Source organism: Salvelinus fontinalis, chromosome 26 (genome assembly GCF_029448725.1).
Source record: "Salvelinus fontinalis isolate EN_2023a chromosome 26, ASM2944872v1, whole genome shotgun sequence".
In the NCBI taxonomy this organism is placed as follows: Eukaryota; Metazoa; Chordata; class Actinopteri; order Salmoniformes; family Salmonidae; genus Salvelinus; species Salvelinus fontinalis.
In genome coordinates this window covers 22,737,891-22,882,069 of record NC_074690.1, presented here as the reverse complement: position 1 = coordinate 22,882,069, position 144,179 = coordinate 22,737,891, and the positions used below count along the sequence as shown (strand labels likewise).

The window sequence follows — 144,179 nt, the reverse complement described above, 5'->3', positions numbered from 1 at the left end:
GGGTTGTTGTCCTGTTGGAAGGTGAACCTTCGCCCCAGTTTGAGATCCTGAGCGCTCTGGAGCAGGTTTTCATCAAGGATCTCTCTGTACTTTGCTCCGTTCATCTTTCCCTCTCCTGACTAGTCTCCCAGTCCCTGCCGCTGAAAACATCTCCACAGCATGAAGTTGCCACCACAATGCTTCACCAGGATGGTGCCAGGGTTCCTCCAGATGTGACACTTGGCAATCAGGCCAAAGAGTTCAATTTTGGTTTCATCAGACCAGAGAATCTTGTTTTTCATGGTCAGAGTCCTTTAGGTGCCTTTTGGCAAACTCCAAGTGGGCTGTCATGTGCCTTTTACTGAGGAGTGGCTTCTGTCTGGCCACTACCATAAAGGCCTGATTGGTGGAGTGCTGCAGAGATGGTTGTCCTTCTGGAAGGTTCTCCCATCTCCACAGTGGAACTCTGGAGTTCTGTCAGTGACCATCGGGTTCTTGGTCACCTCCCTGACCAAGGCCCTTCTCCCCCGATTGCTCAGTTTGGCCGAGCGCCCAGCTCTCGGAAGTCTTGGTGGTTTCAAACTTCTTCCATTTAAGAAGGATGGAGGCCACTGTGCTCTTGGGGACCTTCAATGCTGCAGAAGTGTTTTAGTATTCTTCCCTAGATCTGTGCCTCGACAAAATCCTGTCTCGGAGCTCTACGGACAATTCCTTCAACCTCATGGCTTGGTTTTTCCACTGACATTCACTGTCAACTGTGGGACCTTATATAGACAGGTGTGTGTGCCTTTCCAAATCATGTCCAATCAATTCAATTTACCACAGGTGGACTCCCAAGTTTTAGGAACATCTCAAGGATGATCAATGGAAACCGGATGCACCTGAGCTAAATTGAGTATCATAGCAAAGGGTCTGAATACTTCTGTAAATAAGGTATTTCTGTTTTATTTTTAATACATTTGCAAACATGTCTAAAAAACAGTTTTTGCTTTGTCATTATGGGGTATTGTGTGTAGATTGAGGAAAATCATTTATTCATACAATTTTACAACAATTTTGCTAGGACTGTCTGGGAGTGGTCTGAGTGGGGAGGGGTAAACTCAGTGTTAGTTTGATCAGCTGTTGTACAATATGATAAACACAGGAATAACAATTTTGACTGCACTGCGCCTTTGAACATATTTGGCCCATGCAGGAATCTAAGATTTGTGCTCCAAACACCATGCTCCAAGCAACTGGGCCATTGGAGGCCCCATATGCTGGCTGGTGGCTGTCGGTCTGGTAACTCAGGCAGTTGTCATAAATGCCAGCTCTCCCAATGGACCTACTGATATGACACACACTGATAGGAGGGGCAGACGAGGCAGCCCGTGTGGTGGGGAGTTGGGGACCCTGTGTGTGTTTACTCTAGTGGATGGAGAGGGGACTGGTTTTCCTCTGACAAATGTCTCTCATAATTATGAAGTGGGTCGTGAAATACATAGTTCTCCTGTGCTTTCCCAGCATTCATTGTGTCTGGGAAGCTTTCCGTGTTAGACAGGGACACTTGAAAAGGAAAAATAAACACATTTTAAAATAATAAATCTAATCAAATTGTATTTGTCACATGCTTCGAAGCCAACAAGTGTGCACTAACAGTGATATGCTTACTTAAGGGTACTTTTCCAACAATGCAGAATTATAGATGAAAAAAAGGAAATAGCGACACGAATAAATACACAGTGAATAATAAATAACGAGTAAAAATAACATGCCTATGTACCAGAGGTGTGGACTAGAGTCACAAATATGATGACTTGCAACTCGACTTTGACTTTAACACCAATGACTCGTGACTTAACTTGGACTGACTTGATCAATCAATCAATCAATCAAATGTATTTATAAAGCCCTTCTTACATCAGCTGATGTCACAAAGTGCTGTACAGAAAACCAGCCTAAAACCCCAAACAGTAACCAATGCAGGTGTAGAAGCACGATGGCTAGGAAAAACTCCCTAGAAAGGCCAGAACCTAGGAAGAAACCTAGAGAGGAACCAGGCTATGAGGGGTTGCCAGTCCTCTTCTGGCTGTGCCGGGTGGAGATGTTCATAGATGACCAGCAGGGTCAAATAATAATAATCACAGTGGTTGTCGAGGGAGCAACAGATCAGCACCTCAGGAGTAAATGTCAGTTGGCTTTTCATAGCCAATGATACCCCAAGCCCAAATATAAAAGATTATGCTATTAAAAAAAGTGTTCAGCACATCAACTCTTCATTTAATGGATTACAGTTTGGATCGGACAGCAGCCAATCAAATTGTGCGAGCTGAGAAATGTTGCGCATGGGAGTGCAGAGGAACGTCGGCAGGTGAATTCAGATGGAGCCCTTGGAAAGATGATAGCCAAAATTATTATTTTCATATATAAAGACTACACTGTATCAACAAAAAACGGATTGCAACTTGCAAAACATGCAGGAAGAAAATGACAACTTTCAACTTTGTTCGACATTTGAAGCTGCACAAAGAACGGTAAATCGTGGCTAATATAGCCAACAGCTATATAATTTATAACTTTGCTAGTGTAGGCTAACGTAATGTTAAATCCTCCCGGGTGGCGCAGTGGTAGTCCTCGCGGGTGGCGCAGTGGTCTAGGGCACTGCATCGCAGTGCTAGCTGCGCCACCAGAGTCTCTGGGTCCACACTATCCACACTGAGCTAAAGGGTAGAGCTGCTGCTTCCAAGGAGCGGGACTCTAACCCGGACGCTTATAAGAAATCCCGCAATGCCCTCTGACGAACCATCAAACAGGTAAAGCGTCAATACAGGACTAAGATTGAATCGTACTACACCGGCTCCGACACTCGTTGGATGTGGCAGGGCTTACAAACTATTACAGACTACAAATGGAAGCACAGCCATGAGCTCCCCAGTGACACGAGCCTACCAGACGAGCTAAATTACTTCTATACTCGCTTCGAGGCAAGCAACACTGAAACATGCATGAGAGCTTCAGCTGTTCCGGACGACTGTGTGATCACGCTCTCCGTAGCCGATGTAAGACCTTTAAGCAGGTCAACATTCACAAGGCCACTGGGGCAGACGGGTTACCAGGACGTGAACTCCGAGCATGCGCTGACCAACTGGCAAGTGTCTTCACTGACATTTTCAACCTGTCCCGGCCTGAGTCTGTAATACAAACATGTTTCAAGCAGACCCCCATAGTCCCTGTGCCCAAGAACACTAAGGTAACCTGCCTAAATGACTACCGATCCGTAACACTCACATCTGTAGCCATGAAGTGCTTTGAAAGGCTGGTCATGGCTCACATCAACACCCTTATCCCAGAAACCCTAGAGCCACTCCAATTTGCATACCGCCCCAACAGATCCACAGATGATGCAATCTCTTTTGCACTCCACACTGCCCTTTCCATCCTGGACAAAAGGAATTTCTCTGTGAGAATGCTATTCATTGACTACAGTTCAGCATTCAACACCACAGTACCCTCAAAGCTCATCACTAAGCTAAGGATCCTGGGACTAAATACCTCCCTCTGCAACTGGATCCTGGACTTCCAGACGGGCCGCCCCCAGGTGGCAAGGGGAGGTAACAACACATCCGCCACGCTGATCCTCAACATGGGGGCCCCTCGGGGGTGCGTGCTCAGTCTCCTCCTGTACTCCCTGTTCACTCATGAATGCATGGCCAGGCACGACTCCAACACCATTAAGTTTGCCGATGACATAACAGTGGTAGACCTGATCACCAACAACGATGAGACAGCCTGTAGAGAGGAGGTCAGAGACCTGGCAGTGTGGTGCTAGCATAACAACCTTTCCCTCAACGTGATCAAGACAAAGGAGATGATTGTGGGCTACAGGAAAAGGAGGACCGAGCACGACCCCATTCTCATTGACAGGGCTGTAGTGGAGCAGGTTGAGAGCTTCAACTTCCTTGGTGTCCACATCACCAACAAACTATCATGGTCCAAACACACAAAGACAGTCGTGAAGAGGGCACGACAAACCTATTAAAATCAAATCAAATTTTATTTGTCACATACACATGGTTAGCAGATGTTAATGCGAATGTAGCGAAATGCTTGTGCTTCTAGTTCCGACCATGCAGTAATATCTAACAAGTAAGTAATCTAACCTAACAATTTCACAACAACTACCTTATACACACAAGTGTAAAGGAATGAATAAGAATATGTACATACAAATATATGAATGAGCGATGGCCGAACGGCATAGGCAAGATGCAGTAGATGGTATAGAGTACAGTATATACATATGTGATGAGTAATGTAGGGTATGTAAACATTATATAAAGTGGCATTGTTTAAAGTGGTTAGTGATACATTTATTACATACATTTGTCATTATTGAAGTGGCTAGAGATGAGTCAGTATGTTGGCAGCAGCTACTCAATGTTAGTGATGGCTGTTTAACAGTCTGATGGCCTTGAGATAGAAGCCGTTTTTCAGTCTCTCGGTCCCCACTTGATGCACCTGTACTGACCTCGCCTTCTGCATGATAGCGGGGTGAACAGGCAGTGGCTCGGGTGGTTGTTGTCCTTGATGATCTTTTTGGCCTTCCTGTGACATCGGGTGGTGTAGGTGTCCTGGAGGGCAGGTAGTTTGCCCCCGGTGATGCGTTGTGCAGACCTCACTACCCTCTGGAGAGCCTTACGGTTGTGGGCGGAGCAGTTGCCGTACCAGGCGGTGATGCATCCCGACAGGATGCTCTCGATTGTGCATCTGTAAAAGTTTGTGAGTGTTTTTGGTGACAAGCCAAATTTCTTCAGCCTCCTGAGGTTGAAGAGGCGCTGCTGCGCCTTCTTCACAACGCTGTCTGTGTGTGTGGACCATTTCAGTTTGTCCCTGATGTGTACGCAGAGGAACTTAATACTTTCCACCTTCTCCACTGCTGTCCCTTCGATGTGGATAGGGGGCTGCTCCCTCTGCTGTTTCCTGAAGTCCACGATCATCTCCTTTGTTTTGTTGACATTGAGTGTGAGGTTATTTTCCTGACACCACACTCCGAGGGCCGTCTCGTCGTTGTTGGTAATCAAGCCTACCACTGTAGTGTCGTCTGCAAACTTGATGATTGAGTTGGAGGCGTGCATGGCCACGCAGTCATGGGTAAACAGGGAGTACAGGAGAGGGCTGAGAACACACCCTTGTGGTGCCCCAGTGTTGAGGATCAGTGGGGTGGAGATGTTGTTACCTACCCTCACCACCTGGGGGCGGCCCGTCAGGAAGTCCAGGACCCAGTTGCACAAGGCGGGGTCGTGACCCAGGGTCTCGAGCTTAATGACGAGTTTGGAGGGTACTATGGTGTTAAATGCTGAGCTGTAGTCGATGAACAGCATTCTTACATAGGTATTCCTCTTGTACAGATGGGTTAGGGCAGTGTGCAGTGTGATTGCGATTGCGTCGTCTGTGGACCTATTGGGACGGTAAGCAAATTGGAGTGGGTCTAGGGTGTCAGGTAGGGCGGAGGTGTTATGGTCCTTGACTAGTCTCTCAAAGCACTTCATGATGACGGAAGGGAGTGCTACGGGGCGATAGTCATTTAGCTCAGTTACCTTTGCTTTCTTGAGAACAGAAACAATGGTGGCCCTCTTGAAGCATGTGGGAACAGCAGACTGGGATAAGGATTGATTGAATATGTCCGTAAACACACCAGCTAGCCGGTCTTCGCATGCTCTGAGGACACGGCTGGGGATGCCGTCTGGGCCGGCAGCCTTGCGAGGGTTAACACGTTTAAATGTTTTACTCACGTTGGCTGCAGTGAAGGAGACCCCGCAGGTTTTGGTAGCGGGCCGTGTCAGTGGCACTGTGTTGTCCTCAAAGCGAGAAATTAAGTTGTTTAGTTTGTCTGGGAGCAAGACATCATGGTCCGCGACGGGGCTGGTTTTCCTTTTGTAGTCCGTGATTGGCTGTAGACCCTGCCACATACCTCTCGTGTCTGAGCAGTTGAATTGCGACTCTACCTTGTCTCTATTCCCCTTCTCTCTGCTACTGCACGGCAAACGGTACCAGTGCATCGAATCTGGAACCAACAGGACCCTGAATAGCTTCTACCCCAAGCCATAAGACTGCTTAACAAGACTGATAACTAGCTAATCAAATGGCTACCTGGACTAAATCAAATCAAATCAAATTGTATTTGTCACACCTGTTGTATTTGGCGCATGTGATAAATAAAATTTGATTTGATTTGTTGGAGCAGTGTGCGAATTGGAGTGCATCCAGGGTTTCTGGGAGGATGGTGTTGATGTGAGCCATGATCAGCCTTTCAAAGCATTTCATGGCTATAGATGTGAGTGCTATTGGGCGATAGTCATTTAGGCAGGTTACCTTAGCGTTCTTGGACACAGGACAATGGTTGCCTGCTTAAAACAATTTGGTATTATAAATCGGGTCAGGGATAGGTTGAAAATGTCAGTGTAGACACTTGCCAGCTGGTCAGTGCATGCTCTGAGTACCCATCCTGGTATTCCGCCTGGCCCAGCGGCCTTGCGAATATTAACCTGTTTAAAACTCCCTAAGTTTGATGTCCGCGCCCCTGCGGAAATCTAATCAGTCAGTTTAAGCTAGAGATATCTGTCTTCTCACAAAATCGTCTGTAGCATCCGAACGGTTTGGCCTAAAAACTATTTTGACTCCTCTATAGAAAGAGGAGACGCAGGAACACGATGGTGCTCTATGACCCCCACAAGTGACTCATCTGAAGTCGGTACAGCCGATCTGATAACTACTGTCTGCAGCGTCTGTACAGTTTGGGCTACACACTCTAATATGACCCCTCTGTGGAAAGGTGAGACTCTCACGAACATGTGCATGTCGGTTGTTTTGCTCTAGGACGCCCACAGGTCTTACAAGACTTGCCTAACCCCTTCTTTTTGGCACTTAAGTCTCCATATATACAGTGCATTCGGAAAGTATTCAGAACCTTAAACCTTTTCCACATTTTGTTACGTTACAGTCTTATTCTAAAATGGATTACATCGTTTCCCCCCCCTCATCAATCAACAAACAATACGAAGGAAAAACAGGTTTGTAGAAAATGTTTCACATTTACTACTGTTGGGAGGTGAACCTTGGGAGGTGAACCTTGGCCCCAGTCTGAGGTCCTGAGAGCTCAGGAGCAGTTTTTCTCTCTGTATCCGCTCAGTGCGAATGTTGCCTGTAATCCATAGCTTCTGGTTGTGGTATGTACGAACAGTCACTGTGGGGACGAGGTTGTTGATGCACTTGTTAACGAAGCCGGTGACCGATGTGGTAAACTCCTCAATTTTATCGGATGACTAATGGAACATACTCTGAAATATAAAAATCTTGAGCAACACACCAATGAATAATGACAGGTTAATTACTGCATGTTGTATTGTAAAATAATTTATCTGATACAGTTGAAGACAGAAGTTTACATACACCTAGGTTGGAGTCATTAAAACTAGTTTTTCAACCACTCCACAAATTTCTTGTTAACAAACTATAGTTTTGGCAAAGCGGTTAGGACATCAACTTTGTGCATGACACAAGTAATTTTTCCAACAATTGTTTACAGACAGATTATTTCACTTATAATTCACTGTATCACAATTCCAGTGGGTCAGAAGTTTACATACACTAAGTTGACTGTGCATTAAAACAGCTTGGAAAATTCCAGAAAATGATGTCATGGCTTTAGAAGCTTCTGATAGGCTGATTGACATAATTTGAGTCAATTGGAGGTGTACCTGTGGATGTATTTCAAGACCTACCTTCAAACTCAGTGCCTCTTTGCTTGACATCATGGGAAAATCAAAAGAAATCAGCCAAGACCTCAGAAAAAAATTGTAGACCTCCACAAGTCTGGTTCATCCTTGGGAGCAATTTCTAAACGCTTGAAGGTACCACGTTCATCTGTACAAACAATAGCACGCAAGTATAAACACCACGCAGCCGTCATACCGCTTAGGAAGGAGATGCGTTCTGTCTCTTAGAGATGAACATACTTTGGTGCGAAAAGTGCAAATCAATCCCAGAACAACAGTAAAGGACCTTGTGAAGATACTGGAGGAAACAGGTACAAAAGTGTCTACATCCACAATAAAACAAGTCCTATATCGACATCACCTGAAAGGCCGCTCAGCAAGGAAGAAGCCACTGCTCCAAAACCGCCATAAAAAAGCCAGACTACGGTTTGCAACTGCACATGGGGACAAAGATCGTACTTTTTGGAGAAATGTCCTCTGGTCTGATGAAACAAAAATAGAACTGTTTGGCCATAATGACCATCATTATGTTTGGAGGAAAAAGTGGGTCGCTTGCAAACCGAAGAACACCATCCCAACCGTGAAGCATGGGGGTGGCAGAATCATGTTGTGGGGGTGTTTTGCTGCAGGAGGGACTGGTGCACTTCACAAAATAGGTGGCATCATGAAGATGGAAAATTATGTGGATATATTGAAGCAACATCTCAAGACATCAGTCAGGAAGTTAAAGCTTGGTCGCAAATGGGTCTCCCAAATGGACAATGACCTCAAGCATACTACAAAAGTGGTGGCAAAATGGCTTAATGACAACAAAGTCAAGGTATTGGAGTGGCCATCACAAAGCCCTGACCTCAATCCCATAGAAAATATATGGGCAGAACTGAAAAAGCGTGTGCGAGCAAGGATGCCTACAAATCTGACCCAGTTACACCAGCTCTGTCAGGAGGAATGGGCCAAAATTCACCCAATTTATTGTGGGAAACTTGTGGAAGGCTACCCGAAACGTTTGACCCAAGTTAAACAATTTAATAGCAATGCTACCAAATACTAATTGACTGTATGTAAACGTCTGACCCACTTGGGAATGTGATGAAAGAAATAAAAGCTGAAAGATATCATTCTCTCTCCTATTATTCTGACATTTCACATTCTTAAAACAAAGTGGTGATCCTAACTGATCTAAGACAGAGAATTTTTACTAGGATTAAATGTCAGGAATTGTGAAAAACTGAGTTTAAATGTATTTGGCTAAGGTGTATGTAAACTTCCGACTTCATCTGTATTTAAAGTTATTGCATTTAATATGACACAATGATAACAGCTTTAAATCAGTCTCCTTATAACCGTATTCAATACACCCTCAATTCATGCATGTACTTATTAACAGGACAAACGTATTGCATTTATTCAAGGTTAAGTGTAGTGGAGGCTGAGCGTACTCTGTACTGTATGCTAGATTCAAAGAGAAGAAGAATTACTGTAGGCTAGATTAGATTTCATTGAAGTGCAGGGCTCCCTCACATCCCTAATGTCACAAAGCACTTCAATACAACAAGGTCAAACCTTCTAAAAGCATGTCAAGATTGACAGAAGCAAGCTAACCTCCCTGATTCTGTTATTCAATGGGTTTGTATATAAACGGCCTCCTCTCCTAAATAACTTCATTTTCATCTGCACTGATCCTGAAAACAAAGGATAGATGAAAGCAATGCAATGTCCTACTATAGAGAATCTCTCTTGTACTGTTCAGTTCTTTCACATAAGTGCAGATAAGGTGAAAGGAGACTAGGAGAGGAAACCATGATCACTATTGAGATGCAGCCTGTGACTGCTCAGTGCTCAGGATAGAAGGCTGGCCTGCTGGAGTGAGACTAATCCTAATGAGTTAATACACATCTGTGGATGCCATTTGGGCATACTTCTGCATGCACACACCTTTCCATTGGTCTGCATACAAACCTGGCTATAATCAAATCAAATCAATTTATATAGCCCTTCTTACATCAGCTAATATCTCAAAGTGCTGTACAGAAACCCAGCCTAAAACCCCAAACAGCAAGCAATGCAGGTGTAGAAGCACGGTGGCTAGGAAAAACTCCCTAGAAAGGCCAAAACCTAGGAAGAAACCTAGAGAGGAACCAGGCTATGAGGGGTGGCCAGTCCTCTTCTGGCTGTGCCGGGTGGAGATTATAACAGAACATGGCCAAGATGTTCAAATGTTCATAAATGACCAGCATGGTCAAATAATAATAATCACAGTAGTTGTCGAGGGTGCAGCAAGTCAGCACCTCAGGAGTAAATGTCAGTTGGCTTTTCATAGCCGATCATTAAGAGTATCTCTACCGCTCCTGCTGTCTCTAGAGTTGAAAACAGCAGGTCTGGAGCAGCAGCACGGCCAGGTGGACTGGGGACAGCAAGGAAGCATCATGCCAGGTAGTCCTGAGGCATGGTCCTAGGGCTCAGGTCCTCCGAGAGAGAGAAAGAAAGAGAGAAAGAGAGAATTAGAGAGAGCATACTTAAATTCACACAGGACACCGGATAAGACAGAAATACTCCAGATATAACAGACTGACCCTAGCCCCCCGACACATATACTACTGCAGCATAAATACTGGAGGCTGAGACAGGAGGGGTCAGGAGACACTGTGGCCCCATCCGATGATACCCCCGGAGAGGGCCAAACAGGAAGGATATAACCCTACCCACTTTGCCAAAGCACAGCCCCCACACCACTAGAGGGATATCTTCAACCACCAACTTACCATCCTGTGACAAGGCCGAGTATAGCCCACAAAGATCTCCGCCACGGCACAACCCAAGGGAGGGCTATCTCCAGCCAGCCCACCCATTCACCAGACAAAATACAATAGATATTGCGGACCTAGAACTGCCCAGTCTAGTTTTTCAACAGGAAGAATAGATATTCCAAACTAGATCTGGTCAGTCCAGTATTTTGACAGGCAAAATAGCTATTCCAGGCCTAAAGCTGCCCAGAGGTCCACCTCTCACCAGATACTGCTGCAGGCTGCAGCCCTAGTCAGTCCAGAAGGCTGTTTGTTGAAAGTGCAGACCATCCGGATAAATCCTAATTCAGCCCCTCCATGGCGGCGGGGGCTCTGCTCCTCGCAGATAAAGAGCCATCTGCAATCGCCGTGATGACCCAGGGCCTCGCAGTCACGGCAACGTGATTGATCGCAGTAACCTGTGCTGGAGACACCGGTTGGTAGGGGTGGGAAAGGGGGAAGGAGAGAAAAGAGGAGGGGAAAGGAGGGGGCAGATGTCCTTCTCTCCATCTGAGGGGATTTAAAAGTGTCACACGCTCTCACACCACCCGGTTCCCCGGGAGACGGATGAGTGGCACGTGACATTGAGGGCGGGCTGCATGAGGAGTATCTTGCTCCTGTCACTGCACACACATGCACGCACGCACACACACACACACACACTTATACACTCACACCTCACACCAGGGGCGCAACTTTGGTTTTAGAAGTGGGGGGGGACATAATTATTGTATTTTTTTATTGAGTCGGATTAACACTCCAAACAGCCTGTCCGACGCTCGGATGCGTCCGCATGGTCCTAAAGCACACCTTAGCCTCGTTTTGTATCACATTCCAATGATACAACTGGGGGGACCAAAATGCCATTTCAGAATGTGGGGGGACATGTCCCCCCTGTCCTCAGTGAAAGCTGCTCCCCTGCCTCACACATTCAAAGACCCACTGATGCGCACACACAAACACTCACACATTCACTTGGGGCAGTAAAACACACTCATGCTTACACGCGTGTACATAAGTTCCTCCCTCCTACACCTACACACTGACATTCATGCATGCACACTTTCTCACTTACAGAGAAGCAACCATCAGGCCCTGGATGCTAGGTTAGGTTTCTGCTGAAAGAGCAACAGCACAAAACCTGTACAGTATTCACACTGCAATAGAAAACCCCTGTTAGTACTATTCACCTCCACACCTTGCTAATGCTCTTTGACTTTTCCTGTTAGCTGTCATTCATGCAGTTAGCCAGCATTATGGGAAGGTTTGGGTCAAGTATCATACATAAGGGGTACAAACAAACTCTAGAATTTGATACAATCCCTGACAACAGCACAAACTCTAGGATTTGTACAATGTACTTCTGTCCTATAATTCTACATTATTAGCCAATTGAATCTATGGTTTAAGATATGCTGCAGCACAACACTGCCATTTGAATCAGGCCTGAGGTGGTGACTCATCATGGTTTCATTGATGGGTGTTGGCTCTTCTGTCCTTTTGGACTCTATGGAGTCACACACACACACAGTCCTCCAGTACTGTCACTTAAGGCCTTCACAGTGACACCAGATTTCACTCTGAATTTTAGCAGCCACTAACTGTGAAAACCCAGAGAGAGAAACCAACCAGGGGCCTTTCACTCAATGGTCCTCCAGGGAATTTATAGTAGTAAAATTCTGCTTCCCTGTAGTTTTAGGGCCCGAGTGAGAAAACAGTATATCTCAGGGATATTAAATCCTCTTTAGCCTTAGGAAGCCTTGGAAAGTGTCCCTCCTGTAGCTGTGAAATCTGAAAATAAACCATATTTCACAGCAAAGCTTCCCTGTAGCTCTGAGGCCCAAGAGAGACTGTGCAGTATTAGTCAGTGAAAGCATCTCTGTAGCTTGAAGGCCAGACTGACAAACAATATTATTCATAGAAATGAACACAGGATTTCCCAAACTCGGTCCATGGGCCCCCTGGGTGCACATTGTGGTTTTTACCCTAGCATTAAACAGCTGATTCAAATAATCAACTCATCATCAAGCTTTGATAATATGAATCAGATGTGTAGTTTTAGGGCAACAAAAACTAAAGGTGCACCCCTTGGGGTCCCCAGGACTGAGTTGGGAAACACTGAATTGGCATTGGGGGCACATATACAACTGTGAAATCAGAAAGAATCTGCATGTAACCATTGGGATTCCCTATAGCTTGAAGGCCTAACAAAGACTCAGGGCCCAAATCAATCCAAAATGGAAACTGGAATCCTGGAGAAAGTCAATAAATGACATTCTCGCCACGAGGTGGGAAAGTGTGTTTAATGAATGTACTGCTGAGTTGGGGCTAGATACAATCCCTAGAGCTGAAGAGCTGTGCTACAGCGGGATTGAAATGTCACTTCTGATTGAGCTGGAATATGCAGTGTTTACTGTGAATGCGGTCTCTGCGAATGTGCAAACTTTGCTTTTTAATTTCAATCATGCTGTAGCCCAGATCTTCAGCACTACGGATTGAATGGTTGCACATAATCCTTCACCACAAGCACTTTCAGATGTTTTTGACTTATCCCACAAATCTAGGGGCTGTGTTTGATTGGATGACATAAACCTTTGTATTTCACAGAGACATTCTGATGTAAATACTCCTACAAAATCAATAATCACTCATATCTCTGAAATTCAAATCAACTTTCAACAAACATATCTTTGAGAGACCATTTGGATTAAGGGTGCAGTAATTCACAACAAAGACCTTATCTGGGTGCCGTATTTCACAGTAAAAGCAAGCCATGTCGATACTCTCATTACGCATACTTTACCTGGGCGATATCTGTCGCCCAGATTTTGGGACCTGGGTGTTAAATTAAAGGAGCGGCCCGGTGAAATATGAGCACAGGTTTTAGAGGCATCCGTCTTCAGGCAGCTGCTACAGTGTTTTATCATGTCTCTCTCTGTCTCATAAAGATTCTGCCCCATAAATTACCTCATCATGACACTGAATATTGATTGGGCCAAGATGGATCGCCACTGTGAGCTGAGCGATGTCCATACTCCCCAGTCTGTTTTGGGGCTTAATTGAGTTCTCTCTCTCGCTCTCTCTCGGAGGCAGATGACATGTGACCTTCACAGCGAGCTCTGCCTGTCCTCCTGCCATTCCAGCTTTTTTCATGCTAATACGCATGCACATTTATTATTTAAGTGCAATGAAAATTAATTCTTTTATTTTGTACTTTTTCTCCACAATTGGCGCCGCCTCATGGGTCTCCCGGTCACGGCCGACTGCGACACAGCCCAGTATCAAACCCGGATCTGTAGTGACGCCGCTAACACTGTGATGCAGTGCCTTAGACCGCTGCACCACTCGGAGGCCATGAATGGCCTGCCTTTCGGCATCTGTTAGCTGGTAGTATAAGATAGAAGTCATGTCAATGGAGTTTGAAGGGCGGGAGAAAGGCTACCTTTCCCCTGGCCTCCTTGCGCATTTTGTACCACATCGCCACACATTTTGGAAGTAAGTACTATTTCAGAAATGTTATCATGCAGAAAAGACATGATGAAACATGAAGATGACAAAATGATTATTGATCAAATGTATATTTTTCATTACAGTTCTTTTTTCATTCTGTCTGCCCTGACATCACTGCAACACACACTGGGACATTGATGTGTGTTTATCACTCCAACCCCCACCCCTCCAATCCCCATCTTATATTGTTGCTAAGGGGATGAGGAGATGGTGCGACTGATTGTTTAGCAGCCATACTTACAGACCCAGCCACCTGCTTAGCACTGCCACTACATTACACTATAAAGAGCCAGCGCCTGAAGGAGAGAACAGCTAGGGCTCTCACACTGTCATTAGGAGAAGAGGACGGCTAGGGCCCTCACACTGAGACTCCTCTCACACTGTCATTAGGAGGAAGAGAGGGCGCTAGGGCCCTCACACTGAGCATCCTCTCACACTGAGACTCCTCTCACACTGTCATTAGGAGGAGGAGAGGGCAGCTAGGGCCCTCACACTGAGACTCCTCTCACTCTGAGACTCCTCTCACACTGTCATTAGGAGGAGGAGAGGGCAGCTAGGGCCCTCACACTGAGACTCCTCTCACACTGTTATTAGGAGGAGGAGAGGGCAGCTAGGGCCCTCACACCGAGACTCCTCTCACACTGTCATTAGGAGGAGGAGAGGGAAGCTAGGGCCATCACACTGAGACTCCTCTCACACTGAGACTCCTCTCACACTGTCATTAGGAGGAGGAGAGGGCAGCTAGGGCCCTCACACTGAGACTCCTCTCACTCTGAGACTCCTCTCACACTGTCATTAGGAGGAGGAGAGGGCAGCTAGGGCCCTCACACTGAGACCCCTCTCACACTGTCATTAGGAGGAGGAGAGGGCAGCTAGGGCCCTCACACTGAGACTCCTCTCACACTGAGACTCCTCTCACACTGTCATTGGGAGGAGGAGAGGGCAGCTAGGGCCCTCACACTGAGACTCCTCACACACTGTCATTAGGAGGAGGAGAGGGCAGCTAAGGCCCTCACACTGAAACTCCTCTCACACTGAGACTCCTCTCACACTGAGACTCCTCTCACACTGTCATTAGGAGGAGGAGAGGGCAGCTAAGGCCCTCACACTGAGACTCCTCTCACACTGAGACTCCTCTCACACTGAGACTCCTCTCACACTGTCATTAGGAGGAGGAGAGGGCGCTAGGGCCCTCACACTGAGACTCCTCTCACACTGTCATTAGGAGGAGGAGAGGGCAGCTAGGGCCCTCACACTGAGACTCCTCTCACACTGAGACTCCTCTCACACTGTCATTGGGAGGAGGAGAGGGCAGCTAGGGCCCTCACACTGAGACTCCTCTCACACTGTCATTAGGAGGAGGAGAGGGCAGCTAAGGCCCTCACACTGAGACTCCTCTCACACCGAGACTCCTCTCACACTGAGACTCCTCTCACACTGTCATTAGGAGGAGGAGAGGGCAGCTAAGGCCCTCACACTGAGACTCCTCTCACACTGAGACTCCTCTCACACTGAGACTCCTCTCACACTGTCATTAGGAGGAGGAGAGGGCGCTAGGGCCCTCACACTGAGACTCCTCTCACACTGTCATTAGGAGGAGGAGAGGGCAGCTAGGGCCCTCACACTGAGACTCCTCTCACACTGTCATTAGGAGGAGGAGAGAGCAGCTAGGGCCCTCACACTGAGACTCCTCTCACACTGTCATTAGGAGGAGGAAAGGGCAGCTAGGGCCCTCACACTGAGACTCCTCTCACACTGTCATTAGGAGGAGAAGAGGGCGGCTAGGGCCCTCACACTGTGACTCCTCTCACACTGTCATTAGGAGGAGAAGAGGGCTGCTAGGGCCCTCACACTGAGACTCCTCTCACACTGAGACTCCTCTCACACTGTCATTGGGAGGAGGAGAGGGCAGCTAGGGCCCTCACACTGAGACTCCTCTCACACTGTCATTAGGAGGAGGAGAGGGCAGCTAAGGCCCTCACACTGAGACTCCTCTCACACCGAGACTCCTCTCACACTGAGACTCCTCTCACACTGTCATTAGGAGGAGGAGAGGGCAGCTAAGGCCCTCACACTGAGACTCCTCTCACACTGAGACTCCTCTCACACTGAGACTCCTCTCACACTGTCATTAGGAGGAGGAGAGGGCGCTAGGGCCCTCACACTGAGACTCCTCTCACACTGTCATTAGGAGGAGGAGAGGGCAGCTAGGGCCCTCACACTGAGACTCCTCTCACACTGTCATTAGGAGGAGGAGAGAGCAGCTAGGGCCCTCACACTGAGACTCCTCTCACACTGTCATTAGGAGGAGGAAAGGGCAGCTAGGGCCCTCACACTGAGACTCCTCTCACACTGTCATTAGGAGGAGAAGAGGGCGGCTAGGGCCCTCACACTGTGACTCCTCTCACACTGTCATTAGGAGGAGAAGAGGGCTGCTAGGGCCCTCACACTGAGACTCCTCTCACACTATCATTAGGAGGAGGAGAGGGCGCTAGGGCCCTCACACTGAGACTCCTCTCACACTGTCATTAGGAGGAGGAGAGGGCGCTAGGGCCCTCACACTGAGACTCCTCTCACACTGAGACTCCTCTCACACTGTCATTAGGAGGAGGAGAGGGCAGCTAGGGCCCTCACACTGAGATTCCTCTCACACTGTCATTAGGAGGAGGAGAGGGCGCTAGGGCCCTCACACTGAGACTCCTCTCACACTGTCATTAGGAGGAGGAGAGGGCAGCTAGGGCCCTCACACTGAGACTCCTCTCACATTGTCATTAGGAGGAGGAGAGGGCAGCTAGGGCCCTCACACTGAGACTCCTCTCACACTGTCATTAGGAGGAGGAGAGGGCAGCTAGGGCCCTCACACTGAGACTCCTCTCACATTGTCATTAGGAGGAGGAGAGGGCAGCTAGGGCCCTCACACTGAGACTCCTCTCACACTGTCATTAGGAGGAGAAGAGGGCGGCTAGGGCCCTCACACTGTGACTCCTCTCACACTGTCATTAGGAGGAGAAGAGGGCAGCTAGGGCCCTCACACTGAGACTCCTCTCACACTATCATTAGGAGGAGGAGAGGGCGCTAGGGCCCTCACACTGAGACTCCTCTCACACTGTCATTAGGAGGAGGAGAGGGCGCTAGGGCCCTCACACTGAGACTCCTCTCACACTGTCATTAGGAGGAGGAGAGGGCAGCTAGGGCCCTCACACTGAGACTCCTCTCACACTATCATTAGGAGGAGGAGAGGGCGCTAGGGCCCTCACACTGAGACTCCTCTCACACTGTCATTAGGAGGAGGAGAGGGCAGCTAGGGCCCTCACACTGAGACTCCTCTCACACTGTCATTAGGAGGAGGAGAGGGCACTAGGGCCCTCACACTGAGACTCCTCTCACACTGTCATTAGGAGGAGGAGAGGGCAGCTAGGGCCCTCACACTGAGACTCCTCTCACATTGTCATTAGGAGGAGGAGAGGGCAGCTAGGGCCCTCACACTGAGACTCCTCTCACACTGTCATTAGGAGGAGGAGAGGGCGCTAGGGCCCTCACACTGAGACTCCTCTCACACTGTCATTAGGAGAAGAGGGCGGCTAGGGCCCTCACACTGTGACTCCTCTCACACTGTCATTAGGAGGAGGAGAGGGCGCTAGGGCCCTCACACTGAGACTCCTCTCACACTGTCATTAGGAGGAGGAGAGGGCGCTAGGGCCCTCACACTGAGACTCCTCTCACACTATCATTAGGAGGAGGAGAGGGCGCTAGGGCCCTCACACTGAGACTCCTCTCACACTGTCATTAGGAGGAGGAGAGGGCAGCTAAGGCCCTCACACTGAGACTCCTCTCACACTGAGACTCCTATCACACTGTCATTAGGAGGAGGAGAGGGCAGCTAAGGCCCTCACACTGAGACTCCTCTCACACTGAGACTCCTCTCACACTGTCATTAGGAGGAGGAGAGGGCAGCTAAGGCCCTCACACTGAGACTCCTCTCACACTGAGACTCCTCTCACACTGTCATTAGGAGGAGGAGAGGGCAGCTAGGGCCCTCACACTGAGACTCCTCTCACACTATCATTGGGAGGAGGAGAGGGCAGCTAAGGCCCTCACACTGAGACTCCTCTCACACTGAGACTCCTCTCACACTGAGACCCCTCTCACACTGAGACCCCTCTCACACTGTCATTAGGAGGAGAGGGGACAATAGTGTCAAACGCAGAGGGGGTGGTGTCTGTGGGAGAGGGTGAGTGTGCGTGTATATGTGTGTTTGTGTGTTAAAGAAAGAATTTGAAAACAAATATAATTTCGATAAACTCCCATATCTACTGGGTGAAATACCACAATGTGCATCACAGCAGCAAGATGTGTGACCTGTTGCCACTAGAAAATAATATTTATTTTACCTTTTGTATTTGCACATTGTTAAACTTTAAATAGCCAGGACTGTCTTTATTCTTTTCAAACTTGTGAGAGTAATGTTTACTGTTCATTTCTGATTGTTTATTTAACTTTAGTTTATTACAGCTGCACCATCGAGAGCATTCTGACGGGTTGCATCACTGCCTGGTATGACAATTGCTCGGCCTCCGACCACAAGGCACTACAGAGGGTAGTGCGTACAGCCCAGTACATCACTGGGGCCAAGCTTCCTGCCATCCAGGACCTCTATACCAGGCGGTGTCAGAGGAAGGCCCTAAAAATTGTCAAAGACTCCAGGCACCCTAGTCATAGACTGTTCTCTCTGCTACCGCACGGCAAGCGGTACCGGAGCGCCAAGTCTAGGTCCAAAAGGCTTCTACCCCCTAGCTATAAGACAGAGAGAGAAAGAGAGGGAGGGAGGACAGAGAGAGGGAGAGAGGGAGAGGGAGGACAGAGAGAGAGGGAGAAGGAGAGAGAGAGGGAGGACAGAGAGAGAGGGAGAAGGAGCGGGAAGGAGGACAGAGAGAGAGAGAGAGAGAGAGAGAGAGAGAGAGGGAGGACAGAGAGAGAGAGAGAGAGAGAGAGGGAGGACAGAGAGAGGGAGAAGGAGCGGGAAGGAGGACAGAGAGAGAGAGAGAGAGAGAGAGAGAGGACAGAGAGAGAGAGAGAGAGAGAGAGAGAGAGGGAGGACAGAGAGAGGGAGAAGGATAGGGAGCGGGAAGGAGGACAGAGAGAGGGAGAGAGGGAGGACAGAGAGAGGGAGAGAGAGAGAGAGAGGGAGAGAGAGACAGAGCAGAGAGGTCATGAGCAGATGAGCTCCTGCATTTTTCAGCATGTTCTTAAAAAAAGATTAGTAAGTTAGATATACTTGGATTTTTTTGTTAGGGACATATACAGGATGCTACCCTCTACAACATAACCTTCACTCCAAATCAAAACTCAAAACCTACAACCTGATCTTGGACGGAATCACCTGGAAGGGAATCACCTGGAACTACCAAGGATGATTATTCCAAAGCTATACAGCAAACGCTCTGGAAAACAACAGAAACCTGAAAACACCATCCAACCTGGAACTGAGTGAGTAATGTTTAGTCTGAAGCTATATTTTATTCCAAAGCCAAGAAGAAAATACATTACATTACTTTATAAGGACTGAATGCTAAGTTAAGGCTACCAAGCTTGATACAACTTCAATTAGCACTGAGGTGTCAAGTGAGAGGTGACAAAGCCCTTTAGCCCAACAATGGCAGGAGAGTCGTACTGTCTACTCCAACCAAATGGAGAGGCCTTAGAAGCTGCCTCTCGCTGTTCAGAGGTAATTAAAATATGTAAAGAATGATAAGACACGAAAAGAGCACAAAATGAAGCTCCTTAGGGAAAATCAAGAGACATTTTTTGCTGACTTTTATAAAAATGGAACATCAGCAACCTCATCTTCCACACAGACCATCTCCTGGCATGGCACAATGCTAGATTAACCAGACCATCTCCTGGCATGGCACAATGCTAGATTAACCAGACCATCTCCTGGCATGGCACAATGCTAGATTAACCAGACCATCTCCTGGCATGGCACAATGCTAGATTAACCAGACCATCTCCTGGCATGGCACAATGCTAGATTAACCAGACCATCTCCTGGCATGGCACAATGCTAGATTAACCAGACCATCTCCTGGCATGGCACAATGCTAGATTAACCAGACCATCTCCTGGCATGGCACAGTGCTAGATTAACCAGACCATCTCCTGGCATGGCACAATGCTAGATTAACCAGACCATCTCCTGGCATGGCACAGTGCTATATTAACCAGACCATCTCCTGGCATGGCACAATGCTAGATTAACCAGACCATCTCCTGGCATGGCACAATGCTAGATTAACCAGACCATCTCCTGGCATGGCACAATGCTAGATTAACCAGACCATCTCCTGGCATGGCACAGTGCTAGATTAACCAGACCATCTCCTGGCATGGCACAATGCTAGATTAACCAGACCATCTCCTGGCATGGCACAATGCTAGATTAACCAGACCATCTCCTGGCATGGCACAGTGCTAGATTAACCAGACCATCTCCTGGCATGGCACAATGCTAGATTAACCAGACCATCTCCTGGCATGGCACAGTGCTATATTAACCAGACCATCTCCTGGCATGGCACAATGCTAGATTAACCAGACCATCTCCTGGCATGGCACAATGCTAGATTAACCAGACCATCTCCTGGCATGGCACAATGCTAGATTAACCAGACCATCTCCTGGCATGGCACAATGCTATATTAACCAGACCATCTCCTGGCATGGCACAATGCTATATTAACCAGACCATCTCCTGGCATGGCACAATGCTATATTAACCAGACCATCTCCTGGCATGGCACAATGCTATATTAACCAGACCATCTCCTGGCATGGCACAATGCTATATTAACCAGACCATCTCCTGGCATGGCACAATGCTATACTAACCAGACCATCTCCTGGCATGGCACAATGCTATATTAACCAGACCATCTCCTGGCATGGCACAATGCTATATTAACCAGACCATCTCCTGGCATGGCACAGTGCTAGATTAACCAGACCATCTCCTGGCATGGCACAATGCTATATTAACCAGACCATCTCCTGGCATGGCACAGTGCTAGATTAACCAGACCATCTCCTGGCATGGCACAGTGCTATATTAACCAGACCATCTCCTGGCATGGCACAGTGCTAGATTAACCAGACCATCTCCTGGCATGGCACAGTGCTATATTAACCAGACCATCTCCTGGCATGGCACAATGCTAGATTAACCAGACCATCTCCTGGCATGGCACAATGCTAGATTAACCAGACCATCTCCTGGCATGGCACAGTGCTAGATTAACCAGACCATCTCCTGGCATGGCACAGTGCTATATTAACCAGACCATCTCCTGGCATGGCACAGTGCTAGATTAACCAGACCATCTCCTGGCATGGCACAGTGCTATATTAACCAGACCATCTCCTGGCATGGCACAATGCTAGATTAACCAGACCATCTCCTGGCATGGCACAGTGCTAGATTAACCAGACCATCTCCTGGCATGGCACAATGCTAGATTAACCAGACCATCTCCTGGCATGGCACAATGCTAGATTAACCAGACCATCTCCTGGCATGGCACAGTGCTAGATTAACCAGACCATCTCCTGGCATGGCACAATGCTAGATTAACCAGACCATCTCCTGGCATGGCACAGTGCTATATTAACCAGACCATCTCCTGGCATGGCACAATGCTAGATTAACCAGACCATCTCCTGGCATGGCACAATGCTAGATTAACCAGACCATCTCCTGGCATGGCACAATGCTAGATTAACCAGACCATCTCCTGGCATGGCACAATGCTAGATTAACCAGACCATCTCCTGGCATGGCACAATGCTATATTAACCAGACCATCTCCTGGCATGGCACAATGCTATATTAACCAGACCATCTCCTGGCATGGCACAATGCTATATTAACCAGACCATCTCCTGGCATGGCACAATGCTATATTAACCAGACCATCTCCTGGCATGGCACAATGCTATATTAACCAGACCATCTCCTGGCATGGCACAATGCTATATTAACCAGACCATCTCCTGGCATGGCACAATGCTATATTAACCAGACCATCTCCTGGCATGGCACAGTGCTAGATTAACCAGACCATCTCCTGGCATGGCACAATGCTATATTAACCAGACCATCTCCTGGCATGGCACAGTGCTAGATTAACCAGACCATCTCCTGGCATGGCACAATGCTAGATTAACCAGACCATCTCCTGGCATGGCACAATGCTAGATTAACCAGACCATCTCCTGGCATGGCACAATGCTAGATTAACCAGACCATCTCCTGGCATGGCACAGTGCTAGATTAACCAGACCATCTCCTGGCATGGCACAATGCTAGATTAACCAGACCATCTCCTGGCATGGCACAATGCTAGATTAACCAGACCATCTCCTGGCATGGCACAGTGCTAGATTAACCAGACCATCTCCTGGCATGGCACAATGCTAGATTAACCAGACCATCTCCTGGCATGGCACAGTGCTATATTAACCAGACCATCTCCTGGCATGGCACAATGCTAGATTAACCAGACCATCTCCTGGCATGGCACAATGCTAGATTAACCAGACCATCTCCTGGCATGGCACAATGCTAGATTAACCAGACCATCTCCTGGCATGGCACAATGCTATATTAACCAGACCATCTCCTGGCATGGCACAATGCTATATTAACCAGACCATCTCCTGGCATGGCACAATGCTATATTAACCAGACCATCTCCTGGCATGGCACAATGCTATATTAACCAGACCATCTCCTGGCATGGCACAATGCTATATTAACCAGACCATCTCCTGGCATGGCACAATGCTATACTAACCAGACCATCTCCTGGCATGGCACAATGCTATATTAACCAGACCATCTCCTGGCATGGCACAATGCTATATTAACCAGACCATCTCCTGGCATGGCACAGTGCTAGATTAACCAGACCATCTCCTGGCATGGCACAATGCTATATTAACCAGACCATCTCCTGGCATGGCACAGTGCTAGATTAACCAGACCATCTCCTGGCATGGCACAGTGCTATATTAACCAGACCATCTCCTGGCATGGCACAGTGCTAGATTAACCAGACCATCTCCTGGCATGGCACAGTGCTATATTAACCAGACCATCTCCTGGCATGGCACAATGCTAGATTAACCAGACCATCTCCTGGCATGGCACAATGCTAGATTAACCAGACCATCTCCTGGCATGGCACAGTGCTAGATTAACCAGACCATCTCCTGGCATGGCACAGTGCTATATTAACCAGACCATCTCCTGGCATGGCACAGTGCTAGATTAACCAGACCATCTCCTGGCATGGCACAGTGCTATATTAACCAGACCATCTCCTGGCATGGCACAATGCTAGATTAACCAGACCATCTCCTGGCATGGCACAGTGCTATATTAACCAGACCATCTCCTGGCATGGCACAATGCTAGATTAACCAGACCATCTCCTGGCATGGCACAATGCTAGATTAACCAGACCATCTCCTGGCATGGCACAGTGCTAGATTAACCAGACCATCTCCTGGCATGGCACAATGCTAGATTAACCAGACCATCTCCTGGCATGGCACAGTGCTATATTAACCAGACCATCTCCTGGCATGGCACAATGCTAGATTAACCAGACCATCTCCTGGCATGGCACAATGCTAGATTAACCAGACCATCTCCTGGCATGGCACAATGCTAGATTAACCAGACCATCTCCTGGCATGGCACAATGCTAGATTAACCAGACCATCTCCTGGCATGGCACAATGCTATATTAACCAGACCATCTCCTGGCATGGCACAATGCTATATTAACCAGACCATCTCCTGGCATGGCACAATGCTATATTAACCAGACCATCTCCTGGCATGGCACAATGCTATATTAACCAGACCATCTCCTGGCATGGCACAATGCTATATTAACCAGACCATCTCCTGGCATGGCACAATGCTATATTAACCAGACCATCTCCTGGCATGGCACAATGCTATATTAACCAGACCATCTCCTGGCATGGCACAATGCTATATTAACCAGACCATCTCCTGGCATGGCACAGTGCTAGATTAACCAGACCATCTCCTGGCATGGCACAATGCTATATTAACCAGACCATCTCCTGGCATGGCACAGTGCTAGATTAACCAGACCATCTCCTGGCATGGCACAATGCTAGATTAACCAGACCATCTCCTGGCATGGCACAGTGCTAGATTAACCAGACCATCTCCTGGCATGGCACAATGCTAGATTAACCAGACCATCTCCTGGCATGGCACAGTGCTAGATTAACCAGACCATCTCCTGGCATGGCACAATGCTAGATTAACCAGACCATCTCCTGGCATGGCACAATGCTAGATTAACCAGACCATCTCCTGGCATGGCACAGTGCTAGATTAACCAGACCATCTCCTGGCATGGCACAATGCTAGATTAACCAGACCATCTCCTGGCATGGCACAGTGCTAGATTAACCAGACCATCTCCTGGCATGGCACAATGCTAGATTAACCAGACCATCTCCTGGCATGGCACAATGCTATATTAACCAGACCATCTCCTGGCATGGCACAATGCTATATTAACCAGACCATCTCCTGGCATGGCACAATGCTAGATTAACACTACCCCTCTGTTAAGAGGGTGGGGTGTTACAGACAGGTGGAAACTCAGGATATTAGACAATGAGGACTCTGAGTCAGCTAATATAAATCTCTATAAGTCTGGAACAATATTGGTACAGGGCAACCCCAAACCGTTTCAGCTGGACTTTCACCTAATCAAAGAATTAGCTCAGCAGCAGAAGCTCTCCCCTGAGAAAGATCAGGTCAGACCAGACCTCTTCATTATATAACCCCACAGACAAGCACTCCATCATTGAAATGAAGGATAAATTCACCTAACTGGAGGTAAGGCAGGTGGAGCTGGAACAGCAGGTGATTACACTCCAGTCAGCACAGACCCAGACAACAGTCCAGCACAACAACACCCCCTTAACCAGACCAGGAGAGCTGGAGGTGGAGAGAGACATATCTGCACTCTGGACTGTGGTGAGACAACTTCCACAGGAGAAAGAGCAGGAGCAGGAGAAGAACAGCACTAGAGGGGAGGATCAGACTGCTGGAGGAGAGGGTGAGGGGGATGGCGTGTGACAGAACAACCCACTAGAGAGGTGGCCACTCCCGCAGAGAAGCCAGCAGAACAGCCCACAGCTCGCGACAAAAGTCTCGCCATCACAGCAGAACAGACAAATGAAGAACCCCAAGCCCAGGGGATCTCACCCCCTCTGAGCACCCCCCTCCTGTCAGCCACCCTGATAGCCCTCCTGACAACCCCCCACACCCACTGAGGACATACAGAAGACACAGATTGTACTCCTTATGGACTCTAACAGGAAATATATACAAGAAAAAAACAAACACAGTGTGTCTAAACTCTGGTGTCCAAACACCCAGCGCGCCCTAGGCCTTCTGTCTGAGGACCAACTAGGTTCACCCAGCCACATAATAATACACCCAGCGCACCCTAGACCTTCTGTCTGAGGACCAACTAGGTTCACCCAGCCACATAATAATACACCCAGCGCACCCTAGACCTTCTGTCTGAGGACCAACTAGGTTCACCCAGCCACATAATAATACACCCAGCGCACCCTAGACCTTCTGTCTGAGGACCAACTAGGTTCACCCAGCCACATAATAACACACCCAGCGCACCCTAGACCTTCTGTCTGAGGACCAACTAGGTTCACCCAGCCACATAATAATACACCCAGCGCACCCTAGACCTTCTGTCTGAGGACCAACTAGGTTCACCCAGCCACATATTAACACACACAGGTATAAACAATCTGAGAGCACAGCAGGAAAGGGTGGCTACAGCACTGAAGGGAGTGATTGAAAAAGCTTCTTCTACTTTCCCCAACGCACAAGTGGTTATCTCCACCCTGCTACCACGAAAATACTTCCACCCTGCTACAATACAGCAGTTAAACGCAAGTATTTTCCGTGACTGTGCCTCAAAAACCAAATGTTTACCTGGCCCACCACTCCGGTTAATGGTTAATTAATTAATGGTCTGGTTAATCTAGCACTGTGCCATGCCAGGGGATGGTCTGGTTAACAGAGAAAAATGTCTTCCTGTGTGCTACCTATATCCCCCCACTAGAATCCACATACCTTAATGAAGACAGCTTCTCCATCCTGGAGGGGAAATCAATCATTTCCAGGCCCAGGGACATGTACTAGTCTGTGGCGACATAAATGCCAGAACCCGGACAAGAACCTGACACCCTCAGCACACAGGTGGACAAACACCTGCCTGGAGGTGACAGCATTCCCTCCCCCATATGCCCCCCTAGGCACAACTATGACAACATAACCAGCCGCTCTGTCGCACGCTGGGTATGTGCATAGTCAATGGTAGGCTTCGAGGGGACTCCTATGGTAGGTACACCTATAGCTCATCTCTTGGCAGTAGTAGTGTAGACTACTTTATCACTGACCTCAACCCAGAGTCTCTCAGAGCGTTCACAGTCAGCCCACTGACACCACTATCAGAACACAGCAAAATCACAGTCTACTTGAACAGAGCAATACTCAATCATGAGTCATCAAAGCCAAAGGAACTGAGTAATATTAAGAAATGCTATAGATGAAAGGAATGTAGTTAGGAAACCTACCAAAAAACTATTAGGAAACAACAAATTCAATCCCTTTTAGACAACTTCCTGTACAAAACGTTCCAATGTAATAGTGAAGATGTAAACTTGGCAGTAGAAAATCTTAACAGTATATCAAATCTAAAAATTTCAAACAGAAAACCAAAAAAAATGAACAACAATGACAAATGGTTTGATGAAGAATGCAAAAACCTAAGAAAGAAATTGAGAAACCTGTCCAACCAAAAACATAGAGACCCAGAAAACCTGAGTCTACGCCGACACTATGGTGAATCACTAAAACAATACAGAAATACACTACAGAAAAAGAAGGAACAGCACGTCAGAAATCAGCTCAATGTAATTGAAGAATCCATAGACTAACCACTTCTGGGAAAATTGGAAAACAATAAACAAACAACAACATGAAGAATTATCTATCCAAAATGGAGATGTCTGGGTAAACCACTTCTCCAATCTTTTTGGCTCTATAACAAAGAACAAACAGCAAAAACGTGTACATGATCAAATACAAATCTTCGAATCAACTATTAAAGACTACCAGAACCCACTGGATTCTGCAATTACCTTGAATGAACTATAGGACAAAATAAAAACCCTCCAACCCAAAAAGGCCTGTTGTGTTGAAGGTATCCTCAATGAAATTATAAAATATGCAGACAACTAATTCCAATTGGCTATACTAAAACTCTTTAACATCATCCTTAGCTCTGGCATCTTCCCCAATATTTGGAACCAAGGACTGATCACCCCAATCCACAAAAGTGGAGACAAATTTGACCCTAATAACTACAGTGGGATATGCGTCAACAGCAACCTTGTCACGTTCCTGACCTGTTTTCTGTTGTTTTGTATGTGTTTAGTTGGTCAGGGCGTGAGTTGGGGTGGGCATTCTATGTGTTGCGTTTCTATGTTGGGGTTTATGTGTTGCCTGATATGGTTCTCAATTAGAGGCAGGTGTTTGACGTTTCCTCTGATTGAGAACCATATTAAGGTAGGCTGTTCTCACTGTTTGTTTGTGGGTGATTGTCTTCCGTGTCTGTATGTATGTTCGTACCACACGGGACTGTAGCGGTTGTTTGTAGTCTGTACCTGTTCGTGCGTTCTTCGTGTATTTGTAAGTTCTCATGTTTTAGGTCAGTCTACGTCGTTTATTTGTTTTGTAGTTTGTTAAAGAGTTTTCGTGTTTCGTCGTTCTGTTAAATAAATATTCATTATGTTTTCAAAACCCGCTGCATTTTGGTCTGATCCCTACTCCTCCTCTTCAGACGAAGAGGAGGAGAGAAGCCGTTACAGAATCACCCACCAAACCAGGACCAAGCAGCGGCAGCAGGAGAGGCTGCACTATTTGGAGAAATGGACATGGGAGGACGACCTAGAAGGCAAAGGACCCTGGGCACAGCCAGGAGAATATCGCCGCCCCAAAGAGGAGCTGGAGGCAGCTAGAGCTGAGAGGCGGCAATATGAGGAGGCAGCACGGAAACAAGGCTGGAAGCCCGTGAGTCAAACCCAAACATTTCTTGGGGGGGGGGGGGGGGGGGGGCTCTCGGGGAGTGTAGTTGGGTCAGTCAGGAGACGTGAGCCAACTACTCCTGCTTACCGTAAGGAGCCGGTGAGGGCGGAATTGGAGGTGAATGACGCAGAGACAGTGAAGGAGTTAATGGGGAAATTGGAGGAGAGAGTTATGAAGGATGTATTGGTTTGGTCCATGAGGCACGGCATCCGTCCGACTGAACGTGTTGGTGAGTTGATGTCACCGGGAACAGCTCTCCATACTCGTCCTGAGGTGCGTGCTAGCCGTCTGGTTAAGACAGTGCCTACACCACGCACAAAGCCTCCTGTGCGTCTCCAGAGTCCTGTGCGTCCTGTTACTGTTCCCCGCACTAACCCTGAGATACGTGTCCCCAGCCCAGTACCATCAGTGCTGGCACCACGCACCAAGCCTCCTGTGCGTCTTCAGAGCCCTGTTCCTCCTCCATGCACTCTCCCTGTGGTGCGTGTCTCCAGCCCAGTACCTCCTGTTCCGGCACCACGCACAAAGCCTCCTGTGCGTCTCCAGAGCCCTGTACGCACTGTTCCTTCTCCCCGCACTCGCCCTGAGGTGCGTGCCATCAGTCCGGTACCATCAGTTCTGGCACCACGTACCAGGCCTATAGTGCGCTTTGAGAAACCAGTGTGCCCTGTTCCTGCTCCATGCACTAGCCCTGTGGTGTGTGTCTCCAGCCCATTATCACCAGTGCCTACACCACTCACCAGGCCTACAGTGCGCCTTAGCCGGCCAGAGTCTGCCGTCTGCCCAACGGCGCCTGAACTGCCCGTCTGCCCAACGGCGCCTGAACTGTCCGTCTGCCCAACGGCGCCTGAACTGCCCGTCTGCCCAACGGCGTCTGAACTGCCCGTCTGCCCAAAGCCGTCTGAACTGCCCGTCTGTCCAACGGCGCCTGAACTGCCCGTCTGCCCAACGCTGTCTGAACTGTCCGTCTGCCAAGCGCCGCATGAACCGCCTGTCTGTACTGAGCCTGCAAAGCCGCCCGTCTGTACTGAGTCTTCAAAGCCGCCCGTCTGTCATGAGCCTTCAGAGCCGTCCGCCAGACAGGAGCCGCTAGAGCCGTCCGCCAGACAGGAGCAGCCAGAGCCGTCCGCCAGACAGGAGCAGCCAGAGCCGTCCGCCAGACAGGAGCAGCCAGAGCCTTCCGCCAGACAGGAGCAGCCAGAGCCTTCCGCCAGACAGGAGCAGCCAGAGCCTTCCGCCAGACAGGAGCAGCCAGAGCCTTCCGCCAGACAGGAGCAGCCAGAGCCTTCCGCCAGACAGGAGCAGCCAGAGCCTTCCGCCAGACAGGAGCAGCCAGAGCCTTCCGCCAGACAGGAGCAGCCAGAGCCTTCCGCCAGACAGGAGCAGCCAGAGCCTTCCGCCAGACAGGAGCAGCCAGAGCCTTCCGCCAGACAGGAGCAGCCAGAGCCTTCCGCCAGACAGGAGCCGCCAGAGCCTTCCGCCAGACAGGAGCCGCCAGAGCCTTCCGCCAGACAGGAGCAGCCAGAGCCTTCCGCCAGACAGGAGCAGCCATAGACTTCCGCCAGACAGGAGCAGCCAGAGCCTTCCGCCAGACAGGAGCAGCGAGAGCCTTCCGCCAGACAGGAGAAGCCAGAGCCTTCCGCCAGACAGGAGCCGCCAGAGCCTTCCGCCAGACAGGAGCAGCCAGAGCCTTCCGCCAGACAGGAGCCGCCAGCCAGCCATGAGCAACCAGAGCCGCCAGCCAGCCATGAGCAACCAGAGCCGCCAGCCAGCCATGAGCAGCCAGAGCCGCCAGCCAGCCATGAGCAGCCAGAGCCGCCAGCCAGCCATGAGCAGCCAGAGCCTTCAGCCAGCCATGAGCAGCCAGAGCCTTCAGCCAGCCATGAGCAGCCAGAGCCTTCAGCCAGCCAGGATCCGCCAGAGCCTTCAGCCAGCCAGGATCCGCCAGAGCCGCCAGCCAGCCAGGATCCGCCAGAGCCGCCAGCCAGCCAGGATCCGCCAGAGCCGCCAGCCAGCCAGGATCCGCCAGAGCCGCCAGCCAGCCAGGATCCGCCAGAGCCGCCAGCCAGCCAGGATCCGCCAGAACCTGCCAGCCAGGATCCGCCAGAGCCTGCCAGCCAGGATCCGCCAGAGCTGTCTTCCAGTCATGAGCTGCCTTCCAGTCATGAGATGCCTTCCAGTCATGAGATGCCTTGCAGTCATGAGATGCCTTGCAGTCATGAGATGCCTTGCAGTCATGAGATGCCTTCCAGTCATGAGCTGCCTTCCAGTCATGAGCTGCCCTCCAGTCATGAGCTGCACTCCAGTCATGAGCTGCCCTCCAGTCATGAGCTGCCTTCCAGTCATGAGCTGCCCTCCAGTCATGAGCTGCCCTCCAGTCATGAGCTGCCCTCCAGTCATGAGCTACCTCTCTGTCCTGAGCTACCTCTCTGTCCTGAGCTACCTCTATGTCCTGAGTTATCTAGGGGGGACCGGTGTTAAGGTTCCTAGACCAGGGTCGGGGGCGAGGATCGCCACTCGGAGGACGCTAAGGAGGGGGACAAAGACAATGGTGGAGTGGTGTCCTCGTCCTGCGCCGGAGCCGTCACCGCGGACAGATCCCCACCCAGACCCTCCCCTTGAGTTTTAGGGGTGCGCCCGGAGTTTGCACCTTGAGGGGGGGGTTCTGTCACGTTCCTGACCTGTTTTCTGTTGTTTTGTATGTGTTTAGTTGGTCAGGGCGTGAGTTGGGGTGGGCATTCTATGTGTTGCGTTTCTATGTTGGGGTTTATGTGTTGGCTGATATGGTTCTCAATTAGAGGCAGGTGTTTGACGTTTCCTCTGATTGAGGACCATATTAAGGTAGGCTGTTCTCACTGTTTGTTTGTGGGTGATTGTCTTCCGTGTCTGTATGTATGTTCGTACCACACGGGACTGTAGCGTTTGTTTGTAGTCTGTACCTGTTCGTGCGTTCTTCGTGTATTTGTAAGTTCTCATGTTTTAGGTCAGTCTACGTCATTTATTTGTTTTGTAGTTTGTTATAGAGTTTTCGTGTTTCGTCGTTCTGTTAAATAAATATTCATTATGTTTTCAAAACCCGCTGCATTTTGGTCTGATCCCTACTCCTCCTCTTCAGACGAAGAGGAGGAGAGAAGCCGTTACAGAATCACCCACCAAACCAGGACCAAGCAGCGGCAGCAGGAGAGGCTGCACTATTTGGAGAAATGGACATGGGAGGACGACCTAGAAGGCAAAGGACCCTGGGCACAGCCAGGAGAATATCGCCGCCCCAAAGAGGAGCTGGAGGCAGCTAGAGCTGAGAGGCGGCAATATGAGGAGGCAGCACGGAAACAAGGCTGGAAGCCCGTGAGTCAAACCCAAACATTTCTTGGGGGGGGGGGGGGGGGGGGGGCTCTCGGGGAGTGTAGTTGGGTCAGTCAGGAGACGTGAGCCAACTACTCCTGCTTACCGTAAGGAGCCGGTGAGGGCGGAATTGGAGGTGAATGACGCAGAGACAGTGAAGGAGTTAATGGGGAAATTGGAGGAGAGAGTTATGAAGGATGTATTGGTTTGGTCCATGAGGCACGGCATCCGTCCGACTGAACGTGTTGGTGAGTTGATGTCACCGGGAACAGCTCTCCATACTCGTCCTGAGGTGCGTGCTAGCCGTCTGGTTAAGACAGTGCCTACACCACGCACAAAGCCTCCTGTGCGTCTCCAGAGTCCTGTGCGTCCTGTTACTGTTCCCCGCACTAACCCTGAGATACGTGTCCCCAGCCCAGTACCATCAGTGCTGGCACCACGCACCAAGCCTCCTGTGCGTCTTCAGAGCCCTGTTCCTCCTCCATGCACTCTCCCTGTGGTGCGTGTCTCCAGCCCAGTACCTCCTGTTCCGGCACCACGCACAAAGCCTCCTGTGCGTCTCCAGAGCCCTGTACGCACTGTTCCTTCTCCCCGCACTCGCCCTGAGGTGCGTGCCATCAGTCCGGTACCATCAGTTCTGGCACCACGTACCAGGCCTATAGTGCGCTTTGAGAAACCAGTGTGCCCTGTTCCTGCTCCATGCACTAGCCCTGTGGTGTGTGTCTCCAGCCCATTATCACCAGTGCCTACACCACTCACCAGGCCTACAGTGCGCCTTAGCCGGCCAGAGTCTGCCGTCTGCCCAACGGCGCCTGAACTGCCCGTCTGCCCAACGGCGCCTGAACTGTCCGTCTGCCCAACGGCGCCTGAACTGCCCGTCTGCCCAACGGCGTCTGAACTGCCCGTCTGCCCAAAGCCGTCTGAACTGCCCGTCTGTCCAACGGCGCCTGAACTGCCCGTCTGCCCAACGCTGTCTGAACTGTCCGTCTGCCAAGCGCCGCATGAACCGCCTGTCTGTACTGAGCCTGCAAAGCCGCCCGTCTGTACTGAGTCTTCAAAGCCGCCCGTCTGTCATGAGCCTTCAGAGCCGTCCGCCAGACAGGAGCCGCTAGAGCCGTCCGCCAGACAGGAGCAGCCAGAGCCGTCCGCCAGACAGGAGCAGCCAGAGCCGTCCGCCAGACAGGAGCAGCCAGAGCCTTCCGCCAGACAGGAGCAGCCAGAGCCTTCCGCCAGACAGGAGCAGCCAGAGCCTTCCGCCAGACAGGAGCAGCCAGAGCCTTCCGCCAGACAGGAGCAGCCAGAGCCTTCCGCCAGACAGGAGCAGCCAGAGCCTTCCGCCAGACAGGAGCAGCCAGAGCCTTCCGCCAGACAGGAGCAGCCAGAGCCTTCCGCCAGACAGGAGCAGCCAGAGCCTTCCGCCAGACAGGAGCAGCCAGAGCCTTCCGCCAGACAGGAGCAGCCAGAGCCTTCCGCCAGACAGGAGCCGCCAGAGCCTTCCGCCAGACAGGAGCCGCCAGAGCCTTCCGCCAGACAGGAGCAGCCAGAGCCTTCCGCCAGACAGGAGCAGCCATAGACTTCCGCCAGACAGGAGCAGCCAGAGCCTTCCGCCAGACAGGAGCAGCGAGAGCCTTCCGCCAGACAGGAGAAGCCAGAGCCTTCCGCCAGACAGGAGCCGCCAGAGCCTTCCGCCAGACAGGAGCAGCCAGAGCCTTCCGCCAGACAGGAGCCGCCAGCCAGCCATGAGCAACCAGAGCCGCCAGCCAGCCATGAGCAACCAGAGCCGCCAGCCAGCCATGAGCAGCCAGAGCCGCCAGCCAGCCATGAGCAGCCAGAGCCGCCAGCCAGCCATGAGCAGCCAGAGCCTTCAGCCAGCCATGAGCAGCCAGAGCCTTCAGCCAGCCATGAGCAGCCAGAGCCTTCAGCCAGCCAGGATCCGCCAGAGCCTTCAGCCAGCCAGGATCCGCCAGAGCCGCCAGCCAGCCAGGATCCGCCAGAGCCGCCAGCCAGCCAGGATCCGCCAGAGCCGCCAGCCAGCCAGGATCCGCCAGAGCCGCCAGCCAGCCAGGATCCGCCAGAGCCGCCAGCCAGCCAGGATCCGCCAGAACCTGCCAGCCAGGATCCGCCAGAGCCTGCCAGCCAGGATCCGCCAGAGCTGTCTTCCAGTCATGAGCTGCCTTCCAGTCATGAGATGCCTTCCAGTCATGAGATGCCTTGCAGTCATGAGATGCCTTGCAGTCATGAGATGCCTTGCAGTCATGAGATGCCTTCCAGTCATGAGCTGCCTTCCAGTCATGAGCTGCCCTCCAGTCATGAGCTGCACTCCAGTCATGAGCTGCCCTCCAGTCATGAGCTGCCTTCCAGTCATGAGCTGCCCTCCAGTCATGAGCTGCCCTCCAGTCATGAGCTGCCCTCCAGTCATGAGCTACCTCTCTGTCCTGAGCTACCTCTCTGTCCTGAGCTACCTCTATGTCCTGAGTTATCTAGGGGGGACCGGTGTTAAGGTTCCTAGACCAGGGTCGGGGGCGAGGATCGCCACTCGGAGGACGCTAAGGAGGGGGACAAAGACAATGGTGGAGTGGTGTCCTCGTCCTGCGCCGGAGCCGTCACCGCGGACAGATCCCCACCCAGACCCTCCCCTTGAGTTTTAGGGGTGCGCCCGGAGTTTGCACCTTGAGGGGGGGGTTCTGTCACGTTCCTGACCTGTTTTCTGTTGTTTTGTATGTGTTTAGTTGGTCAGGGCGTGAGTTGGGGTGGGCATTCTATGTGTTGCGTTTCTATGTTGGGGTTTATGTGTTGGCTGATATGGTTCTCAATTAGAGGCAGGTGTTTGACGTTTCCTCTGATTGAGGACCATATTAAGGTAGGCTGTTCTCACTGTTTGTTTGTGGGTGATTGTCTTCCGTGTCTGTATGTATGTTCGTACCACACGGGACTGTAGCGTTTGTTTGTAGTCTGTACCTGTTCGTGCGTTCTTCGTGTATTTGTAAGTTCTCATGTTTTAGGTCAGTCTACGTCATTTATTTGTTTTGTAGTTTGTTATAGAGTTTTCGTGTTTCGTCGTTCTGTTAAATAAATATTCATTATGTTTTCAAAACCCGCTGCATTTTGGTCTGATCCCTACTCCTCCTCTTCAGACGAAGAGGAGGAGAGAAGCCATTACAAACCTTGGGAAAATCCTCTGCATTATCATTAACAGCAGACATTTCCTTAGTGAAAACAATGTACTGAGCAAATGTGAAATTGGCTTTTTACCAAATTATTGTACGACAGACCACATATTCACCCTGTACACCCTAATTGACAAACAAACAAACCAAAATAAAGGCAAAGTCTTCCTACTCTTTGTTGATTTCAAAAAAGCCTTTGACTCAATTTGGCATGAGGGTCTGCTATACAAATTGATAGAAAGTGGTGCTGGGCTAAAAACATACGACATTATAAAATCCATGTACACAAACAACAAGTGTGTGGTTAAAATAGGCAAAAAACACACACACTTCTTCCCACAGGGCTGTGGGGTGAGACAGGGATGCAACTTAAACCCCACCCTCTTCAACATCTATATATACGAATTGGCGAGGGTACTAGAACAGGCTGCAGCACCTGGCCTCTCCCTACTAGAATCTGAAGTCAAATGTCTACTGTTTGCTGATGATCTGGTGCTGCTGTCGCCAACCAAGGAGGGCCTACAGCAGCATCTAAATAATCTGCACAGATTCAGCCAGACCTGGGCCCTGACAGTAAATCTCAGTAAGACCAAAATAATGGTGTTCCAAAAAAGGTCCAGTCGCCAGCAAAACAAATACAAATTCCATCTAGACACCGTTGCCCTAGAGCACACAAAAAACAATACATACCTTGGCCTCAATATCAGCGTCACAGGTAACTTCCACAAAGTTGTGAACGATCTGAGAGACAAGGCAAGAAGGGCATTCTATGCCATCAAAAGGAACATAAAATTCGACATACCAATTAGGATCTTGCTAAAAATACTTGAATCAGTTATAGAACCCATTGCCCTCTATGGTTGTGAGGTCTGGGGTCCGCTCACCAACCAAGAATTCACAAAATGGGACAAACACCAAATTGAGACTTTGCATGCAGAATTCTGCAAAAATATCCTCCGTGTACAATGTAAAACACTAAATAATGCACACAGAGCAGAATTAGGCCGATACTCGCTAATTATCAAAATCCAGAAAAGAGCTGTTAAATTCTACAACCACCTAAAAGGAAGCGATTCCCAAACGTTCCACAACAAAGCCATCACCTACAGAAAGATGAACCTGGAGAAGAGTCCCCTAAGCAAGCTGGTCCTGGGGCTCTGTTCACAAACAGACCCCTCGGGGCCCCTGGACAGCAACACAATTAGACCCAACCAAATCATGAGAAAACAAAAAGATAATTACTTGACACATTGGAAAGAATTCACAAAAAAACAGAGCTAACTAGAATGCTATTTAGCCCTAAACAGAGTACATAGTGTCAGAATACCTGACCACTGTGACTGACCTAAAATGAAGGACAGCTTTGACTATGTACAGACTCAGTGAGCATAGCCTTGCTTTTGAAAAAGGCCGCCGTAGGCAGACCTGGCGAGAAGACAGGCTATGTGCACACTGCCCACAAAATGAGGTGGAAACTGAGCTACACTTCCTAACCTCCTGCCAAATCTATGACCATATTAGAGACACATATTTTATTTCCCTTAGATTACACAGATCCACAAAGAAATTAAAAACAAACCCGATTTTGATAAACTTCCATATTTACTAGGTTAAAATCCCACAGTGTGCCATTGTAAATACAACCCATATTTATGTGTATTTATTTTCCCTTTGTACTTTAACCATTTACACATCGCTACAACACTGTATATATCCATAATATGACATTTGTAATGTTTTTATTATATTGGAACTTCTGTCAGTGTAATGTTTACTGTTCATTTTATTCTTTATTTCACTTTTGTATATTATCTACTTCACTTGCTTTGGCAATTTTAACATATGTTTCCCATGGCAATAAAGCCCCTTGAATTGAATTGGGAGAGAGATAGACAGAGAGAGAGAGAGAGATAGACAGAGAGAGAGAGAGAGAGAGAGATAGACAGAGAGAGAGAGAGAGAGAGATAGAGAGAGAGAGAGAGGGAGAATGAGAGCGAGAGAGAGGACAGAGACAGAGGACAGAGAGAGAGGGAGGGAGGACAGAGAGGGAGAGAGAGAGAGAGAGAGAGAGAGAGAGAGAGAGAGAGAGAGAGAGAGAGAGGGAGAATGAGAGCGAGAGAGAGGACAGAGACAGAGGACAGAGAGAGAGGGAGGGAGGACAGAGAGGGAGAGGGACGGAGGACAGAGAGAGGACAGAGGGAGAGAGAGACAGAAAGAGAGAGACAGAGTGGGAGAGAGAAGTATGAAAAAGTGTGTCCTATCTCCTGCTGCTCTCCTTTTCACCATGCTGACTAATGACCTATCCCCTCCCCCGAGCCTCATCAACCCCTCCTCCTCTCTCCATCCCCCCAGGACTCCGAGGGGGGAGGAGGGGTGGGGTTGTGACGTCCATGATAGGTCTTTCGATTAACCACATTGCTGTATAACACAAAGAGCCCCTCCGGCCGAGCCCCCTTCCAACAAAACAACTCTCCCCCTCTCTCACCCCCTACCTCTCCTCCCTCCCCCCTGCTAGTGAGCCTGTGCGTAATGAGGGGGTGGAGCCGTGATATCACGGGGACAGAATGCTACTGGACAGGCTGTTAGGAACCCATCCCCTGCATTGAAGACGTGTTGCTCTGCTCTTTTTCTTCTCCTTTTCTCCTCCTCCCCTCTCATGCTATAGGCCTACTGCCCTCCTTTCATCTCCAGTTAAAATGGTCTCTTTCCTCTATCGTTTCATCAGACTTGTTGCGTCCACTCCTCTCCTTTCCTCAAAAAGACTTGCTGCCGTCCTCTCCTTTCCTCAAAAAGGCTTGCTGTCGTCCTCTCCTTTCCTCAAAAAGAATTGCTGCCGTCCTCGCCTTTCCTCAAAAAGGCTTGCTGTCGTCCTCTCCTTTCCTCATAAAGGCTTGCTGCCGTCCTCTCCTTTCCTCAAAAAGACTTGGTCGTCCTCTCCTTTCCTCATAAAGGCTTGCTGCCGTCCTCTCCTTTCCTCAAAAAGGCCTGTTGCCGTCCTTTCCTTTCCTCATAAAGGCCTGTTGCCGTCCTCTCCTTTCCTCATAAAGACCTGTTGCCGTCCTCTCCTTTCCTCATAAAGGCTTGTTGCCGTCCTCTCCTTTCCTCATAAAGACTTGTTGCCGTCCTCTCCTTTCCTCATAAAGGCTTGTTGCCGTCCTCTCCTTTCCTCATAAAGGCTAGTTGCCGTCCTCTCCTTTCCTCATAAAGGCTTGTTGCCGTCCTCTCCTTTCCTCATAAAAAGACTTGTTGTGCTCTTAATTCTCCAGAGTATTTTCTCCTTATCCTTCTGTTCTCACTTTTCATTTAAAAGACACGTGGTTCTATTTTCTCTACTCCAAAGTCCTCTATGATTGTCTTAGTGAGAGGGGATACATTATCAGTCCCAAATCAACTGCTAAGCCCTTCCCCTGGACACATGGATGTGAAAGGATGGCTATAACGTGGTTATAGCGCCACCTAGGCTTCCTGTGGGCTCAGTGAAGAGCTTTTCCACCACATTGTGTGCACCTATTCAATCCTTTGCGATAGGTGTATACCCTCATGAAAAAAGTACTACACACAAAAACTATTTGTGCAGTGGTGACTATGTAGAGTTTTGTTGGAATTGTCGTTTATACTACTCAAGGTACACAAGTAGAGTTTTGTAATATTTATTAGGAAAACAGTCGTGTTTCCAGTAGTAATCAGGTAAAGACTTTTACTACTTGATGTTTGTATTAAATAAGTAGTCAAAACACTACAGCTTCACTACACAGGCTTTTCAATAGTAATCAGGTAGAGTTTTTACTACTTGTTTGTACAGTGAAAAACTACAGCAACACTACATCTGCTTATCAGTAGCGATCATTAGAGTTTTGCAGCTTGTAGCCTCTGTTTTCAATTCAAATCAATTTAAGGGCTACAAAAGTATTCAGACCCTTTTCTATGAGACTCGAAATTGAGCTCAGGTGCATCCTGTTATCATTGATCATCCTTGATGTTTCTACAACTTGATTGGAGTCCACCTGTGGTAAAGTCAATTGACTGGACATGATTTGGAAAGGCACACACCTGACCATATAAGATCCCACAGTTGACAGTGCATGGTCAGAGCAAAAACCAAGGCATGAGGTCGAAGGAATTGTCCATAGAGCTCCGAGACAGGATTGTGTCGAGACACAGATCTGGGGAAGGGTACCAAAACATTTCTGCAGCATTGAAGGTACCCAAGAACACAGTTCTTAAATGATAGAAGTTTGGAACCACCAAGACTCTTCCTAGAACTGAGCAATCGGGGGAGAAGGGCCTTGATCATTGAGGTGACCAAGAACCCAATGGTCACTCTGAAAGAGCTCCAGAGTTCCTCTGGAAAACCAGATGGCCAGATGGAAGACACTCCTCAGTACAAGGCACATGACCAGCCCGCATGGAGTTTGCCAAAAGGCACCTAATGACTCTCAGACCATGAGAAACAAGATTCTCTGGTCTGATGAAACCGAGATTGAACTCTTTGGTCTGAATGCCAAGCGTCACATCTGGAAGAAACCTGGCACCATCCCTACAGTGAAGCACGGTGGTGGCAGCATCATGCTGTGGGGATGTTTTTCAGAGGCAGGGAATGGAAACTCATCAGGATCGAGGGAAAGATGAATGGAGTAAAGTACAGAGAGATCCTTGACGAAAATCTGCTCCAGAGCGCTAAGGACCTCAGACTGTGGCAAAGGTTAACCTTCCAGCAGGACAACAACCAAGACAATGCAGGAGTGGCTTCGGGACAAGTCTCTGAATGTCCTTGAGTGGCCCAGGCAGAGCCCGGACTTGAACCCGATTAAACATCTCTGGAGAGACCTGAAAATAGCTGTGCAGTAACACTCCCCGTCCAACCTGACAGAGCTTGAGAGGATCTGCAGAGAATGGGAGAAACTCCAAATACAGGTGTGCCAAGCTTGTAGCGTCATACCCAAGAAGGTTTGAGGGTGTAATCGCTGCCAAAGGTGCTTCAACAAAGTACTGAGTAAAGCGTCTGAATACTTGTGTAAATATGATATTTCCATTTTTTTTATTTTATAAATGTGCAAACATTTCTAAAAACCTGCGTTTGCTTTGTCATTATGGGGTATTGTGTAGATTGGACATTTCTTTAAAAATCAATTTTAGAACAAGGCTGTAACGTAACAAATTGTGGAAAAAGTCAAGGGGTCTGAACACTTTCTGAATGCACTGTAAGTCTACGTCAATTAGCATAAGTCTGCCTGAAAATAAGATTATGCAACAATTCAATTATTCAAAATGAACTTGCCCAAAGTGAAGCAATAAGGCGGAGGAAAAAAATAATAATAAAATAAATAAATAAAAATAAAATAAAAATCGCACAATACCCTTTAATACTTACCTATAATCCATGTTAGGCTACTATATAATAAAACGATAGGCCTGCCTGAACTTTTGGATTGAGAATCTCCACCTGCACCTGTGAACGGATGGACTACAAATGGCAAAAATGGATCTGGTTGAGGATTTCAAAGAGAGGTTTTCTGTGCCACATTCCGTTGCCAAAGGTTGTCAAACGTTGCAGACAGAAATGCCACGAATAGCGACGACGTGATTCCTTATTGAACATGTCAGAGGCATGCTTGTTCGACATAGCATATTTCTTTCGGAACTTTACAAAACGTGCAATCTGGTGGTGGAACGAGGAACAAGGCATAGAAGTACAGTATATGGCAAGATCTTTTACAAAGGATATAGTTTATACTGCACACTAGGTTACACCAAAGTGGGTCAGTAGAGTTTCTATTATTCTTGCTGCTTTACCTCTGTATCAAAGCTGCCTCGTATTGTGGTAATATTCTCAGATGATTGTGTAATTGTGTAGTGCACTGGGTAACACTTTACTATAAGGTACCCTTTAATGGGGGGGGGGGTGTAAAGTCTAAGTAATTAACAAACAGACATTAACAAACAACTTTGGTGCTTGCGAATGACGGTTTACATACTGACTCTTTTCAGACTTAAAGGGTAACTTAGTATAAAAGTGTTACCATGCATGGTTTGGTGGACTACTGTGCCCAGGATGAGAATAAAGGCCACCATGGTGTTGTCCCAAACCTTTATTGCAGCCCCTCAACAGAACATTTACAGAAACTGTGACAGTCATCCAACCCTGCATACAGGATGCATTTTCACAATCATTTAAAAACTTTTTTGCCTATTGTAGTGATGTTTTCTGTTATTGCTAGTTGTGCAATGGCTTTCCCTTGGAGTTAATCAAGTCTGTTCTGAGCAGCAGTGCCCCACCTTTCACATATGGCTTTGAAAAAAAGTTGAACACTTTCTTTAACATTCAGGAAAAAAAAGTTTTGATCCTAGAAAGTGTATTTTTATTTAAAAATCTAGAACAGATATCTATCTTGTAAAGTTTGTTATAATGTAAAATTAACACCACGTTAAAAATTCACATCAACTTCAAAAGTGTTAGGGAATAGAAAAATACCCATTAGTGTTATAGAAAAAAGACAAAATATGTCCTAGGAACTATATTGCAACCACTTGACTTGTTTTATATGTCAAAACAAACCGTTTTCCCCCCAGAAAAGATTTGCATTGCAGCATTTCCTACAGTCCATCACATTAAATCAGCATCATATCATCTGGCACGCCCCTTATTACCACAATGCACAGAAAACTGCTACAATGGAAAGATAAAAAAAATAAAACACACCAATTTGAATTCACAGAAACATTACGGAGGAGTTTGAACGCAGACTAAACACGTAACTCCTTCTAAATAATAAACATGATCTTAACCGTCCAGCCTCAAGTCCAGATCATGAGCTAGCATTGTCCTTGTAGTAAAAACAACAATGACAACATTAATGACAATAACGTCAATAGTAAATGCTAGCCAAATTCGAGCTGGGTGTCGTTAGGACATTAGAGTTAACAGGTTACACGGTCACATTCCATTCTAGATGTACTACAGCATTTCTCTTTGAACAGTTGGTTACAGTTGGTTTTAGGGGCTGCACTGAAACACAGGCAGAGGGACAACAACAAGATGTGTTCCTGGTGTCTGCTAAAATCTTCCACAATCACAGACATTCATAAATCTTTGTTCCAAATTAAGCACTTACCCTGGGCTAGAGCCAGTTAATATACAAGTGAAACTGTACATTTTGAGAGAAATGGAACAAAAGTTTATGAACATTGTTGACGCAGACTTTTGTTTTGTGTTTAAGTGTATTGAATTATGAATTTTGATTAATCAGATTCCTGTTGGACCAGGTGTGTGTGGCAGACCTATTGGGAGACTGGGTGGGGTTTCACCAGAAGACCGGGTGGGGTTGTGTCAGACCGTTAGCCCAGAGCAGCTACATCCACACTGAGCTAAACCTAAGGGTTACGACCATTACTCCCGAGACCCTGCCCTTCCCTCGTCTCCCGGTATTTTTTTTGTATCTCTTTTTCCCAGAACAAAATAGCATACGCCAACATATCTTCCATTTGGATAGTTTACTTCCAACCCAAATACTGTCCAAAAGAGACAACAACAAAAAAGTTTAAATAAAATAAAACTCGCATTGCTAGAAAATAAATGTGTTCCCATAGATCCTAAGAAATAGAAAAAGATGTTCACTGTTGTGGCTCGAGGTCTGAGTGAGTCAAAAACACTTTCAGTACTTTAAAAATATCAGAGTGAGAGGTACTAGGAGTTGGAACAAACAAAAACGAAATGAGGAAGAGTCTCAAACACATCTTAATGAGAACTACGGCTAATAGGGATTGTTTTTCAAAGCGATATGTCTACAGACAAACAATCGCACGCACACACAAAACATCTACACACATTCTCAGTCATACACACCAAAGCTCACACACACTCGCCCAACACGTCACCTGACTTGTCCGAGTTTACCTTCCACGTGTAGTAGACTCACTACATTCTGGGAATATAAAACTTAGAGTGAAATTGCCACGAAAGATCAGTGCAGCTTTGCATAATACCTTCATGTTTAACAAAAAAAAAACATTAAAAATGTTAAAGTTCTGACCCACGATTCAACAGGGTGAAACCACACTGCTGAACTCGGTTCAGACATGTGAACATCTTTGACTAGCAAAGCAACACGTGCCTCTGCTTGTTATACACAGGAAAGGAAAACCAACCTACAACTGACCTGATCTACCTACATCCGGAAGAGAAATTCATTGATACGTTCCAGTATAGGAAATGGGAATTCTTTAAACTAAAAATCATGGAAACAAAGTAGAACAGAAAAGAAAACAAAAAGGCAAGAGAGAAAAACAACATACTAATCAAACAAGTAATGGAACAGTGTGATTTTACACTAACGGAAGAAAAACTAAATTGTGAGTGTGTGAGTGAGAAAACGGAGACAGTGGCGGAAGTCGTGGCAACGCTACTCTTTCTCTGGAGGTGGGGAAGCACGGCTGTACGTGCTTGGTGGGCTGGTCCTCGCTCCGTCTTACTGCGCTGACACCGCAGGCTCTACGTTTCTATGGGAAGAAGATAGTGAGGTCAGTAAGTGACAGTGATGGAGTACAACAGCAGAATTCAAATCAAAGTTATCATTCAATTTAGTTAATATTTCAATTACAATCTTGTAGAGAAAATATTTAGACGACATAATGTACTAATACAATGGATATGATTACTACGTAATTATTACAAAATGACAGCACAATCAAATTGATAAAAACAGGCTTGATGCCCTCCATTTCAGTTCTACTCACATCATAAGTAATCTTGCAATAATTTGTTTAATAGGATCAAAAAATCCTCTAAACTTCTTGAGGGCAGGGGGCAGCATTTTCACTTTCGGAACAATAGCATGCCAAAATGCAACTGCTTGCTACTCATCGCCAGAATATAAGATATGCATATTATTAGTAGATTTGGATAGGAAACACTCTGAAGTTTCTAAAACTGTTTGACTCATGTCTGTGAGAAGAACAGAACTTATGTAGCAGGCAAAACCCTGAGGACAAACCATTCAGAATTTGATTTTTTTTGATCGCACTGTCTTTTCAATGAGTTTTCTTAGAGACACCAGATTTCTAATGGACTTGCTTGCAGTTCCTACCGCTTCAGTTGCGTCAGTCTGTTTTCTTTTTGTATTGAACACAGATCATCCCGTCTTCAAATTGATCGATTATTAATGTTTAAAAATACCTAACGCTGTATTACAAAAGTAGTTTGAAATGTTTTGGTAAAGTTTACATGTAACTTTTGATATATTTTGTAGTGACTTGGCGAAAGTTGGAAGGTGTGTTTTTCTGGATGAAACTGTCCAAATAAATGGACATTTTGGATATATATCCACGGAATTAATTGAACAAAAGGACCATTTGTGATGTTTATGGGACATATTGGAGTGCCAACAAAAGAATTTCGTCAAAGGTAAGGCATGATTTATATTTTATTTCTGCGCTGTGTCGTGCTTGCAGTGTTGAATTATGCTACTCTCTTTGTTTACTGTTGTGCTATCATCAGATAATAGCATCTTATGCTTTCGCCGAAAAGCCTTAATGAAATCTGACATGTTGGCTGGATTCACAACAAGTGTAGCTTTAATTTGGTATCTTACATGTGTGATTTAATGAAAGTTTGATTTTTATATGTTATTTGAATATGGCGCGCTGTATTTTCCCTGGCTATTGGCCGGCGGCCCACCTGCCCCAGAGAAGTTAAACGATATGTAAATATGTCAAATGAGTGGAATTGCTCGAGCCATTTTATAAACTGTGTTTCATAAACCAGCCTCAAGGGGGAGCTACAGCCTACACTACAAATAGCTGCACTGGCCTTCATTACACACCACAAGGAAGAGTTAAGGGAAAAGTCTAAAACGGGATCCTTGGGACATCCCAACTGATGTAACCCTATTGAAATGGAAATTTACGAGGTAAGTTTAAGTAAGGGTTAAGGTGAGGATCACGGCTAGCACTAGCTAAGAGTTAAGTCCTTTGAACAAAACCTATCTTGATAGGATTAATCCACTGACCAATAATTACAGTCAACATGGCTTACACAAAGTCCATATTAAGCTTCAACACAACACAATAAAACCATAACGCCAAATAGTGTGACCAATGGGTCTTCTCTTTGGCAGAACGAGCCATAAGGCCTACACATTTTAGACAACACTACCTATTGATCAAGCGTTTCCTACCTGGCATGGGCTTCGAAGTCAGGAATATCTTATCGTACAACATACACAGACAGGCTATTTTTTGTCTGCTGTGGAAACAAGCCCAAAGGTCAGACTCACTGGAAAAGCTGGGTTTCTAGGGACACGTTTTCTTAGATAGCATGATACGATACAGTATGATACTGTACTGCTGATTAATATCCAAAGGGAAAACATAACTTCTTATGGCTGCAGGGGCAGTATTGAGTAGCTTGGATGAAAGGTGCACAAAGGTGCCCAGAGTAAACGGCCTGCTCCTCAGTCATAGTTTCTAATATATGCATATTATTATTAGTATTGGATGGAAAACACTCTGAAGTTTCTAAAACTGTTTGAATTATGTCTGTGAGTATAACAGAACTTATATGGCAGGCAAAAACCTGAGAAGAAATCCAACCAGGAAGTGAGAAATCTGAGGTTGGTCGATTTTCAACTCATCGCCTATTGAAAACACTGTAGGATATGGATCTGTTTGCACTTCCTACGGCTTCCATTAGATGCCAACAGTCTGTAGAACGTTGAATGAAGCTTCTACTGTGATGTTGAGCCGGATGGAAGCTGTTTGAGTCAGTGGTCTGGCAGAGAGCCAGGTCCTGGTCACGCGCATTCCACATGATATCGACTTGCGTTCCATTACTTCTATAGACACAAAGTCGCCGGTTGGAACGTTATTGAATATTTATGATAACAACATCCTAAAGATTGATTCTATACTTCGTTTGACAAGTATATTCGACCTGTAATATAACTTTTTGAAGTTTTCGTCCGACATTCGTCTGGACCTGCACGAGCATTTGGATATGTGTACTAAACGCGCTAACAAAAGTAGCTACTTGGACATAAATGATGGACATTACCGAACATATCTTGTGGAAATGGGAGTCCTGGGAGTGCATTCCGACGAAGATCAGCAAAGTGAAGATTTATAATGCTTATGAGTTTTGTTGACTGCACAATTTGGCAAGTAACTGTATGGCTAACTTTTGTGGCTGAACGTTGTGCTCAGATTATTGAATATTGTGCTTTGCCGTAAAGATTTTTGAAATCATTAAGAACAAGTGTATCTTTAATTCTATGTAAAACATGTATCTTTCAAAGTTAATGATGAGTATTTATGTTATTTGACGTGGCTCTCTGCAATTTCTCCGGATATTTTGGAGGCATTTCTGAACATGGCGCCAATGTAAACTGAGGTTTTTGGATATAAATATGGACTTAGTCGAACAAAACATATGTATTGTGTAATATGAAGTCCTATGAGTGTCAGCTGATTAAGATCATCAAAGGTTAGTGATTCATTTTATCTCTATTTCCGCTTTTTGTGACTCCTGTCTGGCTGGAAAAATAGCTGTGTTTTTCTGTGATTTTGCGGTGACCTAACATAATCGTTTGTGGTGCTTTCGCTGTAAAGTATATTTGAAATCGGACACATTGGTGGGATTAACAACAAGATTACCTTTAAAATGGTATAAGATACATATATGTATGAGGAATTTTAATTATGAGATTTCTGTTGTTTGAATTTGGCGCCCTGAACTTTCACTGGCTGTTGTCATATCGATCCCGTTAACGAGATTGCCGCCATAAGAAGTTTTAAACAATGATTATGTACTCAGTACAGTAGGGCTACATCCAGCTGGAAAATGTAGATTCTGTGAAATGTTGATTCTTAGTTAAAGTTTACCTGTTGGCGCATCTTCAATCTGTTCTTCTACCTCGGTATACTCTTCTGTAGAAACAAAACAAACCACAGTTGGAACTAAAAAACAGCTTCAACAGTCTTGAGTAAACTACAGAGCAGCACTACTGGCCATGCTATTAGAGAACAGGATCAATGGCCACTATGAAGGAATACAACAGAGAAAAGCTGTTCCTAGTTAGAACATTCGACTGAGTTATCTTAGCACCAACCTGTGAACTCCTCAAATGGCTCATCAAATTCATCTACCTCCTCTGCAACAGAAAAGCAACAGTTGCAGTTAGTTGAGGGAGAGACAGAAAGAGAGAGACAGAGAGAGAGACGCAGAGACACAGAGAGAAAGAGAGCACTGAAGAAAGAATGAACGTAAACTACTTTCACGGTTGCAACATCTGGAGGTACAGCTGAAGTTGGAAGATTACATACACTTAGGTTGGAGTCATTAAAACTTGTTTTTCAACCACTCCACAAATTTCTTGTTAACAAACTATAGTTTTGGCAAGTCGGTTAGGACATCTACTTCGTGCATGACACAAGTCATTTTTCCAACAATTGTTTACAGACAGATTATTTCACTTATAATTCCCTGTATCACAATTCCAGTGGGTCAGAAGTTTACATACACAAATTTGACTGTTCCTTTAAACAGCTTGGAAAACTGCAGAAAATGATGTCATGGCTTTAAAAGCTTCTGATAGGCTGATTTGACTAAAATTATGTCATTGGAGGTGTACCTGTGGATGTATTTCAAGGCCTACCTTCAAACGCAGTGCCTCTTTGCTTGACATCATGGGAAAATCAAAAGAAATCTGGTTCATCATTGGGAGCAAATCCAAATGCCTGAAGGTACAACGTTCATCTGTACAAACAATAGCACGCAAGTATAAACACCATGGGACCATGCAGCCGTCATAGCGCTCAGGAAGGAGATGCTTTCTGTCTCCTAGAGATGAACGTCCTTTGGTGCGAAAAGTGCAAATCAATCCCAGAACAGCAAAGGACCTTGTGAAGATGCTGGAGGAAACAGGTACAAATGATCTATATCCACAGTAAAACGAGTCCTATATCGATATCACCTGAAAGGCCGCACAGCAAAGAAGAAGCCACTGCTCCAAAACCACCATTAAAAAAAGCCAGACTACGGTTTGCAACTGCACATGGGGACAAAGATCGTACTTTTTGGAGAACTGTCCTCTTGTCTGATGAAACAAAAGTAGAACTGTTTGGCCATAATGACCATCGTTGTGTTTGGAGGAAAAAGGGGGATGCTTGCAAGCCGAAGAACACCATCCCAACTGTGAAGCACGGGGGTGGCAGCATCATGTTGTGGGTGTGCTTTGCTGCAGGAGGGACTGGTGCCCTTCACAAAATAGATGGCTTCATGAAGATGGGAAATTATGTGGATATATTGAAGCAACATCTCAAGACATCAGTCAGGAACTGAAAAAGCGTGTGCGAGCAAGGAGGCCTACAAACCTGACTCAGTTACACCAGCTCTGTCAGGAGGAATGGGCCAAAATTCACCCAACTTATTGTGGGAAGTTTGTGGAAGGCTACCCGAAATGTTTGACCCAAGTTAAACAATTTAAAGGCAATGCTACCAAATACTAATTGACTGTATGTGAACTTCTGACCCACTGGGAATGTGATGAAAGAAATAAAAGCTGAAATAAATAATTCTCTCTACTATTATTCTGACATTTCACATTCTTAAAATAAAGTGGTGATCCTAACTGACCTAAGACAGGGAATTGTTACTAGGATTAAATCTCAGGAATTGTGAAAAACTGAGTTTAAATGTATTTGGCTAAGGTGCATGTAAACTTCTGACTTCAACTGTATACGCTTGCATGTGCACATACGTAGTCACACACAAACACACACACACACACACACACACACACACACACACACACACACACACCTGGAAGCTCTTCCTCCTCTTGAGTTTCTTCTGATTCAGCTTCTGCTTCCTGTTCAGACTCTTCTTCTTCTGCTGCTTCTTCTTCTACCTCTTCTTTGGAGCAAAGCAACAATGGATATAAGGAAACACCATTATTTTCCAAAAAACTGATTGAATCTATTATTTTCCAAAAGGTGACATAAGCAATGCAAAACCCACAGGAGACAGTGAGTGCCCTATTCACTACCGCAAGATGAGATGTGAGAAGGGCCTGTGCATGATCTCTCTACATACATGTAGCTATTTTCAGCAGATAATGTGTCATACACTTCAGCACGAGCACTGGCGTTCAACAGTGTGAGCAGTGTGAAGAGAAATGACTCGTCAGCACTTGAAAGGATTTTTGGGTCAATACTTTTTAGACCCAGATTAAGCCTACCTGGAATAAAGCCTATTGTTCTGTTCTGGATTATTTTTCCTTACCCTCTTCTGCTGGTGCTGCCTCCTCTTCCAATGTCTCCTCTGCTGCTGGCTCCTTCTCCACAGCTTCCTCCTCAACTGGTGCAGCCTCTTCTTCTGCAGGGGTGGCCGCTTCCTCAACAGCCTGTTCCACGGCAGCGACTTCCCCATCAACTGGGACGGCTTCCTCTTCAACGGGTGCATCCTCTTCCTCCTCAGGTGTGGCCTCTTCATCAACCTCCTCAACAGGTTCATCCTCTTCATCCTCAGGTGCGGCTTCCTCCTTGACTGGGGCGGCTTCCTCTACAACCTCTTCCTCAACGGGGGCAGCCTCCTCCTCGAAGGTCTCTTCTACAGTGGCAACTACCTCCTCCACAGGAGCAGCCTCTTCTTCAACAGGTACGGCCTCCTCAACAACCTCCTCCTCCTCCTCCTCCTCTGGCTCATCCTCCAGTACTTCGGGCTCTTCCTCGATTTGAGGCTCATCCTCCTCGAAGGGAGCAGAATCCTCCTCGAAGACAGAATCCTCCTCGAAGGGAAAAGAATGCTCCTCGAAGGGAGAAGAATGCTCCTCGAAGGGAGAAGAATGCTCCTCGAAGGGAGAAGAATGCTCCTCGAAGGGAAAAGAATGCTCCTCGAAGGGAGAAGAATCATCCTCCAGAACTTCGGGCTCTTCCTCAAAGATTTCAGGCTCATCCACCTCAGGCTCTTCCTCCTCATCCACCTCAGGCTCTTCCTCCTCAGGCTCTGTAGGGAAAAAACAGCGGTAAGCAATTTAGCTGATAACGTGGATTTCCTGACAAAGCCAACTAAAGCAAGTTTGAACATGACACTAAGTTATACGAGTCCATAATATTGGTTGACATTTTTCGTTTTAAACTTGACAATTTCAAGCCACAATCCATTCAAACATCTTAGAAAATGTTGTCAAGCTCACACACACACCTGGTGGGAAAGCAGTAGCTTCCTCTGCTTTGGCGGCTTCGATCACTTCTTCAACAATGTGTTCTGGTGTGGCTGAATTAAGGGGCAGCGGGGAGAGATAAGGGAGCAGAGGGGAACCGTTAAGACCATCCACCTGGTCCTTAACTTGAACTAAGGCATTACCTGGCATACTTCATAGTTTTCCTCTAGCACAGAACTTTTCAAATGTCTTCCTTGAGACACATTTAAGAAACTGCTAAGTTTGTGTCAATAAAGAATAAGTGTATGCTCCTTTATTAAAAGCTCAAATAAATCATGAACCTATAGACCTACAGTCCAGAAACTGCAGACTAAAACCATGGTAGGTATAGCTCTGGTACATTAGTTTGTATTATGTCACAACAGGTATAGGTGTCTAATCGACAGTAGGTGAAAGCATGTCGTGTACACAGCAGTGCCAGGTATTTGGCAAAAACAGATTATCAGAGCCAATGGATAAATGGTATATGAGGCTTATGTCCCCTCAACCAATGACAGCCCCTCTGGGGAAACATGTATAGACTGGACAGGTGGCAGACATATGGAATTAAGAGTCTACATGTTTGTACGATGATTTTACTGGTTAACTCTTGACATAGATAGCTATAGCAGCACCATGTGGGTGTCTGGTGGTGGACACAGTTCTACTGATGCTAAAGGTTTCATAAAGACCATCGAGTCTTTATGAAACGCGAGTCAGCCTTAAGAGCGAGTCAGCCTTAAGAGCGAGTCAGCCTTAAGAGCGAGTCAGCCTTAAGAGCGAGTCAGCCTTAAGAGCGAGTCAGCCTTAAGAGCGAGTCAGCCTTAAAGAGAGCTTGTGATATTCTAGTTATAATTTTGTCTAGTCCAGCCCCCAGTTCAAATTCAATAAAAATAGTGAGGAATAACTTGCATGTTTAAGCAATTAGGATACTGCATAAACGTTTGACATGGGAAAGTAATATAATTGTAATATGAGGAAATTAGATAGTAGGCTATGTTTGAGTATGGTCACATTCTTAATGTACAGAAGGTATGCAACAGTGTGGTAGAGTGTCTGCTAAATGATTCAAATGTAAATGTGTTTGTGGCATCTGTATGGTGTTCAAGGGATTTGCCCACCACCGATGCTACCGGTGTATTCTCCTTTGGGTGGGTTTCATTGAGAGAGCATACAGGCACACATAAGCTACCTCTTATGAGCTTTGCCATCTACTACAATTAAATGCTGTTGTGTGTGTGCACATGTGTGTGTGCAGACCCGCAGGAGTTGTACCTTCTTCCACAGGTGCTGCAGGAGACTCCTCTGGTGCTCCCTCTCTGCTAAAGACGACAGTAGCCTTCTCTTTCAGTCCTGGGGGTTTTACATGTGATGCAGGGGGATGAGGATGACATGGCAACAAGTCATGTTCAGAAGAGCCTTTACCAAGGCCACAACTCTGTATGATGTATACTGTATTTGGTTAGGTGGCTTAGTAATATTCATGTATATGGCTAGTAATAATATAGTAACATTAGGATTGAGATCTAGGAGGTATTACGTATCAACTTTAAGAAAACAAACATTCAAAAGGACAAAAATAAAAAGATAACATTTAAAGGCTGATTTGGGTTTACTTTTGCGCTTCAACACTGAATTTGTATTGTGTTCCAATATGCTGTGAAAAAGTGAGGTCTACAGTGCTAAGAGAGAGATCAGGATAGGAGAACAAAAGAGGAGTGCTCCAGTAGAAATGGGAGAAAGTTCCCTTTTCAACACAATGCATGTGATGCCAATTTGTGTAACACCAAAGTATCTTATTGAACCGTGTGAGACAAGTGCGCTTGAAGACAGGAAACCTTCAAGTATCCAGCAACTTTATTAACACGGAACACACACAGCTGATCCTTTCAAATCTATACTTTTCCCCTTTGATGAAATCACGACTTCCATCTCCACTAAATGCTAAATAAATGATTGCGTCCTTGTTCAATTCTACTAATGTATTCTAGATTGACTCTAAAGAAAGCAATCTTTCTGATGTAAGATTATAGCACTTTGTGGTCCTCTTGACACCGTTTACTTAACAGTTCATACTTCTATAGAGGACAGCATTGTGATTCTCACAAGCAGGGAGTGGCTAAAACAATATGCACTATACATTGCGGGAATGGGCACCCTGCATACTAGGGGGTTTCCTACTCCCATTCGCAGAGGTTTGTAACTGGAGTGAGACCTCTCACAGGAGGGGTTTCTCATTAATCTTTTAACATCCTGTGTCACTGTCACCGGCGGGGGGGGGGGGGGTAGAATGATCACCAACATCAGTGCAGGTGTGAAGAGTCTCGCATCATTTCCTCACCCCCTTATCAGACACCTTGAGCTTTTTAGCAGAAGCTTTGGGGGCCTCTTTACTTTTGGCCTCTGCCTTCTGCCCCACTGCCTCTGCCCCTGAATTCTTCTCTGGCTTCTTCTCCTTCTTATCTTTCTTGCCCTTCTCTTTCTCCTGCTCTTTGTCTCTCCTAATCTTCTCCAAGGCCTTCTCAAACTCCTCCTTCTCTATCTTCTCCTCCTCCTCCTTCATCCTAGCTGCCACCGCCACCTTGGCCTTCTTTGCCGACTCATCCCTCGTCAGCCCCAGGACCTTCTCTTCCTCCTCCCTGGCCAGGATGTTCCTCACCTCGGCCAGCGCCATCTTGGCAATCTTTTTGGCCTCCACTCGCTCATGGATGATGGCTAGCTGCTGTTTCAGGGCCTCCCTCAGCTTCCAGCCCACATCTTTGGTCAGAGGTTGTTCTGGGATACGAGAATACCGTTTAGCTGTTTAAAAAAAAAATTGCCGCCAGGCTGCTAGGATCACACTGCACGCATTTAGTAGGTTGCAAAGCACCCTGGGTATTTGGATTTGATGACTGGGAGTGTTGGATAACAGCAAGTGGCATCTTTCTGCACTTTAGAAAGGTGTCGCTAGAATTTACCCTGTCAAAATATAAGGTATATAGGGGTGTGGTCTGACACCTCTTACTCCACGGATGGGATTCAGTTAGTCCAACAGTTACATGATGCCGTCCAATATAACACCTAGCACACCACTGACAGGGTGAATTTCAATTATTTCATACCAAATACCCTATTACTACAAAAGCGGTAGTCAAATAGAGCATGCGGCTAGAAACCAATTCAAGCATTTATACCAAGAAGCCTAACCATAATTTTCATCAATTCAATTCAACATTAATTCAAACTTCATTCGACTAGTAAATACACATTCTAAATACCACAATGTGGTTATTAGAACTAAAGCAAGACCTTTTTAGTTCAAAGTCTACTGTACACTGGAACACACACGGTTCCTCATGCAATACCTTTTTGGGCTTCTCTCTTGGCAGCATGTCTTGGATTTTCATCTGAGGTTTAGGAAAACAACAAGTTAAATACGGTTATAGTCTCAGACGGGCGTATCTGCTTGGTACTCAACCACCAATAGGAACAGCCGAATCGAAAAGCCTACCAATAGTAGGGGAGAGCAACTGTTACAACAGAACAAAACCAAGCTCAACCAATAACAGATAGAGGGAAGTAATTGTACCTCGCTCAGCTTTCACTGACACCATTGGCAAGCTTACACACAGGCAAATATTTATTATCCAGCGGGGCTAAGCTTTCACAATCTAATAGTAAAGCCTTCGACATACAGCTTTTGGAGTATTAAGAGTAATTTGTACCATAGCAGCTGGGGTGTAGTTACAATTTAGGGGCAAATTCAGTATGATTTAAAAAACAAAATGAGCCAGACCTCAATCATATAGGCAAAACACGGAAAAGCTTACAAAATTCTACAACTAGGCAACCTACAAAGCAATCTGGACATCGATCCACGACCAAGAACCTTCTGTCGCCTTATTTTTCTTGAACTTTGTTTTTGGAGATTCTGTTTCAACTAAGTCGATAGGAAAAAGAAAAAACAATGACTACTGGAAGAAATCATCACCAACTTAGTCATGTTAAGTTTTCAACATTTTAGCAGGATATACAGGTTCTCTAACCAGCAGACCAGCTTTCCATGAATGTGATGCCATGCATTCACACATCTAAAAAGTAGACATCAGGCTCAGTCAGCTACTCAGAGCTTCTTGACGTTTTACTCTCAGCAGAGATAATTGGGGGGGGGTACCTCTGTGTCTCGCTCTTTTCCGATCGCGTCGAGGTTCATCTGATATTTTTAAAAAGGAACATGGCATTAGTAGCTAACAATCAGGTGACCATTAAAAAAAATATCTGAATATTTGACAACTCAAAACATGCCCATGCTACACCTCATAGACAACACATGCTAACACACGCACAACTGCATAGTGCTTACCCATATGTCCTATTCTGATGGTTTCATCACATTACTTGTAGGAGTATGTACAACTCGGAAAGGACGACCACGTGAGTGTAACATGACTGTGTAAGGAATTTTACACCTAACCGATACATTTGGATTCATAGTCATTCAATTTGAGGATCATTGACCCTTCCGTCGATGGTGCCAAAGACCAAATAAAACAATAGATGGTAGTCCACCATTAACCTCACCAGTTGAACCTGTTATGTAGCTATACTGTCGTTGTTCAGTCATTGGACTTGAGCACCAAGTCAAGTCTAAATTATTGAAGCCAATATGAAATCTGAATGGGCTCCACCCAAAAGCTTGTTGAGCAGGTTTCTTGCATCTTTAACAGTGCTATTCCTTGTACCTTTTGTGCCAGACATTTGTGTTTGCTAATACTTACTAGAAGCCTGTGTTTGTTTACAAAAAAAACATAGAATGTTGTCATAGATTACACATTCCTTTTACCATGCAACTACAAATGACTGGAACTTCTCTCTCCAGCTGTTGAGTTCCACCTATAGGCTACAATTTAAAGACTAATCTAGCTGGGTGACTCTCTTTAGGGTGTGAGTGTGAGTCAGCACTGATCTGTTTCAGAGATCTGGGGTTGAGGTTATGACATTGGGGTTGACATGAGGATAATGCCATATCTTCTGTGTCTCAAATCAGGTAAAATGTTCATGGGGTGTGGAATTTGGTAAAAGTCCTTGAACTCATTTTAGCCATTGAGTCAGGCTCCAAATGCATGGAATCCTCAACAGGGAGCACACTTTCCCAAAACGACCTCATATTTCATAACCCTGTTTTTTTCTAGACAATTGGTTTAAGGAACAGCCAAAAGCTACTTTCTCAAGGGGTTTGCTTTAACAAAAGAAATGATTAACACCTGTGTAATAAGTCCTTCATCAAGCCGGTCTCTGAATATCTAACAGTAGACGACAATAGGTGCAGACTCTTGGCCAATACATAAAAATGCACTACTTATCCAGACACAAATGTACACTATTTGTATTGTGTTTAACAAATTGATGACGAAGACAAAAATGGAAAGACGGGGACAAATAGCTGACCTGAAGACGTTTAAAAACCAACAAACATGAAAAATGAATAGTAATCCTAACACGGACAAGAGACAAAGAAATACCATAACGAGGGAATGCGTCACTGATAATGTCTTAAAAAAATACCTTTCAACAAGCTTCAATAAACTAAGACGAAATGATGAACAACTCAAGTAAAAAAAATACAAATATAATTCCTGCTAAGTGGATAAATGTGTGCTGTGGTTAGGACCCTAGGGCATGCAGTAGTGTGGTTGTGGTTAGGACCCTAGGGCATGCAGTAGTGTGGTTGTGGTTAGGACCCTAGGGCATGCAGTAGTGTGGTTGGAAAAAGGAGACAACCATCTGTTGGCAAAGTGCAACTGTTCATTGCATAAGTTCGTAGTTTGCTGGGTATTGCAAGCAGTCTTCTCAGTGGAAATGCACATATCCTAGAAAAGCATTATTCTGCATTTGAAAGTGCTCCAAAAATCTTGAAGGCATTATAGTCTTCGTCCCTCTATAGGAAATCTACAACAAGAGACTTGGGGAGTTGACTGTGCCATGATAAAACCCTTTAAAAAGTATTCTTCTAGGGATTGGTGATTTTGAGGGCTTTTCCACAAACGCTTGCTCTTCAAGCAATGGGAAACAAGTCTAAAGGAGAAACAAGTTGGGACCTCATACCAAGAGGGATATGGCTACTGGTTACTGGTTGTGGAGACCTAAGATCACACAACCCTTTCCCAGAACCCCGTCAGTCTGAGAAGTGCCAGCACTTTCTTCCTCCTCCTCCGCTGCTCCCTCCTCATCCTCAAATGGTTCAAACGGGTTTATGAGGCCATAGAGGAAGGTGAAGAAGCCTTGAAACCAATCAGAGCCCTCCTCCGCTAACATATCCAGGACCTCCTCGAAGGAGTCCGAGCTTTCCTGACTGCCATCTTTGGTCAGGCCTACGCAAAGAGGGGAAAACAAGGAAAGAGAGGAAGGGAGGGAGAAAAGGAAAGAGGAGAAAGATGTGGTAGAGCAGGAAAAAAGGAGGAAAGGAGAGGGTGGAAAGTTAAGCGAGGTTAGGCAGCAAGGGAAACTATATGTAGGTCTAAGGTCGCATGAAGCAGAGTTAGAAACTAAAGAGAGGAGAGGATAGCAATAGAATAGCCTAGAGAGGAGCATGCAGAGGGACTCTACAGAATCTATCACTAGCAGCAGGGGGACAACAGCCGTGCCAGACAGGCAGTGGTCTGGGCGACAAAGCAGAGCAGGAGTCTTTATGGCAGAGAGCGGCAGAGGAGACAATATCAGAACATGGGACCACCTCTTTGGAGAAAACACTCCTGAAGTAAGTTCTCTCCCTTTTGTTTATAAAGAAAATAGCAACTTTAAGACATGACAAGTGACTTTGAGATGAGAGAACACCACATCTACGTCCTTGTTAAGTTATTCTTAAAGCATGCAGCAGTTTGGCCCTGTGGTAATTGTGGCGCATGTCTATTGATAAATGGATGTCATGTCAGTGGTGTGGGCCTGAAACACAACGGTCAGCATGGAATCCAATTCCAGACACCATTTCACAACATGCAGACCTTGTGGATTCATTGTTCAGTTCATTTGGTACAATTGACTAAAATAGTCTTGTGGTAGACATCCGGGATACCAAAGTCAGTCATGCAAAACAAAACCCAAATCAGTTAGTGGGAGGAGCTGCTCATTGGGATGGGCTCATTGTAATGACTGCAATGGAATCAAACACAAACGATATGGAAATCACATTTAACTCTGTTCCATTTCTGCCATTCCAGCCATTGCAATGAGCCCATCCTCCTATAGTACAGACCACCAGCCTCCACTGATTATCACACAAACACGTCAATAAATAACAATCCAGTAAAATCGATGAACTTGCCTAGTAATACTTTAGCATCCTCCACATCGAAGTCACCATCTCCATCGGCGTCATAGGACGAAAGTTTACCTAGCGAAGAAACAGGAGTCAGTCTTTAGCCACGGGTCAATGGGGGCTGGGTATGAATGGTGAAATGAGGTGGGATAATACATTATGCAATTGAATCGAAAGCAGGATGTGGGAAACAATAGTATTTAAGTTATAATAACATGTTCATTGCCACTATTCTTACATGATTATTAGTATAATCATTAACATTCATTTCTGCATTTCCAGAAGTAACATCGTTAAATTGCTATTAATTATCATTAGCGATGTTATAATGAGCAATTATTTAAATGATCATACTAGCGTTTCTGGTAAAATCTCATTAGCATTATAGTATCATGTTAGCGTTTCAATATTTATTTACTTTTAATTATGAGGTATAATCACAACATAGCGGGGCTAAGTATTATTTTTATAAATTGTCTAGCTCAGCATTAAAAAAAAGGAAATTATTATTTTCCCAGCTTTGCATTACATTTGTTCATTTACATTGCATCTATGGCAGTGGAAACTTATTTAATTGGTATTAATAATTAGAAATACAGTGTGAAGGTAGTCTCTCCTATGACGTTAATTTAAGACTAATGCAAAACTTAAGATTAGTTATCTTTTCTTCGATAAGAATTGAGTCAAAAGCAAGTGATTAGATGACATGTATGGGAAACAAATTGATTATTTCAATTAGGACAGGAGGGTTAGTGAATGAAATGGTTGACACGATCATTTGGGGGCATGATCATAGGCACAAATATCATACCTTGCAGTGTCTCAGAGAGGGTACTGTGCATGTCCTTTGCCTTGGCTGCATGCAAGATTAAGACCAGACGAAAACATTCACATTAGAGAAATGACAATATTTAAACATGAATCCAAACATGATTAGTGTACAGGCATATTCTGAGCCACACACTGAGCATGTGCACACATGCACCAAAGGTAAAACAACATCAAGGTTGAAAAGTTGAAAGTTCAATGTTGATGTTAAAATGCATGTTAAAATGCATCAAAGCACTCCGTATCACTTTGGTTTATTCCTCAATGACGTTTGTGACTGGCGATGGCTGAAAGTTCTGTCAACAGACTATGACAGGCTGCTTGCTGTAGCTAGTAGGAAGTGTAGCCTTCCTACAGTTAACAGTTGTTTTTCGTGTCACGGTGTCACTTACCGATGGTGCCTTGGTAGTCGACCAGGTCGAAGTAGACGACGGCCACGGAGGTCCAGACCCCCAGGAGGGCCAACACCATGAACCAGGTGAAGAAGGAGCTTCCACCTGCTCCCTCGGGCTTCTTGCCATTCTTACTGGCTAGCTGTGTTTTGCCTTCTGTAATGGTGGGCGAGAGAGAAAAGAGTCAGATCTGAAGCCAATACTGTACAGGATAACGGCTTCACACAAATGCAATTTGTTCCATTTGAGTTGTGAGATGGTCAAAATACAGGCCTAAATGTTATCCCAATCAGAAAGCCTTTGTAGTTAAAAGAAGCTGACAGCTAAGAGAGAAACTACACCATAATACTTTAGATTATATGTTGTTTTGTTATTGCATTCATATACAAAAAAAGGAAGTAAATGGGTAAGAATAGAGAAAACCCATGCCACTGACTACTTCTTTTGCCACTTACAAGACAAATGGTATATAAAGCATTGACTAAAAATAGCACGAAAACCAAATGAATGCCACAAACCTCACGAGGATTAAACATAGGCCGAGAGTTTTCAAGTAACTGAATTATAATTCAGTGTGTGACAGTTCAAGCAAAAGCCTAAAAAATCTATGGTTGTCCTTAAAGGCAACAATACAAAATCAGTAGAGTAGTTAGTTATTCTGGGTGCATTTGACACTGTACACAGAGCACTATGGGTAAAAATATCAATGTATTCGAAGAGATGGCAATGGAAGAATGAACAGGTGCCGAGTCCCCTACCCTCAAGCTAGGTCAAACCATTCACACATAGGCAGATGCACCATATTCAGATACACAGCACCTGCTCATGTCAATGTCGTGACAGTTATAAAAATATGTCTCGGTAAGTCCCAACAAAATATCCCCTTGCCCTCTGTCATAATTAATGCACCAATTAGTCAACGTAACTTTTTTGCAAATCCATCCACACACTACAGTTTCTGATGTTTCATTCTAAAAGTTAAATAAAGTTGTTCCTCATCTGCACCAAAACCAACCCAAACACTAGGCCCAATCCTTATCCACAGAGCTGTGTCCTTTGTTCTTCTCGTCCCTAAGCTGAGCAGAACAAAAGCCAAAGTATTAACCCAAGGTCTGGACCCCTCAGAAAAACAACGGTTTCTCTACCATCACCAAAAGAAGATGCCACGGGTCGAATCAACGTATATGTATATATCTATATATTCCTCATTCCGGATGAAGTTCTTATGTGACAGCGTCGCTCCATCTACCTTCGGTCTGTTCGACAACCATTGCGGGTTCAAGCACCCGGGTGGGTTCGACTATTGGCTCTTCCATCTGTGCAGACTGCCCCTGACCAGTCCGATTGGGAAAAGCCTCCGTGCGTCTCTTATCACCCGTATACTTCCTTCCCCCAAACCTCTGTGCCCTCCTCCTCTTTTTGTTCCTGGCAAACTCAGCCGGAACCTGATATGGGACCTGAACTAGCAAATAGGGCTATTTTTAGAGCTGTCCTCTTGTCCAGCCAGAAGACATTCAGGCACTCATATGGAGAGGCTCTGTTAACACCATGCCAACGGGACATTACCCAGCATCCTTCTTGGCTGTCATTATAGTGCTGCCTCTCGGGCTGGGAATTGCCAGGGACCTCACGATATATTATCTTGATACTTAGTTGCCGATATGATTTTTGTATTGCGATTCTCACAATTCAATATGTATTGCGTATTGCGATTTCATAATGCGATTTTATTGCGATTTGATGTTCCAAACATATTGCTCACTATATGCCTGCTACAGAGAGAGAGCATGAAAAAAGTAGTTTTGATTAGTCATGGAAATAAGTGCTGAAAAAAATGTTGGCTCACTATTTAAAAATGGATGATCAAACTAGCCTTCGCTAATGCTACTTTGCAAAAGAATTATGAATAAAATCGATACTGTATCGATTCGCCCCCCTCCCCCATCACCAGCTGCCTCCCGCCCCAGTAACAATAGAACAGCATCAGGTAGAGAAGGGGAGCTCTTTACTAGGAGAACTGGCTGACACCTAATCACACACACACACTACCGTGTGATTGAGCGGACTGAGGGAGAGGGATTTAAAAGGCTACAGGCCATGCAAATCCTGGCTTTCAGTGACTTTGCCTGGTTGCCAGGGGGATACTCGTTAGCCCTACATGGGCGGTTTAAGCAGGCTCTTAGAGAGAATGGAGGCATTTAAAAACTGCCGACTACTCTGCCTACTCAGGAAATGAGGGACAACGCCTTTCACAAATGTACCTTACCTGCGACAAATGTACCTTACCTGTGACATAGGACAATCTGCTGAAAAACAGTGTGCAAGTTGGGGGAATGGGTTGGGTTATTTTGTGTTAAATGTTGCTCATCCAGAACATCACTCACATGACCACAAATCATAGCAAGAAACAGCAAATGCAAAAATGCACAATGAGCCACACATTGCCAAGCACACATGAAAATCACATTAAAATACTTGGGAGGCTGTACAAACAGCTGAAACAATCAACCTCTAGGCAGGCTAATCTGTCCGAAACCTGGTCACTGTTCGAACCTTGGTCAGAAAGTTGTTGGTCATGTTAAAACCAGAATCTTTTCGCACTATTTTCATCTGTTTGGTTTAAAGTATTTGCTACTCGATGTAGGCATACAGTTCTGAACACTAAGCCTACACAATATTACAACAGAATGAAAATAGCCTAAGTGGGCTTACAAATCAGATGCAAACAAACCTTCTAAACAGTTTGCAATCCTCATGAGAACATTGGTACTGACAATCCTGAAAAGGGTGCTGCCCTAATCTAGCAGACCTGGTGCTCCTGTCCCGAGCCATTTGTGCAGGCGTTTACTGCACACCATTCCCTACCAACTCTCTGGAGAGCCTCATAACCAACTCCCCCCTACATTTACATTGTAGTCATTTAGCAGATGCTCTTATCCAGAGCATTCATCTTAATATAGCTGGGTGGGACAACCACATATCTCAGTCATAGTAGTAAGTCCATTTTTCCTCAAAGTAGCTTTCAGCAAAGTCAGTACTAGGAGGAAAAAGTTAAGATTAACAAATGAATAAGGCTGCCATTGTGTACTACCTATCATATACATGTATTAACACACACACACACACACATCCTCTGATGCAAAACTAACATTTACAGTGTGAATGTATTCAACACACAAGCACACCACACGCACCGTGTCTTTCAGCTGGATGCTCCATGACCACAACACCTCAGTAGTTCCACTGTAAACTCTTTTCAAATGTTTAGTAAGTTAGTTGGAGGAAACGGACTCCCTCTCCCTGTTCTCGGTCTCTGCTTGTCGTTTGTGAGTACATATTGTTCAGTTTGAGCTTACATAAGGATCCTGTGGAATGTCTGCTTTGACACACTCCCCTTCTTTTCTCTCTTTCAAACATACAAACACACCCTCAAAACACACACCATGACATTTTGGGACAGAAATTGGTGGCTATTGTCAAGGTGACAAGATAATGTTACTCCCGTCCTCAATCCCCCCACCCCCAGACTCTCCCAAGACCAGTTTGATCTAATCGTGATGTGTTCAGTTTTCCAGAGAATGCCCTCAGGTTATAACCATAAAACCTGCTTGGTATCCAGCCCACACATGGTGCCCCACCCTTATACACCTATACACTGTAATGGTTTGGTTAAAAGGGCCAGTCCCAAGTCACCAAGTCCACAGATAGAGTTAAAAGAGACTCCAGACCAGATACAGGGTTACCATATTGCTGAAAGCTCCTTCTAAACACATGGAGCCAACACACTAGTCTGCATGCATAACCAAAGTGACCTTTAGTGATACTACTTACATTACCAGTAACGTAACAGCATTGTGATAGCCCATATAATGCTATGTGGGAACATCAGGAAATTAGCTGTGCTTAGTTGAAATCTAAAATGAATAGGGTTGCACGGTATAACCGAAACGTCGGTACTTTTTCGATACTAGAACATGAATAACGGTTCAGCACTAGAAATATTTAACTTTCAGTCTGTCAAATTTGTCTCGTCATACACGGAATACAGATTGAGAGGATGGAATCTGTCTAGTAATTTGTCTGAATCTTCTCAAGGGGGCGGTAGTAAGCTAGCCAGGCTACTTGTCTTCTCAAGGGGGCAGTAGTAAGCTAGCCAGGCTACTTGTCTTCTCAAGGGGGCAGTAGTAAGCTAGTCAGGCTACTTGTCTTCTCAAGGGGGCAGCAGTAAGCTAGCCAGGCTACTTGTCTTCTCAAGGGGGCAGCAGTAAGCTAGCCAGGCTACTTGTCTTCTCAAGGGGGCAGCAGTAAGCTAGCCAGGCTACTTGTCTTCTCAAGGGGGCAGCAGTAAGCTAGCCAGGCTACTTGTGCATGATGCTGACAGCGCATGCGAGTCACTTTTGAGAAGCAAGCCAAACTTCTGCGAAGCTAGTGAGAGAGAAAATGCAACAGCATGACTTCTAACGAAACATCATACCTCCACGTCCGCAGCTTGTTGACTGGCTTCAGAAGCTAACTATAGAAATACTTTGCTTAGCGAGCAGATAAGGGCCAGCCCACCAAAACAACCAAGCAAAATGTGTTACAAAGCCGTGCAGTGCAAGGGAGGTTAAGTTCCAAAACAACATAAAAAACGATTTCACACATGACATTTGCATTGTAACGTTATTCTACTAGCAACTGAATTCAAATTATTTTTGAGTGAAAATGTCATGAAAATATCTTAAGTATGAAATTCATGTGAGCATTTTAAATATGATTACAACCAAAAAGTCATGTGAAACACTTCCTATTTGTCTGGGCTTGCTAACACCTAGGTATTATAAGAACTAGAGACCGTGTCCAATATGTCAGATGTTGTTTTAAACGTAATCTACTCACGTTCACATACGCCGATTCATGGACCATCTATATCCGGGTTGCATTCAGTTTACACAGCCCAACTTCACACACGCACTAGTAGGGCTGGGAATGGCCAGGGACCTGACAACACGATGTTATCACGATACTTAGGTGCCAATAGGATATATGTTTTGCGATTACATACTGTGATTTTATTGCGATTCGATGTTCCAAACATATTGCTGCTGCAGATGGACAAGAGAGAGCCATGAGAATAAAAGTGCTTAAAACAAAATTAGCTCCCTATTTAAAAAGAGAATGGAGAACAAGTTATGAAGAAAGTAATCATTTTGGTGCAGGTACAGCAAACTAGCGCAAAAATAATATTGCGATATTGTCAAAAAAATGTATCTGATATTGATCCCACCCCCCATCACTACGCACTAGAACAGTGCGCACAGGGAGCAGTGACGACGTCATCACGTCATCCAAAAACATGGCCGACATTGGATGAATATAAAATGTTAATATCTTCGGTTGTGAGTGAGGGAAAAAATAAAAATGGACCTCAGTGACAATCATTTGAATAATGCAATGGATGTTTTGTGCACAAAGGTGATAACTAAAGTGTCTTATTAGGAATTTTATCATCTGACTTTGCTATGTGGCTGTCTAAGGAAATTATCTTTCTGGGCCGGGCGTCAGTTAAACTGAAGTAATGAAGAGAAATTGTAGGAGCGGTAGCCAGCCAGCAGGCCTGGGCGGAGCACTGCACCCTGGGAGAAGAAATGCACTCTGGGAATCGTATTATGCGGTGTAAAATCCAATGTATTTCTATGCTGTGTAGACTACTGCAATAGCCTACTGCAATAGCCTACAGAAGCTTCAGAAATTAGCTTCAGCGTTTGACATTTATTATTTATTTAATACATTAAATTATTTAGCTGTAATGAACAATGAATCATAGGTCTAATGAATGTAATTTGACCCAATATATACAGTGCATTCAGAAAGTATTCAGACACCGTAACTTTTTCAAGAACAAATTACATTACAGCCTTATTCTAAAATGTATTAAATAATTCCCCCCCCCCCTCAATCTACACACAATACCCCATGACAAACTTTTTTTTGCAAATTTGGCAAATGTATAAAATAAAAAAAACAGAAGTACCTTATTTACGTAAGTATTCAGACCCTTTGCAATGAGACTCAAAATTGAGCTCACGTGCATCCTGTTCCCATTGATGACCCTTGAGATGTTTCTAGAACTTGATTGGAGTCCTCCTGCGGTAAATTCAATCGATTGGAAATCATTTGGAAAGGAAATCTGTCTGTATAAGGTCCCACAGTTAACAGTGCATGTCAGAGCAAAAACCAAGCCATGGGGTTCGAAGGAATTGTCCGTTGAGCTCAGAGACAGGATTGTGTCAAGGCACAGATCTAGGGAAGGGTACCAATACATTTCTGCAGCATTGAAGGTCCCCAAGAACACAGTGGCCTCCATCATTCTTAAATGGAAGTAGTTTCGAACCACCAAAACTCTTCCTAGAGCTGGATGCCCGGCCAAACTGAGCAATCGGGGGATAAGGGCCTTAGTCAGGGAGGTGACCAAGAACCCGATGGCACCTAAAGGACTCTGACTATGAGGAAACAAGATTCTCTGGTCTGATGAAACCGAGATTGAACTCTTTGGTCTGAATGCCAAGCGTCAGGTACGGAAGAAACCTGGCACCATCCCTACAGTGAAGCATGGTGGTGGCAGCATCATGCTGTGGGGATGTTTTTCAGCAGCAGGGACTGGGAGACTAGTCAGGATTGAGGGAAAGATGAACGGAGAAAAGTACAGAGAGATCCTTGATGAATTATTCTAAAATGTAGAAAATAATACAAATTAAGAAAAACCCTTGAATGAGTAGGTGTGTTCAAACTTTTGACTGGTACTGTGTATATATAGTAATATCTTATGTATGTGTAATTACTTGGTACATTATATTCAGTGGTGTAAAGTACTTGAAAAAGTGCAGCAAAAAAGTATTTGCCCCTTTTTCATTTTTGCATATTTTCTATACTGAATGTTATCAGATGTTCTACCAAAACCTAATATTAGATAAAGGTATCCTTTACAAATAACATAAAAAGATATATACGTATTTTATTTATTTAATTAAAAGTTATGCAACAACCAGTTCCCTTGTGTGAAAAAGTAATTGCCCCATTACTCAATAACAGGTTGTGCCACCTTTAGCTGCAATGACTGCAACCAAATGCTTCCTGTAGTTGTTGATCAGTCTCTCACATCGCTGTGGGGGAATGCAGAACTGCTTTAACTCAGGGACATTTGTGGGTTTTCAAGTCCTGACACAACATTTCAATTGGGATTAGCTCTGGACTTTGAATCGGCCATTCTAAAACTTCATATTTGTAGCTTTTTAACCATTTTCATGTAGACGTGATTGTGTGTTTTGGATCATTGTCTTACTGCATGACCCAGCTGCGCTTCAGCTCACAGACGGATGGCGTGACATTCTCCTGTAGAATTCATGGTTCCTTCTATTAAAAGGCAAGTCCTCCGGGTCCCGAGGCAGCAAAGCATCCCCAAACCATCACACTACCATCACCATGCTTGACTATTGGTATGAGGTTCTTACTGTGAAAGGCAGTGTTTGGTTTTTGCCAGACATAAAATGGGACCCATCTCATCCAAAAAGTTGATTCAAGTTTGCCAGAAAATAACCTGGAAGCACCTGGATGATCATCAAGACTCCTGGAAGAATGTTCTATGGATGGATGAGTCAAAAGTATAACTTTTTTGACGATATGGGTCCCATTATGCCTGGTAAAAAACAAATACTGCATTTCACAGTAAGAACCTTATACCAACGGTCAAGCATGGTGGTGGTAGTGTGATGGTTCAGTCTATACTGAAAGTGCATATGACATTTTAAGCACAAGAAGTGTTCAAGTTCAACTTGACTATATTGACTGGAATCTGTGCCCAACTGTCTCTACTAGTAGTACTGGTGCACAATGCTATCATTCATTACATCAATGGTTTGATTAATCTGATAAAATAATTTACTGACCAATGACCTAATCTTAATGCTTGATTTTTTATTTGAAACACTGGAGACCTAGATGGAATAGCTGCCAACAAAGAAAGATCAGGATCGAGGGAAAGATGAACGGAGAAAAGTACAGAGAGATCCTTGATGAAAACCTGCTCCAGAGCGCTCAGGACCTCAGACTGGGGCGAAGGTTCACCTTCCAACAGGCCAACGACTAAGCACACAGCCAAGACAAAGCAGGAATGGCTTTAGGACAAGTCTCAATGTCCTTGAGTGGCCCAGCCAGAGCCCAGATTTGAACCCAATCGAACATCTCTGGAGAGACCTGAAAATAGCTGTGCAGCGACACTCCCCATCCAACTTGAGAGGATCTGCAGAGAAGAATAGGAGAAACTCCCCAAATACAGGTTTGCCAAGCTTGTAGCGTCATACCCAAGAACACTCGAGGCTGTAATCGCTGCCAAAGGTGCTTCAAGAAAGTACTGAGTAAAGGGTCTGAATACTTATGTAAATGTCATATTTCTGTTTTATTTTAAATAAATGCGCAAACACAAAAAAACTGTTATTGCTTTGTCATTATGGGGTATTGTGTGTAGACTGAGGGGGGGGGGGGGGACTTTGCATTTCAAAAGTCAAGGGGTCTGAATACTTTCCGAATGCACTGTGTGTGTATCTATCTATCTCACCGTGGTAAGGGATATGAACTAACAGGTTATAAACAACGCTATTACCACATAGGTTGTAATATGGCTTTTCTTCCTGACTTGGCTTCCTCAGTGACTTTATCCACGCACCGCTACTGTCAGAATACTAAACTTGGTATGAATATTTTAAAAGGCAAATTGCTAAAATCATCTCAAAACCACATTACTGACTCCCCATAAAGACTAGCTTGTCTCTCCTTCAATAGTTGTAAAACCCCGAAATGCATAACCATAGTTCAAATTGAACAAACCGTGTCCTGGCTCTGAGATGCAGCAGGCCTACATAATGTACACAGGACTCTAGCAATAAAATGGGCAGTTAACTCTTATCCAAATATTGATACTTCTGTGTTATCAATTCAATAGCAATCAAATTAACTCCAGCATCAGTGAGGCAAAAACAAACATTTAGAGCATGTGGGAAGTTTATACAACATTTTCCAATCCTGCCACTCTTGTACAAGTAAGCTAAAAAACATCCCATACAAACAAGCTCACACCACTCATGCAAGATTATTCCTCAAGAATAGTATCTAGTTTTGGCTAAATCCACTGCAAAGAAAAAACATGTCCACACAGGTCAGGGCAAGCAGTTGTTGCCTTTACCAGTTCTTTGGCCTTCGTCCAATCACACCAAGCTTCTAAGAGACGAGGAAGCCTGGGATGGGGCAATTTCATAAAAATATATATATATATCAATTTGATAATACATAATAAAATGTCCATAGAAAACCATTGTAGAATATCAATGACAATCAAACCTCTAAACAAACAATATGGTGAAAGAATGCACATTCAAAAGAAAACATTTGAAAACATTTGGTTACATACATTTTTAGATTGTCATAAAGTACAGAATTTGACTTGGCATATACTTTTAACTGCTTATTACATAACCATAAATGCAGAATCGAAAACAGCTTTCGCTTTCATGTATCAATAAGTCACATCCCTATTGCCATAGGCAGGCAGTTCATAGTCAGACGTTGGGCAGTGAGTATGAGGGCCTGTTCAGGGCGGTGCAACGTAACCAATGTTAACTCATAAATGTATGACAGATGCTTCTCGGTCGTGTAGAATAGTAAATTATGTCACCTCTAGATATTACACTACATTTCTTTCTGCAACTTCCTGAACAGTTTACCTAGTGAATATGCCCCTGTACAATGGTCAACATACATGAAGAGGGAGGCGCCTTGTCTTGTGAAATACTCTGATAACTGTACATAAAGTTTTTTTTAAACATTATTTTACCTTTATCACTTAACATACGACGTGTGTAGACCCATCTTCAATTCATTTGCAACCACTAAATTGATGTAACGTTTAATTCATTTCTTGATTACTTTTCTAAACGTTCTAGTATTGCAGCTCAGTCAAAAGCCTGGCCCGTAATATTCACACTGATATGATCGATATGAATAGTGGCCTGATGATTATCAGGATTTCTTTAAAGAGTACAAAACAGTGGACATCGGGCGTTCTGTATCAGATGAATGATTTAGAAATAAAGTTCTATAAGTAGCCTAGCCTAAAGTAGGAAGGGCACTGAAACTGATGTTATGAGATTATGCCAATAATTTACTATGTGCAACACATTCTACGGCCCAAGGCCACGTGTCACAATGCAACTGGAGTTTTGCAAAGGGGACATACATTTAGCATGACTCGTAGGCAACATGTAAAGCCCGCGCAGTCTGTCTGCCCTTAAACCACTAGTTAACGTTTAAAGTATGGGGCTCAGACCACGCCATTGTAACTTATTATCTTGATAACTTGGGGAGCGGCGCCATATTATTAAAACGTCTCCATAGGGGTCCTGGTTTGAAACCGCGACGACGATAGAAGCCACGTGTAACCCCTCCCACGTTCTTCCATTATTGACACGTGAACACTTGGAGAAACGACCAAAAACTAAGAAAGGGGACGATACCATCGTCTACTGGTGTAGTTTCTGTTGTAGTCAACGAGGAAAATATTTAATTGGCCTTGCAGCGTACAATGCAATAATTGGGAACGATATGACTCAAAGTCCTCATTAGTGCACAGGCCACTCAATTGTAATCAAAAATTGACCTGATACTCTCATTCTATGCTTTGCAACCTAACGAATTGCAACAGTGCTTCAAATCGAACGAATGCCTCGTTCGTTATACAATGTAGCAGAGAGGCAAAGCCTCTATAGTCTGGATACAAAGACACTTGTGACGTCTACTATAACTCGACAAATGTATAGTTGATGGTGACTCCATAAAAAGGGACACAATTGTTTGGTAACTTTTTGGGTATATTGTGGACGTTGTGCTACATCTTGTCCAGTTATGGGTCTATAGTATTGTAGGCTAACTTGCATTGCCTAAATGCCGGCCGATTAACTTTCAAAGGCCTTCTGTAGCCAAGTGAAGGTTGGTTGCATGCACCACTGCCATTACTGAAATTGAAATTACGAACCTTTCAGTTTCTGTCCTCGTGGGTTTTTCTTCGTGGCCATGGCTATTCGAAGTTGCTTGAATTCAAGTGGAAATTCAAAATTAGCGAGCGTCACTGTCAATTTCTTGCATTAAAGGTGGCCCAGTAGAAATCAAATCTCTCTGCCCTCATAAACCGAAGCCCATAGCAACCCCGGTGACTTTTGAGTGACTGCGCCTTCAGCCAGTGCGGGTTTTACGAAGACAAGATGGGCGGAGAAAGGGAAAATGTCGTCCAATTCGCTTTCAGAGGATGTTGTCTTATTCAATCGTGTGGATACCCGCAGGTTAGAACCACCTCGCCCATGGTCATGTCTAGATGGGATACAGTTTTTCTCGAATTTGACCTCAAAAGGACGTTTTCGCTAACCCGAACCTTAACTATTTTCCTAACCTTGACCTAATTATTCGGACCTGATACGTTAATTATCCTAACCTGCTGCGTAAATTCTCGTAAACCTGCTACATAAAGTCAATTTTGACAAAAGTTGTATCCCTTCTAGAGAAAGCCCTCGTTCATTCCCGTTTTTTTCTGTACTGGAACGTGGCAAGATAGAAGATAAATCCATCGCGAGACCAGACGGTGTTCATCACTTTATTACGTAACTTATGTAATCACGGAGCCATAGTGCAGTTGTAAACAGTTTTTAACAAATATGTCGCTTAAAGCCACGTTGCCTTGTGACGGAATTTTATTAATGCATGTTAGATGTGCATTTGATAGAAAGACCTACTAAAAGTGAGTTATCACAAACAAGACGAGAGACTGTGTGTAGAGAATGGCCGTGTTCGAGAGAATCAAAACCGTAATGTGTCATGGGTAAATTATGACTGACTGATCTACAAAAAATAATGAGTAGTTCTTATTGATGCAAGGTTTGTTGTAGATCAGTCAGTCGGCAGTCGCCTGCACGGTGTGCTACAATTTCGAACAAGCCCAATTAATTGCATAGCCTAGTAGCTTCCATGAGCTCATTAGTGTTTGCGCACTTAAATCCAGTGTCAGCGCAATGCTGATTCTGCTCTAATTCTTCAGAAACGGATATCTATAATTATCAAAGTAGAGTACTCCCTTCATGCACTGCAAGTATGCGGTAGTATACAAATAATGACTTTCTAGTTTAATATTAAATTATATGATGTACACTTGTGCTAAGCTTGCGCCCACGTGCCAAGTCATGCAGGAGTCCACATCATCCTTAAATGGGTTCGTGGCAGGCAGAGAATTCTAGACATGCTTTTCAGGAATACAACTGCACATGAACATAATGGACAATTGTTGATTGAATTCGGGAAATGTGTGTGTGTGTGTATATATATATATATTTACAGTACCAGTCAAAAGTTTGGACACACCTACTCATTTGTCTTTATTTTTATTATTTGTCTTTATTTTTTATTATTTTCTACATTGTAGAATAAGACATCACAACTATGAAATAACACATATGGAATCATGTAGTAACCAAGAAAGTGTTGAAAAAATCAAAATATATGTTATACACTGCTCAAAAAAATAAAGGGAACACTAAAATAACATCCTAGATCTGAATGAATGAAATATTCTTATTAAATACTTTTTTCTTTACATAGTTGAATGTGCTGACAACAAAATCACACAAAAATGATCAATGTAAATCAAATTTATCAACCCATGGAGGTCTGGATTTGGAGTCACACTCAAAATGAAAGTGGAAAACCACACTACAGGCTGATCCACCTTTGATGTAATGTCCTTAAAACAAGTCAAAATGAGGCTCAGTAGTGTGTGTGGCCTCCACGTGCCTGTATGACCTCCCTACAACGCCTGGGCATGCTCCTGATGAGGTGGCGGATGGTTTCCTGAGGGATCTCCTCCCAGACCTGGACTAAAGCATCCGCCAACTCCTGGACAGTCTGTGGTGCAACGTGGCGTTGGTGGATGGAGCGAGACATGATGTCCCAGATGTGCTCAATTGGATTCAGGTCTGGGGAACGGGCGGGCCAGTCCATAGCATCAATGCCTTCCTCTTGCAGGAACTGCTGACACACTCCAGCCACATGAGGTCTAGCATTGTCTTGCATTAGGAGGAACCCAGGGCCAACCGCACCAGGATATGGTCTCACAAGGGGTCTTAGGATCTCATCTCGGTACCTAATGGCAGTCAGGCTACCTCTGGCGAGCACATGGAGGGCTGTGCGGCCCCCCAAAGAAATGCCACCCCACGCCATGACTGACCCACCGCCAAACCGGTCATGCTGGAGGATGTTGCAGGCAGCAGAACGTTCTCCACGGCGTCTCTAGACTCTGTCACGTCTGTCACATGTGCTCAGTGTGAACCTGCTTTCATCTGTGAAGAGCACAGGGTGCCAGTGGCGAATTTGCCAATCTTGGTGTTCTCTGGCAAATGCCAAACGTCCTGCACGGTGTTGGGCTGTAAGCCCAACCCCCACCTGTGGACGTCGGGCCCTCATACCACCCTCATGGAGTCTGTTTCTGACCGTTTGAGCAGACACATGCACATTTGTGGCCTGCTGGAGGTAATTTTGCAGGGCTCTGGCAGTGCTCCACCTTCTCCTCCTTGCACAAAGGCGGAGGTAGCGGTCCTGCTGCTGGGTTGTTGTCCTCCTACGGCCTCCTCCACGTCTCCTGATGTACTGGCCTATCTCCTGGTAGCGCCTCTATGCTCTGGACACTACGCTGACAGACACAGCAAACCTTCTTGCCACAGCTCGCATTGATGTGCCATCCTGGATGAGCTGCACTACCTGAGCCACTTGTGTGGGTTGTAGACTCCGTCTCATGCTACCACTAGAGTGAAAGCACCGCCAGCGTTCAAAAGTGACCAAAACATCAGCCAGGAAGCATAGGAACTGAGAAGTGGTCTGTGGTCACCACCTGCAGAACCACTCCTTTATTGGGGGTGTCTTGCTAATTGCCTATAATTTCCACCTTTTGTCTATTCCATTTGCACAACAGCATGTGAAATTTATTGTCAATCAGTGTTGCTTCCTAAGTGGACAGTTTGATTTCACAGAAGTGTGATTGACTTGGAGTTACATTGTGTTGTTTAAGTGTTCCCTTTATTTTTTTGAGCAGTGTATTTCCGATTCTTCAAAGTAGCCACCTTTTGCTTTGATGACAGCTTTTCACACTCTTAGCATTCTCTCAACCAGCTTCATGAGGTTGGAATGGAATGGAATGAATTTCAATTTACAGGTGTTCCTTGTTAAAAGTTATTTAGTGGAATTTATTTCCTTCTTAATGCGCTTGAGCCAATCAGTTGTGTTGTGACAAGGTAGGGGTGGTACAGTATACAGAAGATAGCCCTATTTGGCAAAAGAAAGCCACTCCTTGGGCTACAATACCTATTTTGCTAATTGGCCTGGACCCCTTTTACTACCGACACAGAGCCCCGCCGACCTATCACGACTGGACTACCGATGTAATTCACCCGAGGTTTTTTTTCTACTGTCTCCTCCGTCGTGACGTCCCCTGAATGCCCATCTGTTAGCCTGCTAGCCGCGGCCTGCTAGCTGTCTAGAGCGTATCGGACTGTTAGCTGAAGAGGCCCATCGGACAAATTCTTTGGCCACTATACCTTTTTTGCCAATTGGTCTGGACCCTTTTACCGCACGGAGCCCTGCTGATCCATGACGACTCGTCTGACGACGTAACAGCACGCGGGGGGCTACAACATACTTCTTCCGTCGTGACATCCCTCTAAGGCCCTTCTGCTTGCTTGCTAGCCCCGGCCCGCTAGCTGTCTGAATCGCCGAGCTACTCACTGGACACTCACTGGACCCCTATGATCACTCGGCTATGTCGGTTCACCAACTACTTCTCAGACAGAGTTCAGTGTGTCAAATTGGAGGGCCTGTTGTTCGGACCTCTGGCAGTCTCTATGGGGGTGCCACAGGGTTCAATCGTCGGGCCGACTCTTTTCTCTGTATACATCAATGATGTCGCTCTTGCTGCTGGTGATTCTCTGATCCACCTCTACACAGACGACACCATTCTGTATACTTCTGGCCCTTCTTTTGACACTGTGTTAACCACCCTCCGGACGAGCTTCAATAACATACAACTCTCCTTCCGTGGCCTCCACCTGCTCTTAAATGCAAGTAAAACTAAATGCATGCTCTTCAACCGATCGCTGCCCACACCTGCCCGTCCGTCCAGCATCACTACTCTGAACGGTTCTGACTTAGAATATGTGGACAACTACAAATACATAGGTGTCTGGTTAGACTGTAAACTCTCCTTCCAGACTCTCATTAAGCATCTCCAATCCAAAATGAAATCTAGAATCAGCCTCCTATTTCGCAACAAAGCATCCTTCACTCATGGTGCCAAACATACACATGTAAAACTGACTATCCTACCGATCCTTGACTTTGGCGATGTCATTTACAAAACAGCCTCCAACACTCTACTCAGCAAATGGATGTAGTCTATCACTGTGCCATCCGTTTTGTCACCAAAGCCCCATATATTGCGACCTGTATGCTGCGACCTGTATGCTCTCGTTGGCTGGCCCTCGCTTCATATTCGTCGACAAACCCACTGGCTCCAAGTCTTTGCTAGGTAAAACTCCGCCTTATCTCAGCTCACTGGTCACCATAGCAGGACCCACCCGTAGCATGCACTCCAGCAGGTATATTTCACTGGTCATCCCCAAAGGCATTTCCTCCTTCGGCCGCCTTTCCTTCCAGTTCTCTGCTGCCAATGACTGGAACGAACTGCAAAAATCACTGAAGCTGGAGACTCATATCTCCCTCACTAACTTTAAGCACCAGCTGTCAGAGCAGCTTCCAGATCACTACCTGTAAATAGCCCATCTGTAAATAGCTCAACTACCTCATCCCCGTACTGTTATTTATTTTATTTTGCTCCTTTGCACCCCAATATCTCTACTTGCACACTCATCTTCTGCACATCTATCATTCCAGTGTTTAATTGCTATATTGTTATTATTTTGCCACTCTGGCCCATTTATTGCCTTATCTCCCTTATCCTACCTCATTTGCACACACTGTACATAGACTTTTTCTGTTGTATTATTGACAGTATGTTTTTTTTTTCCATTTGTAACTCTGTGTTGTTGTTTTTGTCACACTGCTTTGCTTTATCTTGGCCAGGTTGCAGTTGTAAATGAGAACTTGTTCTCAACTAGCCTATCTGGTTAAATAAAATTGAAAAAAAATATATATATATAATCGCTGCCAAAGGTGCTGTCACGTTCCTGACCTGTTTTCTGTTATTTTTGTATGTGTTTAGTTGGTCAGGGCGTGAGTTGGGGTGGGCATTCTATGTTTTGTGTTTCTATGTTTAGGTCATTGGTAATTAGCCTTATATGGTTCTCAATCAGGGACAGGTGTTTGACGTTTCCTCTGATTGAGAACCATATAAAGGTAGGCTGTTCACACTGTTTGTTTGTGGGTAATTGTCTTCCGTGTCTGTGCACCACACGAGATTGTTTCGTTTGTTCGTTTGTGTAGTGTGTACCTGTTCATGCGTTCTTCGTGTTATGTAAGTTCTCTCGTTCAGGTCTGTCTACATCGTTCATTTGTTTTGGAGTTTGTTGAAGTATTTTCGTGTTTCGTTTTTACTTTAATAAATTTCATTATGTTATATCACAACGCTGCGCTTTGGTCCAATCCCTACTCCTCCTCTTCGGACGAAGAGGAGGAGGACAACCGTTACAGGTGCTTCAGGAAAGTACTGAGTAATGGGTCTGAATACTTATGTAAATATGGTATTTCAGTTAAATATGTTTTTTTGCTTTGTCATTATAGGGTATTTTGTGTAGATTGATGAGGGGGGAAAAAACGATTTAATCAATTAATCAATATGGCTGTAATGTAACAAAGTGTGAAGAAAGTCAATGGGTCTGTGAAACATGGCATTTCCATTGACAGGATCCTACTGAAGAGGACTGACCACCCCGCAGAGCCTGGTTCCTCTCTAGGTTTCTTTCTTGGTTCCTGCCTTTCTAGGGAGTTTTTCCTAGCCACCGTGCTTCTACATTACTTGCTGTTTGTTTCTGTATAGCACTTTGTGACATCTGCTGATAATACATTTGATTGATTGATCCTGACTAGTAGGTTGTGTTATTATGTGTACAGAACCAGTCAAAAGTTTGGACACACCTACTCATTCAAGTTTTTTTTGTGACTATTTTCTACATTTGAGAAAAGTAGAAGACATCAAAACTATTAAATAACACATATGGAATCATGTAGTAACCAAAAAAAGTGTTAAACAAATCAAAATATATTTTTTAAATTCTTCAAAGTAGCCACCCTTTGCCTTGATGACAGCTTTGCACACTCTTGGCATTCTCTCAACCAGCTTCAAATTCCCACATATGCTGAGCACTTGTTGGCTGCTTTTCCTTCACTCTGCAGTCCAATTCATCCCAAACCATCTCAATTGTGTTGGAGTCGGGTGATTGTGGAGGCCAGGTCATCTGATGCAGCACCATCACTCTCCTTCATGGTTAAATAGCCCTTACACAGCCTGGATGTGTGTTTTGGGTCATTGTCCTGTTGAAAAACTAATGACAGTCCCACTAAGCGCAAACCAGATGGGATGGTGTATGGCTGCAGAATGCTGTGATAGCCATGCTGGTTAAATGTGCCTTGAATTCTAAATAAATCACTGACAGTTTCACCAGCAAAGCACCGACACATCATCACACCTCCTCCATGCTTCACGGTGGGAACCACACATGCGGAGATCATCCGCTCACCTACTCTGCGTCTTACAAAGACACGGCAGTTGGAATAAAAAAAATAAATTGGACTCATCAGACCAAAGGACAGATTTCCACTGATCTAATGTCCATTGCTCGTGTTTCTTGGCCCAAGAAAGTCTCTTCTTCTTATTGGTGTCCTTTAGTAGCAATTTGACCGTGAAGGCCTGATTCACACAGGCTCCTCTGAACAGTTGATGTTGAGATGTGTCTGTTACTTGAACTCTGTGAAGAATTTATTTGGGCTGCAATTTCTGAGGCTGGTAACTCTAATGAACTTAACCTCTGCAGCAGAGGTAACTCTGGTTCTTCCTTTCCTGTGGCGGTCCTCATGAGAGCCAGTTTCATCATAGTGCTTGATGGTTTTTGCGACTGCACTTGAAGAAACTTTCAAAGTTCTTGAAATGTATCAGATTGACCCACCTTCATGTCTTAAAGTAATAATGGACTGTCATTTCTCTTTGCTTATTTGAGCGGTTCTTGCCATAATATGGACTTTGTCTTTTATCAAATAGGGCTACTGTAATGCACGTCGTCTGGAGAAGGAGAAGAGGACCAAGGTGCAGCGTGGTAAGTATTCATAATACGTTATTTTAATAAATATGAACACTCTAACCAAAACGACAAACGAACAGTTCTGTAAGGTGACGACAAACACTAAACAGAAAATAACCACCCACAAACACAGGTGGGAACAGGCTACCTAGTATGCTTCTCAATCAGAGACAACGATAGACAGCTGCCTCTGATTGAGAACCACACACGGCCAAACACAAAGAAATAGACAACATAGAACACCAGACATAGAATGCCCACCCAAACTCACGCCCTGACCAACCAAAATAGAGACATAAAAAGGATCTCTACGGTCAGGGCGTGACAGCTACCTTCTGTATACCCCCCTTACCTTGTCACAGCACAACTGATTGGCTCAAACGCATTAAGAAGGAAAGAAATTCCACTAAATAACTTTTAACAAGGCACACCTGTAAATTGAAATGCATTCCAGGTGACTACCTCATGAAGCTGGTTGAGAGAATGTCCAGAGTGTGCAAAGCTGTTTTCAAAAGAAAGTGTGGCTACTTTGAAAATATATATAAAATATATTTTGATTTGTTCAACACTTTCTTGGTTACTACATGATTCCATGTGTTATTTCATAGTTTTGATGTCTTCAGTATTATTCTACAATGTAGACATGTTTTTAAATAAAGAAAAACCCTGGAATGAGTAGATGTATCCAAATTTTTGACTGGTACTGTATGTGAACTTATAGTATGTGAATCTGTCACATTCGTCTCTTCTAGTCTGTCTGGGCCTCAATGCCAAGAACAAGACAGATTTCTCTTGATCCTCCAGAGGATTAAATTGGTAATTTTAAGAATAATTTTGGTCTGTAAAATAGTCAATTTAATAAAGATTATATTATCTTGATAGTGGGTTTATGGAGGTGTGTACAGCTCATGGCGTCAGGTCTAATAGTAGGCATACTTACGAGTAATTTGACAATGAGTATTGATAGTCCTAAATATTTTACGGAATAGTAAACAGAATTCAGGATGTGGAGATACCAACTCATAAGCGTTTGGACTTTCCCCACTAGATGGCAACACAAGACCAGTTAAATATCCAGTAACTATCATTCTGTGACTGATTATGTTTCTATGCTTTTGAGCCTAGTCATTTTATGAAATGTCATGGAAAACGTTGTCTGTGGACACTCAAATTCTTTCCACTGAAAGTTCTTCCTCCATATTCATTCACCAGTGAAGGGAATTCCATAGGAGGAAAAACAGTTGCACTCCCCTCTACAGGGCAATTTTCATAAAATAACTAGATAAATACATGGTAATAGACTCATGCGTTGCTTTCCTTCCCACTTCTATGTATTTCTATCGATTAGAGCAGAGGGCATAGACTGAAATTCTGAAAACCTGGAAGTTAAAATATAATTGGTAAGAACAAGCAGTGGTGGAAAAAGTACAAAATTGTCATACTTGAGTAAAAGTAAAGATACTTGAACAGAAAATAATTCAAGTAAAAGTCACCCAGTAAAATACTACTTGAGTAAAAGTCTAAAAGTATTTGATAATAATAATAATTTCAAATTCTTTATATTAAGCAAACCAGATAGCACCATTTTCTTGTTTTTTAAATTTACGGCTAGCCAGAGGCACACTCCAACACCCAGACATAATTTACAAATTAAAAATGTGTTTTTAGTGAGTCCGCCAGATCACAGGCAGTAGGGATGACCAGAGATGTTCTCCTGATAAGAGTGTGAATTAGACAATTGTCCTGTCCTGCTAAGCATTCAAAATGTAACAAGTGCTTTTGGGTTTCAGGGAAGCAAGATGACGTATGGAGTAAAAAGTACATTATTTTCTTTAGAAATGTAGTGAAGTAAAAGTTGTAAAACATATAAATGGTAAAGTACAGATACTCCAAAAAACTACTTAAGTAGTACTTTAAAGTATTTTTAAAACATTTACAAATGTCAAGACAACGAGGGTAATATTAATTAGATATTTTAATAAAATATTCACCTTCTATAGGGCATTCAATTACAGCGGTTTAGTAAACTTTTAATAGTGCAAGTTGTTTAATTACAGTACTATTCCAATAGCTAATAATAGTAGGAAAAGTAAATCTTTGCCATATGAGGAAGCAAGATGACGGTCTATCAGGAACCACTGAATGACGCAAAGCTTACAAAAGTTCTTTAAAATTACTGGTATGTTCACATTTCCTCAATGCAATGATATTGGTCATAAAGATGTAGCAAGCAATGTGTTCCAACATGCCTCAAGTAGAATATCAAGAGAAACACAAAGAGGCACTTCATCAAAAATAATTTTGCTCGTCTTGCTCCTAAACTCCAAACAAATGGACACAAATGAAGCATAACTGAACATTATTAAATCAAGCCATCCAAATGTGATGAAATCTCCTCAACCATGGACAGAGTGCTTGTTTACTGAGTTTACTGAGGGCCCAAGGTCAGGAGGGGAGAGAGCCCAGCCAAAATCAACACAGTAGACTGAGAAAGATCCCAGCCAGGCTCAACACAATGTTGTGAGAGAACCTAACTAAGCTCAACACACTGCCCCTGTCGACGGCTTTGAGATCTTTGGACTGTTTCACATAAAGACAGGGAATGGACTTGAGCAGTGGATGCTGCTGAAGGGAGGGCAGTTCTTAACAATGGCTGGAATGGAGTCAATGGAATAGTATCAACCACATGCAAACCACGCGTTTGATGTGTTTGGTACCATTCCATTGACTCCATTATGTGCCGTCCTCCCCTCAGCAGCCTCCACTGGACTAGAGATTCTGTAATAACATACAGAGACGTATTTAGCACTTCTCTCATCTGAGCGAGAGAGATGTTGAAAACATTGTCATTTTTTTAAATCTCTCCAATTTTGCTACAATGTGAACATTTCTGAGGACACCTTTCTTTCATAATCTTCTGTGAGAAAAAGACAAAACAACAAAGAACTGAATCAATTTCCTCTGAGTTTGCTACTACAGACTGGACAAAAGATATTCAGGGATTTTTGCTATCTTGTATTATCAATCTGGGTTAACGGATCTTTCCAAGAACAGGCTGGCTCAGCTTATACTGATTTGAGTAAAGAACTAAGCACTTCATCTTCGTAATTAATTAAAACACCAATCATTGTATAAAAATATACTTCACTACTACAGTAGACATTCACAGAATTGTACAAATAGCTAAAATATGTCTTTAATCTTGCCTTTTGTTTTAACACATTATGGTAGCAGACAGTTGGTTGAGTAAAGGGGGATACCTAGTCAGTCTTACAACTGAACGCATTCAACTGAAATGTGTCTTCCGCATTTAACCCAACCCCTCAATCAGAGAGCTGCGGAGGGCTGCCTTAAATCAACACTTTTGCACCCGGGGAACAGTGCGTTAACTGCCTTGCTCAGGGGCAGAATGACATTTTTTACCTTGTCAGCTCTGGGATTCGATCCAGCAACCTTTCAGTTACTGGCCCAACGCTCCCACCCGCTAGGCTACCTGCCGTCCCAATAATATAAATGTTTGCAAAACCTATAAAACAGATGAGATGGAGAAAAGTAGTCTAGGCCCAATTCCAATGTGTTATTACTTAAACACAATGTGTTATTATACTATTTTGAGCACTAGCTCCTACCGAGCATCCCTCGTCATCATCCTATCTTTTCATCGACTACTGGTAAAAATTTTAAATAAATAAACAGGATACTCATGTAAACTCAAAACTAGCAGACAATCTTGGACCGAGAGCTCAAGTTGTGCACCCCAACCATATCGATTGGACTTCCCTTAAAAAAGAAGGTGAAGGAAGGAATAAGAAATTGGAATTGGACTTCAGAAGGATGCTACGAGTTGTGTGGTTGGTCAGTGAGATGCACTCTGGGATGTGTAGTCTATGGGAATTCAGGAGCTGTAGGCAGACTGGCTGTCAGGTTCTGGGTCAGAGGTGACCTCATCTCCTGCAGGGTAGATGGAGAGCTGGGTGAGGAGTTCCTCAGACTGCAGGATGTGGGAGGTCCACTCCTGACACACCTCTTCCATGGAGGGACCGCTGCCCCCGTACTCCTGGGGGAGGATGTCTTCAGAGAAGAAATCCCTCAGAGTCTCTTTGAAGGTGCTGCCATGCATGTGGATCTAGGAGTAAGACAGGAGGGCATTGACATGAATTAGTATCACTGCCGTCATGATCAACATTGTTGTCACTATCATCAGAGACATCATCATCATGGGTTATAAGGACCTGCTCTAAACAACATCGAAGGTCGCTAACATCAACTCCATCACTCCTGTTAAATGTATGAAAGAGATGTATCCAGGTGAAACAAGAGTCAGTGCAAGAACGTGAATGATGAAGCATGGCGACTGACCCGCTGTTTAATCTTATCAGGCAGAAATGGGCGGAGCATGGCGAAGACGGGTCTGAAGAATATGGGCTCGTTGATCAGATGGATTCCTCGCACCTTCAGAGGGAATGAGTCCTGAGGAGATCACATTTAAACAGAGGCTTAAAGGTACACTCAGCTAGATGATGTTGCAACGAGCAGCACCGCAGATATTGAGATGAGCGGGATGCAACACTTTGCTCTCACACAGTCACACAAAGTATCTGTGCATGTGCACGGGTGTGCTTCCCACTACAACAGAGGAGAAGTTCAGCCTCACACTACAACGCTCTTAGTTGTTGCGGATATTGACTAATTACTGTTGTTTACTTTGTGCATCTACATCATCTTGCTGATTCTACCTTTAGTACAGTATTATTACAGACTTACAGTATAGCTATTGTGTATAGCTATATTCTGTAAGAGTAACACATGAGATTTCTGCAACTCTGGATCCAGAACTAACCTTATCCTTAGACCTTTACAATTACTGATCATGTATTCTAACACTTATCATACAAAGATTATTTCTCAAACCAGCGGACGGGCCCATTAAAACAGTAGTTGAAAATGTTGAGTGTCCTAAAGGGCATGACCCAGTTCAACAGATAACCTACCGTGAGCACAGAGGAGATCCTCTTGGCCAGGGAGGGGTTGATCTGGAGGGCGTGAGCGAAGCACCATCCCTGCATGTCAAAAATGGCTTTTAGTCCATTCCTCTGGGTCTCCGTCTCCTGGACGATCAGCTCAGATGTGATCAGACTGACACGGAACACCTCGTACACTGTGAAGTCTTTGGGGTTCCACTGGCCTGAGGAGAAAAGCCAATGCATCTCAAATGACAACATATCAAATGACACCCTATAGATAGCCCTCAAATTCAAATCTTGACCTCGAAGCCAGTTCCACTGCTTAAAAAAAAACGTATTCCCCTCTAATCAGGGACTGATTTAGACCTGGGACACCAGGTGGGTGCATTTCATTATCAGGTAGAACAGAAAACCAGCAGTGCTCCAGACCTCATATGTTAAGAGTTCAATATCCCTACTATAGAGTATACTATATTGAAGAGTATTCCATCTCCTTACATAGCCTTTTACACAGCCATGAGCAGATTATTCCTTTTGATTTATGTTCAAAGCACATTTTAGGTGGTGTTATGCAATGGTACCGCTTGCCTTGCCTGACACCCAGACCACACCCTATGAGACCGTAGAGGTGAGAACTAACCGATTCTATAGATGAGCACTCTGCTGCCGCTGAGGTCCCGGTCCCTCAGCACTCCATGGTAGTTATTCTGGAGGAGTCCCAGGACAGAGGACGGCTGCAGGTTGGCACTGATCTCTGGGCACTCTCTCCTCCAACGCTGGTAATTAACAAGTAGCTATAGATAGAAAGAAAATACATATTTTGGGGATTGCAACAGAGGACCCTCAGCCAGCTGTCAGCCTGGCAAATCATGTCAGGCTGTGTGGGCACTTAAGTGCCAAGCTGGTAAATGTTTTCCAAACCTATGTGCACTGACTGACATTTGTAGGCTATGAACAGGATACAGGGCTACAGGCATGAACTATGCCACACATTTTGTTGAATGCAGTTAAGACACATACCAACATTAACTTACACTAAGTAACCCAAGTGTTTAACCCATTAATGATACAAAATAATTCACTCTCCTATAAACCTATGCCTGCATTGCCTATCCTACAGTGAATGTTAGGTTTGGAGAGGTCCAAAACGTTCAACTAATGCAAAGCAACATTTATTTTTTGACATGCTTTTTGACATTATCTATGCATGTGCTGCAATCTGGTCGTTTAAAACTTCCTCACATAGCGACAACCTGTGGCCCAAATAGTTTATTTTCCCCGTTACTCCAGTTGGCATGGACCCAACTTTCTTTCAGTGACAAACAGTCTGAGTCCAAGTTCTAAACAAGTGCGATTGGCATCGAAACCCAGCTAGCACATAACGTTCTGAGAACCATGTTTCTTTAAGCTTAGTCTTATGGTTATTTTGCATACAACCTTCCACACAATTTTCTGGAAATGGTGCAGGATAACCACATAACGTTCTGAGAACTATGTTTCTTAGATGGGAATTTCAGTACTTCAGCATAATGTTTCCTCTAGGTTTCTACATCAAGGTTTTATTTAAAGTAATTCTCAAATAGTTTTCTGAGAACATTAAGAAACAACATTCTTCTTTGGGAATTTCAGTACTTCAGCTTAACATTTTCTACAGATTATCATGGTTCTATTTAAAGTCATGTTTTTTAAACCCTAAAGGAAACTTTTCAGAAAAAACACATGCTACAAAAACATAAATGGTTGCATGATTAATGCCGTAGCAAATTAATTTCCATGTGTCCCATCTGTGCTGGGAGTTCAAAATAGTTCAACTAGGCTATCAGTTTTACTGAGTTATTGAAACATGTTATCAGAACATTAATTATCTTCAAATAATCTATAATTTCCATTCTCAGAAAGTTCATAAAACCTTCTAGGAAAATGTTCAGGGAACCATAGTAAAACATTCTCAGAACCTCCCTGCAATCTAAAAAAATAACTCTATCAATAGGCGAAATTTTAATTTCTGTTTTCAGAACATTTAAAACGTTTTCAGTTTTACCGGTCAGAGCACTTACGGCTTCGTTCCCAGAACCAATGGGATACCAAAAACGTACGTTCCCACAACTTCCAAGGAACCAACGTGCTAGCTGGGCAACATCTCAATATCTTTAACCCACCGAGATACCAACCTTCAGTGACAGCTCAACATTAAAGTCTCTCGCTCGCAGAAACTTTATTAGAAAACTTTCGGACCAATTCAAGCTTTGCTGCGGGTCGATGATGTCTTTCTGTGCCCTCTGTCTCAGTTCTAATAAATAAGGTTTGACAAAGTTGGAGTCGTCGGGCAAACTATTTAGGTCTCCCTCGTAATCCGTGTCCTCTCCGGACTTCATGTCGGTACTGTATCACATTTCACGCCCATCACACACAAAAGTAAATTACTCAATTGACATAAAGGAGAATGAAGAAATTTCCTTCGGCGCAATCTGAATAGGCTACTGAAATAGTCTCGCTCGTCAACACGCACGCGGCTCACTTACTCACCTCTGTACAACAAGGCAAATACTTTTAGCGCGTGTCGACGAAAACAAGGCTGTACAGCATTTTACTGGTCAGGGGTAAAACTATGTTTTCAAGTTCTTGTCGACCTAAAGTCCACTGCCATGATACGTGGCAGTAGGGCAAGACAGTGGAAAAATTAGTCCAGCGACTTGAGAAATGTTTCAGCTATTAGACTAAATAAATTGTTCCATTATGCTACAAATCAAACACTTAAATAAGGCAAGTTAGTGTCGTCTATACATTTTATTTAACTAGGCAAGTCAGTTATTAAGAACAAATTATTATTTACATTGACGACCTATACCGGCCAAACCCGGACGACGCTGGGCAAATTGTGCGCCGCCCTATGGGACTCCCAATCACGGCCGGTTGTGATACAGCCTGGAATCGAACCTGGGTATCAGTAGTGACGCCTCAAGCATAAAGATGCAGTGCCTTAGACCGCATGCATCACTCCCTAAACGGAATGAAATACTATAGATTGTACGCTACAAACGGGCTGTAAAATGTTATTTTTTCTAGACTAAGTGTATCCATTGTTATAAAGTGTTTCAACGTTCTTCCACGAAAGGGCGGTGTCGTATTGACCACATTTGATAGCGGACGTCTAGGCATGGGCATATTTTTTGTGCCAAATCAAATTTGTGGCTTGCCCTTGCCTAAACTTGGTAAACAGAGGAAAGTATTCAAATATTACAATATTTCATAGAATTTCTCTTACACCTATTAAAAAAGTTTCAGCCTGCCAAGCATGGGCAAGAAACGTTGTCTATTACTTTGAGTAAGCTATAAGAATACATTTCTTTGACACCTCCCTATGCAAAATAACCCAAATATATAGCAAAATGTTCTCACCATTAGGCCAGCTACATTCTAACATTATGGAATAGAATGCCATCTAAAGGTCATAGAAAAGCGCTACCTGCAGGACAAAGAAATAGTGGAAGAGAATGGATAAAGAGGAAATAAACAGCTACAAGTACAGATATGTGTTGACTTTTTTTTAAACTCAAAAACCATGTAACAGGGACAGGGAGTCGATCCAGGCACCTCAGTTAGCATCGAATGCCAAATGCATGAGGAGTACTCTTAAGGTAGTAGTTACAGTGACCAGGGGTACAGGGTATGATGACAGTACATAGGGCGAGCATGTTAAAAAAACGGAACATAAAAACACAACGCTGGCGAGACATATGGGACATGGGCAACAGTCCGTTTCATATAGTTCATACAGGGCCCTTCCTTCACTTGGGTTTTTTCAGTCTTTATAGCGTTCTAGGCAGAAGGGAAACACGGTAACTTTCTAAAGAGCTTTGTTTTGGTCCAGGCTTTTGGTACAGTAGGTTCCACTCTTCTTCCATAGGAGGATCTATTTGAGTGACAGCTCTAAGAGATCAAGTGATCCAATGAGAAGCGACAGGGAGACAGGTCCAGTGCAACTCCACCCTTAGCATTCATAGCTGGAACATACTCCAAGCAAGGTGTTTGGGTGTGTGTACAGGGTATAATTGTAAGCAGGGTGTGTGTAAGCACTTTAGAGAGAATGTGCATTAATATTTACAAGGCTTTGTATGTGTGTGTGTGGGCCCTCCAGCTCACTCTCTCAAGGGTGAGATGTTACTTTAGGAATGTAACAAAAGGATACAGATATTCTCTATTTCCCCCACTAGGTTCATTGGTTGACCTAGGTGGTACAGTCTCCAGACCTGTAGAGACCACAATATTTAAAAAAAAGTAACAACAGGTGACCATCACAATCTTTTCAAGGGGCGGGGGACCCAAGGTGCACAGTGTGTTGAATTGTTACTAGTTCTCATTGGGCCCCAGCTTCTGCGTTTCTGTTTATTCTGTGTCTACTATGGTTCTTTTTAGCAGCTAAAGTGCATTTCTGGCAAATCATTCAGATGAGGTGACTAGTTAAATAGGAACTATTTGATCTACAACACACTGAGGCCGTATGAAAACCAACAGTTTGCCCTGAGGCACTGGGGTCCCTCCTCCCTCTGCTGCAAACATCACTTTATACTTATGACTTATTACAGGGATAATGCATGGCTGTTATTGCTAACCAGCTCCATTCAAGTCTAAGAGCCTCCGAGGTCGGCTCCCTTTGAGCTGGTCATGACATGGTCGACAAGAAAGCTCAACCATCCCAGGGACATATCTGAAATGGCACCCTATTGCCTATATAGTACCCTAAGTTAAAAATAAGTGCCCTATATTGGGAATAGGATGTTATTTCGGATGGAGCCACAAATCGAACACCATGTTGTCTTTATGTGGTTATCTTCTTCATCACATTATTTAAGACAAGTTCCCCCAGACATTTAAGCTCCATCAGGCTTTCCACAATCACTATTGTGGTTGACCTCTACACTACGAAATGCAGCTTGAACTTAAAGAAGTATGGGCCAAAATCCTAACCTGAGATACACCTGGGTTAACTCAAACCTTTGAATATTGTGCATTAATGTCAATGGGAGACGAGTTATCCGGGCATATCAAGTTAGGATTCTGCCCTAAATGATTGCTTATATCTTTACAGGGTTAGTAAATCTACCAGGGCACACAATGGGGGTTAAAACCCTCAGGTGGCTTTTGGGAGAGGCAGGAATTCTAGGAAATTGTGTTTACTCAGTAAGAGTAGCTTAATGAAGCTCTAGTTCTAATGAAGCTTTTGCCTTCATTAGAACTGAGAATATGCATTGAATGCATTCTAATATTAAAGACTCCTTAGGTGAGTCACAGACACTTCTCTTCAGGACTAAATGTGAGAACGCACACACATCGTGTTTGTTGGCTGGAATTACTAACAGAACGATACATTCAACAAATGACCCAAAGTGAGAAGTGTTCAAGCTAGGAACGAATAAAAACTATTGAATGGATGGAATGACTTATATTCCTCTGTAGCAGAAATCTAATGATGTTTTATAATTTAATTTCACTGAAAATATTAATTTGTTATCTAGTAAAAAAAAAAAAAAGACGCTACACACCCAGGAAGTGGACATCAGGATGGGTGGATCAGAATGGAGATGATTGGTTGGTGAAGAGGCCAATCCCTGCACACCCCCAGACATACACCTGACTCCTAACTGGCATTGGGTGTGCTGCCCTGAGATCTAATGGAATGGAACGGATCACGAACACCACAGGGCCCTAAAGATGGATAAACTGAAGTTGACAACAGAGATCTGCGTTATGCTGCTTAGTGGACACAAGACTGCGAAGCAACGCAGATAGAACTAGGATGTCTAGAACAGAAGGTATATATTAAAAAGTGAGTAGGGCTCTGATTTTCTCCTGACCATGTGACCTGACAACTCATGTCACACGAGCAAGAAAAAGTGAGAGCTGATAATAGTGAAATATCTTCTATAGATTCTATTTATATCTGCTGTGCTATGTGACTTACGGAGGCGTGCCGTGGAAGCACAGTCCAGCTCTCAATGGAATGTTGCAGATATTTGGCTAGCTCTGAGAAGAGCAAGCGATATAACGATAGTAGAAAATCCTGCCATTCTCACACAGCTTACTGAGATACTGCATTAGCTCACACTGGTATCTAAAAAGACAAAAGACTAGATTTGGCATGAAAGTAAACATAATGTTATAGTTAACCCAGATTGGAAGGTTCTGAAGACAGCGAAGGGTGTGGCTTGTTTTAAGAGAATTGTCTACATCGCAGCCTCCTGAGGGTTTTTGAACATACAAAGTCCTTTTATAGGAAGAGATGGCCTAAAAACATTGGTCTCTGATCAGACTTATATTCAGGCCGACCCACTTAACCATTAGAATGAATCCCAATCCCCAACAGGTCCTGGAACAGTTCTTATGGGCAACGTCAGGCATACACTTTAGAAGCCATTTCAAATCAGAAACACCCATTTTGCTTTTAATTTAAAAAAATCACTCCCAAAATGTTTTAGGCATCTCTCCCCTCGCATAAATAACAATTAAATGTACATTCAACAAAATAAAATAAGAACCAAGGTATTCGTGGAAGAACTTATAGCACATGGAAAGAACAGCCACATTAATATATAGTCATCTTCATCATCATGTTCATAAAAACATGGAATGAGGAAGTCAAAGAACCAGACTGATCAGACACTCCTCTGCAATCACTGTTCAGAGTCCAACGCTCTCTGTGTTTTTTTTAAATTCGATCATTTCTGATTAGCCATCTTGAAATCAAAAGTTAGTCCACCCGTTTGTTCTTCCTGATATCTACATCAACATGTACAGTCTTGTTGTTTCGTCTCTTTCCCATGAATCTGAAAAATAATGGGTGACGTCAACTCAGTACTAAATGGTCCATGAATGTAACAAAAACAAAGTGGCTTAAAAGTAGCTGTTCCAAGGTGTGTGTGTAATATTTTGTTCCTCTACCTACTCCTATATTCATGTCTTTGTACTCCCTCTCTCTCTGTGTGTGTGTGTGTGTGTGTGTGTGTGTGTGTGTGTGTGTGTGTGTGTGTGTGTGTGTGTGTGTTTATGTCAATACATGTAAGGTGCAGATAGGCAGCTCTGTGATGGACTGATTGGAGAAGCTGACAAGGGGGCAGGTCAATCAAACGATCGATCGACTGATTGATGGGGGAGGAAGGGGGTCAGGGGGCGTGCTCCTAGGAGGGGCGTGGTCCTTTAAAGAGGTTCTGAACCCATGCTATGGATGCAATGGGTCTGGCCTGATGTCAGGTGTCCTCGTCAGTGTCCTCGATGAGAACTTTGGTGTCCCGGGTCTTGGTCCTGAGAGGGAGAGAGAGAGAAAGTTTAGTAGAGGGCAACACAGCCATAAGTTTTATATAAGGTGTGTATGTTATTACCGTACTGGGAAGCAAGGCGAGGCCGTCTTAGGGACATGCTGTAGCTTTGTGTGGGTGTGTATGCATGCCAATGTGTGTGTGTAGCTCTTCTATAACCGTACTGGGAAGCGAGGCGAGGCCGTCTCAGAGACATGCTGTAGGAGCGTTTCCAGTTCTTCTTGCCTAGGCGGTTCCGGACTCCATCCTCCTGGTCCATCATCTGCTCCAGCAGCGTCTGGTCGTCAGCGTTCAGTGGAGCCACTGAGATGTCCCTCACAGCTCGGAACTCACCACAGTTATTCAGGTGCTCGTTCTCCAGACGGAAGAAGTTCCAGACAAAACGTCTGCAGTGGAGAGGGGGAGGAAGAGAATAGCAAGTGAAATATTGTTGAGGTGTTTCAATGTTCGTATGGGAAGAGAGAATTATGTATGAAATGTCCTTGAGGTATTTAGTGGCTAAATGTTTGCCTTTTAAAATCTTCAGGAGAAAGAGCTCTACCTAGAGGTCACCACAATAGTAGTCAGCCCTGAAATGTCCATTTACAGGAAATAAGATATTGTCAAAGAAAAAGGGTGTTTGAGAGACAGAGGGTAGGGAGAAATAAAGTGAAAAGAAGAGAGAATGCAAAGAAAATATAGAACACGAGACAGAGAGAACGACAGAGAGAGAACGACAGAGAGAGGAATGCTATTTGGCCCTAAACAGAGAGTACACAGTAGCAGAACACCTGACCACTGTGACTGACTCAAGATTAAGGAAAGCTTTGACAATGTACAGACTCAGTGAGCATGGCCTTGCTATTGAGAGGCCGCCGTAGGCAGACCTGGCGCTCAAGAGAAGACGGGCTTATGTGCGCACTGCCCACAAAATGAGGTGGAAACAGATGCACTTCCTAACCAAATGTTTGACCATATTAGAGACAGATATTTCCCTAAGATTACACAGACCCACAAAGAACTCCAAAACAAATCCAATTTTGATAAACTCCCATATCTACTGGGTGAAATACCACACGAAAAGGGCAACGAGTGAAGAACAAACGTCATTGTAAATACAACCCATATTTATGTTTATTTACGTTCCTTTTTTTACTTTAAATATTTGCACATCATTATAACACTGTACATAGCCATAATGACATTTTAAAATGTCTGTTCATTTTTTATTGTTTATTTCACTTGCTTTGGCAATGTCAACATATATTTCCCATGCAAATAAAGCCCTTTGAATTTAATTGAGTGAGAGAGGGGGAGGTAGAGCGATGTAGAGCGAGGTAGAGCGATGTAGAGCGAGGTAGAGAGATGTAGAGCGAGGTAGAGAGATGTAGAGCGAGGTAGAGCGAGGTAGAGAGATGTAGAGAGATGTAGAGCGAGGTAGAGAGATGTAGTCTGTTCTCACCTGAAGACCTCTAGAGGGGCTAGGATGGTGGCCAGGATGTCTGCAGCAGAGGGTATCCCACTGACTGTGCTCAGGGAGAGGGGTATCGTCCAGGCAAAACGTAGCAACACATCCTCCAGTATGGCACAGTAGTAGTAGGCCTGAACACACATCAAATAATCACATACAAACCTTCTGAAATAATGGGCCTGAAAATATTTTTAGGATGATTTACTACATTATCAGACACTTCTCTGTTCCTCTTTGAGGCATAGGCTTTCCCCAACAATATACACACACACACAAAGGTTTGGGGTCACGTAGAAATGTCCTTGTTTTTGAAATACATTTTTTGTCCATTAAAATAACATAAAATTGATCAGAAATAGTGTAGACATTGTTAATGTTGTAAATGACTATTGTAGCTGGAAACGGCAGATTTTTTAGGGAATATCTACAGAGCCCATTATCAGCAACCATCACTCCTGTGTTCCAATGGCACGTCGTGTTAGCTAATCCAAGTTTATCGTTTTAAAACGCTAATTGATCAGCTTCATCAAATAGTACCCGCAAAACACCAGTCTCAACGTCAACAGCGAAGAGGCAACTCCGGGATGCTGGCCTTCTAGGCAGAGTTGCAAAGAAAAAGCCATATCTCAGACTGGCCAATAAAAAGAAAAGATTAAGCTGGGCAAAATAACACAGACACTGGACAGAGGAACTCTGCCTAGAAGGCCAGCATCCCGGAGTTGCCTCTTCGCTGTTGACTTTGAGACGGGTGTTTTGCGGGTACTATTTGATGAAGCTGCCAGTTGAAGACTTTTGAGAAACAGACGCCTCACACTAGACACTCTAATGTACTTGTCTTCCTGCTCAGTTGTGCACCGGGGCCTCCCACTCCTGTTTTTATTTCTGGTTAGAGCCATTTTGCGCTGTTCTGTGAAGGGAGTAGTACACAGCGTTGTACGGGATCTTCAGTTTCTTGGCAATTTCTCGCATGGAATAGCCTTCATTTCTCAGAACAAGAATAGACTGATGAGTTTCAGAAGAAAGTTTTGTTTCTAGCCATTTTGGGCCTGTAATCAAACCCATAAATGCTGATGCTTCTGATACTCAACTAGTCTACAGAAGGCCAGTTTCATTGCTTCTTTAAATCAGCACAACAGTTTTCGGCTGTGCTAACATAATTGCAAAAGGGATTTCTAATGATCAATTAGCCTTTTAAAATGATAAACTTGGATTAGCTAACACAATGTGCCATTGGAACACAGGAGTGATGGTTGCTGATAATAGGCCTCTGTACGCCTATGTAGATATTCCATTAAAATAAAAATCTGCCGTTTCCAGCTACAAGTCATTTACAACATTAACAATGTCTATCTACACTGTATTTCTTATCAATTTGATGTTATTAAAATGGGGGGAAAAATTGCTTTTCTTTCAAAAACAAGGACATTTCTAAGTGACCCCAAACTTTTGAACGGTAGTGTATATATATTGAACAAAAATATAAACGCAACATGTAAAGTGTTGGTCCCATGTTTCATGAGCTGAAACAAAAGATCCCAGACAGACATTTTCCAATCGCACAAAAAGCATATTTCTATCAATTTATTTGAAAAAGAATTTGGCAGAATGTCCAACCGGCCTCACAACCACAGACCACGTGTGTGGCGTCTTGTGGGCCATACAGCGGTGTGCTGATGTCAACATTGTGAACAGCGTAGCCCATGGTGCGGTGGGGTTATGATATGGGCAGGAAAAAGCTACGGACAACGAACACAATTGCATTTTATTGGTGGCAATTTGAATGCACAGAGATATTGTGATGAGATCCTGAGGCCCATTGTCGTGCCATTCATCTGCTGCCATCACATCATGTTTCAGCATGATAACGCACGGCCCCATGTCCCAAGGATCTGTACACAATTCCTGGAAGCTGAAAATGTTCCAGTTATTCCATGACCTGCATACTCACCAGACATGTCATTGAGCATGTTTGGGATGCTCTGGATTGACGTGTACGACAGCTCACGACAATTGTGTACGTGTACGACAGTTCACGACAATATCCAGCAACTTCGCACAGCCATTGAAGAGGAGTGGGACAATATTCCACAGGCCACTGATCAACTCTATGCAAAGGAGATGTGTTGTGCTGCATGAGTCAAATGGTGGTCAAACCAGATACTGACTGGTTTTCTGATCCACACCCCTACTTTGTTTTTTTATGTATCTGTGACCAACAGATGCATATCTCTATTCCCAGTGATGTGAAATCCATAGATTAGGGCCTAATTCAATTATTTCCTGATATATTAACTGTAACCCAGTAAAATCTTTGAAATTGTTGCATGTTGCATTTATATTTTTGTTCATAGATGATTAAATCAATATTTAACATTTTGGTTGGTATAGCTTTTTCCCCCCAAAGGTGCATACTAACTTTCTGGGGGTAGACGATCTCCTCTCGGAGTAAGGTGTTATCGCCTGCGTTTCGGTCAAACAGGCCCCAGTCCATCTTCAGGTCCCACACCAGGGTGTAACAGGAACTGACTATGGAACAGCCAATCAGCAGGTAGAAGAAGATCTTAGCTTCGTTGTGACTCGCAGCTAAGAGAGAGGCATACCAATTTGACACCAAAATATTGAAAACACAAACATATTGACAAGGTCAAATTAATAAGTGTGTAAACATTGTTTCACCCTCATTAAACACCAATGGTATTCACTAAGTTGAAGGCTTATATTTAGGATAATGTTTTTCAGCTTTGTCAAACATTTTCAAAAAGTCTATAATCTTATTCAATTATTTGATATATTTGACATGTGATAAGGTCACACAGAGGGCCAAAGATTATTAAATACACCAGTGATAATCTGAGGTACCCAAAAGAGCCACTAGATATCTTGTGCTAGATTATATAAAATCCTTGAAAGAAACCAAAATTCCAGTACTTTACTGGTAAACTTCTAAAGTTTCCAGTAATATACCATCCCTTTGTAACTGTACTAATGTCTGAGGAGTACACTAGTACAATACAGTATCACGACACTCACAATTCTCTTTGTGAGTGCTGTACAGGGCAGCGAAGGTGACCACGAAGAAAGTGGTAGAGTATTTCCCGGCGTTGACCAGGTGAGGGAAAGCCCGTTTGGAGTCACGGTAACGGCGCAGACACTGCACGAAGCGGAACCACGCCGGTAGACACTGGATCACGGCCCGCACACCGTACGAGTAGGAGTGACACACGCCTCCACCTATCATAATACACATTGATTAGAAATGAACAGATCAAATCATGTGCACGGTATATGAGTAGGAGTGACACATGCTTCCATCTATCACAATGATTATCAGTCAACCAATAAAATCCGCCGAATATGTTCCATTGAAATTCCCCTTTGGATGAATTAGACATTTTCTTTATAGGAATGCAATTTAATATACACAAATGACTTGAGTTTAAAATGGAGTTGACTCCAACACTTCTCACCCATGCAATCAATAACATAAACGTGATAAAACATGTGTTGGAACAGGGTTAGGTGGTGGTGGTGTGTATGTTTGTTTGGACTGGATAATGTTTGTTGTGTTTGCATTATGTGTGTGTGGACTAGGCTATGTTTGTTTGGACGAAAGTCTTGAGGGTATGTTTAGTGTGGGCTAGATCAGGCTGTAGGCTTGTTTTGGCTGAGCTTTGTGTGTTTGGATAAGGCTGTGTTGAGTTGTGTTGTGTTTAGTTGTGTGTGAGAAAGAGATATATACAGACAGAGAAAGGAGAGAGGGACAAAGGAGGAGAGAAAAATAAAAGTAACCATCAGAAATAAGAAAAGCCCCGATTGAAGGTCTGAAACTCTAACAAGCTTATTTTCAATGGAGCTTGGAGTGTGTATTTGTGTCTCCGTGCTTGTATGTTGGCATGTGTATGTGTGTGTATCCATTGCTTACTGTCCTGCAACAGCCCGTCCTGTTGCTTCCAGTCGAGCTCGAAGCTGTAGAAACAGATGAGGTACTCTAGGTCCATCAGAACCACCCCTAGAGAGTTGAGCTGGTCAGCCAGCCAGAAGTCTGCAAACTCTACCCTGTGGAACGGGGCTGTCACCACACGGAACTGGAGGAGAGGGAGGGAGGAATATGGGAAAAGTAGAGGGGGGGCAGAGAGGGAAATAGAGAGAAGGAAACAGAGAGAGAGAAAGAGAGGGAAACAGAGAGAGAGACAGAGGAAAATAGATAACTATATATTACTGATCAGGATACAGAATACACCACTTGGCAACATCAAATGTCAATATTTTTCCCCCATCATGATGCCAAGTACATTCAGACATGTTCAGCAGCTTTCTGAGCGTCTCACCAGCAGTTTGAGGAGCCAGAAGCGTGACTTGTAGTAGAGGGTCTTGAAGGGGTTGATGAGGAAGAGTAAGAAGAAGCCGTAGAGGACCAGCGGGTTGGCCTGCATGGGCACCAGAATGGATTTGGAAAACAGACAGGAAAGGATGCTCACACACCACAGCACCCCCAGGAAACCAGCAATCTATGTGGAGGAGAGAAGAGAGGTTAATTGGTGTTGGAATTTGATTGCATTTTCAATCTATTACTGTGTCATTCCATTCTACTGCTTATTGCTTTGGCAACAGTTGATTGCTAATTTCATATCAATAAAGCTAGTTTAAATTTGAGACAAAGAAAGAGAGCGAGAGATAGGTGGAGAAAGAGAGAGAGAGAGATAGGGGTAGAGAGATGGGGGAGAGAGAGCGAGAGATAAGGGGAGAGAGAAAGATAATTCAAAAAAATTACTTGATACTAATGTGAAAATAAAAGATTCAGTAACACGACAATAAATGTGAACACAAACAAACACATAGTTACAACTAATATCCATGGCTGTATGAATAAAACACAATCAGTATCCAACCACTGTATAGAGGCCCAAACTCCTACCTCAAAGAGGTGCTGGTGGGAGAGGTTGTTGCGTGGGTTGAGCTCGAAGATAAGCACGTGGTTAACCCCTGCCTGGCGCCAGCCGTACGTGTTGATGCCCAACAGGAAGAGGAACTCGATCAGCAGGAAGCCGCCGCGGTAGATCCTCACCAGTGGCCACACGTTGGCATTCTCTATCACAACCGCAGCTAGCGGGCAGGACGGTTAATAACACATTCATAACATATTAATTACACAAAGGCAACTTTGTCGATAACTGAGCTATCAAACCCTGAACTAGAGGACTAGGGCCTGTTTGAAATAATGAGAATTGGGATATGTGAAAAATGGACGTAGAAAATCTCACTATCAAGCCAATCTTTTCACATGGTAAAGCGTTTCACACCAACATGGTTTAAAACCTGTGTTACAGCTTCAGTAAGACAGAGGGTAGGAGGAGAATAGGGGAAAAGGCAGGGAAGACAGCTATACCTGTGATGACGACGGTGACCATGAGGACTAGGAAGACTCCACAGTACAACCCAACCCTAAAGGTGGTCCACGCCGGAGCAGGCTGTGCAGCACCCAGTGGTGGCACTCGTAGCCTCTTCATGGCTCGCTGTCTGTCTCCTCCCTCCAACTCTTGTGTTACCAGGGCCTGCGAGGAGAGAGATTGTGTCACAGCTAAAAGACAAAAACTGAGATGATTATAGTACATTGCTACGAGCCAATACTTCTCATTGATAAGAAGGGGAAACAAAATGGCTGTCCAGTACCTCAGTCTCAGAGATGAGCTGGGTGATCTTCTTGCAGGTGTAGAAGGGGGCAACCTCCACATGGGCCACGCGCCAGTCGGCCCCCCGCGACGTCTCCAGGATCTTATCATGCTTCTTCAGGATTTTACGGAAACCTGTGAAGTTCAGATTCTGGGGAGACGAGAGGAGAAACAGTTGAATGGTTATAAGTAGGGGTCTCTCAGATTCCTTTTTCGGATCCCTCAGATATATTTTTTGGACCATCAGTAGGGGTCTCCCAGATTATTTGCTTGAACAGATATGACAAAACCTGTTGCAATTTATCAGGTGACACAAAACAACAAGGTTAGGCTTAGCGGTAGGATGTCTAGGGTTGGTGTTTAGGAGCTGGTAACTAACGCTGGTAGTTCTGCAGCAGGATGAGGTAGTAACCAGGAATAGTGTATAGGGGGTGATATCTAAAGGTAGTATCCAGGGTTGGAAATTAACACCCGCCAAAGGCAGGTAGATCGTCATTGGCGGGTAAGAATGTCTATTTCACCAGCCAAATTGGAGGGTGGTCACACAACATTTAGGATTATATTTTTTTTTATCCGAAGCCCATATGTGGAAGTTGGCCAAATTGACAAGGCTACTAAAACGTGACTTTGTCTTCGTGTTTTCTTTGGCAAGTTACATTGTTTTGTTCACATGCTAGGTTGTTTTTCAACATTAGAGTTTGCTGCAACTTTCTGCTGCTAGGAAGACATCACAGTCTTATTATTTCTTTTATCACAGACAAGCAAGTGTGAAAGTTACCATGGTTACGGCCCTTAAAGGAGGCAGCTGAACATTTGTCTCACCTAATGATTGCGCTCGATTAATAATGAATCACTCCCAAAAAACATTTATCCATGTACTTTTTGTCATTAATCTCGTAGATTTACTTGTGTGCTTCGACACTGAACAAAAATATAAACTCAACATGTAAAGTGTTGGTCCCATGTTTCATGAGATGAAATAAAATATCCCAGATATTTTCCATATGCACAAAAAGCTTATTTCTCTCAAATTTTGTGCACAAATTAGTTGCCAAGATAATCCATCGACCTGACACAAGTGTGGCACATCAAGAAGCTGGTTAAACAGCATGGTCATTACTAGGGTTGCACATTTTGGGGAATATTCATAGGTGGAAACTTTCCGTGGGAATTAACGGGAATATGGGAAATAACGGAAATATATGGGAATTAACGGAAAAATGCAAATTAATATGATGTTTTTTTGCATTGGATATATTTACCATATCATATTGAGACAAACATAAACCTTTTACCTTATCATAAGTAGACATATTGCAAATAATTAAATCCTTCCAATAGAAATTTAAAAAACTATTTAGTTACGAATTGAACTTTAATTAAATGAGTTGACTCTTCACATGGGATGATTTCACTGAACAACAAAAGAAAGGGAATATTGAATGATGCCCAATGATCCATCGCATCTCCCAAAAACGTTTTCAACATACATCTGTAAAATGATAGTCTAGAAACTAAAGCTTTGGTTGTCTTCCTCTCAGGCTTCCATGTCTTCTCCCTGGACCTCCTCAATGTCCACCTTTAATTTTTTATTTATTACACCTTTATTTAACCAGGTAGGCCAGTTGAGAACAAGTTGTCATTTACAACTGCAACCTGGCCAAGATAAAGCAAAGCAGTGCGCCACAAACACAGAGTTACACATGGAATAAACAAACGAACAGTCAATAACACAATAGAAAAAATATGTATACAGTGTGTGCAAATAAAATAAGGAGGTAAGGCAATAAATAGGCCAAAAGTTGAAGTAATTACAATTTAGCAATTTATACTGGACTGATATGTGCAGATGAGGATGTTCAAGTAGAAATACTGGTGTGCAAATGAGCAGAAAAACAAAAACATGGAGGTGGGTAGTTGGTTGGATGGGCTATTTACAGATGGGCTGTGTACAGCTGCAGCAATCGGTAAGCTGCTCTGACAGCTGAGGCTTCAAGTTAGTGAGGGAGGTATCTTCAGTGATTTTTGCAATTCGTTACAGTCATTGGCAGCAGAGAACTGGAAGGAAAGGTGGCCAAAGGGGGTGTTGACTTTGGGGATGACCAGTGAAATAAACCTGCTGGAGCGCGTGCTACGGGTGTTGCTATGGTGACTAGTGAGCTGACATAAGGCGGAGCTTTACCTAGCAATGACTTACAGATGACCTGGAGCCAGTGGGTTTGGCGACAAATATGTAGCGAGGACCAGCCAACGAGAGCATACAGGTCGCAGTGGTGCGTAGTATATGGGGCTTTGGTGACAAAACGTATGGCACTGTGATAAGACTGGTCAGCCTGTTGCGTGATTTGGTGTGTGTGTGTGTGTGTGTGTGTTCCCAAACAAGGACCAGTTGCGCTCTGGAGGCGGCTGATGTTGGTGGGATTTGGAGGATGATGTAGGCAATAGGGGAAAGAGCCTCAGATCCAGGTGGCTGAGTCCACCAGGTGGCTGATGAGATACAGTGGGGCAAAAAAGTATTTAGTCAGCCACCAATTGTGCAAGTAATTTTCATCATAGGTACACTTCAACTATGACACACAAAATGAGAAAAACAAATCCAGGAAATCACATTGTAGGATTTTTAATGAATTTATTTGCAAATTATGGTGGAAAATAAGTATTTGGTCACCTACAAACAAGCAAGATTTCTGGCTCTCACAGACCTGTAACTTCTTCTTTAAGAGGCTCCTCTGTCCTCCACTCGTTACCTGTATTAATGGCACCTGTTTGAACTTGTTATCAGTATAAAAGACACCTGTCCACAACCTCAAACAGTCACACTCCAAACTCCACTATGGCCAAGACCAAAGAGCTGTCAAAGGGCACCAGAAACAAAATTGTAGACCTGCACCAGGCTGGGAAGACTGAATCTGCAATAGGTAAGCAGCTTGGTTTGAAGAGATCAACTGTGGGAGCAATTATTAGGAAATGGAAGACATACAAGACCACTGATAATCTCCCTCGATCTGGGGCTCCACGCAAGATCTCACCCCGTGGGGTCAAAATGATCACAAGAACGGTGAGCAAAAATCCCAGAACCACACGGGGGGAACTAGTGAATGACCTGCAGAGAGCTGGGACCAAAGTAACAAAGCCTACCCTCAGTAACACACTACGCCGCCAGGGACTCAAATCCTGCAGTGCCAGACGTGTCCCCCTGCTTAAGCCAGTACATGTCCAGGCCCGTCTGAAGTTTGCTAGAGAGCATTTGGATGATCCAGAAGAAGATTGGGAGAATGTCATATGGTCAGATGAAACCAAAATAGAACTTTTTGGTAAACTCAACTCGTCGTGTTTGGAGGACAAAGAATGCTGAGTTGCATCCAAAGAACACCATACCTACTGTGAAGCATGGGGGTGGAAACATCATGCTTTGGGGCTGTTTTTCTGCAAAGGGACCAGGACGACTGATCCGTGTAAAGGAAAGAATGCATGGGGCCATGTATCGTGAGATTTTGAGTGAAAACCTCCTTCCATCAGCAAGGGCATTGAAGATGAAATGTGGCTGGGTCTTTCAGCATGACAATGATCCCAAACACACCGCCCGGGCAACGAAGGAGTGGCTTCGTGAGAAGCATTTCAAGGTCCTGGAGTGACCTAGCCAGTCTCCAGATCTCAAACCCATAGAAAATCTTTGGAGGGAGTTGAAAGTCCGTGTTGCCCAGCAACAGCCCCAAAACATCACTGCTCTAGAGGAGATCTGCATGGAGGAATGGGCCAAAATACCAGCAACAGTGTGTGAAAACCTTGTGAAGACTTACAGAAAACGTTTGACCTCTGTCATTACCAACAAAGGGTATATAACAAAGTATTGAGATAAACTTTTGTTATTTATCTCAATACTTTGTTATATACCCTTTGTTGGCAATGGTCAAACATTTTCTGTAAGTCTTCACAAGGTTTTCGCTGCCTACCATCACTCAGTCAGACTGCTCTATCAAATCATAGACTTAATTATAACATAGGTCATTAATATGGTCGAATCCAGAAACTATAATCTCGAAAACAAAACGTTTATTCTTTCAGTGAAATACGGAACAGTTCCGTATTTTATCTAACGGTGGCATCCATAAGTCTAAATATTCCTGTTACATTGCACAACCTTCAAAGTTATGTCATAATTAAGTAAAATTCTGGCAAATTAGTTCGCAACGTGCCAAACTGTTGCATATACCCTGACTCTGCGTGCAATAAACGCGAGAGAAGTGACACAATTTCACCTGGTTAATATTGCCTGCTAACCTGGATTTCTTTTAGCTAAATATGCAGGTTTAAAAATCAATACTTCTGTGTATTAATTTTAAGAAAGACATTGATGTTTATCGTTAGGTACAGTTGTGCAACGATTGTGCTTTTTTCGCAAATGCGCTTTTGTTAAATCATCCCCCGTTTGGCGAAGTTGGCTGTCTTTGTTAGGAAGAAATAGTCTTCACACAGTTTGCAACGAGCCAGGCGGCCCAAACTGCTGCATATACCCTGACTCTGTTGCAAGAGAAGTGACACAATTCCCTAGTTAAGAAAGCATGTTAGCAGGCAATATTAACTAAATATGCAGGTTTAAAAATATATACTTGTGTATTGATTTTAAGAAAGGCATTGATGTTTATGGTTAGGTACACATTGGAGCAACGACAGTCCTGTTTCGCGAATGCGCACCGCATCGATTATATGCAAAGCAGGAAACGCTAGATAAACTAGTAATATCATCAACCATGTGTAGTTAACTAGTGATTATGATTGATTGATTGATTGTTTTTTATAAGATAAGTTTAATGCTAGCTAGCAACTTACCTTGGCTTCTTACTGCATTCGCGTAACAGGCAGGCTCCTCGTGGAGTGCAATGTAAAGCAGGTGGTTAGAGCGTTGGACTAGTTAACCGTAAGGTTGCAAGATTGAATCCCTGAGCTGACAAGGTAAAAATCTGTCGTTCTGCCCCTGAACAAGGCAGTTAACCCACCGTTCCTAGGCCGTCATTGAAAATAAGAATGTGTTAACTGACTTGCCTAGTTAAATAAAGGTGTAAAAAAATATATATATATTTTTTTTTTACCTGTTTGGGCTGCAGGGGCAGTATTGAGTAGCCAGATAAAAGGTGCCCATTTCAAACGGCCTCGTACTCAATTCTTGCTCGTACAATATGCCTATTATTATTACTATTGGATAGAAAACACTCTCTACTTTCTAAAACCGTTTGAATTATATCTGTGAGTAAAACAGAACTCATTTGGCACAAACTTCCTGACCAGGAAGTGGAAAGTCTGAAATCGAGGCTCTGTTCTAGGTCCTGCCTATAAATGGGCATGATACGTATTAGTATACATGCACGTCATACACCTTCCCCTGGATGTCAAGAGGCGGTGAGAGAAGAAATGGAGTGTTTATCTTGGTCTGAAGTGGAATAAATCCTCTTGGAATGACTTGTCACCCATTTCCTGTTTTCAGGAAGGCGCGAGAAGGAACCGGGGATTGCCTTATGAAAAGCTTTCGTTATAGGCGACTACTATCTCCGGCTTTGATTTTATTTGATACATGTGACCATATCATCGTAAAGTATGTTTTTTCAATATAGTTTAATCAGATTATTGAAATTTTTTCGGGAGTTTTGCCATGTTCCGTTCTCTTCCGTTTGTTGACATGGAGAGATTTGTGCCACTTGGCTAGTGTGCTTGCTAAATCGAGAGGGAAAGAGGCCGTTCTAAATCCAAACAACGATTGTTCTTGACAAAGGACCCCTTGTCCAACATTCTGATGAAAGATCAGCAAAAGTAGGAAACATTTTATGATGCTATTTCATATATCTGTCGTACATGTGAACTAGTCGTTGGCGCCCAGCTTTTGGGTACTCTCTAGCTATACCGAAGCTGTATGTCGTAATGAAGTTATTATTAGAATTCTAACACGGCGATTTCATTAAGAATTAATGGATCTATCATTTCCTATACAACATGTATTTTTTAGTTATGTTTATGAATAGCTATTTGGTCAGAATATATGTGTCAGAAAAAGTGTCAGAAAAATATCCGGACGTTGTGGGAAAAAGTAGCTACATTAGCACAATGTATAACCACTGATTTCAGCTCTAAATATGCACATTTTCGAACAAAACATAAGTGTATGTATAACCTGATGTTATAGGACTGTCATCTGATGAAGCATATCAAGATTAGTCAAAAATTATATATCTTTTGCTTGTTTGTTACGATCGCTAACTTTTGCTACTGGGAAATGGCTTGTGTTTCTGGCTATTGTGGTAAGCTAATATAACGCTATATTGTGTTTTCGCTGTAAAACACTTAATAAATCGGAAATATTGGCTGGAATCACAAGATGCCTGTCTTTCATTTGCTGTACACTATGTATTTTTCAGAAATGTTTTATGATGAGTAATTAGGTATTTGACGTTGGTGTCTGTAATTATGATGGCTGCTTTCGGTGCAATTTCTGATTGTAGCTGCAATGTAAACTATGATTTATACCTGAAATATGCACATTTTTCGAACAAAACATAGATTTATTGTATAACATGTTATAAGACTGTCATCTGATGAAGTTGTTTCTTGGTTAGTTTGGTTGGTTCTTGGTTAGTTAGGTTGGCTTTGTGCATGCTACCTGTGCTGTGAAAAATGTCTATCCTTTTTTGTATTTGGTGGTGAGCTAACATAAATATACGTGCTGTTTTCGCTGTAAAACATTTTAAAAATCAGACATGTTGGCTGGATTCACAAGATGTGTACCTTTCATTTGCTGTATTGGACTTGTTAATGTGTGAAAGTTAAATATTTCTAAAAAATATATTTTGAATTTCGCGCTCTGCACTTGAGCTGGCTGTTGTCATAAGTGCACCGACGTCGGGCTTGCAGCCAGAAGAAGTTTTTAAACAATTCTGCCAAATCGGTGTCCAAAAATACCGATTTTCGATTGTTATGAAAACTTGAAATCGGCCCTAATTAATCGGTCGACCTCTAATGCAGAGGGTTGCAATTCCATTGAATTGGGGATAGTTTAATCAAAATATGCCACAAGATCTAGAATTGCCTTATGTGTATATGTGGTAGGGCAGGCACTTTGATTGATTATCGTTGATTATTGATGTTCAGTTGTAGAACTGTTTATCTGTTTTTAATATTGGATTTAAAAATATTTATTTGAACATAATTGGTTAAAAGACAGATGTCACAAAAATGAAATTAAGCAATATACCCCATTACTTCTTACTAGAAATATATTTGTTTAAAAACATTAGAAAGGATGCCCATCAATTGTTTTGTAGTAACAGCAAGAAAAAAAACTATTGCCTGGTAAAAACACCTGAGTGGCTGGTAGATTTAAACAATCTATCTGCCACAGTGGCTGGTGGACCAAAAGGTTAATTTCCCACCCTGGTAGTGTCTACTAACTTGGTAATTCTGCAGCAGGATGAGACTGAGGTAGTATCTAGCGATAGTGTCTAGGGCACAGGAGGTTGGTGGCACCTTATTTCAGGAGGACAGGCTCATAGTAATAGCTGGAATCGAATAAATGGAATCGAACTCATCATTTGATACCCTTCCAGTCACTATTATGAGCCTTCCTCCCCTCAGCAGCCTCCTGTGGTCTAGGGGTAGTGTCTAGGGTTTAGGGTACTAACCTGGTAGTTCTGTAGCAGGATGAGGCTGAGGTAGAACTCGGAGAAGGCCAGCTGCAAGTCCTTGATGTTGCGGTGTTTGCAGCGCTCCTGCTGGGACAGGTGGAAGACGGCCTTGCGGCGGCGACGGAGGCCTTGCATGCTGCTTTCCCGCTGAGCGTCCAGCGACGACTGCAGCTCATTTTGGAGAGTGGCGAAACGACGCTGGGCCTCGGCTAGCTTTTCTGGAGAGGGGGAGAGAAAGGCAGGAGAGGGGGAGAAAAGAGGGGGAGAGAAGAGCCAGAGAGAGGAGGAAGGGTCATGGGAAGGAGAGAGATGGAGATTGAGTAAGAGAGAGAGGCAGTCTGATTCTGTCTCTGTTGCCTAACTGTTGGTTTCTGGCAGGGAGAATCACTCCCTAAGGGTTTAAATGTTTGTCTTCTGAACAGATGGGCCTTTAGTGGCCTTGGCCAGTAGTGGACAGTGGAGGAGCGTGTAACTTTTTGCTAATCACGCAATGTGAATGTGCTGTAGTTTTTTTTGTACAATCATAGAAACGTTTAGCTAACTAGAGAGAGACACATGGTAGTTTGGTTATATGAGGTGCAGGATGACATAAATGAACAACACATTGTTGTACACAGTTGTACAGTTACCTGAGTAGAATGTGTTGATTTTGGCCAACTCCTTCTCACACGCCTGAAAGAACTTCTCCTCAAACTTGGCATAGTATCTCTTGACTGTGTCCTCGTCTGTGACTGGAAAGAACGAGGTGTTATTAATCTGGTCTCTTACAGAAAAGCTGACGAATTTTCAAGGGGTTTGCAAATGTCTTTGAGAGCTTGCTATTTTTGCCACTTGTAATATCAAATTCATTTCACATCTGATGTATTTCAACACTAGCACCCCTGATTCAACCATCTAAAATCAGCAAGCCCTTGTTTAGTGGGAATCCATCAAACATGTTTAAAACGACTGGATCCCTAAGACTGTGTTGAGAGAGGCTGTCTTAAAAGATATGGTTAGTTATTTGAGAGTCAGCGTTGAGCAAGGCTTCTGTACATACATGACACAGTTATTACTTAACCTCTCTTGGCTTATTCAACACATTCAGGTGGCATGACATTGTGAAGAAAATCTATAATGAACAATGTGTCCCAGCCCAGCACCAAAACACTGGATTCAACTAATCAGTCTTGTGGATTAGTTGAATTGGGTGTTTAAAAAGAGTGACGCACGTGAGACCAAACCCTGCACACATTGCAGTTCTCTAGGAACGCCTAAAATAATTGAAAAAGTACATTATGTGCCTTGATACACTGCTACCTCCCTCCTGTAATACCCCTCAGAGGGCCACCAGGAGGAACCGTTGCAGAGGGCAGCAGCCCGCAGGTTGGTTCCCAGTAATTCCCAATGTAACAAAAGTAGGTTAACTTACTGTAGGGCTACGGGTAGTCGAGACAGGCACCTCTGACTCAGTGTCTGACGACTATCCGTGAGTCAGAACAGCCAGACTCTGTGGTCTGGAAAAAACTGGGTGGGTGTCTGGGATAATTCAAGGAGTCACTTTCACTTACCCCTTACAAGCTCATGTTTTATCTGGTGCATTCGAGTAAGGATTAAACAAAAGCGGGCACATACTGTGGTCACCACAGGACTGGAGTTGTGGAGAATGCTGACCCATGTACAGTGCATTCGTAAATTATTCAGACCCCTTGACTTTTTCCACATTTTGTTATGTTACAGCCTTATTCTAAAATTGATTAAATATTTTTTTTTACCTCATCAATCTACACACAATACCCCAAAATGACAAAGTAAAAACAGACTTTTAGACAATTTGCCAATGTATTAAAAATAAAGAAATTGAAATATCACATTTACATAAGTATACACCTTTGCCAGTGATTACAGCCTCGAGTCTTCTTGGGTATGAGACTAAAAGCTTGCCACACCTATATTTGGGGAGTTTCTCCCATTCTTCTCTGCAGATCCTCTCAAGCTCTGTCAGGTTGGATGGGTAGTGTCGCTGCACAGCTATTTTCAGATCTCTCCAGAGATGTTTGATCGGGTTCAAGTTCAGGCTCTGGCTGGGCCACTCAAGGACATTCAGAGAATAGTACAGAAGCCACTCCTGCATGGTCTTGGCTGTGTGCTTAGGGTTGGTGTCCTGTTGGAAGGTGAACCTTCGCCCCAATCTGAGGTCCTGAGAGCTCTGTAGCAAGTTTTCGTCAAGAATATCTCTGTACTTTGCTCCGTTAATCTTTGCCTTGATCCTGACTAGTCTCCCAGTCCCTGCCATTAAAAAACATCACAGCATGATGCTGCCACCACCGTGCTTCACTGTAGAGATGGTGCCAGGTTTCTTCCAGATGTGACGCTTGGCATTCAGACCAAAGAGTTCAATCTTGGTTTCATCAAACCAGAGAATCTTGTTTCTCATAGTCAGAGTCCTTTAGGTGTCCTTTGGCAAACTCCAAGCGGGCTGGTCATGTGCCTTTTACTGAGGAGTGGCTTCCGTCTGGCCACTCTACCATAAAGGCCTGATTGGTGGAGTGCTGCTTGGTGGAGTGCTGCAGAGATGGGAAAACTTTCCAGGAGGACAACCATCTCCACAGAGGAACTCTGTCAGAGTGACTATCGGGTTCTTGGTCACCTCCCTGACCAAGGCCCTTCTCCCCTGATTGCTCAGTTTGGCCGAGCGCCCAGCTCTAGGAGGAGTCTTGGTGGTTCCAAACTTCTTCCATTTAAGAATGATGGAGGCTGTGTTCTTGGGGACCTTCAATGATGCAGAAATGTTTTAGTATCCTTCCCTAGATCTGTGACTCGACACAATCCTGTCTCTGAGCTCTACGGACAATTCTTCGACCTTATTGCTTGATTTTTATATAGACAGGTGTGTGCCTTTCCAAATCATGTCCAATCAATTGAAGTTACCACAGGTGGACCCCAATCAAGTTATAGAAACATCTCAAGGATGATCAATGGAACAGGATGCACCTGAGCTCAATTTCAAGTCTCATAGCAAAGGGTCTGAATACTTATGTAAATAAGGTCTGTTTTGAACTTTTTATACATTTGCTAAAAAGAGCCTGGATCGAACATCTCTGGAGAGACCTGAAAATAGCTGTGCAGCGATGCTCCCCATCCAACCTGACGGAGCTTGACAGGATCTGCAGAGATTAATGGGAGAAACTCCTCAAAAACATGTGCCAAGCTTGTAGCGTCATACCCGAGAAGACTTGAGGCTGTAACTACTGCCAAAGGTGCTGAAGTATACTCTGAATACTTATGTAAATGTGATATTTCAGTTGTATATTTTTTTATACATTTGCCTAAATTTCTACAAACCTGTTTTTGCTTTGTCATTATGGGGTATTGTGTAGATTGATAAAGAAAACAATTAATTGAATCAATTTTAGAATAAGGGTGTAACGTAACAAAATGTGGAAAAAGTCAAGGGGTCTGAATACTTTCCCAATGCACTGTATTAAAGGAATATTTCTTTCATTAGTCCACTGTTGATACAGTCACACATTTTTGTTGCATGTCAGCAATCAAGTTTTCAAGATATAGGACTTTCAAAAAGCAAATTGTAACTTGCCACATCATGAAAGTGTTCTTATGATAACTCCAGATGTATTCCGGTATCAGTTTCTAAACTACTGCACATAATCCCATGTAGGACCAAAGATGCTGAACTGAACTTGAAATGTGATAGGCTGGGAGGATCTGGGCATACTGGCCAGATTTGGTCCCAGTCACAGACCTGTGACTGGGACCAAATCCACATAATCTCATAATAGGCAAGAGGACAAGGATTCATCATCCTAATAGCCCTGCATCAGATGAGAAACTCTAGATTCATAACAAAAACTGCCCATCCTGCTTTCTGCAGAATGAGTCAATCATGAATACATTACACATGCGAGCACTCTTGTGTTCAGACATTTGCAGCAAAAGTGAATCACTGGTCTGCAAAGTTTTGGGACCAGAAATGCTATCTGGAGTCCCGCGGTGAGCGCGAGAGCGAGTGAGAGAAAGAGAGAGGCCATCGTTAGAGCCTGAAACCACTGGAGGAGGAAGAGAGAATGGGTAGAATGATGGATGGGTGCAGATGAATATTAATAGCCAAAAAATACCACTCAGAACGCTCCCTCTGGAACGGTATGCCTGAACAGGATGTTAAGTCTGTGTTAGTGCCGTTGGTGCCAAATATCCCTTTACTGGCCTTTCAGAATGTTTTGCACAGTGTCTTTCCTTCAGTGAAAAGGTCAGAGAAATGTAATAGGTCTGAATGTAAACATTTTCACAGACTCCATAAAGGATCTTGACAAAGTGTTTTTCCCTGACTGTTCTCTAAGCTTTGGTGAAGTCTTTAGTCCATTGGGCTTGATTGAAATCCGAAGAGAGACAAAACAAGTTCAAAGTAGGGAGAAATGATACTTCACATTGATGGATAATGCCATGATTTTATCATTTTTATTCACATGAATGTATGTGTTATGACTCCAGTTTCAATATACAGTGACACATGCTGACCAAATGTGAGTGGGGACTCTCCAAACGAGTTGTTGTGAGTCTGCAGATTAAATACATCTCATTTTATTAAAATAGATGCTATTTTATCACAGACTGAGTGATCCTGACACAGGCTGAATCATGGACAAAATTATTACTGTTTTCCTCAAAATGTTCCTTTAGCAACTGGACAAGGGGGCAGATGATATTGTCACAATATCAACAATCTTAATATTACTGAATTGCTATAAACCCCTCAATAGGCTATAGGCTGCCCCTGCTATATCCCACTCAATAAAACACTTATCCGGTGTGATGTTGTTTATCAAGTTGAACTCCGGATTTGATCAAGGTTGTCAACTGCCCCAGGGAATGGCAACAGCACTAGTAATGGATCCCAGCTGTTAGTGTAGTACTGGTTTGACTGAGCCAACCCCTATATAAAACTGGTTTAGGTAACTCTATATAGCTGTATAGAACTGGGTCACTGGGGCCGACTGGGCCCTGAGGAGAGCTGACTAGATTAGAGAGATACCCTGTAACCAATCTATGCACAGCTGGATGACACACTGACAAATCACAGAGGGGAAACATTGGTCTATTTTTTGATGCTTCGGTTTCCAGATGTTTCCAGCAAAAGATTAGCCTCATGACAATTTCAGTATTTCAACATTTGCCCATCAGGCTAGAGTTGAAGAAAGCAATTCTGCGCCATTTCTATGCACACAGAATGTTTTATAAGAACATTAAAACAGTTTCGACAGAGTGGGCAGACTATGATGATGGTGCCAGTGAAGTCAGACTTGTGAGAATGGTGGTAAGGTAAGTGACATCATGGCGTCCGTGTGAAAATGAACGGGTGAAACCGACCTCACAGGTCCGCAAACATCAGCCGTTTCGGAGGACCATCATTAACTTTTCAATTACATTCAATTTGGCCTAAAACGGCCCTGTGATTATCATCAGTCTGCCATGGCAAATAACAGGTATGGACCAACCATTGAGGAAGTCGACTAAACCATTCTATCGTTTCTGCAACTACCTCCCCCTAAAAAGCAACGTTTGAAATATTTTCTATCAACTTGTGGCTTTGAGTCAGTGACTCTTATCGCGCACGCACACACTCAGAGCTACGTTATGGCACAAAAACAGAGATAATCAACACACCCCCACACATCCATATTTATAAACCACAGCCATTCAATTCAGTAATTAACCACCCATGTGTAGGTCACATTCTCACTCCCGTTCTCGCTGACTCTGAGAGACACACACATACGCACAGAGACCACACCAAATCAATAGAAAAAGTGCAAGCCAAAGATCCTACTCAATTACTAGAGGGGCTATGTCATAAACCCTCAAAAATCACAGAATGGGGTGAAAATGGCAGGCATATTGGTATTAAATTAGAGGTCGACCAATTCAATCGGAATGGCCGATTAATTAGGGCCGATTTCAAGTTTTCCTAACAATCGGTAATCGGCATTTTTGGACACTGATCATGGCCGATTACATTGCACTCCACTAGGCTGACTACCTGTTATACGAGTGCAGAAAGGAGCCAAGGTAAGGTGCTAGCTAGCATTAAACATATCTTATAAAAAACAATCAATCTTAACATAATCACTAGTTAACTACACATGGTTGATGATATTACTAGTTTATCTAGCTTGTCCTGCGTTGCATATAATCGATGCGGTGCCTGTGAAATTTATAATTGAATCATAGCCTACTTCGCCAAACGGGTGATTTAACAAGCGCATTCGCGAAAAAAGCACTGTCGTTGCACCAATGTGTACCTAACCATAAAGACAGCCAACTTCGCCAAACGGGGGATGATTTAACAAAAGCACATTTGTGAAAAAAGCACAATCGTTGCACGAATGTACCTAACCATAAACATCAATGCCTTTCTTAAAATCAATACACAGAAGTATATTTTTTTAAACCTGCATATTTAGTTAAAAGAAATCCAGGTTAGCAGACAATATTAAACTTGGGAAATTGTGTCACCTCTCTTGCGTTCATAGCACGCAGAATCAGGGTACATGCAACAGTTTGGGCAGCCTGGCTCGCTTCGAACTAATTTGCAAGAATTTACATCACTTGAAGGTTGTGCAATGTAACAGGAATATTTAGACTTATGGATGTCACCGTTAGATAAAATACGCAACGGTTCCGTATTTCACTGAAAGAATAAATGTTTTGTTTTTTAAATTATAGTTTCTGGATTCAACCATATTAATGACCTAAGGCTCATATTTCTGTGTGTTATTATGTTATAATTAAGTCTATGATTTGATAGAGCAAACTGACTGAGCGATGGTAGGCAATATCTCTCTTTGAGCTCTCGTTTGTTTATACACCTACAGTTCACTTTGCCCCACCTGTGAGTATTGTTTTGGTTATGGTGTTTGACTGTTTGATTGTGGGAAAGGGGGTACCAAGACAAGTTGCCCATGGGCATACACTACCCGTAGGTAAACTTTGTCTAAATACACTAGTTAGAACTGGGCGGACCAGCCTCTGTATTTTTGGTTAGTTAGCTAGCTGTTGTTGAAGCAGGTAGACTAGCTTAGGGGTGTTTTTGAATGCTTATTATTTATTTCCTTGGGTCCAGCTCAGCCCCTTTTCCCGCTCCCCCATTACTGTGTGTTTACAAATAAACCATGAGTGTTTGACGGTAGATTTGAAGTTGTCTGTGGTTATTTGTTCTCGCTGTTTTTCACTGTTATAATTTGCATGAGTTATGTTACGGGTCTCGTTGCCATCCCCCCTAGACTGTAGAGCCAAAGGGATTCGTAACATATATGAAATACAAATCGTATAGAGAAATAGTCCTATAATTCCTATAATGACTACAACCTAAAACTTTTTACCTGGGAATATTGAAGACTCATGTTAAAAGGAACCACCAGCTTTCATATGTTCTCATGATCTGAGCAAGGAACTTAAATGTTAGCTTTCTTACATGGCGCATATTGCACTTTTACTTTCTTCTCCAACACTTTGTTTTTGCATTATTTAAACCAAATTGAACATGTTTCATTAATTATTTGAGGCTAAATTGATTTTATTGATGTATTAAGTTAAAATAAGTGTTCATTCAGTATTGTTGTAATTGTCATTATTACAAATACATTATTTATTTATTTATTTAAAATCGGCCAATTTAAATCAGTATCGGCTTTTTAAGTCCTCCAATAATCGGTATCGGCGTTGAGAAATCATAAATCGGTCGACCTCTAGTATTGAGTAGCTTGGATAAAAAGGTGCCCAGAGTAAACTGCCTGCTACTCAATCCTAAAAGCTAGAATATGCATATAATTAGTAGATTTGGATAGAAAACACTCTGAAGTTTCTAAAACCGTTTGAATGATGTCTGAGTATAACAGAACTCATGTGGCAGGCAAAAACCTGAGAAGAAATCCAACCAGGAAGTGGGAAATCTGAGGTTTGTAGTTTTTCAAGTCATTGCCTATCAAATATAGTGTCTATGGGGTCATATTGCACTTCCTAAGGCTTCCACTAGATGTCAACAGTCTTTAGAACCTTGTTTGATGCTTCTACTGTGAAGGATGAGGGAATAAGAGCTGATTGAGTCAGGGGTCTGGCAGAGTGCCACGAGCTCAGTCTCGCACGCTCCCGTGAGAGTTAGCTGCGTTCCATTGCATTTCTACAGACAAAGGAATTCTTTGCAAACATTATTGAAGATTTATGATAAAAACATCCTAAAGATTGATTCTATACTTTGTTTGACATGTTTCTACAAACTGTAATATGACTTTTCATCTGAACTTTCGCCTGGACTTGCACATGCCTCCTGAGTTTGGATTTGTGTACTAAATGCGCAAACAAAAAGGAGGTATTTGGACATAAATTCTGGACGTTATCGAACAAAAATTTACTGTGGAACTGGGATTCCTGGGAGTGCATTCTGATGAAGATCAAAGGTAAGTGAATATTTATAATTTGTAAGTCGCTCTGGATAAGAGCGTCTGCTAAATGACTTAAATGTAATGTTAAATGTTATAATGCTATTTCTGACTTCTGTTGACTCCACAACATGGAGGGTATCTGTATGGCTTGTTTTTGTGTCTGAGCGCCGTACTCAGATTATTGCATGGTGTGCTTTTTCCAAAAAGTTTTTTTGAAATCTGACACAGCGGTTGCATTAAGGAGAAGTTGCAAAATCCCCGGATGTTTTGGAGGCAAAACATTACTGAACATAACGCGCCAATGTAAACTAAGATTTTTGGATATAAATATGAACTTTATCGAACAAAACATACATGTATTGTGTAACATGAAGTCCTATGAGTGTCATCTGATGAAGATCATCAAAGGTTAGTGATTCATTTGATCTCTATTTCTGCTTTTTGTGACTCCTCTCTTTGGCTGGAAAAATGGCTGTGTTTTTCTGTGACTAGGTACTGACCTAACATAATCGTTGTGTGCTTTCGTCGTAAAGCCTTTTTGAAATCGGACACTGTGGCTGGATTTACAATAAGTTTCTTTAAAATGGTGTAAAATACTTGTATGTTTGAGGAATTTTAATTATGAGATTTCTGTTTTGAATTTGGCGCCCTGCACTTTCACTGGCTGTTGTCAAGTCGATCCCGTTAACGGGATCTCAGCCGTAAGAAGGTAATTAACACTATAAATTTGTTAACAAGCATGATAGCTGTACTTTTATTTTATTGTTGACAGCTTTTTGGCCATTAGCCAATCGGCATTTCTTAACTGGTAAATTCCCACCTCATCAGAGTGGAAACTTGAGAGGCCAAACATAACAATCTGGTCAAAACAGACAAGTAAGCAACATTGTGAATGGCATTTTAATTTTCGCTCTGTACCAAAACCAAACCGTAACCCAAAAACCGCAATACGTACCGAACCGTGGGTTTGGTGAACCATTAAAACCCTATTTTTTTATTTTTATTAAATGTATCTATGGTGTATTAAAGCAACTTAAACAAGGATAATTGCAGGTAGGCCTACTTAACAAAGAGCTAAGGCTATTAACAAAAAAACAAACACTTGGTTGGGAGTATGTGTTTCACTGTGTGCTGACTGCGGCGTTCTCTTGGTTATATAACACTGGTTGGTTACAACGTTGTTATATTAAAACACACTGGGAGCACAACAGTGTCCGGAGATTGTTTTACTGATACACTGATGAGTTGACTTCTAACTTGGGCAACAGTCCAGGCCTAGTGTCCAATGTCCAGCCATAGCTACAGCACACACAGACCCAAAGGTAGGCTAGATATGTTTATTGCCAATCCTATCAATGATAGTGCTGGTTGAACTATGACCTCAGATGACCACAGGAATCTGTTTTTGCTCAGAAGAAATTGCCTCCTATTACACACCCGAGGCATGGAATTTTCTACAAAGTATACTAAAACTAGATGTACTAGTGACCCTCATTGAGTTTAAAACTTTGGTACAAAACTCTGTTCAGGAGTAGTGTAAATGTTTCCTGTAGGCTGGATTGTATTGTTGTGCTGATTGAATTAATAAAATGTTGTATTGATTGCTGCTGCCATCTTGGCCAGGTCTCCCTTGCAAAAAAGACTGTCTCAATGGGATTTTTATGATTAAACAAAAATAAACCCAGAGGAATATTATTAAAGCCCGACCGATAAATCGGTAGACCGAAATTAAAATCGGCATTTAAAAAAAAAAAAGGTAATGAATGCCTGAAGAGGGCGCTCTACGAGCTGCTCATTTAACATCATTCAGCCTGTAAATCACGACTTCAGAGTGAGCATGGTGGTTTGACGTTGAGTAGCTTGCCAGCGACAGCATATTTGGATAAGTAAATCAAAAGTACACTTCATCAAGCAAGTAGCCTTGTCCTCATTACATGCTCATTTGGTTAACATTGGCTGGCTAACCAGCAATGTATTTAGCCTAGCGAGCTATCTGTGCTATTTAAGTGTGAACACAGGACTGACGACATAGTCAACTCTGACTCATCCTTCACACAAAAATAACACTGTTACTGTCTGGGCTTATTGTGTTAGTGGGATATTTTAGTTGGCGCAGATCTAGAATTCAGTCCGTCTGCTTAATTCATGATGAGATAAAGATTGTTAGCTAGCTAAATTAGTAATGTGTGACTAAAACCAGTGCGGCAAGCATCTTCCTGCTTTAATGTTTCAGTCAGCGCATGCCATTTGCAGTTGAAATATATAGCAGACACGTTTTGTACTGAATAACAGTGTAATTTACACTTACATTTTCGTAATGAATGTGTGGACCCCAGAAAGAGTAGATGCTGCTTTTGCAGCAGCTAATGGGGATCCTAATAAAATACAAAAAAATTCAATAACAGCTAGAATGTGCTTGTCATAATAGACAGTACATTATGTGACAACAAGCCAAAGACAAAGAAAAGAGGAGCTAGGAATCCCATTGTGCAATGAATGGAGGAACATATAACGCCACACACAGCAGACAGTCGGCCAATTGCATTCACGTTGTCATACTGCCTCACGCGGTTGCTAATAATCATGCAACCCCTTCTCAAAGTCAGGATATACGTCGAGAAACCTGCCTATTTTCCTCTAAAGTATGTAATGTCACGATTTCAAAGCTATACGATATTACAGATTGCAAGTTAAATATTTGTAATGTTATACTTCTTGTTGCTGAAATTCATGCTAATGTTGGGTTTTTGAGCTAGTGCCCAATTGACCCCTGCACTCCTTGAAGAGCCCTCTTTGTCCCGGGAATGGCCCAGAATGCACAGCACAGTCCATTGACAACGCATGTGAAACATACACAACTGCCGTTGATACAATTCCAATGGAGTTTCCCCATCTCCTTAAAAGTATCTCAACAAGCTCTCATTGAAGGTTGCCAAAGTGTTTCTTTACATGTCCTTTGACTGTTGTAAAGCACCGTCGTGAATCTACTCAATACTAAGTGGTGACATTATGAACTGCATGTTACATGATTTCACTGCATAGTTTGTGATCTTGTGAACAGTGCAGTTTCAGATTTAATATCAGATTAACTTTGAGACAAAGCTTAATTCATTCAGCCCTTGTTTATTAGTGTACTTGTGGTGCTTCCGCACAAACACTTCACAAGTGTTATACTGACTTTTGTATTTATAGAGGATATACAGTGCCTTCGGAAAGTATTCAGAAAGTATTCAGATCCCTAGACCTTTTCAACTTTTACGTTACAGCCTTATTCTAAAATGGCTTTAAAAAAAATATACACACAATATCCCATAATAACAAAGCAAAAACAGGTTTAATTTTTTTTTACAAATGTATTAAAAATAAAAAACAGAAACCTTATTTTCAAGTATTCAGACCCTTTGCTATGAGACTTGAAATTGAGCTCAGGTGCATCCTGTTTCCATCGATCATCCTTGAGATGTTTCTACAACTTGATTGGAGTCCACCTGTGGTAAAGTCAATTGATTTGGAAAGGCACACCTGTCAAAGGTCCCACAGTTGACAGTGCATGTCAGAGCAAAAGCCAAGCCATGAGGTCGAAGGAAATGTCCGTAGAGCTCTGAGACAGGATTATGTCGAGGAACAGATCTTGGGAAGGGTACCAAAAAATGTCTGCAGCATTGAAGGTCCCCAAGAACACAGTAGTCTCCATCATTCTTAAATGGAAGAAGTTTGGAACCGCCAAGACTGAGCAATCGGGGGAGAAGGGCCTTGGTCAGGGAGGTAACCAAGAACCTGATGGTCACTCTGACAGAGCTCCTCTGTGGAAATGGGAGAACCTTTCAGAAGGACAATCATCTCTGCAGCACTCCACCAATCAGGCCTTTTTGGTAGTGGCCAGACGGAAGCCACTCCTCAGTGAAAGGCACATAACAGCCTGCTTGGAGTTTGCCAAAGGCACCTAAAGACTCTCAGACCATGAGACACCCGATTCACAAGACTCTCTGGTCTGATGAAACCAAGATTGAACTCTTTGGTCTAAATGCCAAGCGTCACGTCTGGAGGAAACCTGGCACCATCCTTATGGTGAAGCACGGTGGTGGCAGCATCATAATGTGGGGATGTTTATCAGCGGCAGGGACTGGGAGACCAGTCAGGATCGAGGGAAAGATGAACGGAGCAAAGTACAGAGATATCCTTGATAAAACCTTTTCCAGAGCTCTCAGGACCTCAGACTGGGGTGAAGGTTCACCTTCCAACAGGACAACGACCCTAAGCACACAGACAAAACAACACAGGAGTGGCTTCGGGAAAAGTCTCAATGTCCTTGAGTGGCCCAGCCACAGCCTGGACTTGAACCCGATCGAACATCTCTGGAGACCCAAAAAATAGCTGTGCAGTAACGCTCCCCATCCAACCTGAGAGCTTGAGAGGATCTGCAGAGAAGAATGGGAGAAACTCCTCAAATACAGGTGTGCCAAGCTTGTAGCATCAACGCTGTAATCACTGTCAAAGTACTGAGCAAAGGGTCTGAATAATTATGTAAATGTGATATTTCAGTTCTATATTTAATTTTTTAAAACCTGTTTTTGATTTATCATTGTAGGGTATTGTGTGTAGATTGAGGGGAAAAAACTACTTAATACATCTTAAAATAAAACTAATGTAACAAAATGTGGAAAAAGTCAAGGGGTCTGAATACTTTCCGAATACACTGTATAGTTGCTTTTTGGTGGTTATCATGTAAACCAATTTAAGAACAAATGTTCTTAAATAATGTACATTTTTATATTTAGTTACAAAATCATAATTTAGAGTATCTGTTAATCGTTTGGAGCACAATTTGGGGAAAAAAGGTATGTATTTCATTCCACCTGTTAAAAAACATGTATCGGCAGATATATCGGTAACTTTTGCCTCCCTAAAATCAGTATCGGACTCAAATCACACACACACACACACACACACACACACTTGAACCGTTTCAAATACTTTGAGCGTTTGCTTTCGCCTGCCTGGAGTGCCAGGTAGGTGGCTGAAGTATTTGACATTTTTTTAAATTGTATTTGAACCCAGGTCTGATACAGACATACACAGGTTTAGTAAACCCATTCTCTTTTGAGAGAAGCTACCCTGTACAATCCTCCACCTACATGTCTGCTTGAGATCCTTCCAACTTTGACTAGTCTAACTTCAGGCTCATCTGAGGGTTGATACCCTAATGAGCATAGCTACACTATACAATCCTCCACCTATATGTCTATACTGCAGTTCCCACCAGTGGTTCAGAGTAGCATCTGTTGCTAGTCAAACGTAACAAGTTAGATTAAGTCTCCAAGCACACAATGCCATGCAGAAACACCACAGGGAACTCTTAAAAGGGACACGAGGTGTTTCACTGAGAATCCCGCTGTAGAAACAGATCAGCCTTCCAATGAAACTGAAAGCGGCTATGACGTAGCCAGCGACACTAGAAAAAGGCATGAGCAATGCATTGTCATTCTCCTCGCTGTTAGACCAAAGACTGATGGCCAGAAGCTTCATTTAGAGGGAGGGGTATTTGATGAGATCAGATTGTGCACGTCGCTTCCTCTCCCAGGCTCAACACTCTTTTCCTCCTCTCTCTCTCAGGTTTTTTGACTTTGTCCTTGCATTGATTTCTGCAGAATCTGTTTGATACTGAAAGGCCAAGGGTTAGCTAACAGTAGTGTTGGGGAGATGTGGGGGGGGGGGGGGGGGGGGTCAGGCCCTAATAGTGTGCAGAATGCACGTGCACACACACACATCTTATTTTACCTTCGATAGAGGGAGCCTGGTCCTGGGCAGAATACAGCATATCCTTGAAAGCCTGAAGAGCAGAGAGAGAAAAACAAGAGAAAGGGGTAAAAATAAAGTCACTAACCTAAGAAATGGGATGACATATTTATGAAATGAACTGGAGACATTGTGTTGTGTTCGACGCAACATCACTTGTGTTTCGACACGGACTCAATAATGCAGCACTACACCAAGTATTCACACACAATTAAGCCAACAGCTCAATGTGGTAGAGCAGCACATGATGTAGTGTAGTGTATGAGTCATGACGCTGCCACTGCTTAAAAGGGATATACTTCCAGTATTTGCTCTAAGCTAGCCCTAATAATAGCTAGGCCTGGGTTTAAGGTTAGGAGTTAGGTAACATGCTAGCTAAGTAGTAGCAAAGTTACTAATTAGTTAAAATGCTAAAGTTCTCCATGATGTGATTCGAACACTCAACATTTGGGTTGCTGGACCTTTATACGCTAGGGATGGGAATTGCCAGGGACCTCAGGATATGATATTATCACGACATCTATTGCAATTCTCACGATTCTATATGTATTGCGAAGCGATACTGCGATTTCATAGCGATTCGATGTTCCAAACATATATTCGTCACCATGCCTGCTGCTGAGAGACAAGAGAAAAAAAGTTGTCTTGATCAGTCATGGAAATAAAAAAAGTGGTAAAAAACATGTTGGCTCACCACATAAAAGCAGATGGAGAACAAGTTATAGAAGGAAAATTACTAGAGTTTCGGCGCAGTTACAGACAGCTAGCACAAACATAATATTGCAATATTGTCAAAAATAATATTAATATACAGTATATTGTCAAAAATAGTATCCTGATTTGTAATTATTGATTTCACCCATTACTACTATACATGGCTTCTTGCATTTCTTAATTGGCAAGCTAAAAAGCCAGGCCAAATCAGTGAGTTCAGCCCCTCTTTAACATGGGCACCCAGATTATTGTACCACTGACTAGCTAAAACAGCCAGGGAATTTCTGCCCGGGAGCAAGCAGGCGGCCAGGCAGGCAAGCAGGCGGCCAGGCAGACATGTCATAGTAAACCCTTTCCAACCTATAAAGGGAAGCTACACTGTACAATACTCTTTCAGCATGTTGGTATACAGACAGACAGAAGGCCAGACAGGACAACCAGCCAGCCAGAGGAAGCAGCAGAAAGTTGAGGGATAAAACAGGTCATGATATTCGGGGCTGTGTGCAAATATAACAATAGAGAAGCTGTCCTTGAGAAAATGCCAAGAGTGTGCAAAGCTGCCATCAAGGCAAAGGGTGGCTACTTTCAAGAATATAAAATATATTTTGATTTGTTTAACACCTTTCTGGTTACTACATGATGACAAATTACCATGAATTCAGCTAAAATGTATTAGTTTAGGAAATCTGTTCCCAAGTATTCCCACAATGTGACCGTATATCAATGTAATCAAGGTATGAAATTATTTTCTATTTTCAAATACAACTCATTGGGATAAGTTGTGGTTAATTTGCACTGCACAAATTATAATAATTATTTTCCAGCCCCCTACCATCCAGCCTCTGCTGAATTTAGTTGCCTACTCCTGCTATACAGTCGCTCTCTGTGCCCCAGAGTAGAGAACAAGAAGTCACTTATTATTGTGGAAAAGCCAGCGAGTCTGAGGACAATAAAAGCCCTCAGTGCCAATAGAGCTGCATGGTCAAGGACACTCATGCTCTGATGAATGAGTGGATTCAGTAGATTTACAAACAAGAGCAACGAATGAAGAGAAATTAACAAATGATTGGGGAAAAAGTCTAGTGTCCTGAAATATAATAGGGATGCATGATATATCGGTGAAAATATCGGAATCGGACAATATTAGCCAAAAATGACAACATTGACGACGGCCCGATGTCTAGTTTAATGCCGATGTCGAAAACCGATGTCAAAGCTGAAGTGTATACCTATATAACGTAGGTAGGTTACGTAATGTCGCCACGAAAAATACAGCGCTACATGTGCAACACAGAATTCCTAACTTAGCCCACAATGTCTACTGTGTGGATCTATTTTTAAGTTTTAAAGGAAGATAACAAAAAGGCCATTTGCAACGTTTGTGCAGCTATTATTTCCCAAGGGGGAGAAAGTGAAATCTTTCAATGCCACAAACCTAATTACTCATTTGAAAGTGCATCACCCCCAGACGTTGAGCGACTACTTGGAACAAAAGCAGAAAATAAACTAAGCGCACACTTCCAACAACTAAACAAGTTCAAGTCGAGCAGTCATTTGAAAGAGTAAGAAAATTTCAGCGAAACAACTCAAAGGCGAAATCCATTAAAGCCAAGATAATGGAATTCATTGCCCTTGACAATCAACCATTCTCTGTTGTGGATGATGTTGGCTTTCGCCGACTGGTCAAGCACCTCGAGCCCCAGTACACACTACCAAGTAGGCGCTATTTTTCAGATGTTGCGCTACCGGAGTTACACAGTATTGTTGAAATGCACATCCACGAGCTACTTGCTATGGGCGTGCGTCACTGCTATTAGCTTCACAACTGACATTTGGACCAGCGACGTCAGCTCCATGAACATGCTGAGTCTGACATCACAGTGGGTCGACAAGGATTTCGTATTGAGGAAAGCAATATTGCATGCTCAAGAATGTGCTGGTTCTCATACCGCTTCTGCCATTTCAATGGCATTTGAGAAAATGTTTGAAACTTGGAAAATCCCCAAGAACAAAGTACACGCTGTGCTACGTGATAATGCACGTAACGTGACAAAGGCTTTGGAAGAATGCAGTCGCCAGTTTGCCATGCATGGCACACACGCTGCAACTGGCTGTGAACGAAGGTGTTTTGGCCCAACGCAGCATATCTGAGAAAGTGGCAACAGGTAAGGAAGATAGTGGGTCATTTTAAAACACACAGCTAGCATACAGCCACCTGCAAGCAATACAGGACCAGCTTGGAGTGAAAACAAAAAGGCTTAAGCAAGACGTTTCCACCAGATTGAACAGTACTTTTTACATGATGGAGAGCATGCTGGAACAAAAACGAGTGCTTGCCGTGTACGTAGCTGACTGAGTTACCTGCAACAATCAGCACAAACCAGTGGACTCTCATTGAAAACATGAACACACTCCTAGCTCCATTCGAACAACTGACTCGAGAAAGAAGCTCTTCAACTGCGTCTGCAGCAGACGTGATACTCTCTGCGCAACAAAACTTCCGACACAGACCGTGGGGTTAAAACCTGCAAAAGTACTCTACTAGACGCTGTGAACAAGCGATTCGGTGGCATTCTCTCTGAGCCTCTTTACTGTGTCGCCACCATGCTGGATGCTAGGTACAAGGACCGCTACTTCGATGCAGACAAGAACAGGGTTTACGTGAAATGTTACACAGTTGGACAAGATGGAAACGGACACAGTGACACTGCACACTGAAGAAGAGGACCCACGACAGAAGAGGCCACAAACAGACAGAGCTGAAACGTCACTGCTTGACATGTATGATGAAATCCTGGTTGAGAATTAAACGACTGAACAAATTAACAAAACAGCAAGTAAGTGAAAATAGGTTTTGATTATGTTTTACTGGTAATGGGGACATACGCAAATGTCAACAAAATAACCTTTTGGTGTGTGTGAGAGAGACACTTAATTTAAAAAAAAATATCTGTTACTACATCGGCCAACATTTGCCAATGTTGATCTATGCCTAATGAACATTTGGAATGCAAGAATAATAGAGGACCCCCCCCCCCCTTCTCATTATTTGCAGAACCTACTATTCCCCTCCACTTGGATACTGGAGAAGTAACAAGCACCGTTTCCCCATCCTAGCTAAAGCTGTGCGCAAGTATCTTGGTGCTCCCTGTACTAGTGTGGCCAGTGAGCACCTTTTCAGTGCAGCTTCACACATTGTAGACGAAAAAAGAAACAGACTTTCTCGTGACAAAGCCGAGCTGGTCCTCTTTGTGAAGAAAAACCTCCACCAAATGTTAAAATTGTAAATGGGCAGTCATATTGTAACCCAGCCACCTAGAGTCACTGGAAAAATGTTTACTAAGCCCAATGACTTTTCTGTTTATTCATGGCTGGTATAGGTCAAGATTTGTATTTTATTTAAAACAAAGTAGTTTTTAGTTTTTTTATTTCCTAAATGAAAGATGTGTTGTAAATTTGCTCTCATTTTACTAGTCAAGTCAGTTGAGCACATTTTAAAAGTTGGTTGGCATGCTTGTGTTGTGTATTATCTTACAGCGGGAATCCCAAATCAATCATTACCGATCAAGCAGGGTTCCATACTTACTGTATCCTTATCCAACGTGTGTGTCCAACACCATAAACCCCCACTGTTCCCAACAAACATGTAGGTAGATCCATTCTCACATGCTTGTTTGTTCTCTCATCACGTGACACCTTGGAACAACAGCTTCAACATCAGGCTACAATAACAAGCGCCCTCAGTTCTCCAGTCCAAGACATGCCCCTAGAGAGTCCAGATAAATGTTACTCCTAGGCAAAGGCCTAGGGTCAGCTTTCACTGCCTTAATCCAAGCCCTTGGGGGCTATTAGAAATACTGTTCCTAGAGTCTAGACAAGAGATTGGGGGTAAAGTCTAGCCAACCTATATATGAGGGAAAAATTACCTACACTAGAAATGTATGCCCAAAAGGCCCCTAGCATCTATCCCCTTGGAACTTGTCTATATAGAATCTCATAAATAGTGAGAGAGTGAGAACCAAAAGACAAGGGGCCAGTCTATGGTCCTCCATTTTACAGCCCTGCTACACTAGATCTATCGGAGCATGGCATTGCCATCAGTCATTTAGGGAATGCTTCCTTTGAAATCAATGAAAGCTGCTATGTTGCCCGCCTCGTGTCACATCCAATGGTAGCGTCAAAGTGCAAGAATTGCTGAGGTTCAATTCTCCATGCACATTCATTCTATCTTGTGAATAGAAAAAATTAGAAAATAGTTGATTTTGGTTGGTTTCTGGTGTAGCAGGTAGAACTTCACATTGACACAATACTGATGGCAATGTGTGTAGTGCAGGCCCCCAGTGTCCGGTCTGGAACGTCAAGTGATGAGTTCTGCTGGTGGGCTACTGTGTAGAAACCTAGCGGTGCCAAAATCCCATTGTCTTCCCTCGAAAGCCTATGTAAAATAGATATTTTTTTCTGTATGGCGTTTTGAGCTCCAAAATCTGTTTATCAAGATCGATCCCCACGGATGAGGCTCGCACCCTCATGCACGCTCTTTGTGCATAACTCGGGCTGGATGAAAACGACTACATCAACCATGATCCTTTGCTAGTTACGGCCACTTTCAATATGATCCTTAGCAATTGTTTGGTGCCATTCAGCCTCAAATCATCAATATGGCGCGTTTCATATTCAAATACTTCCAGCTTCATGTGCCATCGGGACATTTCTATAGGAATACGTGGATGACGTCAGCGCTACTATCTTCTGGTTTTAATGTCTATGGTGTAGCGTAGCTGGCTTGTTAGCTAAGGTCTTCTGTGAGGCGCTGGATGCGTTCCAGCCCATCTTTACACAGTTGGACTGTGCATATCATAAGACCGCTATATCATTAATGTGGTTCTTGAGATGTTAAAACACTACTCCAGGCATCGTTAGAATTTGCACAGCGCGACGGCCTGGAACGCGACCTGTACCTTACTCTTCCCTGGAGCTGAGCCAGTAAGAGAAGACACTGACTGATATGATCGTGCTGTGACCCTGGTCCCTGCCGGAACCTGCTCTGCACAGCACAAAAATGGTCACGGGACTGTCACTGTGAGAGCTAGCTAATATAATTGGCACACACGCTGCAACTGGCTGTGAACGAAGGTGTTTTGGCCCAACGCAGCATATCTGAGAAAGTGGCAACAGGTAAGGAAGATAGTGGGTCATTTTAAAACACACAGCTAGCATACAGCCACCTGCAAGCAATACAGGACCAGCTTGGAGTGAAAACAAAAAGGCTTAAGCAAGACGTTTCCACCAGATTGAACAGTACTTTTTACATGATGGAGAGCATGCTGGAACAAAAACGAGTGCTTGCCGTGTACGTAGCTGACTGAGTTACCTGCAACAATCAGCACAAACCAGTGGACTCTCATTGAAAACATGAACACACTCCTAGCTCCATTCGAACAACTGACTCGAGAAAGAAGCTCTTCAACTGCGTCTGCAGCAGACGTGATACTCTCTGCGCAACAAAACTTCCGACACAGACCGTGGGGTTAAAACCTGCAAAAGTACTCTACTAGACGCTGTGAACAAGCGATTCGGTGGCATTCTCTCTGAGCCTCTTTACTGTGTCGCCACCATGCTGGATGCTAGGTACAAGGACCGCTACTTCGATGCAGACAAGAACAGGGTTTACGTGAAATGTTACACAGTTGGACAAGATGGAAACGGACACAGTGACACTGCACACTGAAGAAGAGGACCCACGACAGAAGAGGCCACAAACAGACAGAGCTGAAACGTCACTGCTTGACATGTATGATGAAATCCTGGTTGAGAATTAAACGACTGAACAAATTAACAAAACAGCAAGTAAGTGAAAATAGGTTTTGATTATGTTTTACTGGTAATGGGGACATACGCAAATGTCAACAAAATAACTTTTTGGTGTGTGTGAGAGAGACACTTAATTTAAAAAAAAATATCTGTTACTACATCGGCCAACATTTGCCAATGTTGATCTATGCCTAATGAACATTTGGAATGCAAGAATAATAGAGGACCCCCCCCCCCCTTCTCATTATTTGCAGAACCTACTATTCCCCTCCACTTGGATACTGGAGAAGTAACAAGCACCGTTTCCCCATCCTAGCTAAAGCTGTGCGCAAGTATCTTGGTGCTCCCTGTACTAGTGTGGCCAGTGAGCACCTTTTCAGTGCAGCTTCACACATTGTAGACGAAAAAAGAAACAGACTTTCTCGTGACAAAGCCGAGCTGGTCCTCTTTGTGAAGAAAAACCTCCACCAAATGTTAAAATTGTAAATGGGCAGTCATATTGTAACCCAGCCACCTAGAGTCACTGGAAAAATGTTTACTAAGCCCAATGACTTTTCTGTTTATTCATGGCTGGTATAGGTCAAGATTTGTATTTTATTTAAAACAAAGTAGTTTTTAGTTTTTTTATTTCCTAAATGAAAGATGTGTTGTAAATTTGCTCTCATTTTACTAGTCAAGTCAGTTGAGCACATTTTAAAAGTTGGTTGGCATGCTTGTGTTGTGTATTATCTTACAGCGGGAATCCCAAATCAATCATTACCGATCAAGCAGGGTTCCATACTTACTGTATCCTTATCCAACGTGTGTGTCCAACACCATAAACCCCCACTGTTCCCAACAAACATGTAGGTAGATCCATTCTCACATGCTTGTTTGTTCTCTCATCACGTGACACCTTGGAACAACAGCTTCAACATCAGGCTACAATAACAAGCGCCCTCAGTTCTCCAGTCCAAGACATGCCCCTAGAGAGTCCAGATAAATGTTACTCCTAGGCAAAGGCCTAGGGTCAGCTTTCACTGCCTTAATCCAAGCCCTTGGGGGCTATTAGAAATACTGTTCCTAGAGTCTAGACAAGAGATTGGGGGTAAAGTCTAGCCAACCTATATATGAGGGAAAAATTACCTACACTAGAAATGTATGCCCAAAAGGCCCCTAGCATCTATCCCCTTGGAACTTGTCTATATAGAATCTCATAAATAGTGAGAGAGTGAGAACCAAAAGACAAGGGGCCAGTCTATGGTCCTCCATTTTACAGCCCTGCTACACTAGATCTATCGGAGCATGGCATTGCCATCAGTCATTTAGGGAATGCTTCCTTTGAAATCAATGAAAGCTGCTATGTTGCCCGCCTCGTGTCACATCCAATGGTAGCGTCAAAGTGCAAGAATTGCTGAGGTTCAATTCTCCATGCACATTCATTCTATCTTGTGAATAGAAAAAATTAGAAAATAGTTGATTTTGGTTGGTTTCTGGTGTAGCAGGTAGAACTTCACATTGACACAATACTGATGGCAATGTGTGTAGTGCAGGCCCCCAGTGTCCGGTCTGGAACGTCAAGTGATGAGTTCTGCTGGTGGGCTACTGTGTAGAAACCTAGCGGTGCCAAAATCCCATTGTCTTCCCTCGAAAGCCTATGTAAAATAGATATTTTTTTCTGTATGGCGTTTTGAGCTCCAAAATCTGTTTATCAAGATCGATCCCCACGGATGAGGCTCGCACCCTCATGCACGCTCTTTGTGCATAACTCGGGCTGGATGAAAACGACTACATCAACCATGATCCTTTGCTAGTTACGGCCACTTTCAATATGATCCTTAGCAATTGTTTGGTGCCATTCAGCCTCAAATCATCAATATGGCGCGTTTCATATTCAAATACTTCCAGCTTCATGTGCCATCGGGACATTTCTATAGGAATACGTGGATGACGTCAGCGCTACTATCTTCTGGTTTTAATGTCTATGGTGTAGCGTAGCTGGCTTGTTAGCTAAGGTCTTCTGTGAGGCGCTGGATGCGTTCCAGCCCATCTTTACACAGTTGGACTGTGCATATCATAAGACCGCTATATCATTAATGTGGTTCTTGAGATGTTAAAACACTACTCCAGGCATCGTTAGAATTTGCACAGCGCGACGGCCTGGAACGCGACCTGTACCTTACTCTTCCCTGGAGCTGAGCCAGTAAGAGAAGACACTGACTGATATGATCGTGCTGTGACCCTGGTCCCTGCCGGAACCTGCTCTGCACAGCACAAAAATGGTCACGGGACTGTCACTGTGAGAGCTAGCTAATATAATGGGACAGTCCTCTGTTTAAATGCTCCAGTAGTTTAATTAGAAGCGTTCATTTATTTTAACCACAGAGGAGAAGGCCTGACGAAGACCCTTTTTGTGGTCAAATCTTTGCTAGTAAGTAAAACCATGGGAGAATTTAGCCCTTAGGTTAAACCGCGAGCAGGTGTTTGATTTTTTTTTTTTTTTAATTCAACCCTTTTTTGCACTACTTTCGAACTAGCAGCAGTGTTTCCCTAGCCTAGCTCTGTTTTAAAATGGTGAATGTGAGGAACAGATAGTGTTTTTGCAGAGCAGAAAACCGTTTGTGGCAGAGATGGTAGGAATGATAACAGCAACAGAGACAGGAATGGCATGGCATGGCGTGCTTTACAAAGATCACCAACTGTCATGCAGTACTCAGCACAGAGACTACACAGCAGGGCGCAGTGCTACTAGTGTAGCCAAAGCCTTTGTTTTCCCACACTATCCACTGTGTATGTTTGTGTGTGTGTATGGTGTTTGGGGTTTGTACTTGACAGAAAGGGCAACTTCCCATGCTTGAGCCTGTGTGAGTGTGCACGAAGTTCATCAGCGGTTTCTAAAGCTTAAGTTTCCAAAACAAAGCAGACCACTACAGGCAAGCGATTATCCATTCAGCCCCCCTCCCTCTACCGCTGTACTCCTGTTGGCCCTTCACAGGTCTGTGGTATCTTGCTAGCGGTGTTACACATCGTAGGCCGTAATACAGGCCAAACTACAACACGAGATCAAGGCAGTGTGGACTGTGGAGATATGGTGTGAGTTAGGCTACACTAGTAGCCTACGAGACAGAGTCTGGTTAGAATGAACGTTAAGTGACTTCTCTGACCACAACTGGCCACACATTCTCTGCCTCCAATCTCACTGCAGTCAACTGCCAAATAGGCTAATAAGCTAAAAGAAAACTGCCATATATAAGTATTTGAGTGTCATGTCACGCGTATAATAGGATTAAATCTGACGCACAAGCCTAGATGAAGGAGTAGGTGGCCTATAGGCTATTAACTACTGGTGAGTTAGCCACTGCACGTCTCCAATCTGAGCTCAGAAAACAGTAAGCCATAATCAGGGTCATATTCACCAGGCACCGAACTGAAAAAAAACCTTACTGAAACAGGAAGGGACTACCAGAATGTATCCAATAAGAAACACTTTACAAAAGCAAACTGTTTTGCCGTAATGAATATGACCCAGAAAAATCAGCTCCACAAGAGTAAAAGATACAAAAACAACAGAGGTCCCTCAGACAGGCACAGGTAATTATTCTCAACAACAACCGTATCCACAGACACACAGACATGAATAAAGGCAGACATGAACATGGTACACAAACACACATGTACATGCACAGCATGAATTCAGACAAGAATAAACAGTACAATGACAGACATAAAATGTCTGCTGCCTGCAAATGAATACAATAAGCCTCAGCCTGTTTCCCTGATGAATCTAATTGAGGCAGTACAGTGCTCTGCTCATACAGAATGTTGAGTGCAGAGTCCAGCTATCCTCTTGACCTGAGAGAGAGAGCAGTGAACAAATACAACACCTTTACAAGGAATTAGAATATATTCTCAGAGCGGCACGTGCATGCATATGTGTATGGGCGCACATATTCAAACACATACATGCACACACACCAAGGCAGAATCTCACAAACAGGTTGTCATAAACAGGCTTAGGTCTATGTTCTCACAAACATTTTGAAAACCACTACATGAAGAGACTACACTTCTGAAAACCACTACACGAGTGATACTTCGTCCCAATGTGTTGTGCAACTCCAGCCAACTGGCAGGAGTCTGGAAAGATAAATTGTGTAATCATCGTGTGGAGAACTGACCCCACAAGAGCCAGAGAGCCATCATTCACTCTCTGTTCTAGCCCTGACCATCTCTAATCAGTAGGCTAATCCAACGGAAGAAACCTCAGCAGCACTGATGTGAAATGATTCAATTATGTGTACTGCAGTCAGAGGGAGTGCTGATGTGTGCGTGTGGGGGGGGGGTAGGAAAGGGGCGCTGCTGTTTTAGAGTGCTGATGTGGGGGGGTAGGAAAGGGGCGCTGCTGTTTTAGAGTGCTGATGTGGGGGAGCAGGGAAGGGGCGCTGCTGTTTTAGAGTGCTGATGTGGGGGAGTAGAAGAGGGGCGGTGCTGTTTTAGAGTGCTGATGTGGGGGAGAGGGGCGGTGCTGTTTTAGAGTGCTGATGTGGGGGAGTAGGAAAGGGGCGCTGCTGTTTTAGAGTGCTGATGTGGGGGAGAGGGGCGGTGCTGTTTTAGAGTGCTGATGTGGGGGAGTAGGAAAGGGGCGGTGCTGTTTTAGAGTGCTGATGTGGGGGAGCAGGGCGGGGGGCGGTGTTGTTTTAGAGTGCTGATGAGGGGGAGAGGGGCGGTGCTGTTTTAGAGTGCTGATGTGGGGGAGTAGGAAAGGGGCGCTGCTGTTTTAGAGTGCTGATGTGGGGGAGCAGGGAAGGGGCGCTGCTGTTTTAGAGTGCTGATGTGGGGGAGTAGAAGAGGGGCGGTGCTGTTTTAGAGTGCTGATGTGGGGGAGCAGGCAAGGGGCGGTGCTGTTTTAGAGTGCTGATGAGGGGGAGCAGGAGGGGCGCTGCTGTTTTAGAGTGCTGATGTGGGGGAGTAGAAGAGGGGCGGTGCTGTTTTAGAGTGCTGATGTGGGGGAGAGGGGCGGTGCTGTTTTAGAGTGCTGATGTGGGGGAGTAGGAAAGGGGCGGTGCTGTTTTAGAGTGCTGATGTGGGGGAGCAGGGCGGGGGGCGGTGTTGTTTTAGAGTGCTGATGAGGGGGAGCAGGAGGGGCGTGCTGTTTTAGAGTGCTGATGTGGGGGAGTAGGAAAGGGGCGGTGCTGTTTTAGAGTGCTGATGTGGGGGAGCAGGAAAGGGGCGGTGTTGTTTTAGAGTGCTGATGTGGGGGAGTAGGAAAGGGGCGGTGCTGTTTTAGAGTGCTGATGTGGGGGAGTAGGAAAGGGGCGGTGTTGTTTTAGAGTGCTGATGTGGGGGAGTAGGAAAGGGGCGGTGTTGTTTTAGAGTGCTGATGTGGGGGAGTAGGAAAGGGGCGGTGTTGTTTTAGAGTGCTGATGTGGGGGAGTAGGAAAGGGGCGGTGCTGTTTTAGAGTGCTGATGTGGGGGAGTAGGAAAGGGGCGGTGCTGTTTTAGAGTGCTGATGTGGGGGAGTAGGAAAGGGGCGGTGCTGTTTTAGAGTGCTGATGTGATGGACACAACTAGACCATATTTCACACACTTGCATGATCATAACTCACAAAGACAATGTTTATCATTGAGGAATGCAAGCTCAATAACAATTATTTTGAATCTATATGCCATGAATGTATTTGGCATGCTTACTTCATAACAAAGAAATGCTCTAAGGACCACTGGTCAGGACCCATTTTGCGCACACATTTTCCAGCAGAGGGTAGTACTGGAAGAGAGCAAGCAGACCCTTTCCAGAGCTTTTTAATTAAAAGTCAGTGTCCTTGAATTTGACTTTGTTGGTGTTGATACATGAGAGGATGGTTGCCAGCAAATATTTTAGAGGTAGCCATTTGCCCTGCGGTCTGAATTGGACCCAGCCATGGGACTGTGTCAGTAAACATGACAGTGCTGGTGCAAGAAGCAGCAATGCGTAGAACTGAGGACTGCAGCAGTGATCACCTCTAAATGCAGGTGTTCATTGAAGAGCTATGTTGCTGCAATCCACACCAGTTCCATAGATTGCAGGTATATTCAATCATCTCCATCAAACAGGGGCATTGGGTTTTGTAGTTGATCCGTGCTGAAGAATGTTAGGGGATCAGTGTAATAGTGTGCACTTTATTACAGGTAACTACTGTACTGTAACGTTATAACGCTACTGAACAAGCTAGCTATTTGGTTGGAATTGTATAATTAATTGCATTGCAAGAGAGTTTTCTATCTAGGTAACAAAATAAGGTGGAGAATAAGAATTATGAACCATACATCTAATGTAACGTATAGTATGGCTCGCTGAGTTACATTAGGTCAAGCAATACTTGTAAAACACGCTAAATAGCTCAAACGCTTGACATTCAATGTCTCAAAAAACTGTTCATTCACTGTCACACACTGTAAACCCCATTAGATGCAACCCCCCAGCAATATTAGCAGACTAACGTCGGCTAACCGCTAACATTAGGAGTTCATGCTACGTTATTTGTTATACTCGCTAGCTGACATTTCATTAGTAATGATTACTAGCTGTGTGTGTTATAAAAACGAAGCTCTATCAAGAGTATTCCTCTCTAGGCAGTTAGCTAGCTAGCGTAATTTAGAAGCGCGAGCACCCCCAAAAAATTTGGACAGCTAGCTAGCGCGAGCTAGCCATTTACCTCATACTGGATGTATTGTTTTCTCCATTCAGGGGTGATGTGCGCCGAAAGGTGCTCCGTGAATTTCATCCTTCCTCAGTGGTTCCCCTCCGGGGTTTCGACGTTGAAATACTTGCTGTCAGATGACTTTCTTTGCGATGGATGATATCATTCAGCTAGCCAGCCAGCTAAAATAAAACCAGCGAGGACAGTTTGATAGAGAATCACCACTTAGCAATGTTTGTCATCCAGATTATGACTGCTCCTCGGTCGAAGATCCCCTTTTCTCCGTCTCACATTATGGTCGGAGAACGTATGACAGCCACGAAATATTACTTCAAGAAAATGCTCCTCTCCGCCTTTATCTTAACTAGCTACGTTGTCACTATAATAACATGTTGTTTCGCCTTTGATTATTACTTGGACTACATTGCTTCTGAGGTAACAGCCCCTACCTAGCCTCTTGTGCTGTGAGGTCGTTGAGTCGCCATCGTTGGGCAGAAAGTGACGTGGTTGTGTCGTCACTCTTCATAGAATACACAACAGCAAGTGGATTTTAAATTCTCACCGCCCCCTTCATTTGGAAAACGGCAAGAGCATGTGCCTTACCCACAATTTCTACTCTAAACCACTGGTTTCACAAACTAAAGTCCAAACCCCTGCCAGACGGTCAGACCTATCATACATTTGCTTTGTGGACATCAGTGTCTCCTAGAGCAGTGTTTATTTATCAACAGACTATGAGTCAGAGCTTGATTGGCCCCAAGAAGGTCAGGCACCAAGGTGAGCTCAGACTGTTCATTGGTTTTGCAACCAACATAAAAAGGCACAAATCGTTACGTGATGTAGTCACTAGATGGCCATGTTAAAATTAGGACCAATGTAGTGATTGAGGGGAAAGAGTAGGAATTGAACCAAAAATCCTGCACAGGGCAAATGCACTACCACCTGTGCTAATAAGGTACAGAGTAGGCTATGCTCAGTGCTTGATTTGGGCAGGAGCTCACAGGAGCTGAGTAGGCCTACAGGCACCTCAGATGTTCTACTACTTCAGCTCCTGAAAAAAAAGAAGATTTAATGTCGCTCAGTTAAGTATAGAGTCAAGTCATCATGGAATTTTGTTAAATATATATATTTTTAAATGTAACCTTTATTTAACTAGGCAAGTCAGTTAAGAACAACCTCTGCCAAAAGAGGTTGCTCAGGCAGGTTTAACTTTAAAAAAATAGATGTGCCTCCACCTCTTTCTAAAAATGTAATTTAACTGTATACAAGAATATTAATATGTATGAATAGTGTGTAAATTGTATTTTTGTTGTCTTTTGGTGTCTTTCCAATATATAACTTATTTATTTATTTAATTATAATTTGTTTAATGTTTCATTTATATATACGTTATTTTATTTTTTATTCTATACAGTACCAGTCAAAAGTTTGGACACACCTACTCATTCAAAGGGGTTTCTTTATTTTTACTATTTTCTACTTTGAAGAATAATAGTGAAGACATCACAACTATGAAATAACACATATGGAATCATGTAGTATCCAAAAAAGTGTTAAACAAATCAAAATATATTCTATATTTGAGATTCTTCAAAGTAGCCACCCATTGCCTTGATGATAGCTTTGCACACGCTTGGCATTCTGTCAACCAGCTTCATGAGGTAGTCACCTGGAATGCATTTCAATTAACAGGTGTGCCTTGTTAAAAGTTTGTTTGTGGAATTTCTTTCCTTCTTAATGCGTTTGAGCCAATCAGTTGTGTTGTGACAAGGTAGGGGTGGTATACAAAAGATGGTCTTTTACCAAATAGGGCTAAGTCCATATTATGGCAAGGACAGCTAAAATAAGCAAGAGAAACGACAGGCCATCATTACTTTAAGATTTGAAGCTCAGTCAATCCGAAAGATTTCAAGATTCTTCAAGTACAGTCGCAAAAACCATCAAGCACTATGATGAAACTGGCTCTCATGAGGACCGCCACAGGGAAGGAAAACCCAGAGTTACCTCTGCTGCAGAGGATAAGTTCATTAGAGTTACCAGCCTTAGAAATTGCAGCCCAAATAAATTCTTCACAGAGTTCAAGTAACAGACAAAGAAAAGAAACTGCAACTTAAAATCTTAACCGTCATTTGGATTGAAGGGCACATCATCAACTGTTCAGAGGAGACTGCGTGAATCAGGCCTTCATGGTCAAAATGCTGTAAAGAAACCACTACTAAAGAACACCAACTACAAGAAGAGACTTTCTTGGGCCAAGAAACACCAGCAATGGACAACTACTGGAAATCTGTCCTTTGGTCTGATGAGTCCAAATTTGAGATTTTTAGTTCCAACCACCGTGTCTTTGTGAGATGCAGAGTAGGTGAATGGATGATCTCCGCATGTGTAGTTCCCACCGTGAAGAATGGAGGAGGTGGGATGGTGTGGGGGTGCTTTGCTGGTGACACTGTCTGTGATTTATTTAGAATTCAAGGCACGCTTAACCAGCATGGCTACCACAGCATTCAGCAGCAATACACCATCCCATCTGGTTTGCGCTTAGTGGGACTATCATTTGCTTTTCAACAGGTCAACGACCCAACAAACCTTCAAGCTATGTAAGGGCTATTTGACCAAGAAGGAAAGTGATGGCGTGCTGAATCAGATGACCTGGCCTCCACCCAATTGAGATGGTTTGTGATGAGTTGGACCGCAGAGTGAAAAAAAAAAGCAGCCAAAAGTGCTCAGCACACGTGGGAACTGCTTCAACACTGTTGGAAAAACATTCCAGGTGAAACTGGTTGAGAGAATGCCAAGAGTGTGCAACGCTGTCAACAAGGCAAAGGGTGACTATTTTGAAGAATCTCAAATAAAATATATATTTAAGTGTTTAACACTTTTTTTGGTTACTACATGATTACATGTGTTATTTCATAGTTGTGATGTCTTCACTATTATTCTACAATGTAGAAAATAGTAAAAATAAAGAAAACCCTTGAATAAGTAGGTGTGTCCAAACTTTTGACTGGTACTGTACACACATAAAAAAATGTTTGTCCTTGTCTATAACTGTTCTGTACTTTGTCATGTGTTTGTAAGTTTTATGTGGACCCCAATAAGAGTAGCTGCTGTATGTGCAGGAGCTAATGGAGATCCTAATGAACTAAACTCCTCTTCTTCTTTCAGAAAATTAACCGAAAAATGAGTGGAGCTCCTGCACCTAAATATAAACAGTACTGGGCCGGAACTCACAATGAGTACCGGAAGCTATTTCAGTCCAAGTCACGCACTGGCTATGCATACATACAGGGAGGCTACACTATTCCCACTCTCTCAAGACACGGCCCGCACACAACCCCAATGAGAGACCAACAAAATGAGAGACCACAGGGATGATCTCAGTGCTGCCTGTAACATAGCGATTGAGGGGAAGAGCTAGAGTAGGACCTCAACCAATAACTTTGCATATACAGGGCAAAAGAGCTCCAGACCTCCTCTTGGCAGAGGTGGTAGTGCACTCAAATGGAGGGAGGTGACACCATAACATACATAAAATATGTACAGATTTAAAGAGCAAGTACATTAACTAATTTCTCTTAATTTTGGGTTTAAGGTTAGGTCACCATTATATGGGGAACTACTCTATCATGAGCATCGTATGTCAGGATACATGTGTTACTGTAAGGTGGTAACCTAATGTGAGAGGGTACTAACCATCATTTCAGTCTCTGTTCCCAGGGGACCGTAATTATTGGGGAACAATTCAATAGTATAAAATCACTCCTCAGACATGTTCATGTCAGAGCATTTTGTACCTGAAGGTCATGTGTAGTATGTGCAGTGTTGTTGCTGTGTAAGCTTATTTCTGTGAGAGAAACTACAGTGACCAGCAACTACTGTGAATAATTGTTTAGGGTGTGGACAAGGATTTGTTTTTATATTTTGGCTTAAAGAAAACACTCCAAGCTATACTTGAATGTCATAAACTAGATAGAAAGTATGTATAAATCAGCGGACGCTGGTGGGAGGAGCTATAGGAGGATGGGCTCATTGTAATGGCTGGAATGGAATTATTAGAATGGAGTCAAATGTGATTTCTATATCTTTTGTGTGTTTGATACTGTTCCATTTATTCCATTCCAGTTTTTACAACGAGCCCGTCCTCCTATAGCTCCTCTTACCAGCCTCCACTGGTAGAAATGATAATGGACCTATGTATTTAAGTAACAAGGACCAAGGGGGTGTGGTATATGGCCAATATACCATGGCTAAGGGCTATTCTTATTAACGACGCAACGCTGAGTACCTGGATACAGCCCTTAGCCGTGGTATATTGGCGATGTACCACAAAACCCAGAGGTGCCTTATTGCTATTATGAACTGGTTACCAATGTAGAGCAGTAAAAATAAATGTTTTGTCATACGCGTTGTATACGTTCTGATATACCACAGCTTTCAGTCAATCAGCATTCAGGGCTCGAAGCACCCAGTTTATCATTTCAAATAACTGCCCTTTTTCTGTCGCGCAAATCGCTTTTGAGAAACAAATATTCATAAAATAATCTGTGCAGCCCTCTGTTGAATTAAAAAATACCCACTGATCTGAGATCATGGGATTTTTGTTTTGCTTTAAAGGCACAGTGCAGTTAATTTTCTTGTGTTTTATATGTATTTCTACACTATGAGATAGAAATAATACTTTGAAATTGTGAAAATGATGATAATTCCCCTTTAGTGTAAGAGCTGTTTGAAAAGACCACCTGAATTTTCAGTCTGTTTTGGTGGGATAGAGTTTTGGCCTGCCTGCCTGGTGACATCGCCAGGTGGTAAATTAGTTAATAGAAAAATAAGAAAGAGAGTTACAAACCTCTATGCCAATAACAGCTAGTTTTCGGTTTCCCCCACTCAAACCACTCCCAGACAGTCCTAGCAAAATTCTTGCTTGAGAAATTGCTCTTTGCTAAGAAGCTATTTTTGTTTCTTTTTGACCATTTTAATTGAAACAATCACAGCAAGGTACTTAATTGTTTCCCATAAATTATTTGATATTGAGATTAAAATGGCTGCATTGGACCTTTATTAACCCCTGGGTGTGGGCCAGTGTTCTGAGAAGGTTTGTTTACATCTTACACTAACACCGGGTCAGGCCTGTTTTCTGTCTTCCAGCACATACAAAATCTAAATTCAACCCCTCCATGCTACATTGTTTCATTGACTGAGTTGCAGTAATCTCCAGTCTTCACTGTTTCAGCCTGAACAACATGAATTAGACTGTAACTCTTATTTGTCAACCCATTTACATACTTCTTTGGCATGACAATGAACACAGAGAGGGCTTGGTTAAAGCACACAGACGAAACCAGCAAGCTTTTTGAGAGGCTCTTTCATCTGTCATATTTACCATTGAAATATCCAAATAACTCTTTATATAGGTGAACTGAACACAAAACAGGAACTTTAAGTTTTTCTTGTGACAACAGCGCCCTCAAGTGTGAATATCAGATAAAGGCCTAGAGCGTAATTTCACCAAACGGTACCCATAGGTACAGGCAGCTACCCTCATGGTGGCTTGGTTATATAGTTTATTACAACAAGGTCTGGTGTTTGAATGAAAGTGAATAATGGTATGAAATAACATATCATTGAAGTATATGGCACTGGTTGTATCATGTATTGAAAGTAGATTTGAATGGGAAATGATGCATGTCTCCCTGGGCTCGGCTCTGGCTGCATGTAAAGAAGATTAATACTTCTTTAATGTCTAAATGAAGAGAAAAAGACAAGTTTCGGTGCGGGCAGCGTCATTCTCTGTAATTCTCTTAAATCATACTTTTTTGGTAAATGTTTAGATTTCCTTGTAAGGATTCAAAGTGCTGTTATCAATAGGACATCTAGTACTGACCCCCTAAGAGGTTGGTTTGCATGCTAACCCTATATGAAAGAGTGACAAGATCTCACAAAGCTACAGGGCTTTCAGAAAGTATTCACACCCCTTGACTTTTTCCACATTTTGTAGTGTTACAGTCTGAATTTAAAATGGATTGAATTGAGATGTCGTGTCACTGGCCGAAACTCAAAATCCCATAATGTCAAAGTGGAATTAGGTTTTTAGACATTTTTACAAGGTGAAATGTCTTGAGTCATTAAAAATTCAACCTGTTTGTTATGGCAAGCATAAATACGTTCAGGAATAAACATTTGCTTAACTAGTCACATAATATGGTGCATAGACTGTGTGAAATAATAGTGTTTAACATGATTTTTGAATGACTCTGCACCCCACACATACAAGTATCTGTAAAGTCCCTCAGTCAAGCATTGAATTTCAAACACATATTCCACCACAAAGACCATGGGGGTTTTCCAATGCCTTGCAAAGAAAGGCACCTATTGGTAGATGGGTAAAAATAAAATAAAAAGCAGACATTGAATATCCCTTTGAGCATGGTGAAGTTATTAATGACACTCTGGATGGTGTATCAATACACCCATTTGCCGGAGAGTAAGGAAACCGATCAGGGATTTCACCATGAGGCCAATGGTGACTTCAACGGAAACAGAACGGAAAACAGGCAAAACCCTAGAGGAAAACCTGGTCTGCTTTCCAACAGACACTGGGAGACAAATTCATCTTTCAGCAGGACAATAACCTAAAACACAAGACTAAATATACACTGGAGTTGCTTACCAAGATGACATTGAATATTCCTGACTTGAAAATGGCTTTCTAGCTATGATCAACAACTAACTTGACAGAGCTTGAAGAATTCAAAAAATTATAATATGCAAATCTTTGTACAATCCAGGTGTGCATAGCTCTTAGGGACTTCAGAGAGACTCTCATCTGTTATCTCTGCCAAAGGTGATTCTAACATGCATTGACTCAGGGTGTATATCCTGTTGGCCATGAAAATGAGTGAATATGCTGCAAAAGTCAGCTCCACTCCTGTTGTGTAAAACTGGTACTGTTATATAACTGTTTAGCAATGGTAATGTGGGTGCTCATTAATCCTATTTCACAGATGTATTATACTCATGTTGAATTGAAATGTGTTTTTCTGCAGTTGGGTCATGGTTTTCCATTATCAACAACAACTCTGGAGCAATTACGGTTAAGTGCCTTGCGCAAGGGCACATTAACAGATTTTTCACCTTGACATTTCGGGATTCGAACTGCCAACCTTTTGTTTACTGGCCCAACGCTCTAACCGCTAGGCTACCTGCCTGCCTGCAATGTGTGCGTGCGTGCGTGCGTGGGTGGGTGGGTGGGTGCGTGCGTCTGTGTATACAGTGCCTTCGGAAAGTATTCAGACCCCTTTACTTTTTAAAATATTTTGATAGGTTACAGTCTTATTCTAAAATGTATTAAATAGTTGTTTTCCCCTCATCAATCTACACACAATAATAACAAAACAAAAACAGGATTTTAGAAATTGTTGCTAATATATAAAAAATACAAAACTGAAATATCACATTTAAATAAGTATTCAGACCCTTTACTCAGTACTTTGTTGAAGCATCTTTGGCAGCAATTACAGCCTTGAGTCTTCTTGGGCATGAAGCTACAAGCTTGGCACACTTGTAGTTGGGGAGTTTCTTCCATTCTTCTCTGTAGATCCTCTCAAGCTCTGTCAGGTTGGATGGGGAACTCTGCTGCACAGCTATTTTCAGGTCTCTCCAGAGATATTCAATCGAGTTCAAGTCCGGGATCTGGCTGGGCCACTAAAAAACAGTCAAAGACATGTCCCGAAGCCACTCCTGTGTTGTCTTGGCTGTGTGGTTAAGGTCATTGTCCTGTTGTAAGGTGAACCTTCACCCCAATCTGAGGTCCTGAGCGCTCTGGAGCAGGTTTTCATCAAGGATCTCTCTGTACTTTGCTCTGTTCATCTTTGCCTCGATTCTGACTAATCTCTCAGTCCCTGCCGCTGAAAAACATCCCCACAGCATGGTGCTGCCACCCCCATACTTCACTGTAGGGATGGTGTCAGGTTTCCTCCAGATGTGATGCTTCGCATTCAGGCCAAGGAGTTTAGTCTTGGTTTCATCAGACCAGAGACTTGTTTCTCTTACTGAGGAGTGGCTTCAGTCTAGCCACTCTACCATAAAGGCCCGATTGATGGAGTACTGCAGAGATGGTTGTCCTTCTGGATGGTTCTCCCATCTCCACAGACGAACTCTAGAGCTCTGTCAAAGTGACCATCAGGTTCTTGGTCACCTCCCTGACGAAGGCCCTTCTCCCCCGATTGTTCAGTTTGGCGGGCAGCTCTAGGAAGAGTCTTGGTGGTTCCAAACTTCTTCTATTTAAGAATGATGGAGGCCACTGTGTTCTTGGGGACTTCAATGCTGCAGAAATGTTTTGGTACCCTTCCCTAGACGTGTGCCTAGACATAATCTTGTCTCTGAGCTCTACGGACAATTCTTTCGACCTCATGGTTTTGTTTTTGCTCTTACATGCACTGATGTGTGGGACCTGATATAGACAGTTGTGTGCCTTTCCAAATCATGTCCAATCAATTTAATTTACCATAGGTAGACTCCAATCAAGTTGTAGAAACATCTCAAGGATGATCAATGGAAACAGGATGCACCTAAGCTCAATTTCGAGTCTCATAGCAAAGGGTCTGAATACTTATGTCAATAAGGCATCTGTTTTTAAAATGTTTAATACATTTCCAAAAATGTAAAAAAAATCTGTTTTCCCTTTGTCATTATGGGGTATTGTGTGTAGATTAAAAAATATATATATATTTTAGAATAAGCCTGTAATGTAACAAAATGTGGAAAAAGTCAAGGGGTCTGAATACTTTCCGAATGCACTGTATATGTGTGTGTGTGTGTGAGAGAGAGAGAGAGAGAGAGAGAGAGAGAGAGAGAGAGAGAGAGAGAGAGAGATCTTAAATACCTCAACACAAAACTTTTTTTCAATAAATATTTATTAGGCATGAGATTAACAACTGTGATTCTAAAAAACAGTGGGCCAAACACACCATGCACAATTTAGGACAGCATTTGAGATTACTCTTGCCTTACAATCACAAAAGAGTTGAGTTTGTTTGGTTTTGATGTAAACATCCACTCAGAGTCGCTCTAAGCAGCCAAAGGGAGACTTGCTAACACCATGATGACGACACTATGGCCGCTCATCGGCTGCTGGTCAAATTCAGCACCACGCGTCGTGGACAGCGCCTCTGTGCCACACCACATAACGTTGGCGTGAAATCACAAATCGTACGTCTCTCTGCAACAGCAACGAACCAGAGTGAAATCTCCATGGGCAATTATATTTATTATGATGACCCAAACGACATTAATTTGGCTACAGATGCAATGCTATAAAATACAACAACAACAAAACAACATCGCGCAAAATAATGGATTATCCGCGTCCATTTGGTGCTGTATGGGCTCGGCTCTTGGCATTCACCGCGTGCCTTAATTGAATGACTTTAAATCAAGGTCCGCCGTGAACACGAGGAGCCGGAGTCTAAATCATGGACAGAGAGAAAAAGGCGTCGTCGGTCTCGATAGGCTAGCCTATCCATAATATTCCATATAACATATTTTCCATACAAGGTGTTGCAGTCAATTAAGGCGATCAAACGGTCAAGAATAATTCCATTGTCTATTCCTGAAACCTCCATCTCCAATTCGAATTAGGATAATGTTTTGCTCCTCAAAAAATAGTTAATTCAGCCTAGACTATCCACAAGGAAAGGACAAATACGCCTACGAGATAATCCACAGCAGCCATTATAAGAGAATCAAAGTGGTCAGGCAAGGCCTTGCATTTTAGTCCTTGCTCTGATTTGGAGGTTGTACAACAATGAAAACGCCTAAAGGTGAAAAGCGGCAGCACATTTGATGTCCTTGCGCGCCTGTAATGCAACATAAACAAACCTGTTATTCCACCATAATATGATGATTACAATAACCCCATAAAAAGACCAAGTAAAGGCCGTTATTCCTCAATCATTAATACAGAGATGGGAAGGGGGATACTTTAGGCCAAACAACAACCACCATAGCCTACAACACCACTAATCGGATATCGAATACAAATATTTCACAATTCTGCAACGCCCTAATACACAGAAAAACGCAAAGAAGAAAATAAATACACCAATTACCTACAGGAGTAAAAATGTAAACCATGTTTTGTTGAAGGGTAACAATGCTAGGCTGTATAAAATAATGTACAAATGCTGTCAAATACCGACCGTGCACAGGTTGTCTATTCTGGAAAGAGAAATAACATCATTTTATTCAAACGCAACCCACAAAAAAAAAAACTGCATCGGTTTTTAACTGCATATAGGCTATTCTTGTCCATGGCGCATTCTATCCTCAGGAATGATCCCCAGTCACATAGCTCGTATCACGTCTGAGTTCGTTTTCAGAATTAAAGGAATTCTGATTCCATGGCGGAATTTAAAAAATAAATATCTGATCTAATAGGCTCCGTCCTCGTTCGGCATTCTTCTTCGGTGATTTGTTTTACTATATTATGTTGGACCAGACGATAGAATAAGGTGGCAATTTCAGCATCCTTTCAGCGCGAGAGGATTACGCGCAGGGCCGGTGACGTCACTATGCAGCCAGACGCTCCAAAATCCCTCTTGTCCTCATCCTGTGCCCTTGAGACTGTTGCGCTTGCAATTTTACCAGCCTTTTCTCAAATAGCTAATACGTCCATCTATATTTCTTTGCACAAGTCAGCAATATTTTCATATGCAGAGTGTGAACATTTGTGTCTATGCTTGGCTTGCACATAACTGCGCATGATGACACATGAAAAAACACCGCGAATCAATTACGTAGGCCTAATTCTACTAGGCCTATTCTCGTCAGATACCCATCCAGCACACACTTTGGGGCCGTTTGCATTAGGCCTATCAGAAATTGTACAAACCTTTAACAGGATATATATAGGAGCCATTCAAATAAACCGTGTGTATAATTCAGTGACAGACATACAGATCTGAGTTTGCCACTAGAGAGCAGTATAACCACACAAAGCACGTTGATTCAAAGAAATCCAGCTACACTGAGAAGGAAGGTTAGATTTGTATCGATTAGGATGGACTGATTAGCTCGGTTTTTGTCATTGCCTTTGACCAGCTCGTGTCCACTCTAAGCACATGATTTGTTTCTCTTCAGATTCTTCAATTCATGCCATAATGAACCTGTCACAATATTCTGTACATTGTGAACTTGATGATCAACAGAATATATGGCCATATAACATAGTGAAACAGACTTGTTATGGACAGAGAGAGACATGCCCCTGATATTCTGCTTATCCTCTTCCTTGCACTTTCAGTTACTAGTTCCCTATGATGGAACCACACCATCTGTTTGGCCTAAAGCCTGCATCAAACCATGTGCCTCTTTGTGGACAGCAGGCTACACCACATCCAAGTCTAGCTTGACAGTATAGAGAGATTGAATGGGTGGCCTTCTAATTAAACTGCTGCAGCCTGGTCTCATAGACTAGATTCCTACTGTGTCATTGACTTGTTTATTGTTCACTCCATGTGTAACTCTGTGTTGTTGTCTGTTCACACTGCTATGCTTTATCTTGGCCAGGTCGCAGTTGTAAATGAGAACTTGTTCTCAACTAGCCTACCTGGTTAAATAAAGGTGAAATAAATAAAATAAAAAATAATAAAAGATGTAACATAGTAAATGTTAAAACGGAACACTCATATAAGTATGATATATTGTTACCTTTGGTATGGTTAAATAAGACAGAAGCTTACTTAAAGCTGCAATATGTAACTTTTTAGGTGACCACATTCACATAGAAATTAGTGCTATAGAGCTGTCATTCTCATTGAAAGCAAATTTAAGAAGCGGTATAGAGTGCATTCGAAAAGTATTCAGACCCGTTTACTTTTTCCACATTTTGTTGTTACGTTACAGCCTTACTCTGAAATTGATTAAAATGTTTTTTTCCCGGGCCTCCCGGGTGGCGCGGTGGTCTAGGGCACTGCATCGCAGTGCTAGCTGCGCCACCAGAGTCTCTGGGTTCGCGCCCAGGCTCTGTCGCAGCCGGCCGCGACCGGGAGGTCCGTGGGGCGACGCACAATTGGGCTAGCGTCGTCCGGGTTAGGGAGGGTTTGGCCGGTAGGGATATCCTTGTCTCATCGCGCTCCAGCGACTCCTGTGGCGGGCCTGGCGCAGTGCGCGCTAACCAAGGGGGCCAGGTGCAAGGTGTTTCCTCCGACACATTGGTGCGGCTGGCTTCCGGGTTGGAGGCGCGCTGTGTTAAAGAAGCAGTGCGGCTTGGTTGGGTTGTGCTTCGGAGGACGCATGGCTTTCGACCTTTGTCTCTCCCGAGCCCGTACGGGAGTTGTAGCGATGAGACAAGAAAGTAATTACTAGCGATTGGATACCACGAAAATTGGGGAGAAAAGGGGATAAAAAAAAAATACAAAAAAAATAATAAATTCAAAAAAAAAAAAAAATCCCCTCATCAATCTACACACAATACCCCCTAATGACAAAGCAAAAACACTTTTTAATAAAAAAATGAAATATGACATTTACATAAGTATTCAGACCCTTTACTCAGTACTTTGTTGAAGTACCTTTGGCAGCGATTACAGCCTTGAGTCTTCTGGGTTTGACCCTACAAGCTTGGCACACCTGTATTCGGGGAGTTTCTCCCATTCTTCCACGCAGAACCTCTCAAGCTCTGTCAGGTTGGATGAGGAACATCGCTGCACAGCTATTTTCAGGTCTCTCCAGAGATGTTTGATCAGGTCCGGGCTCTGGCCTGGTCAGTCAGAGATGTTTGATCAGGTCCGGGCTCTGGCCTGGTCAGTCAGAGATGTTTGATCAGGTCCGGGCTCTGGCCTGGTCAGTCAGAG

General features: G+C 43.7%; 3 protein-coding genes across 9 annotated transcripts; all 3 read right to left on the bottom strand.

Moving 5' to 3' along the window:
- Nucleotides 1–40,842: 40,842 nt before the first annotated feature.
- On the bottom strand, nt 40,843–70,072 carry LOC129823948 (aspartyl/asparaginyl beta-hydroxylase-like). Of its 7 annotated transcripts, none has more exons than XM_055883085.1 (12): nt 69,539–70,072; nt 58,477–58,632; nt 58,068–58,112; nt 57,263–57,331; nt 53,307–53,348; nt 51,238–51,315; nt 49,965–50,036; nt 49,044–49,766; nt 48,582–48,674; nt 46,870–46,911; nt 46,643–46,687; nt 40,843–43,264 (listed from the first exon to the last, which is right to left on the bottom strand). In XM_055883085.1, the coding sequence occupies exons 1-12, from the start codon at nt 69,576–69,578 to the stop codon at nt 43,257–43,259; spliced, it is 1,413 nt and encodes a 470-aa protein (XP_055739060.1). In that variant the 5' UTR covers nt 69,579–70,072; the 3' UTR covers nt 40,843–43,256. The 7 variants fall into 7 exon arrangements, with proteins under 7 accessions (XP_055739060.1, XP_055739061.1, XP_055739059.1 ...); XM_055883086.1 differs by lacking the exon at nt 69,539–70,072 and adding an exon at nt 61,671–61,827; XM_055883084.1 differs by lacking the exon at nt 69,539–70,072 and adding an exon at nt 59,726–59,960 and having other exon boundaries at nt 49,965–50,027.
- Nucleotides 70,073–78,804: 8,732 nt separating this feature from the next.
- On the bottom strand, nt 78,805–84,331 carry LOC129823947 (alpha-tocopherol transfer protein-like). Its single transcript, XM_055883081.1, has 5 exons — nt 83,983–84,331; nt 82,452–82,605; nt 81,839–82,032; nt 81,207–81,317; nt 78,805–80,973 (listed from the first exon to the last, which is right to left on the bottom strand). Exons 1-5 carry the CDS (start codon nt 84,184–84,186, stop codon nt 80,743–80,745), a joined length of 894 nt encoding a protein of 297 aa, XP_055739056.1. The 5' UTR covers nt 84,187–84,331; the 3' UTR covers nt 78,805–80,742.
- A 1,012-nt stretch (nt 84,332–85,343) lies between these two features.
- On the bottom strand, nt 85,344–131,870 carry LOC129823946 (xenotropic and polytropic retrovirus receptor 1 homolog). Its single transcript, XM_055883079.1, has 14 exons — nt 131,344–131,870; nt 118,127–118,178; nt 104,543–104,644; nt 103,911–104,131; nt 96,245–96,394; nt 95,961–96,126; nt 95,490–95,677; nt 94,903–95,082; nt 94,497–94,659; nt 93,605–93,805; nt 92,991–93,157; nt 90,566–90,705; nt 89,289–89,510; nt 85,344–89,110 (listed from the first exon to the last, which is right to left on the bottom strand). The coding sequence occupies exons 1-14, from the start codon at nt 131,410–131,412 to the stop codon at nt 89,056–89,058; spliced, it is 2,076 nt and encodes a 691-aa protein (XP_055739054.1). The 5' UTR covers nt 131,413–131,870; the 3' UTR covers nt 85,344–89,055.
- Nucleotides 131,871–144,179: the final 12,309 nt, after the last annotated feature.

Coding starts and splice junctions, on each gene's coding strand:
- LOC129823947 (XM_055883081.1), bottom strand. CDS start 84,186: ATGAAGTCCGGAGAGGACACGGATTACGAGGGAGACCTAAATAGTTTG. Junction 82,033..82,451: donor AGTGCTCATCTATAGAATCG/GTTAGTTCTCAC, acceptor TTTTCTCCTCAG/GCCAGTGGAACCCCAAAGAC. Junction 81,318..81,838: donor GGATCTCCTCTGTGCTCACG/GTAGGTTATCTG, acceptor TGATCTCCTCAG/GACTCATTCCCTCTGAAGGT.
- LOC129823948 (XM_055883082.1), bottom strand. CDS start 59,792: ATGGAAGAGCCAATAGTCGAACCCACCCGGGTGCTTGAACCCGCAATG. Junction 58,113..58,476: donor CGACTACCAAGGCACCATCG/GTAAGTGACACC, acceptor TCTTGCATGCAG/CCAAGGCAAAGGACATGCAC. Junction 53,349..57,262: donor GGATGCTAAAGTATTACTAG/GCAAGTTCATCG, acceptor CCTAAACCTCAG/ATGAAAATCCAAGACATGCT.
- LOC129823946 (XM_055883079.1), bottom strand. CDS start 131,412: ATGAAATTCACGGAGCACCTTTCGGCGCACATCACCCCTGAATGGAGA. Junction 93,806..94,496: donor GGACGGGCTGTTGCAGGACA/GTAAGCAATGGA, acceptor GTATTATGATAG/GTGGAGGCGTGTGTCACTCC. Junction 89,511..90,565: donor GCCCCTCTAGAGGTCTTCAG/GTGAGAACAGAC, acceptor TCTCCACTGCAG/ACGTTTTGTCTGGAACTTCT.